The sequence below is a fragment of the Amphiprion ocellaris genome, chromosome 19 (genome assembly GCF_022539595.1).
Source record: "Amphiprion ocellaris isolate individual 3 ecotype Okinawa chromosome 19, ASM2253959v1, whole genome shotgun sequence".
Classification (NCBI taxonomy): Eukaryota; Metazoa; Chordata; class Actinopteri; family Pomacentridae; genus Amphiprion; species Amphiprion ocellaris.
In genome coordinates, this window is record NC_072784.1 from 22,477,349 (window position 1) to 22,584,647 (window position 107,299).

The window sequence follows — 107,299 nt, forward strand, 5'->3', positions numbered from 1 at the left end:
AGAAGAATCTTCTTTTGATGGCCCTTTCTGAGTGCTTTTTTTTTTGCTGTGAATGTTAACAGCACAGGTTCACAAAAGCTCATTTTGACCAGACTACTCTGCTCTGAGTGTGTCAAAGACCGATGAATTCATGCCAGGATGAAAAAACTCAATGCCAGTAGTCTGCAGGCAGAGAGGAGATTCTCAGGCAAACGGACACTCTTTTTAGGAAAGAAGGTCTTTGATGAAGACTTACATAATGCTGCTCAAAAGATTGTCATGTGAAGGGAAAAAATAGCCACTATCCAACTGCATTACTGTCTCAGTTCAATTGAATGTGGACTGTGATGCAGAAGTGAATCACAACCTCTCTGAACTACAACTGTGCATTTTAGGAACTCAGTAGGGGGGCAGATGAACTGGTTCTCACAATCCAGACATGTTACATACATTATTATTTTTATTTTTTTAGATGAGAAAGGTTTTTTTTTCCAACACTCTACCTTCTTATTCCTGCAACTTTAGGTAATTTTTGTAGGAGGCCTACATGTTAGACTTGGAATACATTTATGAAGAAAGGTGTGATTCCATTAATTGTTATATTTATCCACTCATTTATTTCAGTTAGAAAATCTCAACAGACAAAATAATTTAGCCCAAGAATAGTACAATATAAACAACTTTTCCAGTATTAGACAGGTGCAAAAAAAGCCAAAAAATTATACTGTCTCATCTTTAAACATTTCTTAGCTGCTTCCTTAATCTAGTAATCACCAACCCTATAGTCAGGCAAATTGTGGGCGTTGTGCTAATATATTTGCTTCTTTCTGTTCCGCTTTCACTGTTTTATTTTCCCTCTCTGGCAGGTCTCATCCTACAAACAAGCACTTGAGATTAAACTAATGCCTATTTTTTGCCTGGTGAACTAAAGTTTGGGAACTCAGCTACCCCAAGGGTCCTGCAGATGGACAGAGAAGTATCAGACAAGACATGGTAAGTATGTGCAGTCCATTTTGGATTTGTTTCCTTAATCTTATGCCAGATCTCACGATCCCCTGACCTGCCTATGTCCTGCAGATGGAAATTCAGTGGCAGTGTTTGCAAAACACCCAAGCAACTCATTAGAGTGCCACACGGACACAATGTTCCATACAATCAAACCACAGATGACGCTGCTGTGCCAGTTATTATAATTATGCATTGTTATTTTTAAATGGGTGAAGTGAGGAGAGTTATGGGGAAATTCTGGACATTATCCCTCATTAGGCCTTCCTGAATGTGTATCTCCCAGTCTGTCTGTTTCTTGCCAAGGAAAATACGTCCATCACTGTGCCCTTAGATGGCAGATATACAAGAGGCAGATAACATTGTATAAGTTTCTCGTCTACAGGCAGACATGGGGTGGCCTGTGATGGAAACTTAGAATGGGATCGTTTTACTGAGGAGGGTCTATGAACATTTATGGAACAGGATCTTCCTAGACCCTTATGCAACATGCTGTACTGTAGATAGACTCCTATTGCACTGTCAGTCTCGGTCTGAGCAGGTTTAGCGGGTGTTGATGTGGCCTGGACAGATATGACAGGTTAAATAGCCTTGACTAGTCTCATTACAGTTTAGAGGTTGTCTCTACTCATACAGAAACATGTACATATTATATAACCCATTTGAGACCCAGGAGAGAAAATGTGATGTCAGAACATACTACCCGTTAGCAGTTTTCTTGACACTGCTACATAAGTCAACCATCCTATTATTTATGCTAATAAAAAAACTAAATGTCATATGTTGCCAATATATTGTGCTTACTTTGTGAAATACATGCTCCACCTAAAAAATTGTTCAAATCACTAAAATAAGTAGCAATTTTTAAACAATAATAATCAAAATTATTGATTGTATTTGTGTTTTTTTTTTTTAAACTGTCCTTACAGTAAGCCAGACAAAACATCACATTGCAGTCAGCATCATTTTTATTAGAGGATCTAGAGAAAACTGAGTTTGTTTGTGTCACAATTAATTAGGACAGTGATGTAAAACTGCACAGTGGCTTGGTGATCTTCTTCCCAGGATCTTTCTGCATGGAGTTTGCATGTTCTCCCTGTATATGCGTGGGTTTTCTCTGGGTACACCAGCTTCCTCCCACAGTCCAAAACCATGCTCAGGTTAATTGATGATTCTAAAGTGTCCTTAGGTGTTAATGCGAGTGTGATTGTTTGTCTCTATATGTAGCCCTGCAATAGACCTGTCCAGGGTGTCCCCTGCCTTCACCCTAAGTCAGCTGGGATAGGCTCCAGCCCCCTGTGACCCTAATGAGGATTAAGCAGTGTCTAGATAATGAATGGATGAATGTATGATGTAAAACTTTATTTCTGTTGCACCATCATCTTGCGCTTGGAAAAATTTTGATTCCTGCAACAGTGGATGAGACTCAGACTTAAAATTGGGTTAGGCAGCAATTTTTTGGCACACTTCACAGGTATTTTCACCCAGAGCGGGTCTGGTAGCATAAATAGCAGTGAAGTGAGAACAGGATGTTGTGGGTCGGACTTAAGGTTTCATACAGCAGAGTGGGGTTTGAATCCTAATTGAGGCCCCAAATTGATGTAGACATTAGGATCAACCATCTTTGCATGTTTGAAGCTAATACTTCTTGGAATGGAAGTGTCTTTTTTTTTTTTTTTTGCCTCTTTAGATTTCTGTCGACTGCAGCTTCAATATAGAAAACCTGACGCTGGACCTGCATTCAAACTCTTAGATAAGTGTGTGCAAGCATTATAACTGTGAAAGGAGTGGCTTATGTAGCCAGAGTTGGGTCTGTTGTATTATTGTTATTGTTGAAAGTAATCTGCATGCGGTAATATTATAGACACTGAACACAAAATTCATTTGCTAATATTAAGCACTGTTTATATACAGATTAATTGACTGTAAAACACTGAATTGTGTTTATTTTTTCCATCATAGGTTTCTAAAATTTTCATATTCAATGTACTGTGACCAATATCTGCCCCAGAAATGTAGTGAAGCAAAACGTACCATATTTCTATTGTATTGTAATGGAGTACAAGTGCATAATAGGATCTAGGTAAAATATCCTAAAAAGAAAACAATACTGCAGCAAATTTGTTCCGTTACTTTTCATCACTGAAGATTACAGAAGTTATTGATCTCCCGACTAATTTAGATCATTAATTACATTAATTAGTGGAGGGGGCAGAAAGAACTTGTGCAACCTACAAAAAAGGTTTTTTTGTTTTTTTTTTTTAAATGCTCATGTGTTGCTCAACTTTCTCCCTTCTATCAAAAACCTTGGGGGCAGTTGTGTGCTCTGTGGATTCAAAGGACTGGGTGACAAAGCAGACGCTAGCCCATGAATAAATCTGCAGAAAAAGGAAATGTCTCAAAGGGACTTGTACAGGATGATGCAATTACATAATTTCATTTTGGTGACATCTTTGGGACTAAAAAGAGCCAGTGGCTAGGGAATGTCTGCTGATGTGTTTATCAGCAATTTATTCAGCTTCTCAGACTTCTTAACCCATTTGGCAGCAAGGATAACAGATCCGATACAGCCATGGCCAGATTAACCTCCTTAGAGGCACTGTTGACACAACATGTACATGTCAGTTTCATTATTTTCTTAGGCACCAGAAGACCTAGTAGTACTCTACAGTTAAAGCAGTTATGCTAATTAATAAATTAGACAATTAACAGACAATCAAATAGCAATAATTTTGGATTTTGATTAATTGCTGGGATCATTTTTTAAAGCAAAACTATCAAAAAATTTACTGGTACCAGCTTCTTAAATGTAAATATTTGCTAGTTTCATAGGTTTTTTTTTGTTTGTTTGTTTGTTTTTTTTATGAGAACAATTCAACAACACAAGATTGAAGAGATTAGAATATCCCAACCTGGGCTTGGGACAATTTATCACTATTTTCTGACATTTTACACACTGAATAATCATTTAATAGTTGAGGGAAATGTGTTTTTTCAAGGCATATATAATTGTAAGTTTTCAGCCTTACAGTTCAGGCTTACAGGTCTCCTACATTTTGCCAAATTTTGTGTATCACTTACCTACATCTTTTGTTATAATACACAGCTTCACTATAAATAAGAAAATGAGTCCTTCCACATGATCTCTTACATATTTGCCAAAAATCATATTATGTCGAGGCATGATATGGAGCAATCTGAGGGCTTCTGATACATCTGTTGTAAATCCAGCCTTGGATACAGCTCTTACATGCCACCAGATACAGAGTCATAGTGCTGTGTATCAAATATAGGGCCAAAACTAGATTAAACATTGAATAGAAGCAGCAGAGGGCATCTTGGATCACTTAGTGCACAGCAACTGCTGGAGAGCGATTTCTTAACCTTGGTATCTTGAGAGGGCGATGTGCTCCAACTGCCTTTTGTAAACAGAGTTTAAAGTAGTCTGAACTCATTGGAAATAAGCGCTATAGTATTACACCCTTACAATCTAATATAGCAGCTTAACTTAACAGGTTTGTGCTGGAACAATCCTTCTGTGGATGTTGGTTCTTGTCTCTAATGTTGAAGGCGATACCTAGACAGATTAGTGATTTGATAGTAGAGCCTGGATTAAAGCATGTTGTAATTAAACCCTGAAGCGCTGATGGCAAGCGTCCTTCCTACATAACACCACCGAAGGAGAGCCTGAGAGCAGATCTGTGCTGCTTCATGTGTGCAGACTGAGTGTGTGAATAAGCACACGCCATATTACAGATTTGTGATCATTGTTCCTCATAAAAAAGCAGATGACAGCATTTTAATCAAACTGAGATAGCTTCTGTGTACACTTCAGACAGAGATGCAACACTGTAAAAGAGCAGGGTTACTACAGTTACAGTCTATTTTCTGGTTAGTAAAATGAATCCATTGTGAAGATTCATAATAGGTGAGTGAGGGGCAGAAGTTTGGCCTGCTTGACTCTGTTTAGTCAAGTGATGATTCCTCAAAGGAAATACGGAGCCACCATATACAGTATTAAACATTAATAGAAATGATGATGATTATACATCAGTAATAGCCAGGAGGATTGTTGCTATGAAGGATTATACCGCAGGGCGAACGAGGGGTGTGTGTTGTTTACTGCATGATTTGGAACCTTTGGACTATTTTAAACCAGGGACAGCCAAAGAAGGTGAAATTTAATATCTTCGCATTCACTGCTGGAGCAGAAGTGCTGTAAGCTGATGTCAACAAGTGGAACAGCTGCAGTGATAAAAGGCACCCTCTAATGTGAAACCACAGCTGAGGGCAGAGCCCTCGCTATTCAAATCTGGTCAAATATTGGCGAATATTTATTCAGTCTCAGTAAGTTAATTTGGTGCTCATACACTGGAATTTCAACCACAACTAAATAAGTAGAAAAGTTTTTTTTTTCTTTTTTTATTTGACCTCACACCTCCAATTCGCCTGATTACATAAATGTGTTTCCGTGTTTCCATTGATGACCTCCAGCATTACTGACAAACATGTATTGATCTACCAGTTTTGTTGTGGTAGGCAGCCAGGCAAATGAGCAGAGAGAGTTCACACCGCTCAAACTATTAGTCAAACAGCTGGAATATTCCCGAACAACATGAATGAATGTTTAAGAGTTTTTTGCCTGTTGGTGCACACACCCACACAGACAACTTTTAGCTTTTTAGCCATGACAGCAGTGTGGCTCTATGGAAATTACAGTTTTTTGGTTGGTCCATGATTTTAGTTCAAAATGAAATATTTCCAGGAATGCGTTGCCTTTGGTCTTTGTCCGAGGTTAGGTGGATTCATGTGGTGAAAATTTTGTCCAATAGCCTTTTTTAAAACCTAAAAACAGTCCTGTTAGCCTCAGCAGTAGTGATGGGGGTGGTGGTGTCATGGGAAGGGGGTGTAACTGGTTAAAATGGAATAAAAGCCAACACAATGCTGTCATTAAAGAGGAATTGAATCAAAAGGGGAAAAAACAGCATGAAACATGAAAAGTATCTGGATTCTTGCCCAACTCAGAGCTCAAATGTTGGAGATCCATGGCTTACCAGATGGAAGAACTTCATCTCCTCTCTGGATCAGAGGGCAGCTGATGGCTTACTGTCAGAGGTGGGTAGAGTAGCCAAAAATTGTACTCAGGAGTAACGTTACTTCAAAATAATATCACTCAAGTAGAAGTAAAAAGTAGTCATCCAAAAAATTACTCAAGTAAGAGTAAAAAAGTATTTGGTGAAAAGACTGCTCAAGTACTGAGTAACTGTTTGATTGTAATGTCTGATTTATTTATTTTTTTTTAGAAATGATGTGATCAGACAGACAAAAATGTAAAATAATGTGCAAATTCTGGTATTTCCAAATAATAAAATTTGAAAAATAGCAAAAATAAATAACATCTTTACAAAATGACAAGTTAAGGCACAAGAAACACAAATTTCCAAATCTCGGTTTTTCACAACATAAAGCTTCTGAAACAAATATCTTTAGTAAGGTAACGTTTGTATGCTGGAACAGTGCAAACAACTTCCAGTGACAAGATATACTGTATACTGTATTTCACTTCCCTCCAAATGGCACAGGCTCAGTAGATAGAAAATAACAATACAACTCGAGCTGGAAACAAATATCCGAATATTCGGTGGTTGTGAATTTGAGGATAAAAATGCATCACACATCAGCCTCTTTGACAAAACTGAAGCAAGGAGCAGAAAAAAAATGACTTGTCGGTTGTTGGTCTGGATTTTTAGTGGAATGCACCTGCAGTTTCCTAAATATTTCCATAAAAAACAAGCAGATACTGAGGTCTAAATTACAAATTCTTCTGCAGCAACATAGCTGACAGAAATGCCAGCTGAAGCAGCAGGTCAGGGAGAAGCAACTGGCTGAATTTCATCAGCCTCTTGCAAATGAGGCTTTTCAGCACCAGTGTTTATTCTGCTTGTGTACATTAAGGTCACAGAACTTTGCTCCACTCAATGATAAAAATTATTTTAATACATTCCCTAAGGTGCAGGTCTGTTTTAAAATCAAAAAAAAAAAATGACAATCTGGGGTTAGTTCTGCACACCACAGTATTATTTAAATTCTCATTGCATGTTATGGTGCATTTTTGTCAGCAGGAGTATGTAGGACACTTAATGCAGAGAGCATCTGCCTATTAGTATTCTGGACTTACTAATTCAACCAGTGTCCTTACATATATGCACCAACAGGGAAGTCACAAACTGAGTTCATCTCAAGCAGATTCTTCATTTCTGCAATACAGCCCGTTTAATTTTGGGAATACAGAAAGTCCTTCTGGAGCCAAAGCACACAGATGCATGGTGGATTTCTGGAATTTATACCAAAGAGCAATAGAATTACCCTTAATACCTGCATTTGGCAAAGTGCATAATCAAAATAAGCGACCTTTTCCCAGTACAGATTAGTTTAAGCACCTGTTACTGCTGACGCTGAAGTCAGGTCAGTAAATTGATATACTGTTTTCTTGGTTGCCATCACATAGCCCCTGGTTTCTCATGTTAGAAAGTGAAGCTGGTAGGAGAGGACAGGAGAAGCAAGAAGCAGTGCCCCCCTAACCCAGGCATTTTTTTTTCCTAAAGGAGAGCTGAAGTGCTCAGGGCCCAGCTGGTCTAATGGAAACATGCTTGTCCCCAGTGAGAGCAAGTGCAGAGAGATGTTTCTCATCAAGGGTACCTTGCTGCAAGTCTGTGCCTGTAGATGCAAAACAACCAGGATGAAAAAAGAAACCATACCGCTGAGACAACGCTTTATATATACACCTCTTCTTGTCTCCCAAAAAGTCACGGAGACCAATCTAATCATGAAGCTCCTGCTTGTAATCTGTGCCTCTGAGGACTATTTTTTATATGACTACTGTTACCATGCATCATTCTGCAGCAAGAGATGCAGAGAAAGTGCTGCCAGGTCAAATGGCAGGCTATGGTTAAATTTAATGGAAAGATGCATTGATGAAGTAAAGTGTAATTTAATAGTTTTAATGGTATCAGCTTTAGATAACAAGAAAGTAAAGATGTGTCTAAGGTGGAATATCTAGAATCATGCAGTGATGGAGGCAGGTGTACAGTATGTTGAGGATTAAGTTCCATAGTGGAAAAGCGGAGGGGCTTTCTTTCCAATCATTTGATTCACTTGCAGGAACAGAGCCAAATTTTCAGTTCTGCTCCACAGCCCTTACTAGATCCACTGGGGAATGATTAGTGTCCATATCCCTTAACATGCCCCATTCACTTTTTCCTTTTTTTTTATTTTTAAGTAAGAGATGGAAAGCAATCGTTCCTCATGAATGGGATGATGTATTGTCTCTGAAATAGACCTGGCAAAGCATTTGACTTTTGTCCAGATTATTTCCAAGTCTGCCAGTATTTAAATGACAGAAATAATCCTGGCTTCAGGGAAAAGGATGATGTCGTATACGCTGTCTACTTTTCAAAGTAATCTTTCAAGTTGGCAAAACAGCAGGTCACGTACAGATTCACGCAGAGCCACAGCAGGGCAAGAGCAGTATCTTAGCAACAATTCTGCTCATTCACTTCCTCTTTCTCCCTGTCATTTGTGCATTTTTTTTTTTTTAAATAATTTTTTGCTGTCTTGATATCAGCAGATTGACTTTTCATCTGCTGCTTCCATGGTACTGTGAGTGACAAGGAAAGTCAAGAGATCAGAGCCCAACATTGATTACCTGAGCCCTCAGGTGTAACCCTGAGCCCTCTCTCTGGTGCGAGGATGTCTTTAAGTGGCGTGCAGCTCTTCTCCTGTTTCAAGTTACTCTCATTGGACATGGAAAACTTGCCCCGTTTTCAGTGCTCTACTAGGGCAGAGATGGCTTCCATTACACTTGTGGTTCTTGTACATCACATTAATTAGACCTTCTGGAGAACCAGTCTTTTTTTTTTTTTTGGCACCATGCTGACAGAAATACTGTACATGTTCCAGAAGTGCACAAATGTACTATTGTTGTACTTTTTTTTTTTTTAACAATAGTTGTTATTTCAGACAGCTGGTTTAGTTGTATATTGTACGGCTGTCTGATTGGCTCTAAGCTGATAAAGCTAATATTATTACTGTGTGACATAAAGCTGTATGTTTGGTTTTGACAACTGCCCATAAAGGAAAATTTCCCACATTGTCAACCTTGGTCAGTTCTTCCTTCCTCTCTCTCTCTCTCTCTCTCTCTCTCTCTCTCTCTCTCTCTCTCTCTCTCTCTCTCTCTCTTTTCCCTGAGGAGTTACTAATCAGAAGTCACGTCATCTCCTGCAGAGCTACAGCGGCATTGTTTTTCTTATGGCAGACCTGCTTAAACCAAGCATAAGCCACCTCGTTAATCTCAGGACAGGCCGGACAGGAAAGAAAATTGTGTAGTGACGTAAGGAATAATCTGCTTGTTGGAAGAAATTGCATTCTGAGCAGAATGAAGAAGTCAGTTGTTATTTTTAGAATGGAGTATCTTATTAACAGTCAAAATGTTATTTAATATAAAAATGCACTTGCATGTCGAACTTTTTGTGCACCTCAAGAAAAAATTGTCAAATTTCTCTTTTGTGATACTTCACTTGAAAACTGATATATATATATATATATATATATATATATATATATATATATATATATATATATATATATATATATATATATATATATATATATATATATATATATATATATATATATATATATATATATATATATATATATATATACACATATATATATACACACATATATATGTACACATATATATGTACAGTACTGGATGTAACGCTGGGTGCATTACACTGGGAACAGTCCAGACCTTCTCCCTGTATGTACATTTTAGGGCTCACATAGCTTGACATCATGGGAAACTCGGCATCAGCATCCTACAGCCGGATGGCAGAAAGGCCACTGCTGCAGTAAACATCTTCTTGTGAGGTCTGAACCCTGGGAGATAATCTCACCTAGAAAAGAGAGAAGATGACATCGACCATCTGCTTCGTCTAGAGGGGATTTGATTGGCTTGCTGCAGCAGAGTGGAGTCACGAGGATGATTAGGCCTCCCTGGTGTCCCATTCCACTGGGTCTCAGGCTCAATGTCACCACTGATTGGATCCTCTAATCTTGTTCTGTGTGAATTAAATCTAAAGTGGGGAGGAAGATGATTGTATTCACTTTGCCTTGTGCCCTGCTTCTCTGTGTTGGTGTGTGTCCTGCCTCCCTTCTCCCGTGATTAACAGTTACAGTATGAGACACTACCTGTCTCATTTGACACAGTTCCTACCTGACATAAGCAGAGTGATCTCAGTTCAAGCTAGCACTCAGTAAAAACAATATACATTAAACTCAGGGATGAAATGTGGCTTTCAAATTACATTATGAAAAAATAGGCAGATTAGTACAGCAAGAAAGTGCACGCTAAACATGAAACATGAAAACAATACAAATTTTAAGATTAAGTCTAAATGTAAGAGAGTATCTACAATCAAATGCAAAATTAAATTTAATGGCATGTACTGGATACAGTTGAAGAACCACACTGATACAAGTGGATCATTGAGAAGCTTCTTTGCACTAAATGCACATACTTACATTGTATCATACTGCCAGAAAGTTGTTGTTTTTTAAACACGTATAATGCTAAACATCACTAGCCATTGGTTTTTGCAGATATTAGGTTTTTAATGTTAGATATTAAGAAATGTCGATTTATTAAATGAAAGCTCACAGAAATTAAAGTTATTGCAACCCATCCAGTGGGGATCATATGTGTGTATGAAATTTCCCAACTATCGGCCCAGATATTTTCAATAATGCTTGAAATATAAGAACAATTGATGTTTCCAGCAGAAAATCAGAGGCTCACCGAAAGTCAGGAGACAACATTGTCTAGGAACCGTAACTGTCAATGCTAAAAGGAGAAATTGAAGTGGTTAAATGGTTACAGTTACCATATTTATTAGGATGTATTCACTACAGAATTGCAAATATGTGTCAAATTTTGCCAATCAAATCAAATGTATCAAATAGTTGCCAATATATTTAACTCTGAAAGGTAATTGTCAACCTCACTCTAAACCATTATCCTCATGGTGACACTAAGGGATTCACCATCTGGGGAGTATGAATGTCTGTACAAAATTTCAGTTAAAATGTGATTTTAAAAAATAACAATTTTATATTGTATAAAGTGTGATTAATTGCAAATAAAATTAAAGCAGTTGGGGCTGCACAGTGACTTGATGGTTAGCGCGTCCGCTTTGCAGCTAGAAGATCCCCGGTTCACGTCTCGGCTTTCCCTGGATCTTTCTGCACGAGAGTTTGCATGTTCTCCTTGTACATGCTTGGGTTTTCTCTGGATACTCCAGTTTCCTCCCACAGTCCAAAAACATGCTGAGGTTATTTAGTGATTCTAAAGTGTCCGTAGGTGTGAACGTGAGTTTGATTGTTTGTCTCTATATGCGGCCCTGTGATAGACTGATGACGTGTCCAGGGTGTCCCCTGCCTTCACCGTAAGTCAGCTGGGATCGAGTCCAGCCCCCCTGCGACCCTAATGGAGATTAAGCTGTGTATAGATAATGGATGGTTGGATCGATAAAAGTAGTTAAAATAGAATATACGGAGGAGCAAAGATTTAGCCATGAAGGCAGTGCATTTTTCAATGGATTACCCATATGAGCCCTTGAAATTAAAAAAAATAGCCTACTGACATCATCCTCATCTACCTTTGGACACTGCAGAAAAACAAGAGTTCGATTCCAAATTTGTTTCTGTCTGTGTGTCTTTGTCCTCTGGAGGGATCCATACAGGAGCTGACGTTGCTCGTTGCCCAGATATCGTTATGGTAACCTTGGCTGCCAGCCTTTATTGGCTCTTTCAGGTGTGGAAACTTTGCCCTGAGGGTGCCGCACATTCAATGGAAAGATGACAACTTCATCCATTCACAAAAAACAGTTTTACAACACTGAGTGAACCTGGAGCCAGTTGCAGTGCTAGTCACAGAAACAGGTTTGTGGTCAAAGTGAATCTCCTGGGAGGGCTGGGAATAAATGAGTCAGAAGAAAATAAATGAACTTCTGTCCTGTCAAATGATAAGTATCACAGTGTCCAACACTCCAAAGTGTGAATGTGTTTTCAAGAATGTGAGACATGGTATTTATGGAGAAGGGAAATTAATAAATAATCATTTAAAGGTCTTTATATTAAATAAGTCAGTGGACTTCATCTTGCAGCCAACACAGTTTGGCTGTTTGGCTGACATCAGCAGTCATAAATAAGCAATGCACTGGCACTTCCAGCAGAATTACACAGAACATAGTGGCTGGCTGGCAGGTCCGGTTTGGCGGTAACCTTTATCACTGAAGGGCTGGACACAGTTCAGAGGTATCCGTCTCTCCTCAGCTGTCCTCATAAACAAGTACTTCTCAAGTATCCCTTGTCCTTTAAATTCCCCATCCTGGAAATCACTCAAGTCTTTCAAATTTTTTTTGTCCATATTCATATTTTATTTTAGTTTATTGTTGCTTTGCAGAGGACTTAGGACCTTGTTGTAAAGATGCTTGCGTGCCTGTGATTATCTAGTCACAGACAGGGCAAGAATAAGACAACAAACAGGCAGAGTCAGGATTTAATTTAAGGAAACAGAAACAGAAAACAGTCTGCAGAGTTGCACTGTGTCGCTGGCATGATACATCACCAGTAATTAATCGTAACTGTGGATCCATACCGCCAGCAGTTCTGATTGGAAGCAGGCAGCGTAAATGGTGGTCAGGTGGGCTTTGTGCTTACGATTGCACCTCCATTATAGGCAGCAAAGTGCGACTGCACACCAAGCCAAGTCCTCTCAGTATGAGACTACTGTTCACAAGCCAACAATGAGCATAAAGTGGGTATCACTTTTGTTTCCTGGCTCTGTGTGTATTTGTCAAAGTCAACGAGCCCAGAAGGATAAAGGTCATTGGCACAAATAGACAGCAGCTACTGACAGATACAATAATGTGACTACAGGTCTCTAAGTGCATTCTGCCCTAATGACAATGTGTGCAAACAATCTCAGACCAATGGTGACGTATTTGCGAGAGAATGGAAAGGAAAACATAACCAGAAAAGTAAAGCAATAAATTAACAGTGCACAAGCGCACGTGGTTGCACGAAAGCTGCTGGGCACTGAATCCCTATTCTTTTTGTCATTGCTGCTTGTGTGAGCAGACACACCCACTGTAAATAAATATACATATTGTCTTTCAGCAGGCCTGGGGGATGGAAAAAGCCTGAATCCTGTCCAACATATTGTACCTGCTGGATTCTCCTATTCCTCCCTTGAGTGTCATGAGACACTCAGCTGTCGAAGATGAAGCCAAAATGGGTGTCAGTCGGTGGGTGTGTTTGTGAGTGTATGTTTGTTCACGTGTGAGGTTAATATAGTTCAAAATCTGAGGCTATAATTAAATATAAATTGGGGAAAAAACAAATAAGCAAAATGAGCACTATTAAGTTGTTTGATTTAAAATCTTCATGTTACTTTCAGCTGGCAAACATTAAGTGATAGTTAAAAGTAGAGATTACCATCTGATGTCTTTAAAATCTTCTTGGTATTCTTCCATGTTTAAAAAAAAATAAAAGCCTAAATAACAACCAAAGTGGCTGATAAACTAAATAAAAGCCTAAAAATGAAAATGACTAACCCCTGTATGACACTAAAAACAGTTGGAATACCTCAGCGCTGAGTGGAGACAGATCACCACAGGGGTTTCTCTGCCACTTGCCAGGAAGCCCCTTCACACACACACACACACACACACACACACACACACACACACACACACACACACACACACTAGCAGAAGGTTCTGACAAGTATGTCAGCTGTTGGCTCTTTGGAGAAACACTTTAATCGGTGATCTGACACTCAAGTCCTTTTTCAAGTTAACTGTAAACATGTGCGGCCCCAACAAAAATGTATGTCCTTGATTGCAGCTCTGGGTGTATTTTAAAATCAGGCTTCATCTGCAAATTCTAGTTATTTGAATGTATTAATTGCACAGAATTATGTAGGTTTACAACAGAAGATAGTTTTTTATTTCACCAGGCCATCCCAGCCAGGTCAGTAGCATATAAGAGAAGTTGTTGTCAAACTATACCTGGTTAAATAAAGGAAAATAATACACATGCTTCTACATGCAAGAAATAAACTCTCATGAATGCATAGGAGACACTGGTATATTTCCTGAACACACTCTTTGTGCATCCTCCACTACTATTACTACCCATGGCATGCTGACACACAATTAAGGCTGCATTTCTTTGGGTAACTGGGTTAGCATTTCTGCAGCAGCAGCGTTCCAAACACGGATGGCAACATGATCGTCTCTTCCGTCGCATTTTGAAGATGACAGGTGAGTATCAGTGTTTTGCCCCTAGTGCCACAAGCCGTCATCAGTCATGCTGCTGCCATCATTGACCGACTTGCCGACTGCATGAGACAGCAGGTCCGTCAGACATGCCAGAGGATTTATGTAACTGCCATGTCATCAGCATTATATAATTACCAAAATTAATCCTATTGTACTCCGGGATTTTTTTCTTCTGTTTCTTGTTTCATTTTACTCCAGTCAACGCTCAAGGCTTTATATTCAGCTGCAGGTGACAACATTGAAAATTGTGAATAATAACTTTGAATTCCTAAAATACTGCGACATTTCCTGTCATAGTAACATGAAAGTATCAGATCACAAGCTTCAGGAGTTCACTGCTGATGACAGTGCAATGAGGCAAATATATTGCCTATACTTGTCAAACCAGGGTCAAATCCACCATCAGGCACATCCCTCAGTCTTGTGTTGGTTTTCATCCTCAGAGAATAGTGTGCTGTCTGCAGGTCCCAGTTCCAGAGGTGGTGGCAATAAATTATTTTGACAGAATGGTTACAATTTGCAAATGTGGCTTCTACTACAGTCTGACTCAGTCAAGATTATCACACAGAGTGAGAAAAAGTGGAGTAACTAAGTGTAATGGAGCTTTCACATTTGTCAGGTAGATGGAAACAGAGTCACTTTCCAAAATCTGCAGAGACAAATCACATAGATTCAGGACTGCAAACCAAGTCCTCTGAATTACTACTTGACATGTTCAACCTAGATGGCTGAAAGTCTCTACGCAGTCTTTCATCCAGAACAAATTCTTTTCTGACAATATGGATCTTAAAATCGGTTTCAGTAGGCACCTGCAAGATATGGGATCTAAATGAGTTGTGAACTGTCCTTTGACACAATCTGTCTCAGTGAAGTGAATATGTTGAAAAACAAAAATCATTCCTGGATTTTCACAATTTGCCTTCATAATAAAAAAAAAGATTGAAATCTGATTTACATTATTTAATACTGTCAGCGGCTCCACCTGATGACCTTTGCCTCACATATAAGATATGAATTCAGGCCAAACACCTACAGTTACAGCTATTTATAAAGCGACAAGCTACGGATGTGGCCCACATAAGACCAACCTCAGATCATTTTTCTGATATAATACCCTTTCTAAATACGTTCAGGAACGACTTTGTCCAGGCTACACACACTTCCTTCCGAGCAATAAATATGCCTGTGATTTTAATACACTCTAAAATTATGTGCATAAACTTTCTCCAAGTGACAGGCACTGAGATGAACCAGGGGTGTTTCTGTTTTCATAACGACTGACAGGAGAACAAATTCTGCACTTCCACTGGTCATATCTTTGTGTTTTATTGGTTCACACTGAGGTCTGAAACATTGAAATTTTTCATTTAAAATGCTGAAACTGTCTCCATATTTGACAAAAAACAGATTATTTAAATACATGTGATGTCCTGTGTAGCTTTACAAGTAAATTGTTTATGTTTATGGTCACTCATCTGATCTGAAGGTCAAGCTAATCAGTCTGTTCTTAATAAGCCAGTTCAAGGGAATTCAGTGAGACGTCATCAACAGCATCGACAGGAGCTCTCCAGCCAACACTGGCTGTCAATTTCTGTATCCAGCACATACTGTACAGCCACCAACCCGTCAGGTCAACGTCATTGCAATCGCTGCGAGAGTTTAGGTGTGATGTAGCAAAACTTTACTGAAAGCTGGCATTAAATGACTCTGGGTCTGCAAGGTTCATGTAGCAAACATCACTGCAGGATTATTTCTAATATTATAAAAAGAGGACAATTTCATTAGCCAGGTTTTTTTCTTTTTCTTCCTTGCAAACATAGCAGAGAAATTCCTATCAAAAAATTATGGAAATTTCTTTTTTAACAACAAACAACAAAAAAAAGACAGGTCCCATTTTTACCCTAAACTGGAACTTTGTGGCATTTTCATTCGCTAATGTGGAAAAAGCCCAGAGGCAGCACCCACTTCCTATGTAGAAACAAATCAAATCGGCTCACTGCCTCCCTGCGGATGTGTCTGATCAATCAGCTGCATTCTGCCAGGGTGAGAGGCAAAGTCTGTGGTGGGCAGAATGCAGCCGTGGATGGAAAATAACTAAATTTGCAGACATAAATGTCACACTGCAAACCCAGGTTCATCTATGATACAACTATATTGATCCCATCTATTATTTAATAGCACGTTAATGCTGAATTAGAGGAGTCGTTGGGAGAACACCCTGCATATTCTCTCTGGAGTACTGGCTTGTTATGCAATGTGTGCGTCCAGGGGGTTTTGTTGACAGATCATTACCAACAAATCTGTAATTTCTACGAAAAATCTTTAAAAAAAAAAATTTTTTTAAAAATGTGAACATGTAGATCCAAAACAGTTAATCAGAATTTGGATAGAGATTGATGATGTCTTCAAAATTTGTGACTTTACAAAGAGTACATTCTACAGTAACATAAAAATAGTAATTCTACACATTTACACCTTTCCTGAAGATACTCTGCAGAGCAGAATACACATATTTTCCACACCTTACTGAAAGAGATTTGGAAAAGTGAATGAGGTGTTCTTTCCATTGCTGTCTTTGAAAATAACTTCCAGTGGAGGCGACAGATGTAGCATGGGGCCTCTGTGGGCTTTCACAGGGCTGGAGTAAGTCAGTTTGATGAATTATAGTAAATGACAGTGTGAGCTCTGACAGCTAGCAGCCTCGAATTTGGGCCACAGCTCTAAATTAGAATAGCAGCATGTGTGTCACACAGGCCTTTACTCAGCTCAGCAGTTCCAGATGTCACACATTTTGGGTCAAAATGGAAAAATTTTGCAGTTTTAGAGAATGGTGGGCTTTTATCTGTTTATCAGTTTAAAGAGCATGCAGGCAAAATACTGTCATGATGTGGTATTTACAATTAATGCATTCAACGTCATAATGAATTTCAGTTTTTATTGAAAAAAGGACATGAACAGTTTTGAACAACTGCAATATCAATTTACAGTATTTGCATTATAATTTACAAAAGATTTTTTTTAAAAATGTGTACAGGCTCTGGTTTGTGCAGGAAGGTGGGAAGACCCTGGTAGAAAAATATAGACCTAAGACAGGAAAAGTGTCACTGTGAGAACAGATAAAATTGTTTAATAGATTTCTTTACCAGAGAAGCACTAAAGCATTCTGGCATCCACTGACATTATCCAAGCTTGAATGTGCCACAGTAACACCTAGAGTAACAGGTAAAGATCAGTCTAGCATAAGCCTGAAGTCAAGTGTGCTCCAAGCATTCAGGATTTCTGATTCTAAGTGAAATAAGTCCCGATCTTTAATAAGACAAATTGAGGGCACATTCAGAAAGAAAAAAAACAAAACTTCACACCCAGCGCTAAAATGAGAGGGTTAATTAGGATGTGTCCAAATTCTGCACATCTTCCATGCCAAAAACACTGATGTTAATGTAAAGTAGACTGTTAATTTAAATGATTCAGTGTTTCACCAGCCAACCCTTGTTAGATGAGGAAAAGGTTTCAAGTCAACTAACAGAAGAGTTACCGTTCTCTGGTATATATATATGTACACATTTGGCTTTGGGTAAGAAAAATTTCTGCTCTTGTTGGGGAAAAAAGTCTCTGGTGAGGAAGAAAGTGCACTAAAGCTTTGGAAAACACACTGACAGAGTCATGCTTGTCTACAGCTAGAAATAACACTAAAGGCTGCATCTGAAATCTTCAAAATAGATACTTTAAAAGACAAATAATACATTGTGGCTCCTAGATTTCTGTCTAAACATACAATATGTAACTTAGCAGCACTTATAGTCAACATTCATAGCCTTAGCTCAGGGTCAAGCTTCGTGTCACTTTCTACCACTGAACAGTATTGCACATTCGGACACAAAGACCTGTAAGAAGTGGCAGTATACTGCGCAATGAATCCCATCCTAATGCTTCTTCCTGTGACATCTAATGCAGTGTGTGTCAGTCAAAGCCACACCAACTGAGTGCCTCTACTGGGACTTTTGGTAAGGCACACATTGCAAAAGATGCTATACTTAGACAAAGATGATAGGTTGAGGAGCATAGTGTACTCATGCTCGCAATCTGTGCAAGACATCATTTTTCCTGCATCCCATGAAGCCAAAGAAGACTTTAAAAAATCTTTGCTATGAGACCAGCTCATTAACAAATGACACCCTATTTTTGTGCTGGTGGTTTACCTTGTAAAAATGTTGTCAGTAGCCTCTACAACAACATTGTTTGACTTTAAATGGTTAAATTGTCCAAAAAAAAAAATGGTTGGCATTTTAAAACTTCAAGTTTAATTGATTCTTAATCAAATAAATTTAAATATTTTACCTAACCATAATTTCATGTGACATTATGCCACAAAACAAACCTATTACACCCAGGATGTTCAATGCAGAAAGTGCAGATTGGGAATATGCAATTGAATAAATAAGCAAATCTTACCCCAAACTGCTTTTCTAATAAATATTTTACCTTAGATACTGTCATGCAGTATGCACATAAACAGAATGGACAGTGTGTAAGTGAAGGCATCTAACCCATTTGTATCCCTCTTGCTCCATGCAACCAGTTCATTTATCACAACTTGCACTATAAACAATATAACATGTTTGTATTTCCTTGATGTATCATGCATGAGCTTCTGCATAGAGGACTCAAATTGCAGTCTTTTACAAACTGTCATGCAATGTCAAAAACAGCAATCAGGACCAAAGTTCAAGCAAACTTTAACATACCCTGTGGTAGTTTTTAAACCTTTGTTACACCTCCAGTCATATTTCAGATTCTGCCGTCAAAGGCGTGGATTCTAAAGGCATGGAATCCAGATTGCATTCAGAGTCTGACACCACATCTGTGTTTGTATCCTCAAGTGCACAAACCTCAACACCCCTCATCACCCTGTTTTCCTCCTCCTCAAACTCCTCCTCCATCTCAACCTTTTCGAGAGCCACTTCATTCTCGTAACAAAAGGAGTTCCTGGAGCTGGAGGCATTGGACTTCTTCTCGGCCAGTTCTCTTGCACTGCAATTGGGCGTGCTGGGTACCTCGTAGGTGTTATCAAACCGAGAGTAGTCCACTTTGTAATAGTTCTTTTCTTCAAAGAGCACCGGCTCAAAACGGTGGCCCCAGAGAATCTCGCTGGCCACATAGGAGCTCCGACACTGAGTAGTCATGGCTGTAGCCTCGACCATGCCCTCCAGAATCACTACAATCTCAAACTCTGCTGTTTCCAACTCCTGTTTACCCATCTCGTAGAATGGGCTGTCCTCATCAATCTCATGCACAATGGTAATTGGAGACACCAGGAAGATTCTGTCAATGCCACTGTCAAAACCCACATCGATGTCTACCTGGTCCAGAGGGATGAACTCTCCCTCAGCAGTGGTGCGGGACTTAAGGAGCTGGGCCCTTACATGGGCCTCCACCAGGTGACTCTTCCTCAGGTTCCCCACCCGCCACATCAGGCAAAGTTTGCCATCCCTCATTGCCACTGTAGCATAGTGGCTGAACACCAAGGTCTCATTCCTCTTTTTGGGCTTTGCCATCTTGGCCATGACAGCACCGATGATAAAAGCATCAATGATGCAGCCCACAATGCTTTGGAAGACCACCATAAAAACTGCAATGGGGCACTCCTCTGTTACATAGCGATAGCCGTAGCCGATAGTGGTTTGTGTCTCCACTGAGAACAAAAAGGCAGCAGTAAAGCTGTCCACATTGGAAACACACATCTGAGTCTCACTCTCTAAGTCCCCGTAGGAGAGGGCCACTACCCAGAAGACAAAGCCAAAAAACAACCATGACAACAGGAAAGAAAGGCAGAATATCAGCAGCATCCAGCGCCAGCGAATGTCCACACAAGTGGTGAAGATATCTGCCAGGTAGCGCTGGCCTTTCTCACTCATATTGATAAACTGCACATTGCAGTGGCCGTCCTTCCTGACAAAACGGCTCTGACGCTGGTGCTCTGTGTGCCCCTTGTTGACATTGCCATTTCCGTAGCCATTGGGGACTGCAATAGTAGCCAGCTTCATGCCGTCTTCCTCAGAGGACACAATGCTGTAACGGTGGCTTCGCACACTCCCCATCACTTCCACCTGGGAGGGCTGGGCCGATTCTGCTTTGGAAAACAGTCTAAGTTTTTGGTAGAAGCGTTGGAGAAACAGTTTTGAATGATCCTGGGGACAAACTCAAGCAGAAAATGTGGACAACAGGACTCAATCCTGTGGGGAACAGGGAAGACCCAATGTGTGCTTCTGTGGCTGTGTTATGCACCGTTGGTGAGAGCAGGTCACACCTCTCTGACACTTGCTTTGGACCTCATCAGTGAAGTGGGCTGCGGAAATTACAGAGAGAGAGAAAAGTGGTTTTAAAGTAATTGGCAGAAAGCAGAGCAAAGATCAGTGCATATTGGTGTCTGGTTACCTGCTGTCTAAATAATGCAGTGTACACTCAGTGATAGCAGTACCATTCTTGCATACACAGACAATGTATAAAAAAATATATGGTGGGCAGTCAGAGACACACTGAACGCACTGAGGGTCTATTGTCAGCAATAGATTAAAAGTAGAAAATGATGTTTACACTGCTTAATCTAAGTATTAATTAGGCATGTCCGTCCATGGGGAGCTGAGTCAAATTACAGATCAAGTTTATGTTAATCCAGTGAGCCACTGGAACAGCGATACAGTGCAAGTAGCTGTTCTGTGCAGATGTTTCTCCTAAATGTAGCATGAATTTAAAAACTTACAGCATATTCACTAATGATTGCTTTTAATTATGGTGTAAGCATAGAGTTGCATTGAACCAAAATTACTGAACCAGTAACCTTGCATTATATGTAATAGAACAACAAGGGCAGCTAAATTACAAAAGCTATTGACTCGGTGTGTGTGGCATTAGAAGTCCATTAAAATACAACACCACAGGCTACAAAAGGCTGTGGACAACCAGACATGCTGTGCTTGTGCCAAAATAACTCCCGCCTCCACTTTCTTAACTATCTCATCTGAGTTTTTTTTTTATTGTGTCCAAGTGGAAAGGATTTATAACTAAAATTCAGAAGTCAATTCAGTACATATTCTCATTTTTCTGAACTGCTTTGACATCTGTGCTGCTGAAAGTGCAGCACAGATGTCAAAAATGAAATTCTTGGTACGCAGCACAAGTCATCTTTATTCTGTCATCTGATTTTATGTCTCTTAAGCTGCTCAAAATGTCACATGCAAAAAGATGTGCAGGACATGGTCTCCCTGCATGATCTTTGTTTTTCTCATCTAGTGATGTCACTGCTCGAAATAGCAACATGTCACTCACACTATTGACAATATGGGGCTCCATTCATCCACAGCTCAAAACCTGGCAAATACTTTAGTGTAATGGGTTCCAGTAACTGTCTATGGTAGTAAAAATGCTACTTCAATCTCCTAAATACTACATGCAAAATGTACTAATTACTTGCATAAATTTAATGACAAAGACATGAACATGTCAAGTACATGTCAAGTTTATTTAATGCGCATCCTGTCCATTGTGTGGCATTCAAACAATCATACACTTAACCGTGCATAGCTGACCCTCCCTGGGCAAACCAAACCTCTAACTTTTGACACTGACTGCATTACGGCCTTATTGCACTGCAGAGCTAGCTTTTATCTGCTCATTATATCACATCACTTATTGCTGCAGGTTGTTACATGGTGACAGACCAAGGCTTCCAGAGGCTGCACAACCTGTGATTGTTTGTTTTGCATGTGTTCTCAGTTGGAGCCAACAGCCGAGGCAGATGGAAACTGGTTACATAAAGCTGCTCTATTTTTTATTACGCAAATCAATAACTATGGCCAATCATTCAGCCGATGGTTTTTGTGATATAAACCTTTGTTGCTTGATTATATTGTGTATTTTGAGCAATTTCACATTTTTTGTCTGTTATTATTTTTAATAACTTAGACTTTTAATTCTAAAGGGTTAAAGGATTACAAAGATTCACCTCCTGCACAGACATCATTAGTTCAAATCAAGGACAGGGGAATGGTAGGATATCCAGTCAGCATAATTCCTCTAAGACAAATTCCACATATATAACAACAACAACAAACTAATAATAATAATAATAATAATAATAATAATAATAATAATAATAAATGAATAAAAGTGATGTGCAATACTAAATTACTGAATTATAGCACATCAAACATATTTTTTCAGAAGTGGATTTCATTTCTCACGACTTTTTGAGTTTTGCAACTAGAGTACTAGAGTACACATCATTAATTGCAACTTGATCTATAGTGTAGCTTGTATTTCCCACAGCAGACAGCATTTTCCCGCTTCATACACCTACCTGTTGGTCCTTGCAGCACAAATCAAATATCTCCTTGTTGTAATAAGTCCCATATGCGCCAGGCATGCGCACCTCCTCCCTTTTTTTTTTATTCTCGCGGCTCTTTTATTATGATTTCCTGGTTTCCCGTCTTGAGCTGTAAATACTGCCATAACCCTCTCCAGCAATACTGAAGAAGATAGTTGTCGTTGCAAAGATCGACTTTAAAAGCACGTGTGCCTATCCCCCGCCCCCTGTCGCACTGACGACCAATAGGAAGCTGCAGCGCCGGGTCTGAGTCCACAGAGAGGCTGCATATCATCTGTTGGAGTGGCAGACAAGGTGCGAACAGCGACTCTTTGAAAACTTGATGGTGACAGTGGAGATAAGTAATAGCTGCAGTGCAAATGCACATACAATAGACATGCTTGTTTTTGTGAGTGGTCAAAGTGATGAAATGCATGACTTGTAGTTGAGTTTTGGCAACATGTTTGTCCTTTCGTGTGCAAGACTTAAGCAAACACACTGGATATTATGGAATACAATGCCGACAGTATATGACAACTTTCATATAATTCACCAGGGTTACAGTGATGTTGAGTGGCTAAACACAGGGTGGCGGTATAGAGCTATAAAGTGATCTAAATTGAGACGTGCAAGCACCAAATAACCGCTTTAAATCTTGTATAAAAGATTTATTGAAATGAAAGAGCAGGCTTTTCAAGCTTTATTTGACTTAAATTTTCATATTTTAAAAGCATAAAGAAACATATCAAATTATGAACACTGTATATGCTACAAATGCACATATAAACATATTTATGAGAGCTCAACTAATCACACAATCCACAAAAAGTAGTGCTGTAGAAACAATTCCACATGCACTGCAATGCAAAGCAGGCTATGTGTTATTTTCTTCGCTTGTTATGCTACAAAAAGGTTTGATGCATCACTTCCTCAGTGGTGTCAACGTTCACCTGGCAAGTGTTTCTGTGTCCATTGCTCTTGACAGATGATAAGAGTGGGCTGCCCTCTACTGGACACCTCCTCCTGTCATATTCCTCGGCACTCATGAAGGGCATTGACACCCACGAGGTCTCGTTGAACAGACCATAGTCGACCTTGTAGTGCTTCTTGCCCGGTTTCACCATGTCCTGGAAACGCTGGCCCCAGCGAATTTCTGTAGGTGTGTAGGAGGTTCGTGTCTGGTGGAGCATACCTGTGGAGTCGCCGGTGTAGGTGAAAGACACTACTATCTCAAAGTAGCCCTCCAGCAGGTCATCAGGGCCCAAGGTGTAGAGGGGGCTGCCGGGCTCCAGCTTGTGAATAATGGTGGCTGGTGTGACAAGGACAATGTCCCGATCCTGGATGTCCAAGTCTTGGTATGATATCACAACGAAGCCCAGTGGTTTCTTCACATAGCGGACTAACTGAGCCCTGATGACCCCATCCAGAATGTGATTACCTCTCAGGTCCCCAAGGCGCCATGACAGGCACAGAACCCCGTCTCGCAGGTTGACCACAGCACAGTTGCTGAAACCCACCGTCTGAGCTCTCTTCCGAGCAGATGCCATCTTAGCCACGACAATGCCAATGACAATGGTGTCAAGAAGACAGCTGAATACATCTTGAACTGTCACCACAATAATAGCCACCATACAGTTCTCGGTCGTTACCCTGAAGCCATAGCCGATAGTTGCCTGGGTCTCCATTGAGAACATAAAGGCTCCAGTGAAGCCACGCACGTTTGCCACACATAGATCCTCATCTGCATTGTCAATGTCTCCATTTACGTGGGCTATGAGCCAGTAAAGGAGACCAAAAAAGAGCCAAGACAGAATGTATGAAAGGGAAAAGAGGAGGAGCATCACCCTCCAGCGGATCTCCACAAGAGTGGTGAAAATGTCTATTAAATATGGGCTCCAGTCTCCAGGGGTCTTGTGAAACACCACAGGGAACCTGCCATCTTTCTGCATGTAGCGGAGCTCCCTCTGCTTGTTTCCCTTTTCCCTGCCCAGAGTGTGGACTGTGGTATAGTGGGTATCAATGACCTGTTCGCCTCTTTCTGTGCTCATTTTGATAGCTAGCTTTCAGGCTCCTGTTGAAAGACAGGGGAGAGATGGAAATGCAGAGGAGGATGTCAGTTGTACTTTTCTGTTTAGGTTGAATAACATGACAGTGTACTCATGAGCAGGAGGGACAGCATTTTACTCATTACATGTGACTAAAATGTAAAATCCTCTTCAACTTGTTTATTAAGCTGAAACTTTCATGTTTGAGCAAGCAGCCTCGGTCACTCAGTGCCTCAGGCAGAAAATTACTTGAGCAGTGCCCAAAACATACTTCAAGATCACAAACTTCCCCTGGTTGATTATTTACTGGTAGTTCTATTACAGCCTGGACACTGTCCAAATCATTTGTGCTAAAAGCTCCCTCTAATGCCCACATTATGACCATTTTCATTCAGTGTGTTCTGTTAAAAATACTCCAGCACTGAATTAAAGCTTAAAACTATCTGACATTCCATAATGTCAGGATAATGCACAAGTTTAAGTTGTGGTCAGATTTCTGAATACAGGTGCATCTATTACCAATATGTAATTATAAAATACAATTTGTTTATTTTTTGGTATTTTAACCAATGTGCACTTTTACGCAATGTAGTACTTCAGTTTGTGCAGATATTTATTAGTCATCTAGGCAGAACAAAGTGAATTACTGTCTCTATGTAAAGTATGAGCAACGTAAAAGACTGCCACAACTATGTGCTTTTACTTTTAGTAGTTTCAGCCATTTTGCCCAGATGTTTAGCTAAAATATTTGCATTTCCCTGGTCTTAAGAGTTTGTCCTGTTATATTGCTTCTGTTGTCAAATTCCATGTGTCATTTTAATTCTTGTTTGTTACATCAAACTTAATATATTACTTCTGTGGATGTCACAACTTCTCCACAGACTTAATTTTTTTGTTGAATAGTTTTGTGTGTGAAATTTTATTCAATTCATTGTGTGTCTGATTTAGGAACATCTAGCAGTCAGGTTGCAGACTGCAAACAAGTAAACATCACTCGCCTCTCCCTCCCTATCCAGGCTTATTGGAGAATCTACAGTGGCAGCTAAAGACTAGATCTAGAGTTTGACTTACACTGCAGAAGCACAGCGGTGCAACATGGTGGAGGAGGACGCACTCCCATGGTATTTAAATGGCTCATTCTAAAGCAATGAAAAAACTGTTCTTATTTTCAGGTGGTGACACACTAATGAAAACCAAATTAGAAATATTATACTCCATGTTTGCCAATAGATCCTCCTAAATCCTACACACTTAGTTAAAATTAATTAGTTTAGTGGGCTATGTTGTTGGATAAAAAGGTTTAAGAAATTTTGTTAGATCATTTTAAAGGGGAAAATTTCCAAGTTGGTTGAATACTTTATATAAATGCTGTATAGACTTCAGCCCTTGACCATCTGATGAGATTAACTGAGGCCCTGGATTAGGGTTGATCAGTTTCACTTATCTAAGTTTTCACGAAGTGTGTTGTCTTCCAGATATGACCCAGATCAAAGAAACATGAGCAGTCTTTTGACAATAAACTGAAGATGCTTTATTGCAGAGAAATAAAAAGTGTGGCTGTAAAAGGTTTTTGTTGTCTGACAGAAGTTGTCAGAAAGCAAGTCTCAGTTCATTAAGCAAAATCTTGACTTTAGTGCTGTGCAGTTATTCAACTGTTGTTGTCCTCATGAGGGTAAATTATTACCCTCAAACTACCTCTAACAGGTCTCCCTTCCAATGCTACCTAAAAGTCAAATTTTAACCACACCACCTTCATTTCAGTAACTCATAAAATAATAAAGCTGTGACATTTATATCACTTTCTTAGTCTGTACTCGAGCGCGGCTACTTGACTCGTGACTGATAAAAGCTTTGCTATCAAGGTTCAGCATAGAACACACTCACCTGTTTAATCAATAATTTTTTTTCACACCATGTCCTTCCTGTCAGTCAGTCACCGTTTTTATTGCTTAATTGAGTCAGATGAGAACACGTAGCTGATGTTTATCTCAGTTTATGACAAATAAACTGTTCAATAGTTTTAATTTTACACTGCCACTCTCTTTGTTAGGTTGTGACAAATGTAGTCTTTAAAATGGGTTTTACTGTAGTTTGAGTAGGTTGCCGTTGGTAGAAAGTCAGTAAATGAAGAAAGTAAAAAAAAAAAAAGATAATCAGAGATGGAAAAATTCAAAGATTGTGGCAATTGGCATCTTGAGACCATTTACAGCAACACTGCTCAAACATTTAAACCACAATATAATAAATGCTCAGTAATGTTGCTGCAAGTCATTATTTGATAATTTAGTGGTGAAATATATGCAGAAAAATAGCAAATTACCAGGTAAATGTGTTTTTTAAAGAGGTGAATACTTGACTCAGTGATCAGAGCCTGTTTTATGCAAGTCCATGAACAAGGACAATCAGGTCCAGGAAAAAGGTCGTTGGGAGCCACCTACTCACCCTCGAGCACAGACACACAGTCCCGTTACAAGCAGGGAATTTTACCAAGACTAGCTTAAGCTGTTATGGTATTGTAGTTCCAGTCTTAACTTTACCTCATCTGTATAGGTGCTATAACTTTGCTGCCTCTCTTCATAATTCCTGACAGGACATTTTTTCTTTGTAACTTTATACATTTTTCTTATTTCTTGTTTTTATTTTTCATATTTAGGCCTTTTCTCTTTTTAATCTGTTAAAACGGACTGCACGGGACTACACTCTGCTGCAGGAGAGCACATGAGACACGTAAGCTTGAATCTTTTAAATTCAAGACTTTTGACATGACCCCTCATGAGTCACGGCCTTTTATCATTTAACCACATGGCATAATAAAATAATTCTTCACATAGTTTACATTGTTATTTGTCACTTATTATAACTGGATGCTACATTTTTACTGCTGTCTTTGGCTTATTCTGTGGAAATAATGTCAGTGCTTTTAAAGGTTTTTTTGACCTAGTCTCTACTCTTCCAGGTATTAGTTATTATTATTATAATAGCCAATTCTTTCATTTCTCTTTAGCATAGCAATTTCATATTACATTACCATCATATTCTTGCTTATTAACTAGCCCTTTATTATAGCCAAAAATAAGCACAAATATTCCAATGTCCAACTTACGTGCAAAGTAGAAAGTATGTCAGGTGTCACAGAAGTCCATCGGATCTTTTCCGCATTAGACAATGTTGTTCAGCTGAAATAAGCTCTAGGCTCATCTGGTTGCAGAATGTGACATTGTTGGGGGCTGGCCTGGTCCTGAGGCAAAGTCCCATTTTGTTCAGATATCAGAGCAATTATTTCCCTCTGAAACCTTATTGGATAGTCCAGAACGATTTATGACTTATGGAATATTTCAAGGGTTCCTCAAGACAAAAACATCAAATGTTCCGTCCTGTCCTTAACTGTTTGTCCCAGGATAATGAAACAGAGGTTGTGCAATCTAAATAGTCTTCCATTAGATAATAAAACCTGAGGTATGTTTCTGATGCTGCAGGTTGTTTTTCAGGTATTTCAGTCATTTCCCTTCAAATTTCCGTGATTCATTAGACAGGAAGTTAACCTTTGCTCATCGGGGGAGACAACATTGACCCTGGGATTTTCTTATACTCGATTGTCCTCAGTTTAGTTCTGATAAGAGAAGAAAGATCACAACTGAACTGCCAGGACGTGCTAACTTGTCAACCACATTTATTGCTGCCATAACAGCAAGCAGAGCTGGTACAAAGAGGTCAGCAACACCCAAACAGCCTTATTGTGGCTTTTAAAAATAGAACACGATTTCCCCCTTCGTTTAAAACTCACCTGATTCACCGACTGTTTTTTTTTGTTTTGATGTGTGAAGACAAAGATAAGAGACATTCCTTTGAGAGATAACCTGGAAAGAAGAGTTCAGTAGTGTCATTTACAGGCAGCAACTTTAGAATCAATAAGTGACAGAAAATAGGATGTTTCCTTTACTATAGTACTAAAAATACCCAACTATGAAAGTCACAGAGCAGTAGATGGATTTATATTGATTTAAGTGTCCCACACTACAGTGTGTCCAGCACTCTGGGTTCACAACATACCACACAAAACTCCAAATTAAATTTTAATAACAAAAATTTCAAGGAAACAGCACTGATTACAGTACTTGCAATGCTTTTTCTAGATGTGACCCAAACAGGCCCACAAATAATGACATGCATGTAACTAAGGAGTCAAAATTGAAAATGTAAGGTGTTCAGCAGAACATTCTAATCAGATTAATGACTGTAAGAAAATATTTATTAAGTAGACTTAGTGGTTAGATCATTCTTTGTACAATAAGAAGTTACTGTCTTATAAATAATAGATACAGTCTAAGTATAATTCAAGCAAAAGACAGAGATCCCTGTGTGCACAATAACACTCAGGAACATTACCATCAGCCTTAGAGACTGGGAGGTTTAGTGCTACTCTGGAGAAGGATAGATTTTGTTTACTGTGTAATTATGGTGAAGTTGAGAATGAGGTTCATTTATTGTTTTACTGCCCAGTATACCAAGATATAAGGGAGGTACTTTTCAGTGAGATGTCTTCTGTTTATGCAGATTTTTTTTTTTAATTGGATGACTACGAAAAAAACTTAATTTCCGAAGGGGGACCTTTTTCATGGCAGAACTTCTTTGCCAGACCTGGGATAAAAGGCAACATACTTTGTCTGAGAACTGAGCAGCAGAATAATGTGTGTTTTGGATGCATTGCTGCAATGCTAGTATATTGGTGTCTTGTACACCCCTGAGGGTTGGGCACTCTTGTGTGCATGATATGAAAATAAACATATCAACCAATCAATCAATCAAAATAAGCAATACAAGTGTGGCAACATTAGTCAATAACATGAAAGTAAAGATACCAATGCAGCATAAGAAAACGTCAACAACATGCCCAAGTTTTTGTGTTTGTGTGTAACTGTGTGCACGTGGAGAGGCATGCAGGATATAAGCCTGGTTGAATTAAGGTGACAGAGTTTTTCAGTAGTGGCTACTCTACTGGGTAAAAAATAGGAAGCGGCTATGTGGTTTTGACTTAAAAGAGAGCAAGGCTTATTAAGGAAAAACTTGAAGAGATTTCAAGCTGCATTGTTAACAAGCGAATACCATGAAAATGAGTATAACGTGTCCCAGGGTGAAGGGCAAATCCATTTTGTTCATAGCGGTATGTTGTGCAATGACTGATGGGATATTCTGGTATTTTGAAGTAAAATAATTTGTGAAATGTTACAAATCCACAAAGAATGGGACATCAAGAAAAAACTGAAACTAGACAATCATTGAACTCAGGGATTCCACCGTCTAACTGGACTGTGATAGAAAGCTCCATGAAATCTGAAAGGTGCTGCATTAGCAAGTGTTTCCAAACATTTGCAGGGTGCTTTTGCTATCATGAACTCGGTGAAATCTGTGTCAATCCCCGCAGATGGCCCTACATATTGAAGTAAGATGATCACTTTAGATGTGGCTGAGAATCATCAATTGAAACCAAATAACCAAAACTACAACCTTGAAAAAGGCAACGTGTGGCTGAAAAATATTTGTATCATATATGAAATTTTGAGTATAATTTCAAAGTTATCTCTTTACTCATGATGAACTTGATTTAATTCCAGACATACCGCTAGCTCCAAAGAGGGACACATCTGGTGCATTTTTTCTTAATGTATTTAAATTACATTTCTACATAATTATAGCCACACAGTTGTACATTTGAGATACACAAATTATGGTTGCACATGCTATAATTATGAACTAACCTCACATAATATCGAGTCGATTTACACATATAAGCAGCAATAAGAGCAAATTATAAAACCTGAATTCATCATCCAGCTGTCAAAACGGAGTGTTTTTAATTGTCACGCCCTATCTCCACTACACTGAAACCACAGAAGTCTTTGTCCTGCCTCCGTGAGAGGAAGCCCAAGCTCTTTCAGGTATACTCACATCTCTATTACCATTTAAAATTTCAACCAGCTGTAATGACAAACAGCAGCTGGAGCTACCTGTGTCTGCAGGCAGGTAAACACACTGTGTGAGTAATTAGACTGATGTTCTGACTGTTTGTGTGACAGGTTAAAAAAATCGATTTAAAATAAATAAATAATCAAAAGTGTATTACACACAGGTTAAAAAAGCAGAACTATACAAAGGTTTAAAAGCTGATAGAAGAATTCATGAGTAGTTTAAAAACGAGTTAAAAGGGATTTGTAATTCATAATTAACTTGTGGACATGATTGTTACATTAAAAACATTAAGAGTTTACAAAGCTTACAATATTTATAGATTATTGCGAGTTTGATGATGCATGATCGATTGCTTTTGTCTGGCACTGTGTTCCCGCTTGCACTGTCGAGCTCCGTGTTCTTTTTGAATAAAGCCAAATGGAGGAAAGACGTGTGTCTCGTCTCTCTCCGGGTTTTTATCATAAAAGTTCCACAAACCTCTCCCAAACTCGTGGAGCAGAGGGCACAACATTTGGAGGCACCGCTGGGATGTTTAGTGAGAGAAAAATCCGCCAGAAGTAAGTGGGAGCTCAAGCTAAATATCCCTCATCGAACCCTAGCTTGCTAAGCTAGCATCGGAGACGCGAGGCACCGAAGGCATTCACCGCAGCTCTGTCAGCGAGTGCAGCAGGTTGTATCTGGTGCGCACAGCCACCACTAGAGGACACTATTGTATCACAAAGCTAACAGAAGCCCAGTTGAACTGCTTTATGCCCGAATCTCAGATGAAAATGGAGTCGGAGCTGGAAAAAGTGCAGCTAGAAGTCACAGGTGCTTTATATGGACTAAATATTGAACAACTGCTAAAAATATGTAATGAGCTAGAAATTCCTGGACTGGAAAAAGAGAGGATTGCAGACAAAACTCGAGGCCAGCTAATAACAATTATCACAAGCTATGTTGAGAGAGCTGAGCTTGAGGACGAGAGAATGTCTCATTTGCTCAGTATCAAAGACTTGATTGAAAGTATAAAAATGCCTGAGTTGGAGTTAGTAGATGAGGATAAAGAGAAAGAAGACCTGCAGAAAGAGGTAAACGCCCTACGGACGACACTTCAAGCTAAAGAGGAAGCCATGAGTCAGCTAATGGGTAAGAAAATGAGCCTGCAGAATTCACCAATAAAGAGAAGAGTGCCAGTGTCCCAAGATAACTACATGTGGCGCAAAGACTTTAAGATTTCAGGCCAAATAGGTGAGCCAGGACAAAAAGACAAGCTCACATTTTCAAGTTTGGCCAGGCAAATTGAAAGTGGGCACAGTAAAGGCTACCAAGAGGATGAAATAATTGATGCAGTAATTCGTGCCGTCACGCCAGGTCTGCAGCTTAGAAGTTACCTGGAAGGTAGAAGTGATCTGACTCTTCCCGCCCTACGGAGGATCCTAAGGTCTCACTATCAGGAGAGAGGGGCCACTGAACTGTATAAGCAGCTTTCATCTGAGGTACAGAGTAGTAAGGAGACGCCACAAAACTTCCTCCTGAGAACCATGGACCTTCGCCAGAAGATTCTCTTTGCGTCCCAGGAGGCTGAGTCAGGTCTAAAATATGACCCTGCCCTCGTTCAAAGTTTATTCATGCACACCATCCTAACAGGATTGCAGAGTGACAATGTAAAGAGTGACATGCAGCCCTACCTTCTACAGCCCACCACATCAGATGAAGTTTTGCTGGAGAAAGTAAGTGTCGCCTGTGCAAATGAAAAAGAACGACAAGACAAGAAGAAACATGTTGTCCCCCAGCGAGCGACCACTGTGCATGCTGTTCAGCCCAGTGACACCCCAGCACCTGTTGAGAAAAAGACTGTCCAAAAACAAAGCCCAGCCATCCCGACATCCGATCTGCTGTCAGAAATTAAAGAGATGCGGTCAGGGATGGTGCTGTTAGAGGACCTGCGAGCTGAGGTGTCCCAAATCAGAGAGACCATGCAAAAGTCTACAGCTCCAGCACAACCGACCAGTGAAGGACCTGAGGACCACTACCCAGCGCAGAGCTTCACACCTTATACACCATACCAACTGGATCCAACTGCTCAGCACTACTACCCACAGCGGGTCCCTGCAGCCTTTCAGCAGCACTCCCGATCAGCTCTTCAGCCGTACCACCCAGGACCAGGCCTGGCACCGATGAGAGGCACTTCACAGTTCCAGCAGCGCTTCGCTCCGCAGCGGTACTACATGCCCCGCCCACAGCAAAGGTGTTATTTTTGTATTCAAGCAGGTGAAGAGTTTTGTCAGCACTGTTTTCGGTGTGGGAGCAGTGAGCACTTTCGTGCTGGATGTAAAGCACCGAGGCCAGTGAAACCAGCCAAGGGTAACACTTTAAACTAGGAGAGGTCACCCCAGCGGGACATGGTGTGACCAGTGACATTAAAAGGTCCCAGTGTTGTTATGGTTGTACTACACAAGGTGAAAGTCAGAATTTAAAATGTTGTTCTGTGTGTAAAGGTGCCCTTTACTGCTCCAAAAAGTGCCAAGGGGAGCATTGGCCGGTACACAAAACCAAATGTAAACCCTACGCTTGTGGTGCTCTTCATGAGGGAGGTAGGAGGTTTTCTGAAAAACGAGTCAAAAATAAGATGTGTGAAAAAGACAAAATACCCTCAGTCAGACAGTTAGTGGGGAGTAAATGTCAAATCAGATGCTTTTTGAACAACAAACAGGTTGCAGCACTTTGGGACTCTGGTTCACAGGTTTGTGCTATTGATGAGTCATGGAAAGACGCTAACTTACCTGAAGTACCCCTGAAAAATGTGAGTGAGATTATTGACCCAAACGAACCCCTCCAACTCGAAGCAGCTAATGGTACAGATATGCCATTTGTGGGATGGGTTGAAATGCCGTTTAAACTGACCGCCAGTGACCCTGAGTTACTCATACCGGTTCTAGTACTTAAAGGTAACCAACAACAGTGTCCAATTATTGGATTTAACGTTATCGAGTACTTGGTTTCTGAAAATATGAGAGATGATACAGACTCAGGTGAAAAAGAGAGATTTCTGAGAGCAGTGGAACTAGCTTTCCCACATCTCAAGAGAAGCAAAGCAAGAACGTTCATAAAAGCAGTTAGTGTGGGACAAGCACATGAGTACAATGTGAAAACAACAAACGAGAGAGTGACTGTACCCAGCCAGAGTTCAGTGTTTATTGAATGTAGGGTGCAGGTTAAGCCATTTAAAGAGGACATTACACTGATTTTTGAACCCTTTGAAAACCCGCAATGGTCAGATGGTTTAGAATTCTGCGACACGCTAGTTTCGGTGAAAGCAGGGTCCACACCAAAGATAACTGTAAGTGTGCAGAACCCTACAAACCATGACATTACACTATCAGGGAGAACAACTATTGGTACTGTGCAGTCAGTGAGGTCTGTTTATTCTGCCAACATCTTCAATAAAGATCTCCCGCCTGTGGCCATCAGCAAGATTAATGTCCAGGACGTCTCAGGATGCACTCCCACCAGTGAGCAATGGGACCCTCCTGTCGACTTGTCCCATCTGGGTGAAAGCAAAAGAGAGACAGTTCAGCAGATGCTAAGACAGGAATCAGCATCATTTTCAAAAACTGACGATGACATTGGGTGTGTGAAGGATCTACAGATGGACATTTTGTTAAAGGACACTGAGCCAGTTTCGAAAACATATCTTTCTGTACCAAAGCCACTGTACAGAGAGATGAAGGACTACTTACAAGACTTAATAGCACAGGGATGGGTAGAAAAGTCTACTTCCTCTTATTCGTCTCCTGTTGTATGTGTAAGAAAAAAAGACGGTTCGCTGCGCTTATGTATTGATTACAGGGAGCTGAATCGTAAAACACACCCGGATCGACACCCCATACCCCGGGTACAGGACGTGATGGACAGCCTGGGGGGAAACACCATCTTTTCACTACTGGACCAGGGAAAGGCGTATCACCAGGGGTTTATGTCCAAGGAGAGCAGACATCTAACCGCCTTTGTGACCCCCTGGGGCCTTTACGAATGGATAAGGATTCCTTTCGGCCTCATGAACGCGCCAGCTGCGTTCCAGCGGTGTATGGAACAATGCTTAGAAGGACTGCGGGACGAGATATGTGTTCCTTATCTTGATGACGTTCTCGTGTTTAGCAGAACTTTTGAGGACCACGTCGAGGACGTCAGGAGAGTTTTACGACGTCTCAGAGACAATGGGATAAAACTAAAACCCCGAAAATGTGACCTGTTCAAACCAGAAGTAAGGTATCTAGGCAGGATTGTATCTGCCGAGGGAAGCAAAATGGACCCGGCAGACACCGCTGCAGTAAGAGCCCTGAAAGACAAGCAACCAGGTACTGTTGGTGAGCTCAGAGCAATACTTGGACTGTTAAGCTACTACAGGCAGTACATCAAAGATTTCTCTCGTATTGCTAGTCCCTTGTATGACTTACTCAAAGCTCCTTTGAAAGCAAAGACTCAGTTAAACATAAGGAGAAAGACAATGAAACAAAACAACAATGTGCCCTCAAGTACGCCTATTCAATGGGGTGATACACACCAGTCAGTCTTAGAGCAGTTGATAGACTGTTTAGTTCAGCCTCCTGTTTTAGGTTTTCCAGACTTTACGCAACCCTTTATTTTACATACAGATGCCTCTAACCAAGGTTTAGGAGCTGTATTGTATCAAAGGCAAAGTGGCAAACTCCGTGTTATAGCATATGGGTCTAGGACTCTAACTGCAGCTGAGAAAAATTACAACTTACACTCAGGCAAGTTAGAATTCCTAGCTCTTAAATGGGCTATTACGGATAAGTTTCGTGATTACTTGTACTATGCACCGTTCTTCACTGTGTTTAGCGACAATAATCCGCTTACTTATGTTTTGTCGACAGCTAAGTTGAATGCTACAGGGTGTAGATGGGTTGCAGAACTTGCCGATTTCCGTTTTACAGTGAAGTATCGCCCTGGAAAAGAGAACATAGATGCAGACAGTCTGTCTAGAATGCCTTTAGACATGGAGACTTATATGGAGAAATGTTCAAAAGAAATGTCATATGATGTTGTGAGTGCAGCTATACAAGCAGTTGACCATCAGAATGGATCTAGTGCAGCATGGTCTATGGGTATTTCAGCTAAGAGTGCCACAGTGTCAGTGAGCATGCCCATAGCTCCACTTACTGTAGGACAGATCAAACGAGACCAAGAAACCGATCCTATGGTTGGACAGATTGTGAAATATAAACTGACAGAGACAAAACCCTCAGGTTCAGAACTCAAACAGCTTAGTCCACAGGTTGTGTGTCTTTTAAGAGAGTGGGACAAGTTACAGTTTAATGACAGAGGTGTTTTATACAGACAAACAACAAACAGAAAACAACTTGTGCTACCTGAAATACATAGGTCGACAGTGTTACAAGAACTCCATGATGAAATGGGTCACCATGGCGTAGAGAGAACTACTTCTTTGGTACGGGACCGTATTTACTGGCCCTTCATGCAAAAAGAAATCGAGGACTATGTACTGAGAAAGTGTGTGTGCCTTAAGAACAAGAGACCAATCCGTGAGACGAGAGCACCACTCACAAACATAGTTACTACTCAGCCTTTTGAACTTGTTTCTGTTGATTTTTTACATTTAGACAAATGTAATGGTGGCTATGAGTATGTACTTGTTCTTGTTGATCATTTTACACGTTTTGCCCAGGCTTACGCCACCACAAACAAGTCTGGTAAGACAGCGGCAGACAAGATCTTTAATGACTATGCTTTAAAATTTGGATTTCCCCAGAGGCTTCACCATGATCAAGGTGGTGAATTCGAGAACCAGCTTTTTGCCCAGCTGAAGGAGTATTGTGGAGTTTCAGGCTCAAGAACAACGCCATATCACCCAATGGGAAATGGGCAAGTTGAGCGCTTTAACCGGACTTTGATTCAGATGTTGAAAACACTCACTGAGAAACAAAAGAGTAACTGGAAAGATTCTTTAAACAAACTGGTCTATGCTTACAATGCTACTAAAAGTGAAGTGACAGGATTTTCACCTTTTTACTTACTTTATGGACGGTCACCCCGGTTACCAGTGGACATGTTGTTCTCTTTATCACCAAACGATGATCAGTGTGATGGTAACCATCAGAACTACGTGCGAAAGTGGAAAGAGGGTATGAAAGACGCTTATGAGATCACCCGAGAGAATGCAAACAAAGCCGGTGCTCGGAGTAAGAGACTTTATGACAGTAAGCTAAGGTATTCTACCCTGTTACCCGGAGATCGTGTTTTAGTGAGGAATTTGACTCCACGTGGGGGTCCAGGCAAACTGAGAAGCCACTGGGAAGATGTTGTGCATACAGTGGTTCGTCAAGTTAGCAAAGACATTCCTGTCTATGAACTGAAACCTGAGAGGGGCAAGGGCAGATCCAGAACTTTACATCGCAATCTTCTTCTGCCATGTGACCATTTGCCCTTAGAGACTTCTTTGCAGCCCCGACTAAAGAGAAGGACTTCTCCGAGATCAGCTGAGATACCAGAAATCCACTCAGAAGAGGATGACGACGATGAGTATTATCCAGTGCCATGCCTCCATAACACTCGCCCCGACTCACCGCAGCCTGAGGGGACCACACAGTCGACTCACCAGGAGGACAACCAACCTGAAGAGGTGCTGCAAGAGTCCGAGCCTGAAGATGCAGAAGTTAATGAACCCCCAGAGGATAACATTGATCAGGTAGAAGACCAACCAGTGGAGGTAAGCCTTCCTTCTCCTCGCCCACCTGCTTCTCCTACCCACAGTGATCAGAATGAAGAAGTGACTTTGAGACCGAGACGTGAATCCAGAAAACCAAAAGTTTTCACTTATGACAAACTGGGTACACCTGCTTGTTACAACATTCAAGCGTTTCCATGTTATCCAGAACATACTATGCCATGGGTCTACAGTGTTCACCCTTATTATTTCCAAGAGTTCTATGCACAATGTTGAAATGGGTAATCATATTTAGCTGAAGTTGAGTAAATGTGTTTTCATTAGGCTCATGCTGAAAGATTATATTAGAGGTCATAGGTCATTAAAATTGTGTTTACAATGAGACTACGGTGACTTAAAAGAGAAAATAGACTGTTTTGGTTTCTACCAGTATACACATGCTGCATTTAGTGTTGAAATCAACATTTGAGACTGTGAATGAGTTTTCCTCAAAGAAACAGAATGTATGAAAAGAGTTCCAGTCTGTAAACTTTGGTGAATGAGTTGAGGTTTGAATATGCGCTTAACTTGAAATTTGCACTATGATAGTGGTATTACCCAATATTTCATGTGTCCTGATGTTGGGGACAACATCTATTTTGAGGGGGAGTATGTGACAGGTTAAAAAAATCGATTTAAAATAAATAAATAATCAAAAGTGTATTACACACAGGTTAAAAAAGCAGAACTATACAAAGGTTTAAAAGCTGATAGAAGAATTCATGAGTAGTTTAAAAACGAGTTAAAAGGGATTTGTAATTCATAATTAACTTGTGGACATGATTGTTACATTAAAAACATTAAGAGTTTACAAAGCTTACAATATTTATAGATTATTGCGAGTTTGATGATGCATGATCGATTGCTTTTGTCTGGCACTGTGTTCCCGCTTGCACTGTCGAGCTCCGTGTTCTTTTTGAATAAAGCCAAATGGAGGAAAGACGTGTGTCTCGTCTCTCTCCGGGTTTTTATCATAAAAGTTCCACAAACCTCTCCCAAACTCGTGGAGCAGAGGGCACAACATTTGCACAGGATTACATGTTCTGTAATTAATCACGCAATGGTATTCTTAAAAGGTATTGTACGTTTGTTGTATTCTCTTGAAGCTTGCTGAATATGTGACTAAACGTCATGAGGACAGGCCTATTTAAGCATCATGTTGGGCTGAAACCTAAATAAAAGGAAGACAGCGACAGTGAAAAGTAGAGTGGCACACAGCTGTCAGTAAATCTGTCTTTATTAGTTATAAGTGAAGCCTAATAGTCCAAAATGACGCTGTTAGAAATGTTGACATTTCCTATCCACAATGGGAAGAAGGCTATCTTTCTATTGAGTTTACTAACTGTTGGTAAGTATAATTTAAGTACATTCTAGAGAACTGCTACATTTGTTGAAGTTACTTCAAGAGGCTAAAGGCAGGTTTGAAGAAGTATTTCTAAAATTATTCAGGCTTTGTTTCACATCGATTCCAGTTTTAGGTTTCGGACTTTCGGCTACACCCAGCTGCAAGAGTCGCCGATGTCTGGCTCAAAAGTTGATCAACAAAGAGTATGTCTCTCAGCCACAGGAGGACAACTGCACCAAATCGATTTTCGTGCCATTCCTTGAGTACCAAACTCTGTCTGTTGTAAGTGTTTTTTATGCATATTTTATAGTGAAGTTAATTGATAATTTGTTCTGATTTCTCCTTTATTATCTCAAACATGACAAAAAAAAGTAATATTTCAGCTTCTTCTATGTGTGGTTATCCTTTAAAATGTCTTTACTTTCTGTTGGTTTTATATGTTAATATGGTGAACTTCTGTAAACAGAATTACAACATGCCCTCAAAAATAGAACTTAACTGAATTTAAGAAATAGGGACACATGCAAATTAACTGTTTTAAGTTTTCCATCAGTTCTCTAATAGTGTGGATGCTTTGCCTAATATTTTATCTTTTTACCAGGATACAAAGAATCTTCGCCTGATCACTCGGCTGCAAGCTGCAATGGTAAGTTTAAAGATACTTTCAAATTAAGAAAAACAAAGCCGAAATGTATTTTTATCAAAAATGACTGATTTTAAAACACAGGTGTGGATAGATCCTGAGTTGACATGGAACACATCAGATTACCCAGTCGATGAAGTGATTCTCCCAGTGAAGAACATCTGGACCCCAGAAATCCATGTAACAAATGGGTAAGTTAGTTACATAGCATAAGAGGGTCTACTACTATCACAAAGTCAGTTCATGGATGTCTTGAAATTCATTGGAGGCATGTGTTTGTTGTCTGTAGAATAGTTGCAACTATGCAGCACAGCTCTCGTGACCTGCTGGTGTACAGTAATGGCACTGTGAAGCACACTGTGATCATAAATGCAGAGGTGAACTGTGAAGTCAATCTGTTCAACTATCCCTTCGCTGCTGATGAGTGTCCTGTCGCAATCCAAGCCTGGTCCACCGATGGTGAGCTCAGCAATTCTCTGATACAAATATTAATAAATTAATTTTACATTAATACTGTATTGAACATTTAGAACAACTATATTAGGAATAATTTCACTTTTTTTTTGCAAATTTTATCATTTTAAATATGTTCCTGGCAAGTTTTTGCAGTTGTTTTTAGTTTAAAATGCACCATTGTTTTAATGGCATTTCAGTTATTTTAGTGCACTCATTTTGCTACTAAATACACTAAATTGACTATTCATGTCTTGACTTTACAGTTCTTACACTAAATATATACTTTCAGATACTAAAAATCAATGGGTATTTTATGACACAGTGTTAAAAAATAATGAGCACGGTTGTATTTCCATTAAGGATGTGGTACAAAGCTGGCATTTCGTCATTTGAAGATGGTTGATGGAGCCCACGGAGATTGGCAAACTGATTATGTGAACTTCCAGAAAAAACGAGACGACCGCAATTACATCATGGTAAGTTCATGAGCACAGGGGACAGTCATTTATAATTAAAGCAGGAAACAATTTTCCAAATTCTGTAACTACTGGTATTTATCTTTAGGTAAGAAACCTAAAGATGACAGTTGAGCCATGTGATCGTCCAGCTTCTCAGATGTGAAGATTGGTTGCTTGTCTGATGGGAAACTTAATATCTTTGAGTGTTATGGTGGGACAAACTACGCAGTTGAATAATGAATCATCTTGGGCAATCTCTGGGAATTATGAAGAACCTATTTCACTATTTTGTAACATTTACACAAAAAAATTTCTATTTGATTAATTTCCACCTGCTCCCTGGAAGGAATGCCCTCTTCATATTTCCACTGGAAAATTGGCTAAATAAACAGCATGCCTTCCACTACCACTTTGAAGGAATATTTACTATTTTCTCTACCCTCAAAATGTGTGCTGGTGTTCTAGAAATAATGAAAAAGCTGTTTCTTTGAAATTATGTGTTTTATGCTCTAAAGGTATCACTCCGCATCAAACCTGCCAACCCTTTTATAACGCTGCTGCTGCCCAGTATGCTCATCATCTTGGCAGATATGGTCAGTTTCGCTCTACCACTGACAGGTGGCGAGCGCAACTCTTTCAAAGTCACTCTTGTGTTGAGCTTCACCATGTTCCTGAACATCCTCAATGATCAACTGCCTGGAGATAGCTCATGCAGCCCCATCATCCGTGAGTCATGCTGCACATGAACATAAAAAAAACACATAAAAAATGCACAATAAGCAGCATCACAGTGTAAGCATCAATCTATGTCTGTAGGAACCCATTTCTGTATTTGTCTGATCATCCTGGTGGTGAGTATGCTGGTGTCCTTGGTGCTGACAAGGGTAGCCCAAGATGGCGGCCTCATTTTCTGCTGCTGTTCCAAAAGGACAGGCACAAAAAACACAAGAAGAAGGGAGGAAGAGCAGAGTGAGGGTGAGGAAGATTTGATAGTGTACATGTTGGGAGTCAATACTACAATAATTCTGATACTGACAAGGATATTTTGTCACTTACTGAGCCTTAATTTTTGATCTAATTGTTACTTCAATCTTCACAGAAGTCAAGGCTGATATCAGCGTCGTACAGTTGGATGCCTCAGGGGAGAGCACTCAACTGCTCAGAAAAGTGGTCAAATTCTTAGAAGCTCTTGATGCCAAAGACGAGGAAAACGAGAAGAGCCAGTGGATTGCCAACTTACTGGACAAAATCTTCTTCTGGATCTATTTCATTTTAGGTACTGTATACTTTTGCACCATGACTACTGTGATGGTAAAGTATCGCTGTAAAGTTGACCATTTCGATTTCTGGTATGACCAAAACTACTGATTGTGTGTTATTGCAAGCCCTGATCCGCCAAAACCACATCCACAATATTTATTCAGTCATATTTATCTCACATTTACAATACTGGCAGCTGTATAGCTCAGTGACTAGCAGGCCTGACTCTAGCACGGGAGATCGATGGTGCAGTTGTCCAGGGGGACCCTTGGGGAAGCTCCTTAGTGCTGTCCCGCCTACCTACCTTGTATCTACTCTCAGACATACGTTGCTTTGGATAAAAGCATCTGCTAAATGAAATTGTAGAATAATATGCCAAATATTCCAGGTGTGTACAGTTTGTCTCTGGATGTTTAGCAAAACTGAGTTTCTGAAAAATCCAAAGATAAACCAATTTTACCTTTCAATCCTGTTTTCTTTTTTTCAATAATGTCACATGGGGAACTAAATTATCCCATCAAGTCTAAAAAATGTACATTTATTCCTGAGGATTTGCTCAATATTTAACAATATCTGCTGAAGGATTTCTGTTGCAGAATTCAAAGACGTTACTCTCAGGGGATTTCAACCCAAGGAATTATGTATTAACATTATATCCACTAATGTAAGTAAATGCAAGAAACAAGTCAAATCTACTGAAGCGTTGGATCCATAATTTGCTACATCCCAGTGCTCCTTGGTTGCCACCTTGTGGCTGAATCATTCTCTGCAGACACACTGCTCTCCGTCAACCACAATTCCCCATCCAGGTACTGTAATTTAAAACCGAAGCGTGAATACACTGATGTAATCGACGTCTGAATTATGATGTTTTATATCCTCTTAAGCCACCATAAAACTACTCTGTTCCAGTGTTGTGATTCAGTAAATAGATTTGCAATGAGCAATTAGTAAGATTGACATTTTCAGTCCAAAACGATAGAAAAACTTTATTATGCTATTTGTAAAACATAACAATTGCTTCATCATCGGTAAATTATATTTTTCATATAAAAATGTAACAAAGAAGCATCCCGTTCAAAATATTTTAATCTTTATAAAGTTGCATTTTCTCCCCACAGTATCCTACAATGTAATTTACAACAAACCTTTCTGTAAAAAAAATAAAGTTTGAATAAAAAGATTGTCCACAACCTAGGATTGACTAGCAGCCACAATAAGGTAACATCTATCTATATATTTTTCCCAAATTCCCTTTTCACAATATGCAGTAAACAATAATTTTAAAGAGGCTAACTTAAGGACTGAGCTGTCAAGAGTCACAAAAGTGACACATCCTTAAGCCAACAGGAATAATATCTGTGAAACAAGTGAATGTTTACATTTTATGGACAGATCTGCACCAAATTTACAGCCAAACCTCTTCACATGTTAAGGTCTTCAGTCCTCGTAGGAAAACTGAAGTCAAATTTAAACATACCATACACCCTTCAAAAAAAAATTTTAAAAAACAAAAACAACCAGCCACCTTTTCAATGGGAACAAAGTAAACATAATGGGCCTATCAAGTGTTGAACTCCATCACGCTCCAGATGATCCCCATGCATCCACTTCAAGGTCTCTCTGTTTTCTTCATTGCCTTTAGTGAAAAAAAGGTATGAATGTAATAATTCTATGGACAAAAATATGGAAGTGCCAGGTCTGGATGACATTTCACATACCTGTTTAAAAATCTGGACACCAAGGTAGTTTTTTGCCATGTTACTCAGGTTGGACTTTCCACCCACCTTGCATCTGACATAGCCGTACAAGTTGGCCCATTGTAAAACCAAGCCCATTATCACCACAGCCTGGAGGTGAAACCACAAATAGGACTGAGATGTGAACAGCTAACTAGCAGCGACTTAGACTGACAGGAAATCATCAGGCCTTTACATACAGAAACTCTGAACTGACCAGCCATTTAATCTTGAAAGAGAAGATGGTGCTGAACACAAAAACAACCCAGAAGACAGGGCACACGATGAGTCCAAGCCAGAAGATCCGCGAGTCTGCACTAGATATCAAGTTTGCTCTGTCTGTCTGTTTAAAAATGAAAACATACCCAAGATTTAATTTCATTCTATTGAATACAAATCAAAGAAAAGGTGTCAAATATCCCCATTGTGCTGTATAGTAAGGATGACAATGCAGCTGTTTTGTGTTGCACAACCCTCAATTGTTCAATAAGGTTATGCAGCTACATTACATGGCAGAAATGCTTAACAATAATTACATTAATTACCCTGAAAAATGAAGTCTGTCAAAGAAATCAGAGATGCACTCTATTCTCTGCAAACCAAAATGCATGACTCTGTTTCTCTGAATATCCCAATACATACTGAGATCTCTCTTACTGAAGTTGTTTGCTATCAAGTTCATATTCAATCATAAAAAAGATAATGTGTGTAAACTGTTTAGTATAGAAAGAATGTTTTGCTCTTTTTTTTTCTTTCCAGGAAGCTGCATGATACATATGAAAACCTTGGTTTTGCCTTTTCTTTAGCTCAAAAGAGCCCTGTTCAAATACTAGCAAGGACTTTACGCAGTTTTAAATGTCCAGTTTGGTGAAAATCCACTTCTATTATGTCATGCATGTGTTAAAAACTTGGAACTGTAAAATAAAAGTTGTAATTGTAATTCTAAAGGGCATTCAGAAATGATGGATCTGTTAGATTTGTAACCAATAAATAAGGACTGGATGTGGGTTACTGTGTTTGTTTGTCACCTTCTGTGCTACAGTGCAACCTAAACTCAGCCAGTGCTAACCTCTGTTTCCTTCTCACAGCCAAATTAAGTTGTATTTATTTACTTACTTCAGTTTCTGTTGTCAGACAGCAACACAAATATTTACTAGCAAACCGAATGCTTTAAGATTAAGAAAACACATCTGCACCACTGATTTTATAACTGTAACATTCCCTGACAAACTTGTCATTTATATGTTAAAATTATCATTTATATGAGTTAAAACAACTATTTTGCTGTGAATTTAGCTGTATTTACAAATAACATGTTAGAAGAAACACGTTGAAGCTGTAGTGCGATCAACAGTTTAACTCTGCGCACTCAATCACAGACGTAGAGAGAGTCTTGTTCCTGAAGGTGATGTGGACAGATTAACTGCATTTAAAGCTACAGACACTGAAACAGCTCATTTAGCATGATGCTAAAACCAGAGGTTATACAGGCATGGTAAACGTAAAATCTCTGCAGTACTTTAAATTGAAAGATTAACTTGCTGAAAAGGGGCACAGTATGGGCCATGTAAACTATTAATAATCTTACCTTTCTTGACTCAAACACCCAGTGGCTCTTGCCTTCTGCGTCCACTTGATTCCACCATCGAAGGCCCACCAACAATCTGCCAGATACATTCTAAGAACCACAAAGGAACACTTCTGTAAGGTTTTATTAGATTCATTATAACAGACACATTACCCAGTTGTTTAAATATTCTCAAAATAATAAAATAAGCCGTGAAGATGCATTACCCAACACTATAGGACTCCATTAATAGCTTCTATCTTTATGACATTTTTTTTTTTTTAAAAATACAATTTTTAATTAGTTACGTAAAAAATAATTGCCAGGTTAGAAGCAAGGCTAATAATTACTGTCTTGTGCAGATTTCAGGCATGACTGATCGATGTGATCGATAAAGTTCTGGAGTAAACTTAGCCTGATCTACTCACTTTGACGGTCCAGAAGTCACATGAGAGCAAAAGGATGATGGTGACCATACAGACAATGAATTGACTGCTGAGCATGTCACACAGTAAATACACTACGATGGCACTTGTTCGGAAGAACAAATGGAAGAAGGAGGCCAGAGGATGCCTGAAACACAGACCGACATGACATTATTGTTTAAAATAAAAGTTTAATTTTGTTAGAATAGTAGTCGGAGAGGTATTTCAAGCACCAAATAGAACATCATACTTAATTTTAGACTTCCTTAGTGTGGCGTCCTCTTCACCAAAAAGAGGAGCGTCTTGGGAGTCCTATAAACGTTCAAACACATTAACGCTAATGCTAAAACACACCGAGCCAGGTATGTGGCTGCTCCTCGCTCGGCTTAGTTTGTGATTTCAGTAGAACATATGAGTAATATCAAAATCTAAAATGACAATTAAGATGTGATAGACCACATTCAGTTTAAAAACATCGCTTCTAAACAGTCACAGACATAAATTTAGCATAGCTTACCTGTCTCAACATTTTTTTACACCAAAGGTATTTCCTGGTGACGTGTTGTAAACAAAACCGTGTGCTCAGGACCCCACTGAGGTGTGGCTTTAAATTTGCCTGACTGAAAGGTATATGTGTGTGTGTGTGTGTGTGTGTGTGTGTGTGTGTGTGTGTGTGTGTGTGTGTGTGTGTGTGTGTGTGTGTGTGTGTGTGTGTGTGTGTGTGTGTGTGTGTATATATTATTTAGCACACTAAGGTAGAAGCATTTAGCACACTAAGGTAGAAACCTTACGAATTCTAAACAGAGAACAGAAAAACCCAACAGTCCAAAGTTGCCTTTGGTGGGAAGGAACGAAAAAAAAACTCTAGAATAGGGCAGGGAAGAAAAAAAAGAAAAAACTCTGACAGAACCAAGCTCAGGGAAGGCAGCCATCTGCCTCGACCTGTTGGGTAAGATAGATTTTAAAAAATATATATATATATATATATATATATCAATGGATCTCTGATTATATGAGATTTACTTATTTCTGTGTGGTCTGTTCTATTTTCAGACCACTTTATAACTTTAAAACAAGAGTTCATATAATGCAAGGCATTTAAATTGAAAATTAGTATTTTAGTGAATGAACAGTTGATAGTTCACTCAACTTGTTAAATTCGGTTCATGAAAAATGAAAGTAGTGTATACACAGATTTCCCTGGATGATGTGAATTTGCTCTTTGTCTTTATTACATGTTGAGTTGAGTTTTGACTCACTATATTTACATTATTTAAAACAGTTCTAACCATGACGATGGTTAGAAGTAAATTTAGTCCTTACATCTTTAGACTTTTCACTTTTGTCAGTGTAGCTGGGTGTAGCATTGCAGAAGAGTCAAAAATCCAAACATACCTAGTTTATTATTTCATAACAACCGTGCCAATAATAATTAGAATGATATTAATGATAATGACAATAATTGCTGGTGCAATGAATCATTCTCTTCTACTGTGATTCCGTCATTGCTTGCTTTTATTTTGTGCATACACAGTCTGAAGTGCAACTCAAGTCATACAAATTCAACTACATAATTATGTATGTATGGTTCGCTCATTCGTTTTTCCGTTTCAAAATAAAAAAAACAACAAACCACGATTTTTTTTCCCGTTTTTAAAACCTAAATGTAGAAATGTATTATTTAACTAATGAAAAAACTACAGTGGTGTTTTTTTTGCTCTAGCTTTTTAAACCCGAAATACAAAATACTGCTTTTGTTTTATTTTGTAGCAACACCGGAAGTCGCCGAGGAAGAACAGTTTAGAGCTGGTCTGGACCGTGGGCACATCTAGAATGGCTGTGCTCGAGCCCTTTTCCTATTTCATTCTCTTAAAGAGTGGAAAACCAACGCAGAAATCATGGAGCTCCACGTTGCTCTATAATGAGAGTCAGGAGGTTCTGCATGGAGAACAGTTTAAGAGGACGCAATCATGTGTCCAATGCTGATTTGGAGAGAGCTGTAATTTGTTCTCTTCACCACATAGGTTATTTTCAGTGCCATACTTTATTAACTGTTGAATGTTACGTTTCACTTTTGTGTGTTTTACAGTCAGATCTTACATGTGGACAACAGTTTTTGACGGGATATTGGTCATCTATTGGTGCCGGTGTTCCAGTTTAACTGGTGATCAGGATGACTGGTGATAGTTTCAGTCTCCAGATGTTTCCTCCTCAGATTCGTCCCGACCAGACCTGGCTGTGTGTAAAATAAAGATACTAGATAAAGAAGACCTCGCCGAAAAACGTCGGCATCACTACTTAATGAAGTCTATAGCCATGTAAATATCACCTACAGACAGTAAACTAAAAGAAGTTAGGTAAAGTTGGCAAGATATTCACAGATTCGGACTTCCGGCCTCAATAACTCATGAGATATACGTTGTAAAAACATAAACAATGCCTCTTTCCCATCGTTGTAAGCTAGACAATGTACTACAAGGCCAGTTTTATCTAAAGTCGCCTTCTTTCAAGCTGCAGAAATAACATTGATGTCTATGAGCAGCTGGCTGTGCAACGAGTGAACAGGGACCGTCTGCAAATAGCAAAACCGCTGCAACAGCGAAGAGGCACACTACACAAATATTCAATTACTTTTATACACTGCAGTGACACAAAATTTCCTGCAGCCATCAATTGTCTCCTGCTGGTCATACTAAAATTCTTGGTTTGACACTAAATGCAAAATCTGAATTTTAAGGAATTTTTTTATTATTTTATTATTATTTTATTAGTCATAAAATTCAACAACTTCACTCTTGTTTACTGTAGTGTCACCAAAATCACTGGAGCCATCAGTGAGCTCCTGCTGGTCATACTACAACTCTTGGTTTGGTAATAAATTAAAAATCTGAATTTTAAGGAATTTTCATTGGTAATAAAATTCAATAACTTCACTCTATATAAGAAAAAAATCCTTAAAATTCGGACCAAGGGTTGTAGTATGACAATCAGGAGCCAACTGATGGCTCCAATAATTTTGCGACCAGCACATTTCTTTTTACTGTCTGTGGGTGATATTTACATGGATACAGACTTTATTAAGTAGTGATGCCGACGATTTTCGCGAGGTCTTCTTTATGTAGTATCTTTATTTCACACACAGCCAGGTCTGGTCGGGACGAATCTGCGACGAAACATCTGGAGACTGAAACTATCACCAATTAACTGATCACCAGTTAAACTGGCACAGGTGGGAATCGCCCGAGTTCTTCACATTTTAATATTTAAAAATACTTACTTGGAATATTAAAGCAATTTTGTTCACACACTGAGAGCTGATGATCTCAGTGATGCATCGACTCCCTCAAAATAAGACAAACATGTCTTCGCTGTTTTCAAAGTACGTGGTGCGGAGTTTGGGACAGAGAAGTGAAGACAAGTCGTCAGGAGTTATGACTTTGATTTCCGGTTCTCCCGATAGCTTCCAAATGGGAAACGGCTTTTTCTTTCGTTTAAACCTTAAAATTTGTAAAAACGCAGCGGTTTTTCTTTCTTTACTTTTTGTTTTTCGAATTTAATTTTTAAACGAAAAAAAACAAAGCGATTATATGTTTTTTCTCATTTTATTTTGAAACGGAAAACGAATGAGCGAACCATACACGGATTACAATTAAATAGTTTTGTGACTTTTCAAAATACTCTTGTCACATGTTCATGCTACATATGAGAGACAACAAAGTCAAAACATTTGTTAGTCAAATTCTGTTTCACATATCTGTACAGGAATAAATCATCTAAGAAACAACAATTTATACAAAAGAAGTTTTATAAAGTTAGAACAGTTAGCTGTACTCGTCCTACGCTCCTGCATTATGAGCACAGAAACACCTCAAACAGACTGGCAACTGAATGCATTCTGTAAAAGATGCCAAAAGGAAGTCCGATATTCACAACAGCAGCCCACATGTTGAATTTGTAGAATTCCGTTTCAGTGTCGTGGTCAAACTGGGGACGTGCACCGAATGCAGGCATGATCCACAGCTGTTAAAGACAAAAAAAAAAACAACAGGCTTAGAGTGTAGTGAATTTCGAACTGTGAATTTTAAAGTGCGAGGGAAAGAGAAAGTTACTCACTATGATGTTGCCCAGCAGAAGAAATACACAGACTTCCTTCAACACCCGTCGCTTCCATACCAGCTTGTGTCTGTGCTCAGGTGTGTGGCTGTGCGTTGTGAGCTCGGGGTTGGGTTTTGTGTCCATGACTGGTCCTTCAGGGATGCTGAGATCTTTGCTCGGCTCCAGCACATATGGATTTGGAACGACAGCGACTGGTTCTACTTCATGGAAGGGCTCTCGATGCAGACCTTCAATTATGAAAAAGTTCTGTAGGCCAAGCTGGATCACCATCAGTATAGACCAGGCCAAATTTAGCCCATTCAGGTATCCTTTGGCTCCAGTTGCTACCATAGCTACGATACTGAAATAGCTGATGATGAACTGTCCCAGTGAGGCTCCCACCAGCAGCCCCACATCCAGACTCCGTGTGGGGTTTTTCTCTGACACATGCTCCCTGTGATCTACCCTGTAGATGGCACAGCCGATCACAGAGGACACAGACATCAGGGTCACTATGACGATATTCATGACAAAGTGCATCATCACTGCTTGGTCTTTCTTGTCGGCATCGTGGTCATCTTTTTTCATCTCCATCTCATACACAATAAATGTTGCCAGACCAGTGAACACTAAGAGGACTCCAAAAACAGGACCGAGAAATATATCCCTGAGACTGAATTTGATGTCGTGGTGGCCGTGCTCGGCCGCTACTCGGCCTACGTTTTTCCACATGACGTAGGCCATGGCGGAGGCAAACAGGCTGTACTCGATGTTGAAAGGGTACAGGTAGTAGTAGGCCTCCTTGAACATGCTGCATGAAGTGTGGCTGCACTTGCACTTATCGTCACCATAACCCGCTGTAAGACATGAAATGGTACCGAAAGAGAGAAGTGTTATGATGTGCTTTCTCGCTGACGGCTATATTTACTTTGATTGCTTTATTTGCTTTAATTACCTTTGGTGATGTATAAGTGTCTTCCAGACAGTTTGGTAGTGTTGCCCGGATAGTCGGGAAGATCTGTTTGGTGAAGGGACTCCTCTGTGACATTAGTCATCCATAAAACTAGATTTGTGGAAAGGGTAAGCATCAACCCGCAGCTAAAGGAAAAGAATGAAGAGATGCAATATGAAACAATGATCAGAGGTCATCATGAAATGTGACAAATGAAAACTTTGCATGACTTAAAAACACTTAACTTTCGTATTAACCAAGTGATAAAAACTTTGCTTTTAATTAATTTACCTTCAAGTCAGTTCTGGTTTGTTACAGTCACAAGCTAAAGCATGATTAACGCAATGTTTAACTGTAAATTCGTAAAGTGATAGAAAATTATGTTAGATGGCTGCAGTTTTGTTAATCAAGTAATTTTGCAAAGTCATTTTAAAGGAAAATTGTCCAGAATTCTCTGATTTCAGCTTCTGTAAATGTAAATGTTTGCTGGTTTTCTTAGTACTCTTAAAAAAAAACGTAATACATTTAAGTTCTTCAATGCTTGTCAGATAGAACAAGCACTTTAAATATATTAACTTTGATTCTGGGAAATTGTGGTGGGCATTTATTTATTCATTTATTTATTTTGACATTTAAGCTCATCCATAACGAAAAAAAATGTTTGTTGCCAACCTATTAAAGTTTACATTAACAAAAATAATTTTAAAAAAATACCCTGTTAGATTCTGAAAATTAGAAAAACCATGAAGCAGTGACACAACATCAGTCAAATGATTGCTGAGCAGCTATCCATTGTAAAGCAACTCTCTATAATCAAGGTGATTCTCTGTGTGTCTGGAACATATGTTAAAGGAGAATAATTTTGAAAAATCTAAACAGATAACAGAGACAGTTAAAAGAAGAGACAGGAAATCCGTAATCACCTACCGTGAAATATTCCTTTGTAGCTGCACACAGTCTTTGGCATGGACCCACAAAAAATATGTCTGCAAAACAATTTCACAGTTATTTTCATATTTTAGAACCATCAAACCGAAGCAAATGTTGCATACTGAGTTTTTTTCAACATTTACCTGTATAAGTATAAAAACAAGTTGCACCACAGGGAATGCCACCTTTACAGCAGAATCGCAGTGGAGGTATCCCACGTAGCTCGCTATCTTGAAAATGTCCATTATAATACTGAGGAGTCCAAATAGCACAAGTCCTCCTGCAGGAGAAAGAGCACGCATAACAGAGGAAAAAATCATAAACTGCCCGAGAATTGCTCTGTAAATGAAAGTGCTAATTTGTGAACAATGTTTACTTACCCCTGAGCCATACAGGTCCAGCGTGGTCATCCTTGTAAACCACAGCATTTTCCGTCCTGGCTGTGTAGATGACATAGTAAACCATCCAGATGGAGGTGAGCAGGAGGATGATGATGAGGAAGACCTGCAGGTCGGGAGTGCTGATTTTGACATTGTTGTAAGCACTGCCGCTGACCAAGGCACAGCCCAGGATCAAAATGTTTACACAGATGATCCCGGACAGCATCCATCCCCAGTTTCTGCTTCGTTCCCTCACAACCTCAGTAGACGAGTCGTTCAGGTCAGGTTCACTCGCGCTCTCCGTTTGACCCACTGCGTTTATGTTGTTGGACAGGTGGACCTCTTCCGTTTCCCTGTCTTTGACCGTCATCCTGCATGGTTCACAAGGATTGTCACTTGTCACACATTTGCACGGTGAGCTTGTGTTGACACACATGACTGCTTTCTCTAAGATGCATTTACAGACGAGTTGTTTGCTGCGCCTAGTCCCATATGAGAAATGGCAGGTTTAACAACTACACCCAGTCACTGGTTCACGGCAGAAACAGATCCCGCCCAAATGAAACCTTTCTGTGTGCCAGAAATCAGCATAATACACTCCGCTGATGTTACACAGCGGAGTCGTTTCAAATCAGCAATTAGGATTTAATTTCCTCCTCCTCTGACTGTGATTTGGGAAGATGTACATGTTGACGATGATATGCTAGATGAAATCCAGAAAAATGTTGCATGGATTAGCTGTTCTGTGAAAAGTAACCCTCTCCATCTTTCTAGTGTAGGTGAAAATTATCAGTTACTAAAAGCAAGCTCTTGTGCCAGTTAACAAAGCAAATTACACTTTTTAAAAATGAGGCCAAAGCCCTGTGTAAGCTTACCTGACAGAATGAGATCCTGAGAGCAGTCTGAGCTGTCATGGTTTATATATGCCTCAAAAACACGGTGGTTTACTGTGCAGAGTCATAAATGTCAATAAATCTGTTATGAACAACACCATATTATTACCAAACACAGCATGTTTTGCACAAAATATTCTGTAAAGTTCAAAAGATGTTTCCAGGAAAAGCCTTTTCTCACGAATTCCAAAATACAAGAAACCGGTTCCTTTTCAGGTCCACAGCAATTTTCTTTGATATTATATAATACATTTTAATGCTGGTCATTTGTTATAAAACTTTAATTCGCTTGCATGAATAGGAAAGTTATGAAAAAACAATTCTACTTACAATGTTAAATGTGAGCACCGTTTTTTCTCTGCATTACTTCTTCGCATTTCTAAATGCTTTAGAAGCTTTATGGGTTGCGTTTACTGTGTTTTTTTTTTTTTTTTTTAAACTCGATCCCGTTTTCTTCTGCTGCACCTGACCACGTGCATGTTCACCACACAATCTAAATGCGATCTAAATTCTCTAAATAGGCGTAGCATGTGTTTCTCTCTATTCTTTTGTATCCCGAGGTTGAAGAGATTACTTTGAGCTCTTTAATGCTATTCAGACGAGCCCGTGCATTTTGCCCCAGGTGCAGTACATGAAAAGCCTGATCAATATCAGTGTCTATTGTTATGGAAGTTTATCCTGGGTTGCGTATCTGAGAACTTTCCGCTAGTTTGGTGCAACTATGCTCCTTGTAGGTCAGCGCCTAGGTTAATGTATCCCCTCTTTGCAGGGAGGGGCTGAGAGCCGAGGTGCTTTTTTTATTGCAACACCCCATTGTACTCATAAAGTCTTTCTTTGTCTGTCCTCGCATTGCTTCCAAACAATGGAAAAATTTCAAGAGAGAACAATAGTTGATTCAAAAGGAACAAGGAAAGACAACGAGAGCAGGATGGCTCTGATTTTTCCCGTGCGCCACTCACAGTGACACATGGCTTGGTCACACTTTAACTGGATTTTCTTGAATATCTTTGCTTATTTCCTGCTCTTTATACAACTCTTTGTCTTTAGGTTTATTATTGAGGTGTATTACGATGTGTGATGAATTACTTTGAAAGAACACAGGGATGTTGAGCAAAAATAATAGCCTTAAATAGTATAAACTAAATTACATAGAATTTATTTGAATCTTTTCCCATGCCTGGTCACTGAAAGTACATCCACGGTATGGTAAAAGTGATTCTGTCTTGCAAAAAAAAAAGGATAATCTATTTTAAAGTCATTAAGGAGAAGCTGAAAGACATTATCGACACAAAAAGACAGAAAAAATTGAAGGAACATTTAATTTTCGACCCCCTCTAAGTCCTAACAGGAGTGCTCCAACTAGTTAATGCCTGCTACACACTTCCTGTCCCACCAGACAGGGATAGTGTGGTTGTTGCGTGGGATCTGTTGTACAGATGCCAGAACTGGGTCCTCTCTGTCTTGGACCACCTCGGCCACGGGGAGCACTGTTCCCCACACGGTTCGCCGCGTCCCTGGATACCACCGACGCGCTCTGCTTGGCACTGATCAGAAGTGGTTGTGGCTGAACGGTGGGGGACAAACAGACACTTTAGCCGTTCTGCTTCCACTAAATGCCGAATGATGGTGGTGGCGGTGGTGTTGATGAAACGAAATGGAGCAGAGCAGGGTGTATTAATTGTGCGCCATGAATGACAGGTACCACAAGGCGGCCCGGGACGGCTACCTGGACCTGCTGAAGGAGGCGACTCGGAAGGATCTCAACGCTCCGGACGAGGATGGCATGACACCGACGTTATGGGCCGCTTATCACGGCAACCTGGAGGCTCTGCGGCTGATCGTGGGGAGGGGGTGGGTATGATTTGTGCGTGCGTAAAAGGACACACGGTCAGAAGGTCTCCCATATATCATGTCCATCTTCACACACCGCGAAGCCTAGGTCACCTGTAACTGGCTGCATTAATTGACTGAGTTTGAGGACAGGACAGGCCTTGACATAACACTAACCTCAGCCTTTGCTCCTGACTAAAAAAAATGCATTTAAAAAAGTTTATTTATGTATATTTACCCATCTGGACAGCATTGAAATGATTCTACAATAGCAGCAGCAAAACAACAAAAAAATAGATCAAACCCACGGGACTTTTTGCATGCCTGTATATATCTTCTTAGAGGATGTGGGTTTCTTAGCTTTTTAATATATTCTACTTTTTAGAAAAAGCTTTGTTAACTGGAATCATGAGTAAAGCTCTAATATTGTCATGACACCGTTACCCTTTACATCAGCCTCTGGATGTCATGCACTTAGTTTATCTTACATCTTAAATACATGATGATCAATATATAGTGTATCATTTTCAAAGCTAAGTAGGACTAATACCTGTGTAAAACCAAAAACCTCTGTCCTTTCATATTATGATACTACTCAATGCTAAGTGACCAATTTTTATGAAAAATCATTATTTCTTATAAAAAAGAATGTTGCAGACTTTCAACACTACACATGAGTATATATACACCATGACTAATTCATGAACTCTTATTTAAAATGGATTGTTTCAGCATTTTCTTTTGACAGTTCATCACGAGGAAGCAGAGCATGCATTGCATAATTTCATAACAAAACCAGCAACAAATGGCTCATCAAACTAATAGAAGACTAAATAATTTCAGAAGGCCAGATCATGTTATAATGCCCGCCATACTTCAAGCACAATGTGCTAATGTGATTGGTATTTACACACGACATCCCATTTCTCATCATAGCTGGTTGACCTGGTTTGCATGCCAGCAAGAAAAAATAGGCCCATTATGACTCGGCTTAATTGAAGGAAGTATAAAGGGGACAGCATCATTCATCAGTGCTTAGTCGGCTGAAAGCAAATTATCAGGAAATGTGAAGCACATTTATTTTTAAGACCCTAAAGTTTCCTGAAACACACCAAAGAATGCTATCAGCTGTTGTGTAATTCTGAATTTAGTATTTCCCACAAGATGGGTGCAAACACGTCTGTGGTGGCATTCAGCTGTGAAGGACATACCTTTATTGATAGCAGCAGACATAAACCACAGATTGACATGAGGTAGTAAAATTAAGCATTAATAGGTGTCGTAACTCAAGCTCATAAGCTTGTGATGTAGTGAAGAGAAGTTTAATGTTGCTTGACACATTCATGGGAAAGATGCCATGCCTGCTATATATGGCAGGTATACTGCACTGGGTGACTTGCAGTAACATCAAACTGTCATAGCAAGTGAATACGCAAACAGCCACAATGTGATAAAGAGCAGGGGACAGATAAGTGAGCAGACCTGTCACTGGTGTGGTGAGCATTTTACTAGGACAGTCTTAAATTATGACATAAAGATATCATGTTAGATGTCTGCTTACTCTGACAATCATATTGCATAGTGCAAGTACAGAAAGTGATAAATGTATCTCAATGTAAAACTCCCAACAGAGATAATCTGTATTTATCTTTTCACATCAATTTACAGCCCTGTATGTTCCTTCATCTATAGCCCCTTGTTCGCAACATAATTCCAGTGTTTGATCGTTGTTTTATTGTTGCTTTTCAGGGCTGTTTGCCATTTGCTCTTTATCACACACACCACGACAAGCATTTCCCTTTATTTCAGTGCAGATGAGCTTTTTCAGCTATTTAAACCTTATCCTGCCCAGACGAAAAGAACAGGGTGCTGAAATCAGAGTGCTAATCGCTGCGCAAGTTGGATCTGGCAGATCTGACACGCATTCTCTGTGAAAACCTTACAGCGTCATCCATCAATAATACATCTGCATTTCGACAGTAGCTTCAGTCCTTTGCATCAAATATTTAGCAGTCTGTATGTGGCTACATTAGAGGACACAGACAAGACACAAGGCAGCTCAGTAAGCATGTAAATATCAGGGGGAACACCAAACAAGAGAACTCAAAACTGAAGGAAATGAGCCAAAACGTTTAGTGCTAGTGGTTACAAATAAGCCGTATCTCATATTAAAAGTATATCCTGCTTTCTTTTTACCATTATCAGTTATTAATAAGCTACTTGATGGGTTTGAAAAAAATATTAGTAATGAGTAAACAAATAAGCTTTAATAGATTTGTATACATGGCTTCTGCAAAGTAATATACACTGAAAAATCCCTATACATATCTGTGTGCCATGCCATCCAATCAGCTGCAGTTCTTTGTGTTTCAACTTAAGGAATTCAACGTGACATCACCAGCTATGCACAATTGTGTTTTTTGAGTCAGACCTATGTGGCCTCCCCTGAAACGGGATACATGTAGTGTAGCAGTGGTGCTGGCAGCCTGTGGTCATATTACAGAGCAGCAGCAACAGTGCGACAAACATAGAGGTAACCCTAAGGTCGTGGACAGGGATGGCTACTTTTACGGACACTGCTTATCAATCCGGTACTTTAACAGTATTCTTATAGGTACTTTTGAATGCTTTTTATTGTTTGTTTTGTTTTTTTAAGAGAAAAAATAAACACAGAATACAGATTGCTTTATTTTCTCATATGTACTGTGTAAGAATTAAAATGTGTATAGACAGTAATGTGTTGATAGGATGATCAGAGCACTGTGGACAGTGTCACAGGTTTTAAAATAAAATATCATGCAATGTGTTTCATTAGCATTCCCAGCATATCAGAATTAAAAGCTCCACCTTCAGTAGATAGTTAGTAAATGTCAGCACATTGTGCTGATACAACCTGTTTCATTTTTCACTTTGAGTATGAAGTTAACGTAGGACTCTGACTGCGTGATTTTAATAGTTTAGTGGAGAAAACAGTTAAGTACTTCCTCTACCTCTAACACCAACATTCAGGCAGAGATTAAAAACTAAAATATATTCTGACAGAGTTGACTGGAGAACATTTACTTAATTATTAGGTAATCTTCCAATATTGAGTTAATTCTGTGCTGTTATGAAACAATGTTCCTGGTTATCAAAGAATGGACAAGAGCTCTGTACATAATATATCTTAACTGAATGTTTCCACAGTTTGATTGTGTTTCTGCTCTGACATACAAATGACTTGTTACTCTTGTGGCAATGAACATTTTCTGCATCAATCATAGTGAAGTTTGATCATTGTTTTAGACGTTTATTTCTCCTCCGTGGTCATCTGTGTGTTGCTGCCCAGAGCTGCTCAACCTCTCACATACTAGAGTCTTCCATCAGATACAGATCTGTTCAGGATTTAGAAACCAAACATGCACCATAGACACACAGACATCTGACACGTCTTATGGTGATGAGATGGAATGTGCAACATAGCCATCTTCTTACTTTCTAAAGCATGAGAAGGGTAAAAGTTTCTTGTTATTTAAATGTGGCCCTTGCATAATTTTGATCTCAGTGTGTAGGATTGTTTCATTTTCAATCAAACCTACTTTTCAAGTTAAAGCCTTTAAAAATGAGTCCACAGCAGATCAGTGGTTGTTTTCTGAAATAGCAACGTGGTGTTCAGACTTGAAATTATTAAATAAGGTCCCATTTACAACCCACGGATGGTCATGAGTGAGTCATCTAAAATGCAGCCAGAAAGAATGCAACCCTTGTACATAAACGGTCTCTCAATCTAAACAGAGATGGGAATGTTTATCCAATAAATTCTTCTCTGAGTCAAAGGGTTGTATCTAACATCTTTCCTGTGTCTTACAGAGGGAACCCAGACAAGTGTGACATATGGGGGAATACGCCACTCCACCTGGCAGCTGCCAATGGTCACCTCAACTGTCTTTTCTTCCTGGTGTCTTTCGGTGCCAATATATGGTGCCTGGACAATGACTACCACACACCATTGGACATGGCGGCCACAAAGAATCACATGGATTGCGTCCGCTACCTGGATTCCATTGCTGTCAAGCAGGCAGGCCTCAATCCCAAACTGGTCAGCAAGCTGAAGGACCGGGCATTTCGTGATGCTGAGCGAAGAATTAAAGAGTGTTTGAAGATGCAGAAGAAGCACCACAAACGTATGGAGCGAAAGTTCCATAAGGAGGCCTCGGAGGCTTCTGCGTCAGATGTCATGAGCTTTTCCAGTTACACCAGCAGCTCTCTTAGCCACAAGCTACGCAACTTCAACACAGCCACCATCAGTGTGCCATATTCTCAGGTTAGGATTTGAATTACTTTCTTGTGAAAGGCATGAGTTAGTTTGTTTTGCATTTTTGCATGATTCAGTACAGTGCCAAAACAGGACAAAACACTAAAATGTTCATAGTGACAATGCCATCAAGCTGTATAATTGTTTTTGCATGTTCACCATCTACGTTCAGCCTACTTGCATACTATCATTTGCTAATTACCATTAAATTACAAGTTTACTTAATTGTTTTATTTGGTTTGAAAAATACTGCAAATCATCCAAGAGGCTTCTGTGGAAGCTTTTTGGTTCTTCTTTAAGAACCAAAAAGAGAAGTCAAGTTGCCTTCTGTGGAAGTTCTTCAGATTACTTGGTAGTTGTTAAGATATTTGTTAGACTAAAGTGGCCTACTTCTAACACTACACCTCTACCATGTGTAAGAGCTTAACTGAGACCACTGGTAATGTGAAAAGTATAAACAAACATGAATTTTGACTAAAATTTGTCAGTATAAATGTAAAGAATACACTAACTCCAAGAATATTTGACTCTAACCTGAAAACCTTTAAATGTGCCTCATTGCTTGTCCTGTTAGGTGACTCTCCATGCCACAAACCGAGGGAAGACAAGGATCCAGAGAAAGCTGGAGAAGAGGAAACAAGGGGATGGTACCTTTAAAATCTATGAAGATGGAAGGAAGAGTGTGCGCTCCCTCTCAGGACTTCAGCTGGGTAATGATGTTATGTTTGTCAAACAAGGGACTTACATCAACCCAAAGGACCGTGGACGGCGCAATGTTCGTGACATGTTCCCTAGAGATAATGACGATGCCATTTCACGTGCCATGAGTGAGCCAGACCTCCACGGGCCAGATGTAGACTATTCTGAGATCAGCACAGACTCTGGACATGATTCCCTGTTCAACCGACCCGGTCTCGGCACCATGGTCTTCAGGAGGAACTATGTAAGCGGGGGAATGTTTGACCTTGGCAGTCGAGATACAGCCAACGTGGACCGGTCGAGCAACAATGTGCGTTTACGCAGTCGGCTGCAGCAGTATCCAAGTATGGATGAAGACAGCATTGGCAGTGCACGCAGCCTGCAAGAGAGGAACGTGGAGGAGCTGCCTTGGGAAGAGGTTGAGTTAGGGCTGGACGATGATGACGAGCCTGACACAAGCCCTTTGGAGGTCTTCCTTGCCACGCAGAGCATGAGCGAGTTTTTCTCCATCTTCAAAAGGGAGAAGATCGACCTTGCAGCACTGTTGCTTTGCTCTGATCATGACCTTAAGAGTATCCATATCCCCTTAGGACCGAGAAAAAAGATCTTAGATGCCTGTAAGAGACGGCTAGAAACGATAGAGGATCCTGACTGCATCGAGGACTCAGAATTGTGAGTGTTTTTCAGTTATACACTGTAGCAAGGAAGTATTTGAGCAGATATATTGTTTTTGTTGTGTCTCAATACTCCAGCACATTAGAGTATAGAGGCATACAAACCTACATTTTAAAAAACGTGTTGTTTAATGACCTAGTGCATAATGTTTAAAGGTGCTTTGTGGAGAAGATAATATAATCATCTGTTAGTCAGTAAAATATTTTGAATTCAATAGGAAGAATTTGAATTGCATTACCCACATACTTGTGCATGTGCACAGCAACAAAGAAGCTAATAATGCACTCATAATGAATGCAAACCCACTGACTGCAGACTATGACCAACACACATCAGACAACTTATCTACCAGGCCTGTAGGACTGCCATCTTAATTTTTTTTTTTTTTTTTTTTTTTTTTTTTTGTTTTGCCTTCAGTCTGGTCTTTATCAGTGGTGAAACACATGCTCACTTTGGCCTGATGTCAGATGTCTGACTTTGCCAGTTGAAAACTTTCCACCACAAAGAACTGCTTGGTCTGCATATTTACTATTACTGCCCTGTTGAATTATACTAAAACTATAGAGTTATGTATCAAAAGGGCTGTGACCATTCTGAAAAATAATTTAAGCTGAATTATCAATGCTTTAACTACAACTTTATTGTTTAAATTCGTATTCTGGCCAAATCACAAGATATGTAATATTTATACACATTTTGTTCCCTGTTTTTCTAGAAACTGAGAAAATCTCTCATGAACAAAAGTGTTTTTCATTTATAAACATGGCTTTTTAAATTATTATTATTATTATTATGATTATTTTTTATTTATTTTTGTCCTTTTTCTGTTCTGCAGATAATCAAAGTTGTTGGCCATCATGCTGTGTGCTCTTCCAACCGTAAAGGTCTGTGGAGTGAATGTCACATACGGGCAGGAAGGATTTCATGATCGACCTCTCCTGGTAACTCAAAGCAGAAGGGATACTGTCATGACATATATATCATGCAAGAAGAGAAAAGTGTCTTACAAATTAACAGGATTGTTTTACAATGTTGTTTTTGTTCGGGAGGATCCTTAAAAATATCTGTCTATGTTGGTTGTTCAGAGTTCACTGCACTGCATGGTTTCACAAACTGAAAGATGATTATCAGAGTGTAGCACTGTGCAGTGTCATTGTATGCCATGTGGCATCATTATTAACAGAAAGTTGATTGTGGGGGTTTCTGGCCCCTGAAAAGTGTTTTCCCCTGTGGGGTTAATCTTATATCCTCATGTGCCTGCATTGCTTGTGCCTGTGCATTTGCTTAAAAGTGTTGTCATAAATCCCTTGATGTTAGCAGCATTTTAAGCAACATTTTAACCTGGAATTATATTTCATCTCTGTATATGTTTACATACAGTAAGCCAAGTGTGGCTCACTGGTAAAGAAAGCCAATTGCTCATTAAGATGATTATACTATTTTATTGTAGTGTTGTAAAGTAATACACAGTATTTTGAAAAAATATATAATACACAATACAACATGTTTCATCATAATAAGATTACATGAGGAGATGTACTAACTTTTGTATACCACTCATGTTAGTCTTGACAATATGACAGTTTTCCAACAGTTCATACCTTACTTTTTTTAAATGATATATGTCTGCACAAAGTTAAACATATGTTAATGCTACTATCTCAACATATTTAATACCTTTGGTGGATTGTAATGTAAATAAAAACACTAATCAATGCTGTTAATTGTTTCTGTAATGTATCCATGTTCTCCTTATTGCACTCATTTTCCTGCTATATTATATCTCCAGCTCAGACCAAAGATTCACAGAGCATTCTGTAAGCTGTGGCTTTGTAAGGCAGGGTCAAAGCTAACAATAATGGTACTAAGGTCCTGTTCGGAGTCATATTTCTGTGAATTTGGAGCATTGACAGCAGAAGGGTAAGCTTACATACTACGATCCCACTCACATTAAACACTGTATTTCATATGATTGGTTGCTTTACTAAACATTTTTAGGCAAAACCCTAAATTACAATAATGGGCGATTTAGTAATTTCCACCAGAATATGAAGAGAGTTCAGAAGGCTTTGAAACAATATATCAACCACTGTTGGTATGTATTCATGTTTTCATAGTATTTACAGTTCAATGAATAGCCTGTCTGAGTCATTACCTGTTTACAATGACAGGATTTTATGCTTCTGCCAAGGCATTGGTGTGTATGGGTTTATGAGAGAGTGAGACAGACACAAAACAGGGAGTGGAAAATGCTTGTTTTGGCATCTTCAGCTGAAGCGATAATCCTCAGAAACTGCACACATACGTAAGAGAAGCGTCATTGTTGCGTCTGTACTGCATGACAGGAAAAAGGGAGCTGTAAAGGAGATAAGTGGAATTGTTTGGAAGCTTCATGCCTCTGACATAACACTCCTATCTACAGGAAAAGGAAACTCCCACAAGGTTACTTTCAGTAGCACTAAAGGTCCCAGTGAAATAATCAAGTGTATGAAATATGAAACATAACTATATATAATGCATTAGCATCACTGGAAACAGAACCCTGATGCAGTGGTTTTCTCATCATATTTTAAAGATAAACCTTAAAGCCCAACTATTTTAGATGAGAAATTTGTAATTGACCGCGAGGGAGGATGTTTATTCCTCTCTCTGGCAGGCATATAATGCACTCATTTCCTCCATTTATCTCTGCAGCCTGCTGTGTCATAAGCTCAGTGAGACTGGATACACGGAAAAGAGAGGAGTTAAACAAGGGAGGGGTGAAAAATGAGAACACTTCAGCTGGCTTAGCACAAAATACCCTAGGCGTGGTTCTCAATTCTTTCCTTACGCTCTACGAGGGTCTTTAGATCTTGGAAAAAAACAAGGAAAAGGCAGATGTAAGTGCAGACAGACTTGTAGAAGTCTAAAACAACGCTAAGGCAGTTTGAGGTTTAGAGAATCACTGAAACATGACGACTCTCAGCAGTAACAATGACGAGAATTTAAAGGAGAATCGACACAATGCCGATGTAAAGGAGGAACTGGAGGACACATCGCTGCCAGAAGGTGTGTTATGTGACTCTTGCATGGACAGCCCCAGCAAGGCACTAAAATCCTGCCTGACCTGCATGGTTTCCTACTGCGAGGCCCATCTCAGACCCCATTTGGAAAACGTCAAATTTCAAAACCATCGTTTGGTGGATCCCCTCCATGACTTCGACTGCCAGGCTTGTGAAGTTCATCAGCTTCCCATCAAACGATTCTGTTTGATGGACGGCAGCTGTGTCTGTCTGGACTGCGAGATTCAGGAGCATGAAGGGCACACGATTTCATCAGTGGAAGAGGCACGAGCACAGATTGAGGTCTCAAAAATACAACACACAATACAATGTATTCATTATGGAACTTTAAATATTGTGAAATGCATTTTTAATTTGCCTTAAGCCCTAGGAAGAAACAGAAAAATTATACTTAATTTAAATTTTTTTTTTTTTTTACACCAAATGGAAAAAGTGATTAAAATAATTTTGAACATGTCAGTAATGGTCTTACATTGGTTTTCAACATGTGATTGTAATTGAAGAACCCAATGCAGCATCTGTTGTGCTCTCGTTTGCGATGATTATTTGTAGACTGAGCTGCAGAAGAAACACAAAGAGATCAGTGAGAGTGCCTCGGCAGCTGAGAAAGCAATTGGAAAACTGCAAGACAATAATGATTTAATTAAGGTAATCCTATGAAGACAAATATTACATCGTACTCCCTTTTGTGTGGATTAATTTCATGCACACATGTCTGGTTTGAATATGCTTTTCTAATTTTTTTCCCCTTTTCTCTTTCCTTCAGTCCTCAGTGCAGGAGGTTTGTTTTATCGTTGAACAGCAGTTCTCCAGGCTGCAGACAACCGTGGAGGAGGCCAGAAAAGGAGTGGTGGAGGTGCTAGAAGGAGAACAGAAAAAGGCCCTCAAACAGGCAGAGGGCATCAAAGCACATCTGGAGCAGAGAAGAGCACAGCTAATGAAAACACTGGCTCAAATGAACAAACTGTCCAAAAAGAAGTCTGATGTTGACTTTCTGCAGGTATATGAATCGCTGTACATAACAATGTGGAGAGATTACATGGGCCAGTGGGTGTGAACACATTCAGGTGAAAAGTCTCATATTATATGGGATTAGCACAGGATGTTCTCCAAGACTAAGACTTTATTTTGAATGACAGTGTGTTTATGGTGTACACAGTTCAAGACGGCCACACAACTTTCTAGTCATTTCATTGAGAAAATTTCTGAGTTTGAATGAGCATTTTCTTAACAATATTATTTCACATCACGGAACTTAATACATGTTAATTTTGGTTGTTCCAGGAGTACTCAGAGTGGACAAAAAGAGAGGTTAATTCATGTGTGCCAAGTGTGCACATTAACCGCATAGACCATCTGACCTCTTACGTCCATGCAGTGACTGATGCATCGCAGGAGCTGCGTGACCTGATTTTATCCACCTATAAGGAAAAACTGAGCAGTATTTGCAACAGTGGTAAGTGTATTTCATATCAGATATTTTACCTCACATCTTCACTGGCTCCTCATCTTCAGTGAATGGTGCCATGGGGTCTTTTTAGCCATGCTAGCAGTATGCTTCTATGGTTTGCAACTGGCCTCTATGTCAGTCCACTGCTTTGGTCCAGATTGAAATATCATCCATTATCTATACACCGCGTAATCCTCATTAGGGTTGCGGGGGGCTGGAGCCTATCTCAGCTGACTTAGGGTGAAGGCAGGGGACACCCTGGACAGGACCATTTAGAATTACCAATTAACCTCAGCATGTTTTGGGACTTTTGGAGGAAGCCGGAGTACTCGAAACCCACGCATACACAGGGAGAACATACAAACTCCATGCAGAAAGATCCCAGGACTGAAACATCTCAACAGCTAATACATTTAATTTTGCACAGATTCAGCATCTGTAGAGAATTAATGCTAATGACTTTGGTGAGCCCCTATATTGGTCTATAGTGTTACCATCAGGTTCACATTTCTGATTTTAAGGGAAATGTTTCACAACAACAAATGGCTGGATTGAAGTGATATTTTGTAAATGTATTCATGTTCCCTGTATGATGAACTGGAATAACTTTAGTGGCCCAAATATATTTTATTTAGTGTTATCATATTTTACATCTACAAAACTAATAGTATTTCCGTTAGCTTCAGCTGTACTTCGTGTTTTGAGATAATTACAAAATGGCTAGAATGCTGATGAAGCACTGCTGTCCCAAAATACTGCCTCACCTGCTAGCTGCTAGCATGGCTATAGTCTCTCTTTGCTCATTTTTAAAATTCCTTTTTAGTTTCAATCTATGAATAATCATTCTGCACAATGATTAATTAGGTACTAAATCCTCGATGCCAGAGTCTTCACTTTCATCCTTGCCTGACCCTGAGACCCGAGACGACTTCTTGAAATGTAAATACAGTTTTCAATACCTTATGTTCCATGTTTCCTGTTTGTCAAATTGTAGCTGATAAATCTCACACTGATTGTATTTCCCCCTGTTCTAGATACAACGAGCTTGACATTCGACCCGGACACCGCCCATAATTTTCTGCGTTTAATGGAGGACAACAGAAAGTTGACCAATACCAGCCCATGGCAGCACAGCTACCCAGAGCACCCCAGTCGCTTTGAATACTGGCGTCAGGCAATTACTTTGGAGAGCCTGTACCTAGGGAGACACTACATTGAAGCAGAGCTGAGTGGGGAAGGTGCGCACGTTGGTGTCACCTACAAGAGTATTGATCGTAAGGGAGAGGACAGCACTAGCTGCATCACTGGGAATGATTTTTCCTGGTGCATGGGAAGGAACAGCCGGGGTTTCTCTGCCTGGCATGCCGGTGTGGAGACAGTCTTGGAAGTCACTGACATCACCCGGATTGGTTTATATCTTGACTTTCATCGAGGTTCTGTCTCTTTCTATAATGTTACCGGTCCTCTGAAGCTGCTTCACATGTACACCACTGATTTCATAGAGCCCTTATATATTACAGTTTGGCTGTCAAAGAAAGACAATGTAGTTTCTCTGATTAATGCAAAATGATGGCTAACAAATTACCAACACCTTCAAGCTAAGCCTGTAAAAGAAGAAAAACAGTACATAATAAATGTTCAATGGGACTGCATAACAAGGTACACAAAGATATTGTACATAAGGATTATTTTTCTCACACTTGTCACAGAAGGTTAAATTTACTACCATCTAGTGGTAACTGTGCAACATGAATGTGGGAAGCCTCTGCAGCAGAAGACATGTTGGAAATTTACTGCAGCTTTGTTGCAGCTTTACTGCTTTAATGCGATAAAAATGACGGAGAAAAGACACAGTTGAGTGCCAATAATTCTTTTATTTGTCTTGCAAGTTCATTTAGTGATTAAAAGCTTCAGTGTCTGTCAGCAATTCATGCGCTTATTTGCATTGCTTACTTATTATAAAGCTATATTGTGTATGATGCATGCACTGTGAAATCATCATGTTAAAGCAAAAATGCGTCAACATTGTAATCCTTCACATACACTAAGTTCAACTTCAAGCATTAAAAGCTGTTTCATTGTCATCATAAACTGGATTTACAAAGTGCACACCTGTCTGAGTCACATAGAGTGAATTATTTGTCGAATATAGATCAGGAATATCTGGCAGCATACTGGGCTTGTCAAACATGGGATTGTCAAACCCATGGTCAAGAGGGTCACTCAGGGCAAAATCATTGTTTTTCTTTGTGCTTCTCAGAGATGGCATTGAAGGCATTCTTGGCTTTTTAACAACTCCCTTACGAATAAGGACAACCACGACAACAGCGAATGTAATAATAATTAAAACTCCAAACACAACTCCAACCACCATCCCTGCACTGCTCCCAGACTGACTGCTGCTGCTCCCAGAGGAGGCTTGAAATTCAGCCTCCACAATTCCAATGGTAGTGCCATGAGAGCGAACATCTTTTAATATGTCCCGGGCCAGAGTCTCTGCCTGTGCTCCCTTCTCTTGATCCAGAAGAACTACTTGGATCTCAGGTGTAGTACCAAAAGGAATGATCTCCATCAGCCGTTGTGAATTAAACACTTTAGACATGCCCAGCTGGATGGATTTATATTGTGGCTGGACAAGAAAGATCTGACGGATTCGTTCTCTGTAAGCCTGCAGGTTGAAACCTGTGTCATATTTGATGGTAACAATGGCACCACACACCTCACAGCAATGTCCTACAGGGAGGAGAGGCTTCTTGCAGCTCACAGACTCACATGTTACTGTGCCACAGATCTTCTGATTGTTCATAGAGTTCCCGCATTCACAGCCAGAAGGATCCCCACAGCCTGCGTGTCCAACAGTGACAGCAGACGATCCGTGAAACTGCAGTTGGCCCGAGCGTGAGCTGAGATACTGGGAGAACTCAGATGTGCTGCCAAACATCTTCCCCAACACAGACACAGATTTGACAGGGATGCTAGACTGACTGGAGCTGGTGTCCACGCTGAAGGATGAGAGGGCTTTAAAAACAACGTCGTCATATTGGCAGGGGACACTCTCCTCATGGACCGAGAATAGGAAGTTTTCATCATGCAGGTCATTCAGAGTTGCAGCTGTTTGCCACAGAGCTGGATTAAACCACTGAAGAGATGCTGGATCTTTGAACTGGGCCGTGACACCTGCTCCACAGTCTGGGTCTTGTCCACTGACAACATAAAACCCAGCTCCTGAATTGAGGATGAACTCTCCGTCAACTGGCAACCTCATCTCCTGCACAGCATGTGTGGTCTCCACAAACACAGACACTTTTCTTTGCGCTGAAAACTGAACTGTATCACTGCCACACGGAATAGCTCCTTTGTCCCAGTTGGTTTTATTCTCGTAGTTGGTATCAGGAATCCACTGTTTGTAGAGGGCCTCAGCTGCCCCAACAAGGCAGAAGAGCAGGAGGACATCTGGTGTTTTCAGCATCTTGAATATTTGTGACAGGCAGATTGAACACTTTGTGACCTTTGTCTCCAACCTTGTGACTAACACAGCTCAGGTGCATGAGCTTTACCTGACATCAGCATGCTCAAGCAGGTGACCTGTAAAAGATTCACCTTTTCTGCAATAACAGACCTGCATGAAGATAGGAATTTTGTTTATTAAGTTAAAATTTCTTTTGGGATTAGAAAATGTCTATTTATCCTTTTCGGTTTCCTCTATTTCTATTCTTTTGAACAAATATCTAAGAACTATCTGAATGTGGAATTTCTCTTATTTTCTGTTCTTTTTTAGGTTTAGGTAAACTAACAAAGATGACTAACATCTAAAAATAACTGTGGGATATTTAAATCATTAATATTTATTATGGTTTTTAAAGCATGCAAATACAAATTCAGTAAAATAATTTCTACCAGTCCTCCAAGGCCCTTAGTTACTTTAAAAGTCAGCCGTTGTTTCATGCTACAACCCTTATTTGCTGAGGTTTTTTTTACTGGAAACTGTAATAAAACCAAACAACCTCTGAATCTAGTTTAACTTTTGTGTGGTCTGTACAATATATGCTCTTTCTAGGACACTCTTACAATATGTCACCTCATGGTTTCTTATTGAAAATGAAGGTAATCCACTTAATTCACACACATCATGTCACTTCAGTCAGTCAATAGTAGATTTAAAGTAGGACCTCAAAGTACTCATAGAGATTAGAACTAGTTTAATTCATTACTGGTGTATCATACGATGCTGCAGAAATGTATCAGCATAAAAGAAATCATAACACATAACAGTGACTAATGATGAATTCATTCATCAAATACAATACATACTGTATGTATTATGTTTGCATTGTTTGTGATGTTTCCAAAAATGATCAAATAAGAGATTTGGAAATTGTTTTTTTTTTTTAAACTGCTTTGCACAATTAAAAACTGCTTTGTTGTTTTTGTATATAATATCATGTGATGTTCCGCAAGAGCAAAGTTTCACTCTGCAAGACCCAAACAATTCTGTTTCGTGGAACAGGTGTCAAGAAGCAAAAACATAAACATTTACAGAACCTAGATTTTCCCTCAGGCAGTGGCTCCCCTGCGTCACAGTTTCGTACCAGTATAGATTAGTGTATGGAACATCTATAAAATATGTGGCCGAACAGAAATCAACGTGCAAGTACCACCTACCAATAAAAATTGTATCGGAAGTCCACTTTGTGAGTGAGGCGAGCAACTAATCAGCTGAAACTAATTTCACCTGTGTTTCGTCATTACTACACCTCCTGCAGTGTTTCAGCTTTTTTGCACAATCTAACCTGGATAGACAACATTGCTGACCTAGCTCTTTCCTGTTGCTTTGTGTGATCTTGGTAGATAAACTTGATGAACTCTTAACCACTCGCGTACCTGAAAGTGCATAATGAAAACTGTTGCTCAGCAAATGATACGGACCGGCAACAAACTTTTCTCGAGGTAACTTTGCAGTGATGTTTGCAGCTTTTTTGTCACCTCTGCAATGCTCTGTTAATCACAAAGCCACATATTAAAAGAGAATTTAAAAGAGAATTGGGTGAATTTTAAACATTAACTCTGTAAAAGGGAAGATTATATTGTAAACTTAAGGGCAGTGTCTTTGGTAATTACTTTTTACGCTGCTTGGCTCGTAATGTTCCTTAGTGGGCTCATAAAAGATTTCTCCCATAGAAAAACACCAAATGATGTTGTCGAGGTCCATCCATCCAACACTGAAACAGCCGCAGAGATGGAAACCCTCCAGCATTTGCCCAGTCCTTCCAGTCCTCTCACTGTGAAGGCTATGGGAGAGTTTGTCCACCATGTGGATGCAGTGATGGAGAGGACTCACCATGGTGGTGGATGGCTTCTGTCTGGCATAATCTGTATCAACATCCTGATCCTTGGCTGTGCTCTGGTCAGCAGCAGCGCCTTCAACAGCGTGGCCATTACTGCTGTGCACCGGCAAATCTTCCTCATCATCCTCCTCCTCCTCACCATGTTGTGGATGCTATTTTACACCATCATCACCTCCCGAAAGAATCACGCAGTCTTGTTCAAAGACAGCCACGCCGGGCCTGTGTGGCTCCAAGGTGAGAACTCGTGATGATTCTGTCTGGGTCTCTGTTTTTAATTGAGTCATTTCAAGGCTTAATCGCTTCATTGTTTACATTGCAGCTGGACTTGTGTTGTTTGGCCTGCTTAGTTTCCTCATGGACATCTTCAAGATTGTCAATTATGTGGGCTACCTTCACTGTGATTCTGTGGTTAAAGTAGCCTTCCCTGTTGTGCAAGCTGTATTTCTGTTTGTCCAGGTAGTACAAGTTGAAGAAAATTCTGCTTATGCATTGCAACAATATCGTCTTACTTGCGTTTTGGCTGCATTAGCAAAACTGAACAGAAGTTGTCTGTTTTCAGACTTACTTCCTATGGATTCATGCAAAAGACTGTGTGCAGCTGCACACAAATTTTACACGGTAACTTCTTTTCTCTACTCACTGAGGTCAGCTCTTCACTCTCTTCAGTGTCTTTATTCATACACATTTTGACTTTTGCAGGTGTGGGCTTACTCTTACACTTTCAACTAACCTGCTGGTCTGGATGGCAGCAGTGACCGAAGAATCAGTTCACCATACTGAGATTTATGATCTGAATATGAACATCTCCTACAAGTTTTACAAAGGTATCATGGCAGTTCTTCAAAAATCGGATTCATTTGAGGACACAAATAACTTTAAGATTGTTCCTTTCATTTCAGTCAGCTACGGTGACAAGAAATGTAAATGCAGTCACTCAGCATGTGACACCTTTGAAGAGGCCTTCTACTACCTGTACCCCTTCAACATAGAATACAGCCTTTTTGCTTCTGCTATGGCCTACATCATGTGGAAAAATGTGGGTCGAATCGTGGAGGATCACAGCCACCACAAAGCTAAATTCTGTCCAAAGGAGGTGTGTTTGGGACCTGTGATGGGAATCCTCCTGGTGGTGGTAGGAATCGCAACGCTTATCTTGTATGAAGTCCAGATACTAAAAGAAGACAGAGAGAAGAGAAATGCGGCCCTGCTGATTCATTTTATTATGAATATAGTGATAGCGAGCCTGATGTGTCTCTCCACTGTCATCGGCTGCATTGTTTACAGGCTCGATCACAGGGAACACGTGTCGGAGAAAAACCCTACTCGCAGCCTGGATGTGGGGCTGCTGGTGGGTGCTTCAATGGGGCAGTTCCTTATCAGCTATTTCACAATTGTGGCTGTGGTGGCGACAGGAGCCAGAGGCTACCTGAATGCACTCAACCTAGCCTGGGCTGTGTTAACAGTGCTCCAGCTGGGTCTGCAGAATTATTTCATCATCGAAGGCCTCCATCGGGAGCCCTTTCATGTGATTCGGGAAGCAGCCCTGCACACTAATGCCTGTGCCCTTCAAGAACATACAGAGATAGATGTTGTAGTGGACAGTAACAGGCCTAACTACTTCCTGACTTCATGTCCTGATAAGCCCAGTTGGAAGAGAAGAGTTCTGAAGGAAGTCTGTGCCTTTTTACTGTTTGCTAACGTAATAGTAAGTTGTATTTATACATATTTTACTTGCATTAACTACGACACAGTGATATTTCTGGTAAAAATATGTTCCCATTCTGTTTTGACAGCTGTGGATCATGCCTGCATTCGGAGCTCGGCCACAGTTTGACCACTCGGTAGAGATATTCTTCTACAAATACACAATGTGGACTGCTATTGTGAATATTGGACTTCCTTTTGGAATATTCTATCGCATGCACTCCATCGCCAGTCTGTTTGAAGTGTACTTGATTTCCTAGCTGGAGTTCTTTTTATGCATGGAAAGTCATTTTAAGATGGGACATTTTATGTAATGAATATTCAAATTTCACTTGTTATATTAATAAATGTCATCTTTAAGGAAAACACTTCACTACATTTTCATGATCTGTTGATTTACTAGACATTTTAAAATTCCTATATACTGATTTACTCATGTACATTTGGGGATTGTGTGTTTAACGTATAGTTACGGTTGCTTATGAAGCTTAGTTGGCAAAATACTTGAGCAATATAATAAAAGTTTCACGGTAGTAACTAATTCTCGCTCTTCTAGTAAATAAATAGTGGTAATTGTGACCTTAACTTAAAATGATTCATTTTGCTAGTTCTCAGAAGCCTTAGTGGATAATAGCGTTCAGCATTTCTGTCAGAACATATTGATTATCCTTTGCTGCTCACCATCTCATCACCCCTCCTTAGAAAACAAAAAAAAAAATAAGTTTGAAATTGGATTTTAAAAACACTTGTCATTTGTATGCCACTTGAAATTGGGCCTGTAAGTTGCTGTAGGGAAGCTAAAGGTACACTGCTTTTTAATTGTAGCAAAGTAAGTTTGCCCAAATATCAAACCTTTATCAGACTGAATGTGAAAAGGAGCATGATGCCATCTACTGGGGAAAATTTAAAAATGCTACCTTTACATGATGTTACCCAGTTGGGCCCAAAGTTCATTAAAATACATCTGATGGTCTACATTAACCAAGGAAGTAAAACTGACTTTTAGTGTTTGTGAGAACCACTGTCACTCTTTATGAACTATTTTAAAACACCGAATATATATAAAGAACACCGTTCAGTAATGTGACCAAGATGGAATTCACAGATGCATATCAATATTTTCAGGATGGTATTAAGGAAAATACAATTTTCAGCATAAAGTATTTTAGGCAGAGCGAGCCACATCAAAAATGAAACCTGGTCATTTACATAAAAACATACAGTCTGTATTATCTTCAATATCATCACATAAACTACAACCATATTAGACAATTTGAAAAGGTGCAAGTTCACTTTAAAGCATGGCGAGTACGACAAATAGCTTAAAACACTAATATTATGCCAACCAAGATATGATACAAGCCTTTTGTTGGAAAGCACCATATCTTCTATGACACATCTGACTGAAAAGTTAAACAGTATTTCCTCTTTGACGTCTATGCTGTCAAGAAAAGAGCCTCAGCCTTTAGTGAATGCTCCAGTCGTCGCAGTGCTATGACAGACATTCTGTGGTCTTGAGGTCTGAAGAAATGTACAGTTGTTTACGGACAATATTGATGACTCAAACATCTTCCATCTTAATCAGAGAGGAATCTCTATCTCACTTGTCTGAATGACTCTCCAACCAAAGTGGGTGGTGTAAGGGGCAAGTTTTATGATCACGAAGAAATTTCAACACAGTGAGATTTACCAGGAAACCAGCAGATACTGAAGGGAAGATTAAACCTAGACTGGGAACAATCTCATTTTCAGTCATGAAGTCTTCTGTCTACATCCTCTGGATTTCAAAAAGGCGGACATCAGTGTCGTACCAGATAGGAGGGTCCACATTGCTAGAAAAACAAAACAAAATACATGGGTTTCAGTCAGCGTGAAAAGATGTCAGTCTCCATAATGTGTGACATAATACGCCTGACTCACCGCAAATAAACAACACCCCACATATAGGTGCGAAACCACATGGCAGTGCCTGCATTGGCCTGATACTTTCTGATGAGGATGGGATGAGGAACTGGCAGCAGGCCCACTAGTGTGCCATGCTGCAGGAATTTCAGGATCTCTGATTCATCTGTCAGACCCCTGTAGTGAATCAAAGAGCAAACTTCAGCACCATTTTTGATAATATTACATAAGAGGTAGTATATTACATGCTCACTAAAAAAGAAGTGTTTACATACTTGTCGATGCAGATCTTTTCCACTTGGGGAACTAGCACTTGTAGGAGACGCATGATAGTCTGCAGGGGTAGCTTACACTTCCAAGAGAGGACCTAGGACAAAAACAGTAAATCTGAATTGAGTGCTCATTCTGTTAAGCATTCAACATCCATTAAAAACTGAAGAACAGGCTGAGGGTGAAAGAGTTTACTGACCCATTCTGGTGTGGGAGCCCAGAAGGATGTTGAAGACGCGCTCGACAAACGTCTTCTCTCCATTTCTGCTTCAGTGTAGAAAACATCCTGACAATGGCAAGAAATAGATTACAAATATGCATATAGAGCACATTTAAACAAACTCATTTACACAGTGAAGACACACTTACTTCATTGTCTCTGCCTGAGTTTGACTCAGTGTCACTGGTCCCAGCGGCTGCACTTTGGTCTGAGTGGGTTGTGTGTGGGGAGTCTGTCTTTGGGACTGACACCATGGTGCCATCCTCTGATACCTGGGACTTCTCCGTTAGTTTATCAATGCCTGCGGTAAACAATAAATCAGAGGTCACTGATTAAGAATGACTACACCAATGTGCCTGGACATATTTGATATTTTTAAAATCTGCAGCTGAAAATGGTCCAAACAAGTACTTTTTCCTGAAAAATTCTTTGAGATTTTCTGCTGCAACAGCTAGTTTGTTGAGAGGTTGACCATTAGTTCACTTCACTCTTATCAACGTATCCCAAAAATTATGGACAAAACAAATACTAGACACCAACTCTAAATCATCTTCATCATCTCAGACATCTGTAGTTCTCCCTCGGTGCCCTAATGCACTGTATGTATGTGTTATGTGTGGCATACGTACTTCACAGTGAATACACGGTACTCTAATTACAAAATTTGAAAAGTACAGTTACATCTAAATGGCAGTACCTGGGATAGCGACCAGACTGGCCTTGAGTGTACCAGGCTCTGCTGGCACTGCAGGGTGTGAGCCCTCCATGGACACAGTCTCTTGGGAGCTTGTACGTGAAATGACATCTGGTGATTTTTTCTTCCTCTGCAAAGCCTTCTGGATGGAAGCGGGATCAGAGGGCAGGTTGGCCAGCTGATGGAACACATTACGTTTGCGGATGATGGCATACACCAGGTTGCAGTTTCCTGGCAGTGAGAGAAAGAGGGACGGGCAAACATGTCAAAACAAAATCCATTTAATTCCATACAAGCACAGAATTTCTCCAGCTTTTTTTCTCACCGTCAAACTGGTACTGGATAATGTTGTTGAAAGCCTCGAGAAGGAAAAAAACAAGGTGATGGTTCTGGGCTGCAGAGAAGAGGAACCAGCAAGTGGAGAAGGCCTCCAGCAGGTGGAGCAGTTTATTAGCAGCTACCATGGACAGGCTCTTTAAATAAGGGGAAACTGAACAAGAAGCAGAAAAAATCTTAAGAATGCAACAAAGCAAACATTAAAAGTTATTGTAACTTTCACTAGAACATAAAATGTGACAACAATTTCTAATGACATGGAAGAGCATTTACATGTTACTGTTGCATATAAAATATACGTATTGCCCAACAGATGGCACCAAAGCTATTTACCATTTACAACAATGGTGAGAAGGCAGTCAAAGAGAGGCTGGAGACGCTGATGGCCTGTAGTGATTATCTTGTGGAACACCTAGAAAACAAACACAGTGACAGACTTGACTGTTATTTCATAGAGCAGTAATCAAGATTGTTGTGGTTTTAGCAATGTAGCAGGAGTGCCAATCTCACCACTATAAGCAGGTCAGCATGAGTCCCTGTGAACACTGGGATGTCCATAGGCACATGGATGGAATAGGGCTTATTCAAGCGTACACCAAAGTTTCTCTCTCCACTCAGCAGCAGCAAAATGAACACGCCAATGTGCATGAGTCCAACACGTGCTGCAGCAAGGAATTAAAATTAAAAAAAACAAAAAAACGAGTTATTTTTTTCTGTATGTCTAGTTGAGATTTTTCATGCGCAATGAAGCATCTGAGGAGGCTCACACTGGTCAGCTCTTGCATCATTTAGGTAGTAAAGTATAGGAACCAGAATATCCAGAACATCACTGCTCTTCAGGACAAAAAACAGGAACTTCTGTAATGGGAACACAAAGTGGATTGTGAGCATAGACCTGTCTAATGCCTCACCTGAGGAAAGAAATGCTTCATTTTATGTCTTTCCAACCTTATTGAAGTCACAGAGTTTCCAGAAAAGCACCAACAGCTCCTGGTGAAACTGGATCTTCTTGGTGGAGTTCGGTAGGTATGTCTGAGTCAAAGGGTTGGTTAGGAGACGAGCTAGGCCCTTTAGGACAAAGTCAAAATCCTGCCAGTGGGAAAGCACAAACATAGCTTTGGAAAAGTGATCTTGACAGGAAAGATCTTCATGTGCGTTTTTATTTAATCGAAACAACGGTAAGCATACCTCCTCTCTGTGAATCCTTGACAAATAATTCACAAACAGGTTCTCAGGGCCTGCAGACTGCACAAAGATAATAAGATTTTTTTGAATGATAGCAAAAACGTGTCATATTTTCACCAAATTGATTTCTTCATCTTTGCCTTGACGTACCTCTTGTTCTTCCATGCTGGATGGAGAGGCTGGATGATGGGGGACCCCTCCATCGTGCTCCAGCGTCACAATGAGGATCTGTACAGCCTGCTCCACCAGCTGCTCCCGGTAGTCAGAGAAAAGCAGGTGGTTGTACGGGATGCCGTATCCCACTGGATCATAGGCGCATACCACATTCAGAAGGGATGTGAACAGAGGCAGAGCATGTCTAGGAACAAATATGCAAAGATTGTATTAGTGAGTCATGTGTTACCCAAAGAGTCTTCAGACTGAGTGTATTACATAAAAGGGCTTTTTTTTAAAGAATTACAAAACACTATAGTTTGTAATGAGATGTTCAGTTTTAGTCAAGACAGACATTGTGTTGAAAAATTATAATTAAAAAAACAGATACATTTGTACATATTGTCTACATGAATGTAAAATAATGTGGAAGCAGAAAGATCCTAAGAGCCAAAGAGATTGACTTTGTAAACAGTAGTGGAAGGTCCACATGCAAATTTTGATTTTGGAAAGTTCATGCAAATCTCAGCGACAAATGAGCCATTATCCATTTCCATGATAACACCACTGATGAAGACAACTAGATGCAGTTGTTTTGGGGTTTTTTTCAAGCAATGATTTGCATACTCTGACATGGCTGAACTCGACCAAGAGGTGTTCTGTTTGATCATAACATCCCTCATGTTTCTGTGTGATTTTTGCTCATGTCACAATTTTAGTCACCACTATGAAAACAGCACAATCATGACTAGAAGTAGAAAGAACTCATAAATATCATTTTAACACAGTTTTGATGTCTTAAATCATTTTTTTAAAGAAAAGAAACAAAGATAAATTTCATTGTTTCCATACTTGTCTCCTATCTGCTCTTTGTAAGCACAGTCTGTTGTTTAGCCAAGTGTAGGCAAAAAGTCCCAACATTTTTGTCAAGAAACATTTCATTAATAAGTGTGTAGTTGTGCAGCGTAACATGGAATGTTTAATTTTTTACAGAATCTGGTGAGAGTAAACAGTATATTTTTAGCACATTTTCTAATTAAGACATGTAGAATAAAGTAATCCAGACAAACTATCAGGGCTGAGAAGTGGCTCGGTGGTTAGCACTGTCACCTTGCAGCTAGAAGATCCCCGGTTCGTGTCCCGGCCTGGGCCTGGGATCTTTCTGTATGGAGTTTGTATGTTCTGACTGTGCAACGTGGGTTTTCTCTGGGTACTCTGGCTTCCTCCCACAGTCCAAAAACAAACAGGTTAATTGGTGATTCTAAATTGTCTGTAGGTGTGAATGTGAGAGTGATTGTTTGTCTCGATGTGTAGTCCTGTGATAGACTGGTGACCTGTCCAGGGTGTCTCCTGCCTTCACCCTAAGTCAGCTGGGATAGACTCCAGCACCCCGCAACCCTAATGAGGATTAAGCTGTGTATAGATAATGGATGGATGAATAAAATATCAAGATTTTAAGTGTGGATTTTGTTTTGTTTTCTGGTAGAACAACAGTTTTTGGCACCATTTTTGGCATTTTTTAAAAAGACAACATACCTTTCAACACACTGGTATAGATTGGGGTTTGGAGAGTTAATGTAAGGCCACATATTTAAGATTTCTTGTGTCATCTAAAAAGTTTCGTAGAATTTCGCCTGAGTTGAATGGAACACATAATCAGATATACATATGTGTGTGTTTGTCCATATATGTATGAATGCTCCTAAATTAGCATATTACCTATTTTCTGTGGAGCAGAAGAATGTCACCCAGGGGTTGAGGACATTGTTGTCTGATGAGGGAGGCAGGTACATGGCCTCAGAGAAGCAGGTTAGTAACAATCTCAGCAACTCTGTCCTGGAGATGAAAAAAAGCATCAAGATTCACAAAAAAAAGGAAAAAGTAAGAGAAATTCTGTGATACATATGTTGGGAGGCACAGGTGCATAAAACCATCTGACTTACCTATTCAGGTCATGTATGTAGTTAAGAGGGGGGGATTGTGCAAATCCCACCCCTGACTCCCAGATGTATTCACAGCTGTCTATAGACTGCATGTTTTCTATGGAGTCCTGGACACAGTGGCAAAAAACAAATCAAATAATGTCACTCACAGTGCAGCATAAAACTTTGTCACATGAGTTGATTAATTAAACTACATAAATGAGTCTTTGTCTAACTACATCGGTTATTGCACAACTAAAAATCAAGCGTACATCATGGAAAGCTTGCTGTCATGAGAAACAATGCTGGCTCTTTGTAAGAAATGGAATATGAACTCTTATACCCCTCTGATAGTGTGTTGTAAGCAACTAACACCTAATGGTGTCATTTTTATGAAGACGTTTAGTGTGGAAATATTACAGTGACAAGGAAATAATACAGGCAAGTCATTGTGAGCTCAAAGTTTGCAGCCAGGTGTGCGACACTCCTTCTTCCTCAGTCATGAAGAACGAGGACTTCTTCCTTTTGTGACTGACAGCATATCATTCGCCATAATCTCTTTCTTTGTTTCTCTTTAGAGAAACTCGAGTGGCAAGTTAGTTGAGCAACTTCAGATCGTAAAGAAGGAAGCAGTGATGGAAAAAAAACATGTCTAACAACAAATTAGAGTGAGGTCAGGAAAATGGTGACATTTTTAAGTTCCACTGTTTTTTAACGTGCTAAGCAATAATTACATTTGGTGATGGTGGTAAGATGACAAATGAGTGGCACTGGACTGCACCGTGTCAGGACAGATACTCACAGGGCCTCTCTTATGACTATGCACAGTGAAGTCAGGGCAGAAGAGGAGGTCGGCGACAGCCAGAAGCAGTGACTCGGCCAGTGGTCGAGCTCCATCATCATCATCCAGCTCATCTGTCTGAAAATGGACACGTGAGGTTAGCTTAAATATTCTCTACTGTCCATTAAAAGGAATTGTAGAATATGAAGAAGAGTGCTCATGAGAAATAACTTAGCAATGGCTAAAATTAACTTGCAGTATTACACTTTGTGCTCCACAGGGAAGGAGGAAAATACACCGTCTTATAGCTGGAAAGAGGAAACTTGGATTGTCAGGAAAGCTTTGGGGTTAGAGTCTCAATGTTGTGACTAAAGTTCCTCTCCAGTCATTGATTACACCCTGAAAAACTAATGTCTGTGTATTAAAATTACATATTTAGATGTTTTTTGTCCTTATAGCCTTACGATGGCTTGGAATAAGAAGTTTTTTAGTCATACATATATAGGATTGGCTACTTAGTTGCTAATGTAATTCCAGCTGTCTGAATGCGTGTTTTGCAGCTCATTGCAGTTTTGAGGTGAAAATGCTCAGTCATGGTGTTGATTGCTTATTTTGCTCATGATATGTTTTAATAAAATCTCCATGTGGACTTACTTTTCATCAGACAGGGTATTTAAACCATATTTGTGTAACTGGACTGAGTAATAATCGGAAAGGCTTGATGAGAAATTACATTTTGTAGCTGATCTATCATATTTTTTTGTAGCAATAAACAGCAATAATCAGTATTGGGAGTGGTTAAAGAGGCTGCTTTTGATGACTATGTGTATACATATTTAAATTTTTTGGCTTAATAAGCTCCCCTTTCCTGTGTCCACTTACCCCGGCGTGCCCAGCACCAGGCACCGTTGACCAGAAGAATCCTCTCCAGTCCTGGTCCTCAAATATATAGGGAAGGATGCGGGTCAGGATGCGAGTGCAGTTCAGGATTACCTGTTTCTCTCTCTCAGAAGGACAGCCAGACTCAGCCCCCTGAACCAGCTTCTCCACAGCCTGCAGGATCATGGAAACATGGTTGAAGTATGTTGGGTGTGGAAATGTACTGAACTAGGGACACTGCTGGCGTGCAAAGGTTTCAGATAGTGTTTTAACTTTCATTTTAAAAATCTCATTTTCTTCAGTAACATAGCTGCTAACACTCTTTTGATCGCTGAAGCATTACTTAATGGACATGCGCATATCATACCTTAGCAAAACATCAAGTTTCTAGGATGTTTTTCTGTCAAAAATATAGTAACAGTATTTTGAAATATCAGATTATTTGTACATGAGGACAATGAATATTGATTTATAAACAGGTGACAAATTAAAGGAAAAACCAACATAACATTCCTTTATTTGGTGTTTTGGGTGGAGATCCAGTGACTACGAACGCCACAGCATATGATTCACCTAATTGTCATCAAACCATTAAGTGACTCCTTGTGCCCTAGGCATCCTGGAAACAACCATTCCCATCAGGACAGAAGTGTTTCATCATAGGATAAAGGCGATCACTCAGAATAACTCAGTATTGATTTGCGGTGACAAGTTCACCTAAACAAGGCAGCTAACCAGAGGCAGTCAGTACAGGGGTTCAGTTTGTCTCTTTTAATTTATTGCCTGTCTGTAGTATCAGAATTATTTCTTAATATTGCATCAATTGGATGTTAACTATTTTGGTTTTAGAGGAGGAAAATATAGGAACAAAATCAGTCATCAAGAGTACTACAGTGTTTTCAATATTATGTGGGTCCAATAACAAGAAACAGTGTGCAGTGCAGTCTTACTGACAAACTGCAGCACTTTAAAATCTGTATATGCTTCAAGTTTTTTTTTTTTTAACAGGAAAGTACACTCAACAGTGTATCTACTGTTTGTTTCATTTAATAATAGAAACAGTTCGTCAGATGGGATGTGATTTTGTTTTAGGCCTCTAACAAAGATTTACTTGATTATTCATTATCTGCATCTCATCAATAGCCAGCTGGAGCCAATGCCTAAAATAGGCAACAAACTCTTTGAATCAGCTCAGCTTCAAGGGCCCTCATCTCCTCCTCTTTATTTAATTATTCTGCAAGGCCCAGTAAGTCTGTTTTCTTTCTGACAGGCAGTTTCAAACGGAAGCTGGGTGCAAGAGACAGGAAGCAAAGGGAAAGGAAGGGGAGTTGGTTCATTTATTCCCACATCTGAGAGCCTGTGCAGGGTCCTAATGAACAAAATCCTGCAAAACATTACTCCATAACGTGACTTTAATGTAAGCATGCCCATCTCATTAACACATTTGTATTGCACAGAAGCATTAACTGTGCAGTCAGCGTGTACCTTATAACACAGAGTTGCTAAATTTGAGGGGGACTCCTCTCGAACAGCTCTTATCTCTGCAGCTGGCACCAGTGCAAAAACATCCTGGACCGTGGTGGTGGTGTCTGCCCAGAACTGATCCCAGAAAGCATCGTCTGTGGCTTCCACTGGCTGTGGAAAACATGTTTATATTTCACTTCCCATATGAGCCAAATTGAGCATTTTTATCCAAGCCACAGTTCAGATACAAAGGCCTGATTGATCTTGCATTAATATGATGTTGCCATTTCTATCTTAATACACACATGGCTGTAGAGTCTTACATTACATCCATCACCAAAGGCCTGCGTAATGGCAATGTAAACAACTGCTTGTTCCAGCAGGAGGGGAAGCATTATCTGGCACATTGACTTAAGCACCTGCCGCATCTGCAAACGTGGTCATTTTCCAAAAACCTGCGTCATCAGCTTTGACTTCTGCTCTACGCCATCATTTGTATTATCATCAAAATCTGAACAGCTTGAATTAAGGTTTACAGCAAATCGCAGCGCAGAATCGACGATCATTTAATCCACTTTGTGACAAATACGACACTCGGCAGGGTGCGTGCAATCAATCTGCATCGACGTTATAAACAGCGACATTATGCAAAAATAAATAAATGTTAAGTAAAAAGCCTGCGTACAACACGAGGCAGTTTATTTTTTCTTATGCGCGTTATTTCATGTCCTCGGTGATGCTCTTCGGTGCGCTCGCCGGTTCCTTCTGTCTATGTAACGCTTTATTCTGCTTCATGGAAGCGCATATACCTGTGTTTTGGTCGTGAGCTGGATCACTGCCTTCCTGAAATTCAGTTTTGAGTCGGTGCTGCCCATTGCGATTATTTCCCTTTATACCTACAGGACCGCTGCTGCTGAGAATCCCCGATAATCTCACCTCCGTCCTGCGCTTTGAGTCATTGGCGGAGGCGTGTTTTTTTTTTTTTTTTTTTTACACTATTGGCTGGACAGGCAGGCTTCACTACAGGGTGTAGCTTCCGGGTTGTGAAGATGTCAAATCTTCCAGTCAGATTGATTTTTGTTTGTTTGTTTTGTTTACCGTATTACAAATTGCAAGGATATATACACTAAACAATGCTATCCCTAAAGTCCTGTTCTGGACTCCGTTAATAAATACCCAGAGTGGTTTAATAGGCAGATTGTTGCAGTCCAGTGTCTTCTACGGTGGATCTATTTTTGTTGTTGGGATTTAAAGCTCTTTGACACATATTGCATCAGGCTATTTGTGGAAGAAAACAGTTCTTTTATAATCAACGACATCCTTTGGAGAATCAAATTTGTGTCATACAATTGACTGTTACATGTGGACTGTCAGATGAAGGCTAGTTATACTTTTATGGCAAAAATGAATTTACATTTGTGTGATGTGCCTTCAATTAGTCATAAACCTTCTTGCACTGCACTGCAGGATGTGCGCCAGTGTTATTTTGTTATTTTCTGTCGCCTTCAAGTGCTACTCGGAAGTCGCAATATTATTTCCAGTTGACTTGTAGCGCTTACAAAAAAGCAAGAGTATATCAGTTAAGTAGCCGTTATGGCCATCATAGTCATCGTATTTATTACCCTTTACATCCCTGATCGCTGCAGAAATTTTTACTTTAAATCTCACAAACACAAGCACAGAGTAGAAATATTTCCCGACAGGCTTATAAAGCACCATTACTGGACTCTGCGCAGCCGCAGTGTCATGTAAACACAACTGTCGCGGTTGGTTGTGGTTGTATCTGGAGCTAGTATCGCTAGCTAGATAGAGCTAAAGCCCAAGTTATTTTAATTGGACTACGTTACGAAGATTGTTAGTTTTATATGCAAGAAATCACTCGGTTTTTGTATTACGTGCCGTAGTCAGCAAATTAAGAACATTAGATAAGAGGGTTAGCGTTAGCTTATCGTGACGTTAGCGTTAGCTTGTACCAATGATAAAGCACTTGGGACTGGCTTGATAACTAGTTAGTCAACGGCCGATCTCTATACAGTTTCATAGACAATTGACGGTACCTACACATGTCTGTGTTGTTTATTGCATTAGCTGATTATATTGCAGGAGTTGCGAAAATGGATAATAGTATCATAACGTTATTCAGCGTAATTAGCTAGCCAGGCAAGGTTAGCTTAACTGAGATAATAGGCCATCGACTGACAGGAAACAAGCTACAAGTCGATAACGTCAACCAGCCGAGTCCTTTTGACTGGTCTGAGCAAAACAGAAAGAAAGCTCTTCTAGATTAATTAAGTGTCATCATATGTTGACTGAAAACAGGTGAGTGAGGCATGCGGTACTGCATGTAACACTGTGATTAAATGATGCTTGTTCTGTGACCGTTTTTAACTGCTAGCAGTCGATATTTGAAAGGGGTTAATTATGCTAACATTTTTTTGGGATTCACGCTCCCCAGCAGAGGCTGGTCGTATACAGGTCACATCAACGATATAAGTATAAAAATTTGACAGTTGTGTAGTTCGCTTTCCTTCTTCTCTTTGTTTTAATGCTTATAATACAGCCAACTGTCTTGCTTCCGATACAGTAACGGCAGTCGGCATTGCAGTCAGTGTGCAGCATTATGTAACGACTTCACATGTCAAGCTAGAATAACGTGATTTATATACTGTGGCAGGAGCACATAAAAATTAATAATTGCTTGTATTTGCTAACAAACCTAATTCCTCGCCAGATTTTTTTTGTACTCTGATCTCAAATGTTACTTCCACTTTCTTTTTAACACAATGTTAAATCCATTGTGTAGTATGTGTCTCCTTTGCCCACTAATAGTGCATGTATTTTTGTTTTGACCCAAACAGGAAACGGCAGCGCAGTGGTGGTGATGAGGAGAGTGGCCACCTGGTACCCCAAGCCAAAAGGCAGAGCAGAGGTCATCCTCTCTCTCCTGAGCCAGGCCGGGATGCCTGGGACTCTGAGGTACGGCAAGTGTCAAGGGAAAGGTATATTCAAATGCCCAGCCTATTCTGCAGTACAGAATGGTCTGGCTGCACCTCATTGTCATTCTCCAAAGGGGGTGAAATGATCTGACTTGTTGTATTTCTTTAAATCAAAAATCATATTAGACAGAGCTATGCTATGGACAATGTTCCTGGAAAATAGTGAGGGGAGGTTTTAGAGGAACAGATGGGCTGTTTAAAATTTGAATTGATACTAAAATTACTATCTTTGTGGTCACCTCATAAGCAAATCGCACTTGAGTTTGATTCAAAATAGACTGAGGCTCTTTTTGTCCACTTTGTCTTGCTACAATTTGACAGGCTTCTCACTGATGTAAATAAACTGAGCAGGATGGGCAAACTCACCAGAGGCCTGTACTATGAAGGAGGATTTAAGGTTATCATGGTAACTTCAGGTTTAACTGTAGGTTTTTGGTATTTGATGGTGGTTCGGTTTTTCTGCTTTACATCTCCATGGTAACTTATGTGAAATGGCTAACCCCCTAGGGAGCAGGCTATGTTCCAGATAAGAGATCGGTTTGTATAAAAGCACTTTCTCCTGACCAATCAGTTTTCTTGGAAAATGTCATTAGCATTCCTGGAAGATCCAACATAGCTCAATGCACAGATAGTGAGAAGGGGAAATATGAGTTTTTAGAGCTTCAAATGCGTTCAAAGCCATTTCATTGTTCCATTTGCCTTTGTACAGCAATATAATCCTATAATAGAAACTGCTCAAATCACTAAAGCCTTAAAGCCTGATTTTTGACCCAGTAATTGACAATAAACCCATTTATCAATTTGGTTTATGAGTTTACATTTGTTCTTTACTTGCTCCCGAAGACTAAAAGTGTCTTACAGCCAAAGAAATGAGATGTAATGTGAGATTACTGAATTCATCGTCCACATCATCATGATTTTTATTACTGGATTATCTAGTCTATAAATAATTTGTCTTTTTACGAATAGCATTAACGGATAGCATCAGTGATTTTACAATAAAATCTTTTCATTAGTAATTAATAATTAAACTGACTCTTGCATCATGAATAACAAACCTACATCTACGCAACTCATACATAAAGGGACGATGATACTGATAAGCATTTTAATTACGCTTTCACACAATGTGTTTTTTTTTTTTTGTTTCTTTGTGTCTTTGTGACTTTGGCTACAGAATTTGTACTGTTTCTAGCCAAGATTACATTTTAATCTTCTCATATTGGTTTAGGATTTTAGTTTGCTGTTCTTGTGAGAAATATGTAACGTTGTACACACATACATGTGACCTTATATGTTACATGAGAGTCAGTGTACTTATCGCTTTTAATTTTACTTTTATTTTCATTTTTTACTTGCTCTCAGACAGTTCATCACTTCAGGGTTGCAGCTGAGTCACTAAAACTGTCTTACATGCCAGCAGAATACATCTAAGCAATATGTCCATTTAATAGAATGTACTATTGTAATCTACCTGTGCCCAAGTATTTTGGAAGTGATATTGATACGCCTGTTAACATTCACACCGTCTGTGATTTTTTTCCCTTCTGCTTTAGTTACTGCAGTTGTTATTTTGAGTCTGTGCCTTGAGTTTGCAGACTTTGTATTTCTCTAATAATATCTTCTTTTGTAAAATATGCAACTGTGATGCCAATAGACCCACCAATGTTTGTGATTGGTCATCTGTTACCAATTCTGCCTCTTTCATGTGAACATACTCAGATAAATTCACAAACACTAAGTTGATCTACCCTTGCACCCTTAGCTCAGCCACTGTTTACATTGTGTACTTCTCTTCTGTTTTCGGTGTGCAAATGTATGTGTATATTTTTTATGCATATAAAACTACAGATTTAATAACTGTAATGTTGTCTGACAAACTCTGCATACAGTGAGATAAAAACAACAGCCAATTCAACATAAACAATGATTGGTCAGAGGGAAAGCAAACAGAAAACATATAGAAAGTCTTTGTTTCAAACACACAATCATATCTGTGCCTGTCATTTGTTTAGCAACACGCTGTCAATCATAGATGCAGAAAGAGTCTTCCTGTGGACAGCAGCTGCATTTAAAGCGGCAGACACTGAAAGAGTCCATTGAGATCACAAAAAAAAGGGGTTATACAGTCATGGGTAAATTAACCATTTTTGCAGTATTTTGGCTAAAAAAATCGAATGACACATTTTGGGAACATGACAGATTTTTATTTATTTGCTGAAAAGAGCACAATATGGGATATCTAAATTGAAAGCCACTTTCGTGTATGTATTGGTGCTTATATTATTGTGGAATCCTTGAATTTTGAAATTCATATCTCCGTAAGACACTACTGATGTTGATATCTGCATTTCAGTCATCGAACAGTGAGAGCAGCAGCAGCATCAGCAGTCCAGAACATGCAGCTGGGAGCTGTAGCAGTCAGTGTGCTGTTGGCCCCTGCAGTCCCCTTAGCACCAGCAAGTCTTCAGAGCTGGTTGGCCCTACGAACCCAGTGTCGTACCTGCAGATCAACCGCATCCTGAAGGAGGCCCACTTCCAGAGCCTGCAGAGCCGAGGTCACCTCAGAGACACATGACGGCATAATGTCCGTCTGTCAGCCACCTGAGGACGGATGCCCTGGAGCATGTCAGAGCATCACGTGCTGAACCACTTCACTCAGCGCTTCACCCATCTCCAGTTACTGCGGTACTTCACAGCTCAACAGATCTGTGGATGAAGACCAGCACCTGGTCAGGTATCTGGGGGCGGTTCATCGTTCAAAAAAATCTACGTGATAATCATTTTAGCAATAATAAGTGTGCGATCAACTTAATATTTTTTTTTTGATCCACTTAGTTTCTGACCAGTCTGGTTTACGTGCTGCTCTGAGAGCCTTATTGTGACTGATTGATGATGTATTTTGTCTTAAATGTTGTATGGAAACAGTGGAGCCTCAGAAGTGGCCCCGAACACAATTTGTAGGCCGGTCAGTGTGACTTGTTTAGTCTTCTAGTAGGGTACTATAGTTGTATAATGCTGAATCAGATGTCTGTGTAAGTACATGGACCAGTCTCAGGGAGGATTTGCACTTGTCTTGGACTGCTCATCTGCTTTCATATTCAGACAGGGACTCCTTTACAGGGGGGCTGTACTGTAGAACCCATTGGTGTGAACTTGCCTGAGTAAGCTGTTTTCCACCCTTATGTAGATAATAGGGTATTTTAAAATGCTTTCAATAGATTTCAGTTAAATGTAGTGGAGTCCAGCCATAGAACAGGTGATTATGTTTTAGAGTTGGTCCTACATTTTTAAAGGATTTCATAATACTCCCAAGACAGAGAATTTTGGAAGAGTATTTGCTAATTTTTCATCAGAGACCGCACTGGGTGAAAAATCAACTCTTAGTTCAGTATGTGCATTGAGATGCACATCCAGTTCCGGGTGCAGATAAAAAACTTTCTAAACATACTTGATTATTAATATCTTGTTGAGTGTTGTTGCTTTCCGGTGTTCATTTTTCCCCGTTGTTTTTTTTTCTCCTGATCATACAATAGACTATTTTATGAGCAATAATCTCTTGTCGCTGTGTGGTGACATGACATAACCCACCTGTTTTCTCATGACCATTAGATAACATTATCTGAAGTCATCTATAACAAGCAACACTGTTAAATGTGAGAGGTTACATTATATATAGGAATTTAAGAAGCATTATTATTTTAAAATAATGCAACTGCAACCAAAAGAGCCCATCCAAAGTCATTATATTATCTACGAAGAGTAATGGTTCACCTGTGACAGTTATCAGTTCCATGATGCCTCTTGAACATGAAGACATATTAGGTGAAGATTGCCTTATAGTAATGAGAATATAGTTGGATTAATGTCAGAATTGATCACAAGAGGATAAAGTTTATTATCTCGAAATCATGAGAGAACTTTGTCATGAGATAAGGTCAGGCAAGGAAAAGATCGTTTTTCTTTTATGTGTCTGTGACCTGTTTTGCCATGATCACAAGGAGAAAACAACAACAGTAACATCTGTGAACGCTACAACTTTGCATATTTCTTACTTTGTCAGTCTTGCGTTTTTTTGTCTTTCTTATATGTATCACGGACTGTTGGACGTGGCATTCAAGAATGTTGGGACATGTAGTTCATTCTGTCCAGAGGGGGTTGTAGTACAACTTTTGGGAACAAAATAACATTCCCCAGGCTTGGATTGCAGTATTACTGGAGCCACTAAAAGGTGATTTTTAACTGCAGACAAGCCTTTCTGCCGGAGCATTACCTTTTTGAAGGTTGCTGTATGAGTATCCCTGTGCACTAAACATCCATGTAGGTATCCTGACAACCTGATGTACGGCAATGCATCACCTTTTCTTAATAAAGCTGGACTGGTGTCTTTGTCCAACCATTGTCCCAGGAGTAAGCTCAGCAGTTTATTTTAATTTTTTTAACTGGTGTGTCAGAAATAAAAGCATTTTTGAAGATGTGGTTTATTTTTTTTTTTCAATTATATATATTTTTTGTATTTAGTAATGTAAATGATATTAATCTGGCATTGTTTTTCCCCCCTTGTGAATACCCCCTCATTTCAGAAATAAAATTTATTGGTTTTTTTAACAAATGCAGTTTTACTATTTTCTTTGTTAAATAAGTATTATTTTTACTCTGCCTTTGTAATGTGCAATATCAAACAAAGGTTTAAGGCAAAAAACTGAAGCAAGGATACCTTCAAGATGATACCATGGCTGCTTTTTTATTTATTAGTAAGTAAGTGCACCTGTTCACAACTTGTCATGGTGCTTGCAAGTCTGGTTGTCTATAATCCCCATCACACTGTTCAGCAGTAAAGAAATACCCGTCAGGTTTGCATGCCATGTAATGTTTGTGCATACAGAAATCCCCTCTGCCCTCCCTTTTCCTCCAAATAGCCAGTAATGAATGACTATGCATTGAGACCATCTTTAATGAGACATGACCTGTGTCTAAGGGAGGAGCAGAGGAAGGTTTCTTTAATTAGCACACTACATGTCTTGTCGCAGACACAGTAACAGATTACATACATTAATACACCATGCGTAGCCACGGTTACCTTGCTGGCTACTGGGGTCCTCATTAATTGCCTCTTTTGATTCCCCCCACTCCACCTCCACTAAGTTAGAAGACAAATGAGCCAATGGTAATTCGGGATTAGAAATCTTCCTGCATCGTGACAACAAAAGCTCTTTTCTCAGGTGCACGCTTTCTCATTACGCACAACAACATATGGAGAGCCACAATTAGTGAGCTGTATGTGAGCCTTTCATCTAAACATCATCTCGGGTATATCTGTTTTGAATATGAGCTTGTATCTTAGTGCAAAAATTACATTAGAACCATGCATGTGCTGTGTAATTAAAGTTAGTTCGTGAGGATGCAATTACCGGCAGCTTGGATGAATATTTTTTACATCCAGTAAACCATTCATAGTTCCCCATCTTTTAACTTGCTCATGTTATATAACAATGCTCTGAAAACAATACTGAGTTAGAGATCAGCAAGGATTACTAAATATTAGAAGTAATTATATTTTATATTTAAACGAAGTGTTTAACATGGGGCACCAAACCGTTGGAGTTCTTCTGCATGTATTTGATTTGAGTGCATTTGCAGCATTCTGAAGCAGACTCGGTGTGTATTGGTAACAGCAGATGTTCTAAGCACAGATGTTCACAAATAGAACAGTAGAGGGCAGCACACTCTGAGTGTTAGCTGGACACAAACTATATTCCTCGGAGTCAGAAATTAACAAATACTGGGGAATTCAGCTACGGGATCAAGACATGTGGGCTACGTAGAAGATATTTATCTTTAATCTGTTTGCACAAACACACACAGACACACACACAGACACACACACACACACACTGTCCTTTCCGTGCAGCACACAAGATATGAAGGTGGGCGATGATGAATGGCTCATATCAGTTGGGTGGAGAGGCAGGAGAGAGTTAAATGAACTGTCCTTGTTCTTGGGTCTATGTATGCGCATACATTGTTATATTTTTACCATGGCCAGCGAAAAATCTGGGTTAGTCTACGGCTCCTTTTCTTTTTGTCCTCTCTGCTGATTCCCATCTCTCTTCAAAGGTGAAAGCACAGTGAGCACTGGCTACACACAACAATACAGACAAGAAAACAAACTCGTGTGTTTTACATTTATCAGTGTCCAGTTCACCTTCAGCTTCAAGACTTGCAAATATGAAATATCCTTGAATAATCTCACTTGTCTGAGATTATGTAGAAAAACAAAACAAACAGGCAAGTCCCCAAACTAAGCGACTGTGGTATATACAAAAAACTAATTATATGAGAGATTAAAGAACATGAGAAAAGAAAGTAAAAGTGAGTTAAAGCTGATCTGGTCACCCCTGACTCTCTTTGCCAGACTTTGGCTGAAATGTATTTGGGCAGCTGTTGCCTGGCATGAGATGGTGATTGGGTTGGCATCAAGTACGCTGTTTTCTCTCGCCATCCAACACAAACATCTGCTTTGCTTCCCCACCACCATTTCACCATTTCAAACAGCAGACCTTGCCTGCTCTGCTGCCTTCATGGCCATCCTAAGAATTAATGACCCACCAAGCACATTAGCAGTGCCCTATTGCCCCGGCTTGGCTGGAGCAGGGAACAAGGAAAGCCATGACAGGCAAACAAGGAGTGGGAAGGGTTAGTGGGTCGAGATGATAAAGTACTTCACAGCTCAGGCATTAAGATGGATAGATATTCACGTGATAGTACAATGTTTAGTCTTTTTTTTTTTTAATTTCACAGTTGGCCTTTTTCATCAATTTTGCAGCCCGTTGATGTATTAAACAGCTACTGGATCTGAAGTTTTTGTGCAATGTAGCTAAAAAAGTACTGTTACAGTATTGCTTAATACCTTCTGACTCAAGTTGAGGACAGAGGTTGTTAAAATAGAAAATGTATGGCAGTTAAAAGTACAGCACTCAAACTGAAACAACCTGCTCTTGAGTAAAAACAAAACCTGAGGAGGATCCTCTTCCTTATCCTCTATGAGCCAGTGTGTACTACTCCTGCGAGAGCTCACTCTTCCCCCAACTGCTCCTTGTCAATGTGTGGAGAGGAGGACTGGGTTATCTCTTCGTCTGTAGCCTAAACATGCTGCTCCAATGCAGCTGAGAAACAGTCGTCATTTCCCTAAGCAAGAGAAAGCAAACAGTCCTGCCACTCTCTATAGAGCTGTCTGCAGTTTTAATGCTTTCAAAGAACTGAACGGACATGTAAGATAACCGACAGGCGCTGCATGCTTGGGTCAATGTCTCCGGTTCCACTTTATGGCCTCCCTATTCAGTTTCACACAATGCATTCCAGGGACAATGTACAGTCCACTGTTTTCATTGCACAGTGAAGTTACAGTCAAGGCCCCGATCAGTCATAATAAATGTTCAATGTGAGCGGTTTTGTGTGTCACATGCAGGCTGAGACCATTCTTCCTTTTATGGGTGCTCATGACGATATCCGCCCACACTGTCTCGTGTTTGTAAAATGTTTACGTGGTTCAGTTTTGCTCTTTTGAACCGTCAACAGGCTTTCAACCCCAGAGAGTGGCGTGGAGAAAGAAATGCAATAGTTTAGAGAGAGTCGTGCTAAGTGGCACTGTTTAGGGTTGGCTGGGTAGAGCATGCACTCAGCGCACCACCATATAGACTGCTGTTTTCTAAATGGCCCCTATTAACTGAATGGGAATAGGCTGCACTCAAACCTGTGTTGTTTGCTCAGAGAGGGCAGGCTATGTGGCTCACACAGTCCGGTGTCGTCTCCACACTGCCGACCTGCCACACTGGCATGTTTCATCACCAGAGGACTCGATATGGCGCCGCTCACAGTCACCAAGGTGCAATTTGTTGCATTTGGACTATAACTGTCAGGAAGAGATATACCCTCACTTAAATAGCCGCCCATAATCTGCCCCTCTCCCTGTATTATCCTAATTGAACCCATGGGCGGCCAACGCCATCAATAGCTGAGCTCATCTGCAAATTAATAAAACATGGGCCTTCACCAATTCTATGTCTGTGATAGAGCTTGAAGCTACTTAGACACACTAAAGGAGAGAGTGTTTGTGATTGTTATTTGCAGAAGAAATGGAAGCACAATAAAATGCTCTCATTTATTTTTTCAGCAGTGATGAGCATGAGTTCTTATGGCTCCCACGGTCCTACGTGTATTCCCGATGAGCTCTTCTCTTTCTCCATCTTCCTTCCTCGTTGTAATGGAAATGCTTATTAAAACCATCATACACCATTTACCTAAACATGCTTTTTCAATTTACCCCGTAATGTGGGGACGTTGGATCAGTAGCTACAAGGCTTTGGGGTTCCAACTGATTCAACAGGTGATCAGCAAGCAAGATGTTGTGTGTTTTCTCGTCACTGCTTACTATTGTGAGGATTCGTGTGCCTTGGTCAGGACTGAGACTTTCTGGCACCATCAACAAATGCCACATCAGCACAAGTACAGGGGGGCTTTTGACTTTGTGTTTATTTTGACTGTCTGGACAGATGCCCAGCGTGATGTGGGAGTCGACAAAAGAGGTAGTCATCATAATAAGACCTACTTCTTAATAACAACAGATCCTGGAGGACACTAAAAAAGCAGCCAGAGGTTATTAAAGACATCTATCACATCTGTTGGACTAGTAGTCACTCAGTCACCATCCCTCCCTTCCTCCTCTCGCCATTGATGATTACTCCTCTGCTGACCGTGAAACTGAGGCCACAGTGACCAAACTTTCTTCTCCTTGCTCCTTGTCTTTTTTCCCTCCCACACAGCTTTCTTTCATGTAATGCAAGTACCTTTGTTTTTCACACATACAAAACCCAAAGCGGGCTTTCAAAGACTATGACCTCCTACTGTTGCTCCCCCAAAAGCAAGGCCAAATCCAAAGTGGCATCATTCTCTGAAGGAAAACAGAGCTCCTCCAATATCAACACAACGTACCTGGCCTTGAGTATACGTCAAAGCTTTTGGTCTATTCATGGGATTATTTTACAGCACAGTCAGAGTGCACTGATGAAAAAAAACACCTTTCGTACATAAAGAAAGGAATGCTGTAAAAGCTGGCAGGCCATGACAACTTGATGAGCCATCAAGACCCGACTGTGAACAACCACAAACATGGAGAGAAAAAGCTGACGTCACAGAGCTCAAGTATATGGAGTCATGGATATATGGACAAAACAGAAAAACACACCGACTCTCCCAAAGAAAACAGTGAGTAATCCTTGGACAGAGTATTGTTTGGGCATGCACATGATTGTCGAAACACATCGATGCCACGGTGAATGATAGTGTGCACTCGTCTATGGTGGATAAATTATAAAGCGGGGGGTGTAAAAACATGAGGAATCATCAAACCAGAAGAGAAGTGAGTTCCCATGAACAGCGCACATAGAGACAAGATTTTTTTTTTATCTGCAAAGCCCTCATGGTTCTGCTTTAATAACATAAAAAAGAATGATTCTTATATCCTTGCAGCAGTTGTAACAGTTACACTAAAAAGACTGATAGAATGTTGCATTTATAAGTGCTAAATGGGGTTGAGATTTAACATAAGTGCATTTTACTTAGAGTACTGTGCTTGAGTTTGATGTCACTGGTGCAGTTCTTGACTATTTGTACTATATCTGACTTTATTCCAATAGACTTAAGCAGAAAATATGGCACCTTTAAAGGGGCACTCCACCAGCTTTGCACATGAATTTCCATTTAGTCATCATGAGTACCACAGACGGAGTACTAAACCATCTAATGTGGATCTGTCTGAAGCTTTACAAAGTTTTTGAAAAAAAATTAACCCATACAATGTCACTAGGTTAATCTTGTGCTTGTGACTTTAAATTTGCAACAGTAAGCCTGCCTTACAAATGGTAGGCAAGGAGTTTAAAAGAAGCAAGAATTTCAGAATTGGGAGGTGGCCAAGTGATCGAAAAAAAGAATTTCATTATGGGAAATGTAATTTTGAGCCTGAGTCATATGGATTTTCTTCCTTTTTAATTTTATTTAGGGTTTTTTTTTTTGCTTTTTTATTATTATTTTTTATCTCTTCTCAATCCACGAACTCCGTTTCAGTGGAATACCGAATAATTTCAATATTCCTTCAACAATTTTTTGCACTTATGGAAAGTATGCGCTTCCATTTTCTGGTGGGGAACCAAATAAGAATATCAACAGTAAGTAACAAGTAACAAGATCTGTCTTGTATGTTTAATTTAGAAAAAACAAAATCATAAAAATAGAACTGTAGAAACAATAAACCAGTTTTTCAGGTGGTGTTTTTGCCAGACTATGTGCAATTCATATGTTCTGACATGTATCTCCAGTAACTTCGTGGAATCTCCACCAGCTACCTGGCAACAGCTCAGAGCCAGGTTAGTCAAACTGACAATTTATAAAACAGCAGGGGATAAATTGTCAAATTGACATTTTCACTTTCACATAGCTTAAAGAAACCATATAATTTTTATGAGTTTTAGATGTGGATTGTGTTACTACTGGAGAAAGCCAGGTCAGCTGTTAGCTCTTTATGTTAAGCTAAGCTGCTGGCTATAGCTTCATATTTAACAGACACAACATTAATTTTCTTATCTAACACAAAATCACTGGTGTCCGAAATAACTACATTAAAATACTCCCTACAGCTTTGTGCATTAATAATTTACCACTCTGACAGGAGTCATTCTTTCCCAAAGACGATTGTTACTTTTGATCCCCAAGTTGTAAATTTTACTGCTAATACTTAAGTGCAACTGCTTTTTTAAGGCTGTACATGCGTTGTCACAGTAGATGTCATTTTAGGACCAAACTGAAACCTAGAGTGAACTCCAAAAAGAAACCCAATACAAATATATTTCATCAAGTGTGGCCTTCACAACAATGCAGTATCATGTATTGGGCTGCCTGCATACTATTTAATGATTTACTCCTTCCAAACTGCAGTGGAAACATAATATTTTACATCTCTTTGAATATCGTGTGTGGTGTAACAGAGCATAATGTTGACTTTCATTACTGGAGTGGGAGTTTTTGAAAGAGTAAAACCTGGAGTTTGTCCAGACAACCTTGTTGAAATTTGTTGTGTTGATTAACATTTTTTTTAAAAAGAACTCACTCACTGTCATTGTCACTGCACATAAAAAGTGGAGCCCAATGGACATTAAGTGCAGGATTTATGGCCTCTATATATCTGAGTGGAGGGCTGCTAAACCTTATGAAGTCTCTCTTGGCGTTGTAAGGTTTTGCTTTCTCTGTCTCGCTCTGTTGGTTTTTTCCCTGTTGCTTCGGAGTGCTTACAATTTCCCTTCCTTTATTTTCATTGGCATTTAAAGAGCACAGTGCTCTGTTGAATGTACTCATTCAATAGTGAGCTTTTCAACACAGAGGTACAGACACAGATACATTAGCGCACAAGGCACATGTACACACACAAAGAGAGCTGCCGTGAACATGCAGAGAGTAGACCCTGACTCTCCTACTCAATGCCACAGGATGTTGGAAACCAGCAAGTTTCAGACATACACCAGGTCTGAAAGCATTTCTCCTTGTCTATGCTCGTTATTGTTGGGGGGCATTAATTGATTGGCTTGATTTCTATCCCCCTTTGTGAGGTGGATTTAGTCGTGGCTTTATGAAGGTTGCTGAAATCTATTCAGACCATTCTCTTTGCCTGGCGGAGCAGAGCGCAGCGGTGGAGCAGCCGCTCTCTCCACCTTTATTGGTGGAAATCGCCCTTGCACATTTTAATCTGCCATCTCCTGGGGTCTCATAACACTTTATGGCTTTATATGTCTCATCAGGTTTTATATTCTAGGATCATACAAAACATGACTTTCTTCTTTTTATGTCTTTGATCTCTTTTTTTGGCTTTTCACACGCATTCGTTTTTTTAGTTAGGAGATATTTTCCTGAATGTGTGAGCCTCATCATGAGCAAAAAAAAAGAGATGTGCATGCAACATGGCGTTAAACTGAGTTGTAAGCATTCTAAATTCACCTAATGTGAATGCTGTATGTGTGTCAGTATGGCTCTAGTGATGAATACAGGCAGGAGATTCATGCAGCTCAGTTTGTGATCTGCTTTTTAATGGATAAAATGTGACAGTGTCCTGAAAGTCTATGTACACACTTCAAACTATGTTCCAGTAATTAGAGCATTTAGCTGTTTTCCTCTTATAAAACCGCCAACGTGCACCTTGAGGCTATCAGGATCTCTCATAATCCTGATGGGGAATAATTGGAGAGAAAAGTGTCGGGATCAAATCATCAAAAATAGTGACGTTAGTCAATTTGACTCGTGTAAGCTGCGGCTTTCTGTGCTTGCCTTTTTAAAACACACACAGTAACAGCTCATGTAGATGGTTCTATATCCACATCTGGCAACAGCTGGAGTTGTGAGCACATCTGTTCCATCCTAGGTGGAAACAGAGTGGGTTGCTGCTGCTTTAATGCTGACCCTCTCTCTTACATATTTTCACTTTTCAGTCCATGGCAGCAGCACAGCAGCCAAAATCCAGCACAAGTGGGGGTCTCTTACATTCCCTGTGATTCAGAACATTCTATCACGCTCACCCGAAGGGAACAAATGTTTGCCCAAATCACATAGTTTACACTCTCATACACATCGTTTTCCATCCCTCTTTGTGTTCTTGCTTCGGCGACTTCACCGATTTTCTTCTATTGTTCTTTTACTTCTGCTTTATTTCTCCTTTTCCTCCTGTCCATGTCCATATATTATCGTTCTTTCTGGTGAATGGCCTTGAACTGCTTGCACAATAGACATCTAAGATCAGCAGTTGTTTGTGGGGATACACGCTGTAAGAAAAAAGGGATTTGAGGTCTTTGTACCTCAGATCATTTTCTCCAACTGAAATGTTGGATGTACTTGAAATATCAGGTTTTACTCTGACCAACGAACCAGTCCAGGCCACATAGATTTCCTAGTTCACTAAACTATATATGAGGAGCCGATGATTAATTGTTAATATTTTATTTTGATTTAACCATAAATAATTTAACTACATCAACTGACAAGGCAGAAAGTTAAAGACGAGCATGTCATAAAATGTATTGTACATTAGCTGTAATACCTGTTTGCACCACAAGGTGAAGCCTATAACTGTTTAATAAGACATTAGACTGCAGCTTCTTTGCTGTGTTTAATTCTCCAGCGACCCAAAGAGGCGGTTGCTTGTCCTTATTTTCCGATGAGCAGTTTTGTGATTGTTATTTCAGTTGTGTTAGAATTTTGTTTGTTGCATATGGGTAAGGTGGTTTTTGGTGAATGTGCCGCTCAGAGGGTTCTGGAGGTTTAGCCAGCAACAGGCCACCATGACAGACTTTTTAGGAGATAGTGCCTTCTGAGCAGCACTTATATGCAGAAAGTGTGCCTAACACAACCTGAAATTCATTAAAAGAAGCAGTGTGTCTTGATGTAAATGAACAATTTCTATGTAGTGCTGGTGGAAAATAGAAACATTAGTTTTGTGAGTAAATTACAGAATTCAAATATTAAAAAAAAAAAAAAACATAGCATTTCAAACAAAATAAACTAATTCTGAAAAAGTAATTGGCTGCCTGAAAATATCTTTTCTGGGCAGACATTTTCAAAGGGTTGCTAGATGAGTCAACTATCATTATTATGTATGTACAGTTAAATATTACAAATTTATTCAACAAGTTGCCTAGGTTAACTCCCGCTATCAACTGAAGTTCGTTGTTTTTTTTTTTTTTTTTAGTCATTTTATATGGTCTCAGCTAGGATTTGGATTTGTACAACATGAAACATCTTGTCACTGAAAAAAACTTGCTGATTAAAGTTTACAGTATACAGTTGATTTGTCAGTTTCACCTATGTTACTCCAGCTATGTATTCTAAATTTAATGACCTTGAATATAATATATTCAAAGTCATTATTCAGGCAGTTTGATGACATCTGGCTTTCAGAAACCACCACTGCATGCCAGTACAACAGCTATATCTCTGTGATGTTGGTAAGGTTAGTGTGGTTACTAAAATTTAGAAGATGCAAAGATGCAAATGGCTAAATTTAAAAAGAAAAAAAGGGAATTTGAAATACAGCTCAAGACACATGACCTGTCTCTTACTCATTTAATTTTACTCTCCAGTTCTTCTTTCTGAAAAGATCCATGAGACCTATTTCCTTTCTCCTCCATCACCTTCCACTTCTCTACATCTTACTTTTTACTTGCCCCATTTTGCAATCAATCTGGTGTTCATTTTATCTAATGAGCTCATTAGGGTGTCTTAAGCAATGGTGATTGATAATAATGGCTTAGAAATGTCCCATTGATTCACTTCTATATCAGGCTTGTAAAGTAAAGGCTCTCTACATTAAAATCATAGGAGGTCAACTGAACCCTCTCTCCTATGTATAGCCTGTATCTGGTTGGCAAGTCCTTTGTTTTCATATGCCCCTCCCCCACTCCAGTTCATGAGTGAAACTGGTTTGTGGTTAACACATCTGCTTAGCTTTGTAAAATACATTTCTGTAAAATTTCCTTAACAACAGCGTAAAAACGCTTTGCCGTTGAATTACTGGTTTGCAGCATTTTCCTTCAACAGGCTTAAATTACGCCATATTTTACACGTTTATGGAGACGAGTGAGTGAAACTGAATGTTAACAGTAGACATCATATTATTTGAGCCAATCAAAACAAAGGAAACGTGTTACAGTTGGTCAGTTTGCTGGAAGTCTTTAATTTTTATGGCTGGGCTTCTTAACAGCCATGACTGATGGAGCCATTTGACTTTAAAGCTGTAGGAGCTCCTGTTTGTAATACAAGTTTGTGAGGCCACTGGCTATATGTGTGAGGATACGCTCTAGCTTTATGTATACCGGTTGTGTGTTTGCATTTGTATGTGTTAGAGTGTGTGCACCAGGCAGGGGGAGAGAGGGGGGGAGAGATGGAAAAAGAAAGAAGGGAGGGGGGGTTGCTAATGATAATTTGGGAGGGTGTTTGTGTGACAGAATTTGCACCCACATGAATAGCATACAGTCAGCATGCAAGCTCAAATCACTTCAATAGTTTCACATCAACCAATTTAATGGCACAGTCCCGGCCAGTGAAGTTTTTATTCCAAATCCTGTCCATAATCTAATGGCCTTTGAAAGTCTGCCACTTCCCCCTGGCTGACAGGTTGTGCATTTGGATCTAATTGAATCCATTTACATCCTGCACAAATAGAAAGCACATGGAGGCCTACCCACCTGGTTCTGATCAGCTACTGAGTTGGGAGAACCGCACTCTTTGGAGTGTGCCTAGTGCCAGCAGGGGATTCGCTACACAGTGAAGTGAAAAGATGGAGAGAGAGAGGCAAGAGAGGACACCTTCTGATATTACTTTTGGCTCTAATTAAATTCAGTTTGTGTCCAGTTAGTCCTTTACATTTTTTGTGTGTTCCTATCTGTCTGGCTGTCTGTGGTCCTTTACCATTGTACTAATTTACCACAAGGGGGAGTCTGGCAATATCCACTGGCTGAGAGTATTCATCTTTTAGCTACAGTTTTCTGATTTTATATTCGCTAGAACATTCTTGCTACCCACATGTTACTCAAAAAAAAAATTTAAAAATTATGGGGTGCACAAAATATTCTAACATGAAATAAAAGTCACTCCACTTCTTAATAATATTTCAGATGCTGCTCAAATTTTTAAAGCAACACTGCAGCTAATAGAACTCAGAGAGGCTAATTAATTTTAACCCAAACTGCAGATGTGTGTATATAAAAAATCTGCAGGATCACCAGGCACTGCAGTCATAACACAGGAGTGCCTGCACCCAGTGTTGTCTAATAAATTGATTTAGTTACTCAGAAGTTTAAAAAAAATAAAATTTTAAAAAAGCTTTTTGTCATTTGACTTTAGATGAGAGGCTTAATGCTATTTTATTCTATGGGAAGTTAATATGAAACTAGTTAACTTACCTCAACACAAAGACTGAAAACCATAAAACCGTAGTCTCTTATTTTGCAAATTGAATTAATGTTTTATTGGATCTTAATACAACAGCTTTATAGGTGGTGGATATTTTTTTTCCCAAGCTAGTTGTTTCCAGCTTTGTAAACCATAACCAGCTGCCAGCAGTAGTTATATTCAATATAGTAATTACAGTCAATCTATCTGTTCAATTCAGTCTATTTTTTAGTAAGATTTTCCCAGCACTATTCATTTTTGTTTTGAATTTTTGCAGGTCGCTGACTACATCATTAGTGAAAACACTTTGCATACAGAACAGCAACTGTATATGGAAAGCACAATCCTGTTTGAACACCAGAATACACATTCCGTGCATTGTACATGGCCCACACTCAAGCATGCCTGCAAAATGAATACGGTTGATGGGGGTAGGGAGTAATATCATGACCTTCATCAGGTTCCCCTCAGTCCATCCTAGCCCCACCTCGTGCCACATCTGGTTTGACCATCTCCACCCCAAACCCCTGCTAGCCACCCCCACCTGCACCTCATCAATCCTTCGTGTCATTATTGCCACACTTCTGGCTATTGCCAAAGTAAGCCATGACACAAAGACGTGAAAATGATGAATGGACTTTTCCGGACAGGAAGCAGCAATGGTTGAAGAGACACCCCACCCTCACTCATCTTTCCCATCCATTTTTCACTTTCTTGCTTCTGCTATGTCTCGGCGTTGTCCGTCCTCCTTGCATCAAAAGGAACCGAAAAATAGGGTTCCACAAAAACAAGCCTCCAAAATATCGTTTCTTTTTTTTTCTCTCAAGAAAGTTGATTCCTCACATGGGCTTTGCATGACTAACCTTTGTCTATACTAAGTCTTGTTATGCAGGATGTGAGCAACACTGAGAAACTGAAAAAAACTCCCAATTTATTTATTTATTATCATTTTGGCTAGATAAAAAGCCACTAAATACTGTCCGTTCACATGGCCATTTTTGTATTCCGTCCATCTGTGACACACTGTTTTCAGTATGGACAATTAAAAACACATTGCACTTCTCTTTGTGTTTACACATTTCAATCTGCGTCTTTGTTAGTCCACACAGCCAAACAGAAGCGTTACAGTGAACCTTGAATGTCTGTATGCCACCCATTGTTGTGTCTGCATACCCATAGCATGTTCATTTATTGCTGGACAATACTGTCCATTAACTATTATATGAGTTGCTGTAGTTTTATTGGTTGTTGATGTGAATAGTTGTCCTATTGTGTTCCACAAGAGACATTATCAATCTCTTGATAATGTTCATAACTATTGGCTCTGAGGCTACTGTCCAACACTTATATATTGTCCTTGAATGTTATAGAGGTTCTCATAATGGTGCATGACTGAGATATTCATTTTAAACTTTGGTCAGACATGGTTATTACCTTTATAAATTGTAGTAATTTTCTCCGTCATATGATTTTAATGCTTGTCTCAGGGTGTGTGTTAAGGCTTCAGGCACATGTTTTCGAACAGAGGCAGCTCTTAAAATCCTTCTGTAGTCATTGCTTGCATTTCACTCTCATGAACTCTAGCTTCCAATATCAGACCAAAGAAACACTCCCTTGTTTCTATGCTCCCTCAGGGCAAAATGGCACTGGTAGATATTTAAGAGATTTAAGCCTCCTTTGTCTATGGGCTGAAGCCACTCCTTCTATATCCCCCTAAAGCGCAGTATAGCAGCTGGGATTTAATACAATATCTTCATCATCTATACATTAAGACAGGGAAAGAATGTTGCTCCCATCAAAAGGAGTGGCGAATAAAATGTTAAATAAGTTTTCTTGCTATCATTTGTTTTCCAAGCCTTTCAGAATAATTCTCCATGGAGTTGCACAGTTTGTCTGACATCAATTATTTCGAATAAGACGAACTGCTCTTGTTAAACCTGCTACACACAGCAGGACATATGTGAATATTAAGTAAAAGACACAAAACTGCAGTTAAATTCTCCAAAAAGTTTTTGGTGTTCATATTTAATATCATGAAGACACATGTAGAAGGGTATTCCATCACAGTGTTTCAAAATGAATACATTGAAAAATTCTCTTTCTTGTAATTTGATTAGTGGACCAGGATTACAGCCAGCACTCCCTCATTTACTATTACTGAGAAAGAAAAACAATTAAGCTGTACATGTTAGCTATCAAGGAGACAATGCACACATGCACAGGAAACACCAATAGATAAAACACACACACACTCACACAGGCACACGCACACAAGTCTCATTTAATCCTTTATGATGCGCCTGGAATTTGTAATGATTTTAATTAGGAAAGGTGCAGTAGGAGTCTACTCCATGGCAATGCTGACACTCCAGGGTGCCTGGAGCCAATTAAAAATATGTGCTGATCAAACAGCCTGCACTCGCCATGCACAACTATCTCCGGAGCTTCTGCTGCTGCAGAGGGACGGCCAAGCTCAGGGCCTCTTGCTCTCACTGAACAGGCTGCAGAGGAGCCGGCTCAGCTCCGCCCGACACTCTCTACCCTGAGATCTGGTTCAAGGCTTCAGTTATTCCCATCAACTGCATATGACGGCGGGTAACGCAAGGCCAAGCAGTGAGCAGAAGCCCCAAAAGAGAAATCCTTCAGTTCACAATCAAACGTTTGTGCGAAAATGTCACACACCCATTTGATCCCCACAGAGATTTTTTTTCCCCCACAAGGGAACTGCCTCAGCCCAATTTTCTCTCACACTATGAGTGAGAGTGTCACATTGAATTAGAATTGTATGACAATATAGGTGACAATTAAGCCTGGTATTAATTACACTGTTCCTTTTGTTTCGAGCAATCCCTGCGATGTTGCTAGACCCAAGAGTGCTCAAAATAGATCAATTTAAATGAATATGAAAGCTACTTATATTTTCTAAATGTTAATATTCCTGAGGAATCCTTCATCTCTGTCACATCCTTTTCTCTCGTCCCTCTGTGAAGTCCCTCCTCCCTCTATCATTAGGCATCTCTGTCCCTTGTGATTAATGATACTAATGAGCATGTGCAGCCATTCACTCTGCCACACATTATTCTATCCTCTGGCCTAGGCCATGTGTCATGTCCTCCAAAGGAGAACAAGAACACGGCATCCTAGCCATTTTCAACCACACAACAATATTAACATATCTTTTGCAATATCTGTGTCAGAGGGGCAATTGATTTGATGTACATGCACCACAGGTAGAAACATGGGAGTGGCGTGGTTTCATTTTAACAATCACAGAGATATTACATTTCTGGAAAATAAAAATGAAAACGGGGCAATTAAAACACATTTACATACACTGGAGGCACACATTTATAATTATGCCACAAATTAATGATCATGCTTTATGTAATCAGCATTTAAAGTGAATTTCTTGGCAAAAAATTCCCAATAATTTTTAGTATCTGAGTTTGTCAGTTAAGCAAAAACATGAACCTACTGAAAGACACTGAATTTTATGGAGTTTCAATGACTTTGTGTTGATTTCTGTCTTTGTCTCTTGCTTTGTGTGGGTCTGGCTGGTTTGACAAATCAGAAATCAATATTCAAACTCAGTATCTAAAAACATGGTTCAAAAAACTTTAGTGGTAAAATCAGTTGCGCATAATACCATCGTTTGTACTTAAATGGCTATTGAGGATTTTAGAGCACATGTTGCTCATTGAACTGACAGTGTCTTTTGCGGGTTTTCCTTTTCTCCACTTCAGCACTGCTGCGATGATCTGGCATTGTTAAACTTTTATCTTTGGCAGACATTGCAGGCTTGTCAGGTGGGCAACGGGAATGATAACTGCGTATTTGAAGATCCATGAAAAGGCCCCCATATCTTTGGGAATTGTATCAGTCGGGACCCTGAAATACGGCTCATCACTTTTATGTTGGAACCACAATTGGCCATTGGGATGTGAAATTAATATGACAGAAGGGCCATCTGCAATAGGGGATCACAATGGCAACCAGAAAAAAAATGGTTTAGGCCTTGCAGAGGACATTTTTAATTGGATACTTCATGCAAAAAACATATACATGTCATATAAACTGATCTGTTGGAATGATGGCTTAGCTGGATTTAAAGCATGATCGAGTGAGAGAGAAAGAAAAGAGAGAGAGAGAGAGAGAGACGCTTGGAAGACAATTTAAATAAAGTAAAAAAATAGTGAAAAACACCTGGACACTATTATTACTTTATTTTAAAATCAATGCACCACAGCAGATATCTGTGAAGGAATGCTTGCTTTTGCTCGTTATCAGCAGCCATGGGTGTTTTAACATGTCCTGGATTCGGTGCATGCAAAGGTATTTGACCACCTTTTAACGTAGTCACACATTATTAGTTTGGGCTGCAGCCTGCTGTGCTGCAAGACCTGAATCACTGAATCCCTATTGATCATCGTCAGTACCTGGTGGCTCAGTCTCAACACCTTCCTGATTCAAAAAGCAGTTTACAGAGAGGTGGATGAGTAGAGGATGCTGCAGCTGTTATGCTCTACTCTGAAATCCATATTAGTGACAGTTGGATTTCTTGGAGTGTAGTCAAAATGCAAAATTTTAGTGGCAAAGCTAAAGTTTTAGTATTTTTCCAGAAAAATAACTCTGTATATTGATTGACTGGCTTGTGGCTCATCTAATCTTTGTATCTGTCATCACAACAGCTGTTAAGGAAATTTGAAGTCCTTTGGTAATGTGAATCTAGTGTCTTCATCCTCATATTCAATATCAAATATTTTAACTTCATTACAGAAAGGATATGTCTAAATCACAGTTAGGAGAAGCAGGATCTAAACTCTGGATCATACATGTTTCATTTTCTCTTCATTGTAAAATTTCGTGAAAATCTGGTCTCTTTCAATTCTAAACTCATCTGCATGCAGAGGACTTTAGCATTCTGGTACCACTCAAACTTGAAGAAGGCTCTACCGCATAACACAATCTCTCTTATGGTACAATATAAGCAGGACAAATACATAGTCTTCATTTGCACCATTTCGCTGCCAAGAAAAATTCTGTGGTATTATTTCTCTGTCAAACTGCCAATAGAAATCAAAATATCCTAATAAATCAGTCCTAACAAGCATTCAGGGTGTCGTGAGGGGAAGAGAATAAAGGGTGAGTTGTGTGAAATGAATGCAGAAGCTTTGTGCATGAAAAGAGGAAGCCCAAAAAGCTGAGCTGACTTGCCATGGCCAGACCTGGGTCTGGGAGATACCAGGCTTGTGCCTGGGACCATAAACTGATCTACGTGATCACTGCCCAGTTCAGCCATGTGATGCTTATGCAATGCTTCTTCAACCTGCAGCTGGCGTAGCAATCAATCACGCTTTGCACAAGCCCCCCTTTTTCTCTCAAACAAGGGCGTTTTGGTAACAACGGCCATCTTGCTCACATGACTGGGGAGCATCACATTAAGACATTAAGGCAGTTTATCAGTCGGATCTGTGAGCATTGGTGAATTGATAGAATTCATTACATGCAATAATTCGATTTTACAGCACATATCTGAGCGTAAAAACACAGCTCGCTTTTGAAAACGTTTCATTCAGTTTTAATAGCGTGGAATTGTAACTGGTGAGAACTTTTCACATTAGTATTTCCACTCTGGGCCTTAAGGGGGGCATAATCCCCGCTGAGGTAATATGTGGGTTAAAACATGACATCAGGTTATGTGCAGTAAAGCTAAAGAAGGACACATACAGCATATGATGTTGCTGGACTGTATGTTTCTAGTGCAAAAGATCAGCTCTCCCATTTATGTAAACAAGTGTCCTGCATGCTTCATCACCAAAAGTAGTGTGAAAATTCAGATTTTACACTCAGGCTCATTGTAATTTATCTAAATTTTAAGGACATGCATCAGTGTTTGATCTATACTTGCTACGTGTGTGTGTGCATGTGCGTGTGTATGTGTGTGTGTGTGTGTGTGTGTGTTGTATACTATAAGCTCCGACACACGATATTTTTTTTCATCACAGTATGTAATGCAAGTTCACAATGCCTGAAACTGAAATCTGTTTCTGCTGCACCGAAGTGAGAGTTACATCTGGGAAAGAGTTATCTAAGAATAAAATTAATGTTTTTTAAAAAAAAAAAAAAAAAAAAAAAAATCCATTAATGTCTTAAAGCCATAGTTCTTTTCTTGACGTGAAGACAGATCCATGTAGGGTGCAGTTTTAAATACAGTGCCAGTCTCCAGTAGGCTTGTGGTTATGCCATATGCCACTACAATTCTAGCACTTCATACGTAACACCCCCACCACATACAAACACACACACACATACGCACACACTTACCTCCTCCCATCTCCCACATTTCCATTATGCCAATCCTCCCATGATAAACAAAATAAAACAAAGAACAGGTTATGTGTATTTTCAACACAGAAAGCTGCTAAAATAGCTTTTACTTTGTGTGTAATTTATACATAAAGATATATGTGCTTATATGTGATTCATATGTGATTGATTAATTGGCTCAATATGGACTGTTATTCAAACAAGACTGGTCACACCAACACACAAACATGCAGGTCATAGGCCATCAGTCACCAACCATCTCTAGGTCTTCATGTGGTTTCAGGTCTTGACACAACTAATCAGTCAGCATTAATTTCACTTTCTGAATATTAAATTTGTGGGAGTCTATTTAAAAAGATATTTGCTTATCCTTTATTTCATATCCTATAAATGACTAAATTGTGAAGAAAATCTATCCCCACAACTTTATTCTCTGAGTTACCTACAGAGTTTTGTATTGAATTTACCACTCACTAATATTTTCAGC

The 107,299-nt window shown here is 39.7% G+C and overlaps 11 protein-coding genes across 13 annotated transcripts; 5 read left to right on the forward strand and 6 right to left on the reverse strand.

The window, feature by feature from the left end:
- Positions 1-17,313: 17,313 nt before the first annotated feature.
- LOC111564616 (inward rectifier potassium channel 2-like) lies at positions 17,314-22,925 on the reverse strand. The gene is made up of 2 exons (XM_023264305.3): positions 22,750-22,925; positions 17,314-20,739 (listed from the first exon to the last, which is right to left on the reverse strand). The coding sequence occupies exon 2, from the start codon at positions 20,489-20,491 to the stop codon at positions 19,175-19,177; it is 1,317 nt and encodes a 438-aa protein (XP_023120073.1). The 5' UTR covers positions 20,492-20,739; positions 22,750-22,925; the 3' UTR covers positions 17,314-19,174.
- Positions 22,926-23,408: 483 nt separating this feature from the next.
- LOC111564652 (inward rectifier potassium channel 16-like) lies at positions 23,409-28,101 on the reverse strand. The gene is made up of 2 exons (XM_023264361.3): positions 27,904-28,101; positions 23,409-24,826 (listed from the first exon to the last, which is right to left on the reverse strand). The coding sequence occupies exon 2, from the start codon at positions 24,801-24,803 to the stop codon at positions 23,658-23,660; it is 1,146 nt and encodes a 381-aa protein (XP_023120129.2). The 5' UTR covers positions 24,804-24,826; positions 27,904-28,101; the 3' UTR covers positions 23,409-23,657.
- Positions 28,102-38,629: 10,528 nt separating this feature from the next.
- Positions 38,630-44,405, forward strand: LOC111564618 (5-hydroxytryptamine receptor 3A-like). The gene is made up of 9 exons (XM_035945479.2): positions 38,630-38,845; positions 38,970-39,124; positions 39,444-39,488; positions 39,570-39,676; positions 39,775-39,944; positions 40,302-40,417; positions 40,915-41,125; positions 41,216-41,374; positions 41,499-44,405. The coding sequence occupies exons 1-9, from the start codon at positions 38,767-38,769 to the stop codon at positions 41,765-41,767; spliced, it is 1,311 nt and encodes a 436-aa protein (XP_035801372.2). The 5' UTR covers positions 38,630-38,766; the 3' UTR covers positions 41,768-44,405.
- On the reverse strand, positions 42,629-45,980 carry zgc:112148 (uncharacterized protein LOC550424 homolog). Of its 2 annotated transcripts, XM_023264334.3 has the most exons (7): positions 45,908-45,980; positions 45,641-45,702; positions 45,394-45,538; positions 44,987-45,076; positions 43,616-43,741; positions 43,381-43,509; positions 42,629-43,298 (listed from the first exon to the last, which is right to left on the reverse strand). In XM_023264334.3, exons 1-7 carry the CDS (start codon positions 45,917-45,919, stop codon positions 43,272-43,274), a joined length of 591 nt encoding a protein of 196 aa, XP_023120102.1. In that variant the 5' UTR covers positions 45,920-45,980; the 3' UTR covers positions 42,629-43,271. The 2 variants fall into 2 exon arrangements, with proteins under 2 accessions (XP_023120102.1, XP_054861395.1); XM_055005420.1 differs by having other exon boundaries at positions 42,629-43,509.
- Positions 45,981-46,774: 794 nt separating this feature from the next.
- LOC111564648 (proton channel OTOP2-like) lies at positions 46,775-52,247 on the reverse strand. The gene is made up of 6 exons (XM_023264350.3): positions 51,748-52,247; positions 51,511-51,647; positions 51,365-51,423; positions 50,441-50,583; positions 49,504-50,342; positions 46,775-49,410 (listed from the first exon to the last, which is right to left on the reverse strand). Exons 1-6 carry the CDS (start codon positions 52,181-52,183, stop codon positions 49,240-49,242), a joined length of 1,785 nt encoding a protein of 594 aa, XP_023120118.1. The 5' UTR covers positions 52,184-52,247; the 3' UTR covers positions 46,775-49,239.
- Positions 52,248-54,139: 1,892 nt separating this feature from the next.
- On the forward strand, positions 54,140-61,862 carry ush1ga (Usher syndrome 1Ga (autosomal recessive)). Of its 2 annotated transcripts, XM_035945504.2 has the most exons (4): positions 54,141-54,491; positions 58,320-58,773; positions 59,339-60,135; positions 60,974-61,862. In XM_035945504.2, the coding sequence occupies exons 1-4, from the start codon at positions 54,328-54,330 to the stop codon at positions 60,975-60,977; spliced, it is 1,419 nt and encodes a 472-aa protein (XP_035801397.1). In that variant the 5' UTR covers positions 54,141-54,327; the 3' UTR covers positions 60,978-61,862. The 2 variants fall into 2 exon arrangements, with proteins under 2 accessions (XP_023120148.1, XP_035801397.1); XM_023264380.3 differs by lacking the exon at positions 60,974-61,862 and having other exon boundaries at positions 54,140-54,491; positions 59,339-60,139.
- A 998-nt stretch (positions 61,863-62,860) lies between these two features.
- LOC111564612 (tripartite motif-containing protein 16-like) lies at positions 62,861-66,759 on the forward strand. Its single transcript, XM_023264295.3, has 6 exons — positions 62,861-63,482; positions 63,753-63,848; positions 63,967-64,200; positions 64,485-64,656; positions 65,515-65,589; positions 65,685-66,759. The coding sequence occupies exons 1-6, from the start codon at positions 63,090-63,092 to the stop codon at positions 66,218-66,220; spliced, it is 1,506 nt and encodes a 501-aa protein (XP_023120063.1). The 5' UTR covers positions 62,861-63,089; the 3' UTR covers positions 66,221-66,759.
- On the reverse strand, positions 66,505-68,172 carry amn (amnion associated transmembrane protein). Its single transcript, XM_023264400.3, has one exon. It carries the CDS (start codon positions 68,117-68,119, stop codon positions 66,707-66,709), a length of 1,413 nt encoding a protein of 470 aa, XP_023120168.1. The 5' UTR covers positions 68,120-68,172; the 3' UTR covers positions 66,505-66,706.
- A 1,199-nt stretch (positions 68,173-69,371) lies between these two features.
- On the forward strand, positions 69,372-72,067 carry LOC111564641 (proton channel OTOP2-like). Its single transcript, XM_023264342.3, has 7 exons — positions 69,372-69,597; positions 69,829-70,229; positions 70,315-70,451; positions 70,555-70,613; positions 70,695-70,819; positions 70,895-71,700; positions 71,789-72,067. The coding sequence occupies exons 1-7, from the start codon at positions 69,545-69,547 to the stop codon at positions 71,957-71,959; spliced, it is 1,752 nt and encodes a 583-aa protein (XP_023120110.1). The 5' UTR covers positions 69,372-69,544; the 3' UTR covers positions 71,960-72,067.
- Positions 72,068-72,903: 836 nt separating this feature from the next.
- Positions 72,904-82,473, reverse strand: hid1a (HID1 domain containing a). The gene is made up of 19 exons (XM_023264344.3): positions 82,315-82,473; positions 81,527-81,676; positions 80,045-80,215; positions 79,184-79,300; positions 78,403-78,509; positions 78,179-78,295; positions 76,457-76,664; positions 76,310-76,366; positions 76,070-76,210; positions 75,889-75,979; positions 75,632-75,783; positions 75,455-75,533; positions 75,111-75,275; positions 74,789-75,016; positions 74,241-74,392; positions 74,071-74,157; positions 73,877-73,968; positions 73,620-73,778; positions 72,904-73,531 (listed from the first exon to the last, which is right to left on the reverse strand). The coding sequence occupies exons 1-19, from the start codon at positions 82,378-82,380 to the stop codon at positions 73,468-73,470; spliced, it is 2,403 nt and encodes an 800-aa protein (XP_023120112.2). The 5' UTR covers positions 82,381-82,473; the 3' UTR covers positions 72,904-73,467.
- A 776-nt stretch (positions 82,474-83,249) lies between these two features.
- On the forward strand, positions 83,250-89,113 carry LOC129347587 (uncharacterized). Its single transcript, XM_055005287.1, has 3 exons — positions 83,250-83,824; positions 84,364-84,481; positions 86,858-89,113. The coding sequence occupies exons 1-3, from the start codon at positions 83,808-83,810 to the stop codon at positions 87,077-87,079; spliced, it is 357 nt and encodes a 118-aa protein (XP_054861262.1). The 5' UTR covers positions 83,250-83,807; the 3' UTR covers positions 87,080-89,113.
- The last annotated feature ends 18,186 nt before the right edge of the window (positions 89,114-107,299 follow it).

Bases quoted from the DNA above. Each gene is read 5' to 3' on its own strand.
- amn (XM_023264400.3), bottom strand. From the start codon at position 68,119: ATGCTGAAAACACCAGATGTCCTCCTGCTCTTCTGCCTTGTTGGGGCA.
- LOC111564641 (XM_023264342.3), top strand. From the start codon at position 69,545: ATGAAAACTGTTGCTCAGCAAATGATACGGACCGGCAACAAACTTTTC. The intron at 69,598-69,828 runs GTAACTTTGCAG...TTTCTCCCATAG, and splicing joins GGCAACAAACTTTTCTCGAG to AAAAACACCAAATGATGTTG. The intron at 70,614-70,694 runs GTAACTTCTTTT...TGACTTTTGCAG, and splicing joins CTGCACACAAATTTTACACG to GTGTGGGCTTACTCTTACAC.
- LOC111564612 (XM_023264295.3), top strand. From the start codon at position 63,090: ATGACGACTCTCAGCAGTAACAATGACGAGAATTTAAAGGAGAATCGA. The intron at 63,849-63,966 runs GTAATCCTATGA...TCTTTCCTTCAG, and splicing joins ACAATAATGATTTAATTAAG to TCCTCAGTGCAGGAGGTTTG. The intron at 64,657-65,514 runs GTAAGTGTATTT...ATGATTAATTAG, and splicing joins GAGCAGTATTTGCAACAGTG to GTACTAAATCCTCGATGCCA.
- LOC111564652 (XM_023264361.3), bottom strand. From the start codon at position 24,803: ATGAGCACAGAAAGAGGCGAACAGGTCATTGATACCCACTATACCACA.
- zgc:112148 (XM_055005420.1), bottom strand. The intron at 45,539-45,640 runs GTATGATGTTCT...TCTGTGTTTCAG, and splicing joins CTAAGGAAGTCTAAAATTAA to GCATCCTCTGGCCTCCTTCT. The intron at 43,510-43,615 runs GTCAGTTCAGAG...TTTCACCTCCAG, and splicing joins CTTTCAAGATTAAATGGCTG to GCTGTGGTGATAATGGGCTT.
- ush1ga (XM_023264380.3), top strand. From the start codon at position 54,328: ATGAATGACAGGTACCACAAGGCGGCCCGGGACGGCTACCTGGACCTG. The intron at 54,492-58,319 runs GTGGGTATGATT...TGTGTCTTACAG, and splicing joins CGGCTGATCGTGGGGAGGGG to AGGGAACCCAGACAAGTGTG. The intron at 58,774-59,338 runs GTTAGGATTTGA...TTGTCCTGTTAG, and splicing joins TCAGTGTGCCATATTCTCAG to GTGACTCTCCATGCCACAAA.
- LOC111564616 (XM_023264305.3), bottom strand. From the start codon at position 20,491: ATGGGGAGTGTGCGAAGCCACCGTTACAGCATTGTGTCCTCTGAGGAA.
- LOC111564618 (XM_035945479.2), top strand. From the start codon at position 38,767: ATGACGCTGTTAGAAATGTTGACATTTCCTATCCACAATGGGAAGAAG. The intron at 38,846-38,969 runs GTAAGTATAATT...CATCGATTCCAG, and splicing joins ATTGAGTTTACTAACTGTTG to TTTTAGGTTTCGGACTTTCG. The intron at 40,418-40,914 runs GTAAGTTCATGA...TATGCTCTAAAG, and splicing joins ACGACCGCAATTACATCATG to GTATCACTCCGCATCAAACC.
- LOC129347587 (XM_055005287.1), top strand. The intron at 84,482-86,857 runs GTACGGCAAGTG...TCTGCATTTCAG, and splicing joins GGGATGCCTGGGACTCTGAG to TCATCGAACAGTGAGAGCAG.
- hid1a (XM_023264344.3), bottom strand. From the start codon at position 82,380: ATGGGCAGCACCGACTCAAAACTGAATTTCAGGAAGGCAGTGATCCAG. The intron at 78,296-78,402 runs GTAAGTCAGATG...TTTCATCTCCAG, and splicing joins TACATACATGACCTGAATAG to GACAGAGTTGCTGAGATTGT. The intron at 75,980-76,069 runs GTTGGAAAGACA...TTCCCATTACAG, and splicing joins AACTCTGTGACTTCAATAAG to AAGTTCCTGTTTTTTGTCCT.
- LOC111564648 (XM_023264350.3), bottom strand. From the start codon at position 52,183: ATGTGTGTCAACACAAGCTCACCGTGCAAATGTGTGACAAGTGACAAT. The intron at 50,584-51,364 runs GTAGGTGATTAC...CTTTTCCTTTAG, and splicing joins CTACAAAGGAATATTTCACG to CTGCGGGTTGATGCTTACCC. The intron at 49,411-49,503 runs GTGAGTAACTTT...TGTCTTTAACAG, and splicing joins TTCTGCTGGGCAACATCATA to CTGTGGATCATGCCTGCATT.